We start from the raw sequence: 144,179 nt of genomic DNA on the forward strand, positions 1-144,179 counted from the left end.
CGTAATAAAGAAAATTATAAATGTAATATTTTACATTTAAGACTCTTGAAATGTAAAGAACCTAGAACCTTACATAATATTTCAATGAATGGATCATAATTAAACATACAAATGTATACAGCAATACCTTTCTCGAAAAGTATATTTTGGAATAAAACTTGCAAATATAGATTTTTTGCAATATTTACGTAGTATGTTCAATAAAACTCATGGTCAAGGCCTGTCTGTATTTTTCAAGTGTTTTTTGATGGAAATGCCTTTTTTGTGGTTATAATGTTAATTAGATAATTTTATTAATCAATACACTATTGTTTATTTGATATGACACATACATACACATAATAATATAATTAAATGACACATCATCATATATTCATAAATAATTTATAATATCATCCATTATAAAGGTTATGATTTTTAACGGATTAATATGTCGATAAATTGTTTTCAAGGTTTCTCCAAATGCCATTGTTTGAAGGCGGCCAATAAGAGGCGGAAGCTGCGAAAGTTTTAGAGGTCGCAGTTAAAATTTACATTCTCGTACACATTTATAGCATTTTGCTACAGATTTTTTTACAGCGAACGTCTGCAAATCTTTGGTCAATGTAGAATTGTATCTAAATTTTAAATAGCACCCTAATTTTATTATATAAAATAATTAACTAAATGCGAATAAAACCATTGAAAAATAAGAACAGTCCAAATACAAATAAATTACTATAGAAATACGATACGTTGTGACACAGACTATTGTATCAAGCAACCGCTACATCGGCCAAATAACACTGAGCAGAATGGGTGTTTGGTCTTAAAATGTGGAACTTGTCTCTTAATAAAACATTATATGATTTTTTAAATGAAAAAATGTATCAAAACAGTTTTAATTTTTTTATGTGTATTTAAACAACTTGAAAAAAATATGCTGGTGAAAAAATTATGGCGAATCCAACTCGAGATAGGAGTTTAAATGGTTAATAAAAATGCCAGTGTTTATTATTCATAAATATTTTGTATTTTTTTTATTCATAAATTGATTTTTTTCTTAAAAGCTTTTTCGGATTGAAGTCAAAGGAGTATAAATTTGCAGCCAAAATAGAGAGTTTATTCAGTTAATTTGTACAATTTATCAAAACGAAATATTGTCGAATTGTAAATATTCTGTAGACTGAGCGCTGATGGAGAAGTGATGTTCTCGACGACTTGAATAAGTCAAACATTCTGAAGGTCTTTAATGCAAAGGGGTATATCACAATGGTGGTTTTTACTCAGAAAGACGCATTGTATGTTGCATATTTTATGCACAAGAGGGTAGGCTTTATATCATACTATTTCTGAAAATTTTACTTTTTGAGATTTATATTAATTTTAGTATGATACTTAAATGATTATAAATCTTTAAAACTGTGCGATGGTAATGCTAACGTACGTGACGATCGGAGCTTCAGACGGATTAGGTAAATGCACCCTCAAACGGACTGTTGGTACCTAAACAAATTCTATCGTATTAAAAAGTGGCGATAAGTTATTGGAACACTATACTCGGGATTACATGTGTCCTATTATTAAAATCTAATTCCACCCTTACCTAGGCGTCGAGAGTAGGTGATGCAAAACAATGTCTCTTATCTCGACCAGCGTATATAAGCGCGTACAAAATGTTCATCAGAATACACCTTGTCAAGAATTTTTATGAATAACTTCAAGCACTATGTGGAGCTACGCCGAGCATCAAGATTCAGAAAAGCGAGGAAGCAGCCGCCAACTCATCTAAGTTATATTTTACATATTATTTTCACAAATAAAGGTTTGATATCATACTTAATCTCCATCTCTGTAATTTTAACGTTTACCCGAAACATACAAGTTTTTTAATAAATACAAATATTTAAATTATATTTATATTGTGTTAAAATAAGTTGCGCAAAATTGATTTAAAAACCATACATCTAATAATTGTGTCCCTCAACTTTATCAAGAATTAAAATAATCGTCAAAGAGCAATTTTGCAAAGCATATCCGCGCGGATGTTTATTAACGTTATTTCACTAAAACCGTTGGACCTTACTTAAACATAATACGTTGCTGGTTCTTGTGCCACGTAGTTTCGCCATTGTTACTAATATTAATAATAAATAAATATCGCAATGGCTTTTTATAATTATTAAATGTTAACACTCATTATGTGTTATGATGAGCGACTGTGTGTCAAGTACCTTTTGATGCGGTTAAACCGCCGTTAACTATAACGCAAACACACACACATACATGTGAATGTGGCGGTGAAGGTCGGTCACATATATGAAGAAGCTCGGTAGTGAGATTGCGCAACTACTAATGCTAAAATCTATAGCATTTTCCACAATTAGCTGGTCATTAGGAGGGTAACGGCAATAATCCCGGTGGGTAATAATCTCACAAGTTCTCGGTTGCCCTTATGCGATTTTAATGTCGCACATAATGACACATATTCGCAACGGGCAGGAATAGTGTGTGATGTTAAACCGTTACCATGCTATCGTCAGGGTAGCAATTTTCCTCATCGTTATTACTATATATTTATAGTCTGTTTGACTTGTTAGCGGGTATCGATCACCTTTTGACCTCGACTGTCAAAAACATAAGCGGGGGTCCTTCCGTGCGTTGTGTCCAATAGTTGGGTAACTTTATGTAACTGATTGGTTGCTTTGTGGGATATATCGTTAATAATGACTTAAAAAATATTACACTACAAATACCTTAAAATACACGTTACTATATATATATATATATTTGTAGAAAAAAATAATGGATATATTTAAGCTCTCCAATATGCATGTCTTATATTTTTACAAAACATACATTTAGCTATTTTTCATATAATAAATCAACTATTTTCCGTGCATACTAAAATGTGATTCAAATAACAAAGCACGAATTGGGTTGGTTTAAGCTCACTGTTATTTTTTTATTAATATTTGTCGACCGTTTACTACGACAAAAATGATTCGCTAATAAAAATATTTTTTAAAGATATTTTTATTCCAAAAAACTTCCTCTTATGCCTGCACTACACTCTCTGGAAATTGGCCAAGGTTGGCCAAGGACGGATAATATAGCGGGTTACTTCGGTCGAGTTCGGTTCTGCCCGCTCTAAGATCTCTCGGAAGTTGTCCGGGGTTACCGAGAACGGGAGGTAATGTGGGGGTAATTCAGGTATCAATTTTATCATGAGCTTCCACACGAGCTCTCCAACTTAGACACCTAAGTGTTCATATTAACTCAACACAAAAAGGAGTAACACTTTAACCATCGAGACTGACAAGACCGAAAAAACAGTAGATTCCCTCTTCACGTCAACAGCTTTAAAATCCAGAATCCAGAGCTTAACACGATCTTTGTTGACTACTAGATTCTTTAGACGCAGAAAAGGTTACTAGGATTTCACGTACAGATAACAATAAGTATACAAAAAAGTATATATGCCTTTAAAAGTGAAAATATTTGAATATGTAATCATTATTAATTTTATTAGTTTACCTTTTGGTTTTAACAATTTAATTGTTGTATATATAATAAATGAAAATATGTACTAAAATTTATTATTTAGCATTTCGTTACCTGCTCGTAATAATTAATTTGTAAATATTACCGATTTTAGATCGAAAAAATCATAAAAAAATTACGTTGCGATTTTACGTCGTAACCTCGAAACACTGCGTTGTATAGTTCTTAAATAAATAAATATATCCAGTAAAATTTCTCTTTGTGCGTTGAAGAATAGAATGTCGCAGTTAAGTAGTAAATTATACATACTTAACAACGCAATATTATAACAAACAGTAATTTTACTGCTTGTGTTATCGTGTTATCAAAAACAAGGACATCAATGACGATCTATCTATACTTGGCAAAATAATGCGCAAATTCAACAACACGGCCATTATTAAAACGTGATACTAAACAATAACAAAATAAACCTATTTCTATCATGTTTACATGGATTATATTTATAGCAGCTCATTCATACATTAGTATGTAAATATAAAATTTATTATTAGTATTCAATATTTGACATTGGTTAACATAAGTAGACGTGTACGTACGCGAGTACGACAAGAACAGTTAAAAATACTCATCATCGAATGAAATGAATTTTTTTATTCAATAATATGAGTAAAACTTTTTTGAATTGAACCCTTTTTAACTAACTAACTTTCGTAATGGCTTTGTCTGCAACAGTTTATTTTACCACGGTCGATTTTTGCTGAATTATTTTTATTTTGCACCGGTAGCGTGTAGAAATCGCAAACAATACAATAACAAAACATTACTTACATTATATGGAGAAATATATGTCGAATTAAAAAATTAAGTCGCTTAGCCAAAATATTTAAATCACTATAAATCATTGAAATTCTGGGACTATATATATATATTCTCGCATTTAAGGGAAGCTGTCATCATTTCATTTTAAGCTATGTAAGAAAAAAGCTACATCATATTCGTTGAATTAAGTTCTTAATTTTTACAACATCCCTATTATACTGCTGAAAAATTCAAATCGATCTAGGCAATAAATCTAGTCATTGATGAATCATGTGGTAGTGAAAATTTCGAAAAGGTTCTTAAGTTTTTGATGTAACTCGGGAACTATTCTATTTTCAGCTTTCGGGAGGATTATGTTCTTTTAATTAAGCTTTAAGGTTTAATGATAATCTTAATAATACGACATAAAAAATGCTATCGATACGAGTTGCGATATTATCAGTGTCCTGACGGGTCGCATGGAACGGTATTTTATATAATAATGTTGTGCCACAACAAAGGAGACTACCCTATTTATAACGGTATGTTAATTTGAATTATGAATAAATAAGGAGACTAAAAATAACAATGTAGCGAACATTGCCTAAATTAGCGAGTAAACTACGTATAAAATATGTCGCAATAACACTATAAATAACATAACACTATAATGAATAAACATAGTTGCATTGACATAAAAATTCCAGTATATAGGTTGTTTCTTAGTAATTCTCAAATACTTTGATTAGTATAAATCAGGGATGTGTAAAAAAATTTTATCGTGTTTCAATTTGATGCATAATGTATTAGTGAATATATAATATAATAACTCAATACTAACAAAAATCTAAAAAACAATAGAATCTTTATTTTAATTAATTTAAAAAAACATAGAATATTTTTTATTTTATTATTTTCTACTATAAATAAAAGACAATAATTCGCTTTAGAGAAAACATTCAGGATTGGACTTTTTAAATGCTCAAAGGATGGTCACTCAAATTTTAGAAGTATCAAGTCTAAATGTCTGCGAATGTTATTAGATGTCTTGATAAATTTCAGGTTATTTTAAAAGCGTAAGCAGAAAAATGCTCATACAGAAACCATTGCTATTTTAGACAAAATTTCTAATACATATGTATATGTTACAGTGAATATGTATTTTCTAAACTATATTTTCAATAGTGGAAATATAATTTTACTAACTAGGCTAGTTAAATGTATAAAACAATTCATTTATAATTTTTCTAGACAATATCAGTGAAACTGTATTGTTACACGTATGTGTTATATACTCTGATTTTGAATCTATGAATTCCTATAATTATATAAATCAATAAGATTGCGACGCAATTTCAACGATGCAACGTAATTAGTTCATCGACCTAAAAATCATGTTATATGAACGTTTGTTTATGTTAAAGCAATTAGAGCAAACAAGGGATCTATTCGGTATCATTCGTTTGAACGAAACCATAAATCGATGGGACACTTGAAACTGGAAACAGTACTACACTTGTTCTCTTTGTCACAAAGAGATGATGCGTCACATGTAGTCACAGGGTCGATCGAAGGGACAAATCGATAGTGTACATGTTACCTTATGGAATGTGTCATAAGAAAATGCGTCACGTGTGCAATGTATATAAATATGGGAATCAAATAAAGAAAAGACACTTGATCTTGATCTCGGAGAGAGAGAGAGTGACGGTTAGAGCCACTATACAAAAGCGTACTCATTTAAAACAAATCGTTCGTCCAGCCGATTCCTCCTCCCGGGTCCTTAACATATGTTCGGAAAATTTTAGCTTTAAAACGATTGATGTGTCGCCCCACTTTCGTTTTTAAATTCAATTTGACTATTGCGAAACGTCCATTTGCTATTCAAACCCAAACCTAACCTAAACGAATTAGCCCAATGAAAGCTTAAAAACCATAGTTAGCTATATAACTTTAAATAGAGCAAGTTGAGTTTGGATATTTATTTTAGGTTAGCTTTAGGTTTGAACATTTTGGCCGTAACAGGTGATTTTTTTATTTATGAAATTAATCAGGTTGGTGGTGATGGTTTATAGTTAGTTTTAGTATTTTAAAGCATATCAATAAAATTATACTGTACACGTATGGGTTCGGAAAATTAAAAAAAATATTTACAAAATAGGCACTATTTTGATAATTAGTTGATTTAGTAACTCGGACTGAATATATTTTAATATTTTAATGGATAAACAACTAAAAAAACACGCATAAAGCAGCATATAATTTCACTACACCTGTCAGTAAAATTATATTTTCATTAATAGAAATTTATATCAACCGGTAAAAATGTATTACGATATGATTTCACTGAAATGCTAATGAAAATATATTTTCACTGGTGATACACATTCACTGTAACATATATGTACATACATATATAATAAATTATGATTTATGTATGTGTATTAAATTAAACTAAGCTTGTTTTAAATTCTCATTTTATATAATTAAATTTAATCAATTAATACTTTCTATTTAAAGCATATTTTAAATAAAAAAAATAAAAGCATAGAATACGTCTCACTATGATAAAAATATGTTATATTACTTTTTTTTTAATTTACTACTTGCACTTTTTTCTGATGGGCATTAATTACAGAACTTTTCAATTTCCAATGCGAAACTTTCGGTGCAGTCTGTATCGATGAACTGACGCGCCGGTACACGTGCGGGGCGCGGCCCACTTGTGACGTCATCGCTCAAGGTCGCATGACGTGTTGCCGTGACGTCACAAGCAGCGCACCTGCACGCTTCGCCGCCAGGTGAGAACCGTGCTGATTTATGGCCGGACAATGGCTTCTTGCGGCCAATTCTGCGATGCGCTAATGGCCGTCGCGTCGGCCGCTTGCCCATTCATCGCACGTGGATTATGCGCTCTTGACAAATCTATCTTGCAGTCAAATAATATAAACGTGACACTTGACACATTGACAGCATTATTGTAATTAATGTTCTTTGAACTTTTTCTATGAATTGTATGTTGGTAAAACCAGTAAAACGAGGAAATTTAGTGGTAATAACAAAAAATGGGAAGAAACCCGGACTACGTCGTTATCCATTCGATATAAATAGTAACACTATAGAATTAAAAACGACGCTGCTAGAAAGTATGCTCGGTGAATTTTACCTGCGGGCTGTAGAGTGCGCTAGTGGGTTGCTATCGCGTCCTTTTTCCTAGAGTTGCGGCCAGGATTTCAACGCTCGAGAGCGCCCCCTAACATAAGCCATCTAGATTCTCGACAAGCTTGCAAAATATTTTAGCCGACAGCTATGAAGAGCTGGCACAATTCATGTAAAATGATATACATCCTTTTTGTGTGTGCATTACTACATTTTTAACATTTTTTATTTGATTTTACACGTTTTGTTAAACTGCTTTTTATAGTAAGAACATATATTAACAAAACGCTTAGCAAAAAAAATATCATAAAAAGAGATTTTTTCTTATTACAATTTACCAGTGACTGTATTTATCGCTAATTTTGTTGATATCTGGACAGATTCTTCTAGGGCCAGATAAAAAGCGGTCACGGGCTACATTGTGGCTCACGGGACGTAGTTTGAGGACCTCTACTCTAGAACAATAAGGGTTGGATAAACAAAACACGACTGAAATCATAATGTGAAATGCCCAAGAATAACCAAGCAGACTTTCGAAAGCCATTAATTACAACACCATATAAGCTTCAGGAGACATGTATAGAAACAATATTTATGACCTACAATTATTCATGGACTCTTAAGACTCACCAACTATGAGGAACCAGAGACCAGAGAGACTCAATTTTTAACAACGGTGTGACTACGACCGCCCGATACTGACACTTGCATTTTTATTTTATATCCGTATTACAGTTGTACAATAAGTTATATACAAAAAGCTCAATCGGCGTTTAGCTGGCTAAATAAGTCGTACCAGTTTCACAAACCCAAAAAAAACTATATAAAACAACAAATGGTGATACAGAATCTACGAGAGTTTTTAGACAAACATCAAACATTGTAGACAAAAAGGTGTTACTGGTTTATTTGCTATTATTATGCAATGAAATTATTTCCTATTCAAAATATATTCTTTAATCAGCATATCTTTAATTTTCACTATAAAAATTATTACGTAAGTTTGCTATCCTATTTAAACTGAAAATGCATATCTTAAAGTTAAATTTAAAATATTTTTTTTTAAAAGATTTTTTTAGTCTTTTTGCGTTAGTTGAGAATAAAAAGATAAAAGTCAACATAAATTAAGCATTAAATTTATTGCTATCTACAATATATAGGTCGCTATAGACCAGGCATGGTGAACCTTTTTGGGTTCGCGTGCCAAAAATCCTCAAATATTATTCCTAGATTGTGAGGCGTGCCCAAGGAGTAAAAAAATTACTAAGATAGAAAAAATAAATAATTAATTATTTTTTTAAAACGATTGTCGTTTATCTTAGAAAATATTGGATAATTATTAAAATTAAATAAATTAATAATTCTCAGGTTATTTAATCAAGATTTTAATTTTTTAAATTTCAAATTAAAAAATATTTTTGAACTTGGAAATCGTTTGCGTGCAATCCAAATTCTCAAACGTGCCACCTCGGGCACGCGTGCCCTAGGTTCGCCATGCCTGCTATAGACCATAGGTCACTGTCTCAGTAACGAAATATTGCGCAGCAACAGACGCTTCACAGTTATTTTAAGATTATTGAATTTAAATAATCTTATAAACAGGTGAGAAGACTTTGTTCATTAGCTATTATTCACCTAGTCGCATAAATTATTGTTTGGTGTGGCCATTAAGTTTTTTTAAAAACATGGAGCTAGAGTTTTATTAGAAGACCTAAAACCCTCATCGAAATATAAAACAATAATCGTAAATGAGTCGCTGAGTTTCATCAAAATCTTCAGACATTTTTTCAAGGTCCGCCTATTTATAACACCGTTTACCACAACATACATGTAGCTCTAACTATAGCAAAGATTGCGAAAAACACTGCAACCTATCTGATATAACACCATTACGAAACATATTGAAAGCCAAGGTTCAATATTAAATATTATTAGAAACATAACTATTTAATGTATTTTATTTGTGAATTATATTTTATTAATCTTTAATTTTATTGCGAAATCAACATTGTTAAGTAGCGCTAATCTTACAGAAGGTCAAAACTTGGGTATTAATGCAGTTGTTTGCGTTTTGAATAACTGCATTTAAATACATTTAAAATACTAGTTCCCAAACTGCATATTATTTATTTATAGTCTAGTTAAAAATAATCTGTTGACTATTCTCTAACATTCCATAAACTATTCATATTTTGATCTTTATCAGGTAAATCGCTATGAGTTTAACGTTTGTATTTGAATTAGACCATAGTATTAAATAGGAAACTGTAAATTAAAATAACCGTTCAAATTTAACACGATTTTAATCAATCAAAATCTCACGATTTACCGTCGAAGTTAATACCAGATTGACCTTCTTTGATTCGGACGACCGGACCAGTGCGAAATTCCGCATATGACTTAACACTGTATAGTTTAGCTTATGACTTTTACCGAGCCATGGTCACAGCCAAGGCTGTGGAAAATGTCAAATATTTTCAAAATAGAACCCACGAGATTCTTCCGCAATAGCAGAGCTTTGCATTTTGACAGTGAGTGACATGCAACAAGACACTCGATGAACATAAATACTGATAATATATACATGTTTTATGTCTTATTAATGTGACAGTAAACTGAAGAATCAAATAAAATATTCAGAGCATTTAAATTCTTGCTATGGGGGTTCAAGATCATTTTTATTAGTTCAAAAGTTGTTTCTAGACAAATATTACACTTATTATTTAATAAAAATAATTATTTTTCGATGAAACTGTGTTCTTGGGACTGGAAGTAAATGAGGATGATAATCAAGAGTGGGTGGAGGAACGTGTTCAGGAGCTAACTACAGAAGAACTATTTTATCTGCATCGCAAACAAAATCACAATACTACAGATGAGCTTTTGTGTTAAGAGCAGGAGAAAGAGACTGAGAAGCACCTGAGTTCAAATAAGATCTGTAAAATGTGGGAAACAGCGTAACATTTTGTGAACAATCACCACCCGAGCAATGCAAGGTCACATTTTTGCTTGCCAAATCATCAAAAGGATAGGTTCCAATTTAAAGTTTCACGGTAAGATTTCATTGAGCTATCAGTAATAGACAGCGGTGATTCCGATATGAACACCTAATAAATTTAATTGTTTTGTAATGAATTTAAATAATAAAAAATATACAGGTGTCTCCCACTGTGTGATTTAACCGCTGTAGAAAAAAATGGGTTTCTTTGTTTATAACGAAACGCAGTGGGAGACCACTTAACGGAGTAAATACGCGGCATAAATCATAAAGTATTAAATATTTATCGCTCTTGGCTGTTTTCAATCTACCTTATCAGCCAACAGAAATTTATTTCAAGGAAATTCGCCACCCTTTTATAATTCTTCGTCCAACCGACTTTCTTGTCTGACACAGACTTGAACATCCACATCGGAGTTTCATTATTTATTATGGGGAAATTTGCTTTGATATACGAGCATGTTTCCGGAACGAATTATGCTCGTAAACAGAGGTTACACTGACTAAGAATGATGTATATTTAAACATCTGATCTTAATTGCGACAAGTCTACGTCGTATTAAAAAGTTATAAATAGCGATTTTTCTGTGTTACTTATGCAGTATAAACAAGTAGTCTGCGCTAGATTACTTACAGAAAACATCTTGTATTTATTACCCGAGTAGCAGCTTTATTTCCAATAAATAAATAATATATATCGTCAATAAATAAAAGCTTAGGAAAGTAAGTCGAAAGCTGTAATTAGAAGACCTCAAACCTTCTACGACAACTTAATCTGGGAAGCTCGAAGCAGTGGCAAAGACTTTTAATCGAATATCTAAGACCCTACTCGAAACCTTCTACTCACGCGCGACAAAATTATCTGAGTAGAATTAAATGTAGTTCAAATGATAAATCTACAAATATATTTATATAATTAAGTTTTACATTTATTTTGTTGAATCTATTAAATATTATTTATAAAAATATTTATTGAAAGCGGAAAAATGTGTCTATACATATCGAATAAATTTTTCCCCATTTTTTACTTAAAAGATTTGGTCTTATAGTTTAGATTTTGTATGGTACATCTTATTATTAGGAAACACCCACATATAAATATAAATCTAGTTGTATTATATTATACATAATTTATTGATTTTTTCGCAATCCCAGAAACAGTTTATGTGTGGATATGTTGTTCCATTTCAATACAGCTAACCTTTCTTAATATCGGTCTGAATTGATCGTTACACCAGACACAACCTCTCAATGCCAAATCAGAAGATTCATGATTAAATTCAAACAAGATAAAAGGATATATGTATATACCATCGCAATCACGTTTGACCTTAATGTGTTAATTTTCCGATGCAACGTTTTGATTATTAGAACGTCTTAATTTAACACACTGTTAATAAATTATTTACTTAAATTAATTATGTACAAAATGTTTCCTGTTTGCAGTCATTGCATCATGGTTATAATTGCTAAAAATCGGTATTGTTATGCGAATTGAAAAAATCATAGCCCAGACTAGTCAAGGTTATCTTCATTCAACTAATTGTTTTTTTTTTAATTTTTTTGTTCTCGATAATTTGACATTTGTGTCCTTAGTAATGAAGTAATGATATTCGAAGGCCGCGATACTCTTAAAACGTCTTTCAAGTTTGAGGTCAACGTTGATGGCGACGAGTTGTTAAATTCCGGGATTAAAAAATAAAAGAAAAATTCGATGTTAACGGTCAAGGATATCTCCTTGCGAGGGAAAGGTAGTGTTGTTAGTGTTGGTTTCTTAAAAAAATGACAAAAGTGGTTAAGTGATATTAAGTGGTTAATCGGGTTAAGGGTGAAAATAGAGTGACATGTGCTTACGTGATAGGATTAAAGCTCCCGTAAATATTCAAAGATGGATCTTCGTCTTCTCAAAGATTGTTCTCCATCTTCTCCGGTCCTGCGATAGGTTCCTCTAATTATCTTGGCTCCAGCTGGTGTCGTTTTTGACCATTACCAGACTTCCTAGAAGTATAAAACAGTTGACACACTCGAACTCAATTATTTGGATTTTTGCAGGATGCTCAGCAGTCCCCGCTGAGCCATAAACGGCTTGTATTTTGTTTTCTGCTCGTTAAATCTCAAACTTATTTTTTGGCTGATAACTCATGAACGTTTAATGCTTCTAATAGTGTATATTTTTCTGCATAGGTGAATATTTGTACAGATTTATTATATATACTGATTGTTATGTTGACTTTGACATCTCTAGTTACTTTTTCCAGTGCATTGTTAAATTACATCATCCTGTCGCATGCTTTTTACCATGGAAATAAGCTTCTTCGGGACGCCAATTCATCCATGGCTGTCTATAATTTACCTATGAAGCTTTAAAATCAATAAATAGGTAACACGTCTCAATATGGAATTCTCTGGTATTTATTTTATAATATTTGTCGAATCGAGAAAATTTGGTCTATTATTGATTTTCCTGTTCTGAATCCATGTTAGTATTTCCTTTTTTTCTATTGAAATGCATGCGGCTCACTATGCCAATAAATCATATTTTATATGTTGTATTTATTTTTGTTAACCTCTGTAGTTTGAACATATCAATGGATCAATGGACATATAATTTATATATTCCATTTAGAGCAGTGGTTGGCAAAAGCCGGCCCGCGGGCTGAATTTATCCGACACGCAACGATGTTTTGATTTTGATTAATACAATTGAATAATTAAATTTAAATTAAAATTAAAATATAACAAAGTTAATTAAAATAAGTTAATAAAAATTAATCGCGCGTTTAATTTTCCATTATATTACATATGAAGTTATGGTGTGTTACGTTGAAAGTATTTTTTATTTGCAACTTTCAGAAGTGAAAACTTCTAATATATTACATACTAAAAATATTTTAGAGTTGTTCGAATTCAGAGCTGTTGCATTCGTGCATCATAATTGTGCCACATTTTGATTTCATTATAGCGATATGAATGAGTCTTTCAATGCGAATAGCAGTCGTCAATCAATACATAAAAATTATAATTTTGAGTGAATTTCTGCATTTAAGTAGATAATTATTTTCAGAAATGGACCCATTGAAGAAGAGAACCGTTGATTCAGAGTATCGTAAGTTTTAAAATGTGTGGATGGAATAATATTTATTTAATTCCTACGGCAATAATATTTTATTTTTTTATTGTAAAGGACTATGGCTGTTTTCAAAAATTTCAATTTAAGGAGATACACTGTTAATTGAAACATCGAAGAAATCATTGGATGCTGATTTAAGGCTAGTTACTTTATTTTACAAGGCCAACAAAAGTAAATTTAATAAAGATTGCATGATTAATACAGCAGAGCTATTATGTCACGACAAAAAACCTTTTAGAATGCATAAACTTATTTGAAAAAAGCAATTACAAGACATATCAATGATATTTGTACAAAAGTTTAATTTTTACGCATTAAATTTAGACGAAAGCACTGATACCAGAGATACTGCTCAACTTGCAATATTTATAAGAGGAGTAAACGATAAATTTTAAATAATGAGCAATGAAAGATAAAGATATTTCAATGGTTAGAAAATATTATTAATATAACAACAGATAGTTGCCCAAATTTAACTGAAAAAAAATAATCAGTGAACAAGTCAAAACTATTAATCAAAATAAAAAAAAATGAATTTTTACATCGCATAATTCACCAGAAGGTTTCATATAAAAAAGTTTTAAAATTTAATAATGTAGTAAAAGTTGTGACTATTGTTTTTGAATGATATTGATTTTGAACATACAGACATTCCATGTTACTCACATTACGTGTTTTTAATCAAGTATGGGAATTAATTAATAAAGGAAAATATCATCCTATTTTTAGAAATAAAAGAAAAAATAAACGATTTTCCTGAACAGAAACAGAACTCTTGGCTAAACGATTTTTATTTTTCAGGAGATATTCTAAATTATCTGAATGAATTAAATATTAAATATCAAGAAAAAAAAATATTGGTATATGAAATACTTGAGTATGTAAATATGTTATTCTTATTATTTTTTCAATAACTAAGAAAATAATTCGGTTGCACAATTCAACGAGCAAGCAAAAACTTGCTCTTAAGAATTTTCCAGAATTAATAAAGGTGACATAAAAAATTTTCCACGAAAAATCAGACCACGAACTCGTTGAATCGTTGATTAATTGATTAATATTGTAGCAGTGTTAAAGGCTAAATGATATTTTTTAATAAATTTCACTGTTTTATTGTTCATTTTTTTGTGAATTAGCTTTATTATTTTTTTATATGTATTATTCTAAAATTCATTTCAAGAGTTAAAAAATATAACATATCATTTATTTATATACGAAATATAATGATTTCAAATGTAATGTAATTTGATACTAAATTGCATTTTAAAAATTATATATTATTATTTATATAAAAATATTAAACATATCTGATACATTATAAATTATTTATTAGTCAATGATATTCAATTAGGGTTTGTTAAGTTAGATTTTATAGTACATATATTTTCTAATGATTGTCACTTCAATTAAATGAAGCATACTTTCTCTTACCTATTAAATCGATATGCTAATTACAATATACATAATTTTTTTATGGTTCATTAATAATTACTATCTACAGTAACAATCAAGTATAATAAATCCTTAATAATTGATTATTATTTATTAAACTTCCATAAAGAAATTATTTTATTATTTTATCAAGTGAAATTTTCTTACTAAAATTACTAAAGTGCCCATATAATTTCGTTTACAATTTGGTTGTGTGGTGGGTCAATTTATTTACTATGGCCTTAAACAAGGCAATTCTCTGTTAACATTGTCGTGATGGCAACGTAGGGCAGCACATTCTTAGGTGGACCTCGACGGGAAGACGACCACCGGCGGCGCGTCATCCACCGATTTCTTGTATTATATTTGTTTTAACAACATGTAACTAATTGTCAACGCTTTTAATAAATATCTAATGCAACGGTCCAATCTGTGTATGATTGCCACTTGTCACCACTAGTCCACCAAAGTTTATTATTAAACAAATTTGTTTAATGGTATAAATAAGTAATTACATACTAATATTTTGAAATACACTTATCACTTGATTCACGCAGTACTCGTTTTACACGGTTACTTTTTTTATAATCCAAATCAAACATATGTAGTTCTACACTTCAAGTTAATGGCTTACTCCCACTTCTTGCACTTGACCTACATCTGAAACCTCTCCCACTGTTCATGCAGTGTGTTTGAGTTGAGTTGCTTTTTGGAGTGAACATGTGTCACTGAATATTTTGTAAGTTTTATGCTTCGATTTACGTTATATTTCCTGGAACATATTTACCGCATAAATCGAGGGATGAGTGTATCATCAATAAAAGTCGCTCCCTACTTCGTACAACAACCATTTATAGATATTTTTATTATGAACTTTGTTTAAAAACGAATTACTAATGAATGGAAAAGAAATTCTTCAAGATACATATAAGTACTTTTTTGTTTCGATTTTTTAAATTGTTATATTTTATAGCTAATAGATAATGCTTATATAACATTTTTAGAGCTAAATTTAATCATAGAAACTCCACTTTCACGGTGCTAAAAATAAATACATAAAATACAATATTAGATTTGAACACGAACATTAATTCGCATGAACACGAGAGCTTTAAAGTTAATTTACCATCATATAAATACCGATATCTCTTCTAAATCGAACAAAGCTCTGAAATTTAACTCCACCCGTCTAAATTAATGTTGAAGACATATAATTTATTAGCGGATTTTGTAGGGTTTTCAAGTGAAATTGGGTCGTTTATATAGGCGATCGTAAAACGAGACTCGGACGAAGGTCTCAGATATGATGGATCGAGGGCATACGTCATCACCGGAGACGTTTCCAATGGAAAGCCTAAGACTAAGCCGTAAAGTCCCAGTGATTGCCTCCTTGATAATCGGCCATGGGCATAAGCATAATCGCGGTAACAATAAGCCCATAAACAAGTTATCGTTTTGTTGTTTTAAGAGAGCGGTCGTCAAGTAATGCTTTACGATGTGGCAATACTAAAAGCACACGGTTAGGTTTCAAGTGGTTCACGTTCTATTTTCTGTTTGCTCGACAATTTAATTGCAGTAGTAAAACTGGTCACAATAGACTTAATCTCGACAATACGTCATGCAGATCAGAATTGGTAGTAAATCGCCAGAATTGATGGTATCACTATCGGTTGGCATGGTTTGGAAAATGCGTAGAAAAGTGGCGATAAGAGAAAATTTTATGATGTGTATAAAAAGGCAATAGACTTTTTCATGTATCAAAAAAAATATATTATTTCCCATTATTTATAGTTTAATGCTTAAATTATATAATATTTAAAATATTGAATATATATTTATTTAATTGTCATAAAAACATAAAGCTTGTTTTAATTAGCCGGCAAATAATTCCCTCATAAAAACTTTTTAGAATAGACGTTCTTGTCAAGTTTTACATTTAATTTTTTTTTCTGAATGACAAATGTTTATGGAATTCAAAACGAAATGTTTGCTAATCGATATTATTCATAAAATCAAATCATAAAACTTATATATTTTAAGCAATATTTTTAAGTATTAATCGGAAACTTTGTCCCTTTTCTAGCTACCTGCTTTGAATGTAGCTGTGAATTTAGCGAATTAAAATCACTACTTGTCTTTAAAATTGCAATATATTAATTCCATTTAAACGTATATATTTAAATTTTCACATAAAAACATTTATGAGAATTGAAGGTACGAGAAACTTGAAAGTTTCTTCTGATAAAAACGTTACCAAGGAGCTAAGTTTCTTGTTGAAATCAAATTATTACAATAAAAAAACATAAGAAAAAAATATATTATGATCGTCTAGAAAAAATAAACAAAATTTAATTAACTTGAAAACGAGGTGTGTTTTATAAAAAAAACAGCTTTAGAGTCGATCATAAAACGTATTAATCAAAAATCTTGTCCCTTTTCTCACTACCTACTCTGAATACATCTTGTGAATTTAGCGGATTTAAAACTACTACTTGTTTTGGAAATTACAGCGTTTGTAAACCATTTTAAAATATTGGTATAAATTTAACTTCTACGAATAAAAAAAAATATTTTTAAGAATTTTCGAGAAATGAGAAACAATAATTTTGTATTTTGCTTGAGAAATAATCCCCGGAAATTAGTACTAAGCCTTTATTTATAAATATATCACGTAATTTATAAATATATCGTAACTTATGTCGAAAATCTATTTGCAAACTTAATTTTTACGAAATAAGACTTTTCATTGAGAAAATATTACTGTTTTATTAAACAACTATATATAATATATATTTATTTGTTGTCGACAACAATATTTACGTTCTTTTAAAACCAGGAGAAAAAAAGTATTTTCATAAATAATTGTTAGATAAAATCAACAAAATGAAATTCAATTTATATTTATATAATATAATTTAATATTTCAATTATATGAAATGTATGTAGAACAAATTATGTGGGCAAGTATTGTTTGATTTTATTATTTTCACCTTTTCTTGTTATGCTAGTATTGTTTTTGAGCGTAACCGCGACTCTTGGTTCAATGATAAGAAATACGAAGAAATATAATAACAATAAAATTACAAGTGTACTATAAGTGTATTGCATGGCATAAATAGCATAAATGTTGAACCTAAATATTACCAAGCAGGTTCGGAGTTAATCATAAAATGTTCCAAGAATTAAAATAATGCTTATTATCCATTACGATCTTATTGAATTAATAACAATGAGGTACAATAATTGTTTTATGTATTATAAAGGAGCTCGATTCGCAGAATCCTGTTTATGAACCGCATTGTTTTAAACCATGATTAAACATTAAGAGATCGTATGGGTACATTGTACATATATTTGGATATTTGTGAAGATATATCAATGACAGATTAATGCTGTAATATGAAAAGCTACGGCTGTATTGCTATAATGTATTTATTGTCATGGAAAAATAGTATAAAACGACATATTATATAGTATATATGTACATACATTGATAAAAAACTAGGAAACCATGTGATATAAAAACCAAGTGATTTTATTTTTATTAAATTATTTTAAACAAATTTTATAAACTAATGTATTTATTTTAAATAAGCGTATTAAAAAGCTGGATAGTGACAGACATAGGCGAGTCGGCTAGTGCGCACGTACTGGCTCTAAAGGGCATCAAAAGAGGACGCGATCATGACTTTCAAAGACGTTTCAAAACTTAAAAATTCATCGAGAATAGTTAAATTATTAACAGTATCCTACAGTAATTTGAAGAAGTCTCTATCGACATACAACTGTCAGAGAAAATTCAGGGAATCGTATCCCAACACTCTTTCGATTAACCCTTTGCGGAACACGAGCAGATGCAGCTAGAATTTTGGAGTTTTTTTAGCAGAATATATTTAAAAAATTGCCTTAGATATGTTTAAATTAAATTGAAAAAATATTTGAAAAAAAAATTATGTAAGCATTAGAGTAAATAAAAGTATAAAATATACAAAAATCTTTTCAAATTATTATATATTCCAAATCTATACATTTCATATAATGTATATTCAAAAACTAACTTACCTATGTTGATATGCTAAAAAGATATAAACGAAAAAAAATAACTCGAAATATGCACTTTAGAAATATGTCACAGCAAGAAAGTCAAAATAAGAAATGATGTGTCATACCCGAGCGAGAATGACCATCGATGATGTCGCACTAAAATTTGGTTAGAGGAGGTAATAGGCCAAGTCCACATTGGTGGTTTCATCCGTAGATATGAATGCAAGTCGCGGAAAAAAATCCCAAAGAGGTGGTCTCACCGTGCAACCACTATGCCGGAAAGGATTAAAAGGGAGTTTTTGGTTATTGGGAATTCTAAATTTTAGATCATGATTTAGGAATGCTGTAAATGTATGTGTTATAGAGGATACGAATAACTGACGGATCGTCAAAGTGAAAAGCGTCCGTCATAACAAAGCCGAACAAAACGTTGTTTACGTGTAAAGAGAATTTCCATATGCTCTCAAAAGTGATTCCGAGATCTTTAGTGGTAGTTTCTTGAGCCATAACGTTCGAGAAAATGACACAGAATGTCATTTTCTGACACCAAAGGGCAGACGGTTGATAGATAATCATAATCACTCTGTAGATAGAAAGAGTCTGCTACAGATCAAATGCATCTAAACAATTTTAAATCATCAGCATATAGAAGAAAAATGGAACTAATAACTACCGTGTAATTAATCAATAATTAGAAGAGCAAAGGACTGAGGTTGGACCTATGAGGAACTCCTGAAGTAGTGAAATATTTTTTCGACAGTCGGTCGCTATATGTTACGAATTGTCCGCGATCGCTTAAATAATTTAAGAATAATCAAGCAACCAATCTCTATCGTTTTTTACTAATAACCCATGACAAAAGCTTTTTTAAAATCGCCGTATACGACATTCCCTCGTGAATTGCAAAAATTGATTTTTGCTCTAAGATTTTTTTAGACGTCGTATACGTATTTATTTTTATTTATTATTTTATTAATTTATTTAGCTTAATAGCTAATCTTTACATCTAACAAATTTAGTAAACATATATAAAAATATATAAAAAATACATAACAGAAAGAAAAAATATACAATAATAAAGACTTAATATTATAATATTTTATTTCTATATGTACGAAGGTGTTTTTTTATTCCATTTATAAAACCCGTTATATTTTTGCTGTTTCGGATTTCTCTTGGAAGACTATTATATAAATTAAAACCTCCGTACATAATTCCCCTAGCCGTACTCGTTTTCTTATACTTAATTATCTTTAAATTTTCTCTATTTCTAGTATTATATTTATGTACATCTTTATTTCTTATTAAATACTTATTAAAATAGTGTGGTAACATATTATTTTCTAACTTATATATAAATACTAAAACATTCATACTCAATATTTCTTGAACATTCAACCATTCTAATCTATCAATCATACTTTTACAATTAGTTAATCTATTTTTATTTAATATTACTCTCATTGCCCTATTTTGTAATTTTTGCAACATTTGTTTATCTAATTTATTCAACATATTTAATAGTGTTGCACAATAATTAAAATGGGGCAATATTATACTATTGTAAATTAATTTTTTTGTATTTATACTTAATATATTTCTTAATCTAGATAATAAACCTATTTTTCTACTAATTTTTTTTAATATGTCACTAAGTTAATTTTATATATTTGTACGAATACGATACACTTGAATAATGTTTACCTGATAAATAACGTGTTATGCAACGTGAAAGGTAGAGTTCACCCTTGACATTGACAGTGGAACGTTCCATGCCCGGAAAATTGCAGTGGGGGTGGAAATCCCGGGAAAACGGGCGGTGCACTTTATGGGGGAACGGCATTAACAGAGACTACCTAAGATAGAGAGAGACAAGAGATTGACATTTAAATTTTCAAGGTATTTATAAACAATCAATAACGCTCGTGTTTATTTTACTAAAAAATACAGTTTTACATACGAAGGTAAAGGTTTAAATTATATCATTTGATAAGACAGACAAATTTTAATTAGATTATATTTTCAAGTGTGAGAAAAGCTACAATCTTAATTTTAATTTTTTAAGTATATAAGTTTTAATTTCAACATTAACAAATAGTAAATTGAAACCCTATCATAATTTTAGGATATTTAGACGATTGTTTTAGATTCCTAAAGAAAAAACCTTAAGCTATGTCAAAATATTATTTGAAAAAGTGAGACAAAGCCATACTGTAGTTTTTTAAATGTAGAAAAAAAATATACATTAACTTTGAAATATATTACTTATTATGTCAACGTAGTATTCTAAAGGTACAAAATGGTATTTACAATTTTTATATAAGAATTACTTAATAACATTAAAATATCCATGCAGTCTGTCAATATTTCAATAGAATTTATACCGAGATCAAGACTGATCGGTTACTAAAATTGATCTTATTTAACAAACAAACTTAGCTGAAAATTAAATACCTTTTCACTGACTACTGCAATTGGTTATATCGTTTTTATGGCATCAAACAATAAAAAACGTTAATTTTATGCTTGCCTAAAATATTAAAAATTAAGTTATCAGTATCATGGGATTTTATATAATTTCTTCAGGTGGCTCAATTTTCTCAATACATTCACGAAATCTTTTAATGAGCTAATACACGTCGTAAAAACTGATTTTGTAATAGCCTTCGACAAAGGTTATGGATTAATAGTAAAAAATTGACAGACATTCCTTCTTTATATGTATATAGTATCTTATCTGTTTATATACCAGAATTTATTTATTAAAATATTTTATGGATTCTGTATATAATATATAGCAAAAGGGGTTCGTATTTTCATCTTAATACAAATTTGAGATATTTAGCTTAAGACATAAATTCATAAAGTCTAAGTACTGTGGGGGGTTTCAACCACCTGCAAAATTAATTTAAATTTAGTAATATTAAAATTGAAATTTTATGTTTTTTTGATGATTTCGTGAATTGAATAAGTGGCTAATATCATCTATATGTTTTAAAAACCATACTAACAATTAAACACCTCTTTAAAAAAAAGGACATGACACAAAAATCAAATTTTATAGGAGTTTTAATTTATAAACATATTAAAAATGGCATATTATAATACATTTTCATTTATGTGTTTATTGTATTCTAAAAATATGTTATTGTATTCTAATGTATTCTAATATATAAGAATAATGCTTTGAAAAGTTTAATAAAAATAATATTTAATAGTTTTTGGGGTTATCATATTTCCATATATTTATTTTTAGCATGCCTATTCCACCATATATTTTTTAAATCTATAGAACAATTCTACAGAAAAAAATAAGGAGGGCAAAAGAATTGTATAATAGTAAAAATATATTTAAAAATTAAAATAGCATTATTGTAGCTTTAAATAAGTACATGTTACCATATTTTTTTATATTAATCAAAATATATTAACATTAAAAGCAAGTTGGTTTCAAACCATTTTCTAATTTAAATGAGGAAATTAAAATGGTTGATCAAGCGTTTTGCGGGAAAAATCAGACATGTCCTGGATATATTTTATGATATTATTTTTGGACAGGCACAGTTTTTTTATTTAAACATTTTTTGTAAGCTATTTTAAAAGGACAAGGTATTTATTTTCAAGTGTTAAAGATCGATTGAAACAATAAAAGTATTTATTTTTAAAGTGGACGTTACCAGTTTTTATAAAGAAGTCTTCAATTTGGAAAAATTGTATAGTCAAATTTAAAATATAAATAATATAATTTTTTTGTGTATAATATATTAAAATTTTGCTATTTTATTTTAAATTTTATCTCGCAGATTCGGACATTAAATAAAAAAAATGTATTGTTTCCAATTCAAACAAAAGTGTCCGTTATGTTTGCAGAAAAGAGCAGAAAAAATGTGGTTCACGTAAAAATTAGCATAAATAAATTTGTACGGTTATGTCACTGACTGGTAAAGAATCAGAGCATAACTTGTGTAATAAAATATATTTAAATATAACGATATTAAAAATATTATATTGTGATGTGCTATTTTTAATTACGGAAATGATTTTATTCATAAACGCTATACGAAGTTCAGCGTTCAAAATCCTATTGTTTGTTTTCTAAGTACTATGCCCGTAATCTGCCATTTACAATTATCCTCAGATTTATTTGCTTAGCTATCTGTACTGTGATTTATCATAAATGAACATAATAAGGCTTTGATCTGTTCATTTAGGAATATTTTGTTTTCCTTCGGATCCAGCGCTGTATCATCTATTTTACTTTCATAAACCCTTAAAGTTTCCAAAGTATTCCATTTTTATTCAGCGTTTTAGTTTATTTATATATTGTTTTTATACAATATTTAAAAGACTTTGAGGCCTCAGTATCACTTCTCAAAAGTTCTAAAGGCAAAACTAAATAATTCAATATATTATAGGTTTAGGGTCCTCGAAACTTTCCATAAAAATAGCCATATCATCTGCGTATCATATTCTATTTATAATTTCTCCACAAATGCGCATTATATATGTTCGATATGTTCGAGCATTATTTAATTTTTAGTGAAGTGTATCGGAAAACCCAATAAATAATATTATCTTAATACCATTTGTTTAACAAAGAAGACACTACTTTTAATTGACTTCTTAATGGCGCAAAAAAGTTATAATATTAGGCCAGTTTTGACTTTGTACACGCTTTTTATTTTTAGTCTAAAATTTATTACAGAAATAAATATTCATTACAATAAACAATTGTTAGCGCGTAGGGTGTGTTTATACACTGCATAAGATATATGATATAATATATAGTATAATATATATAAAGCGAAAAAGAGTGGGTGAAAATTGTACGTCACGGCGTGGAGCGTGGGTGAACGGCGTGGGTCGAGGGAGGTGACTTTGACCCCGAGCCGAGGGTTGAAACGGGCATAGGGGTGACATTGTATCAAATCAAATTACCTTCGGCGTGACGTCATTCCCGGGCAAGTTTAAGGTCAAACGTAAAATTGGTCCGTGGACCTTCACGAGACCCTGCTGGGATTAGGGCGCCGCCAGCCTTATCAAATAACTCGCGTACAAATTTTATTAGGCGTTTTAGCTTACATTTTTTAAGTAAGTGTATATGTATTATATTCAAAATAAAGACATATAGTATTTACATTAAATTATATACAACACTTTTACTATGTGACATTATAAGATAACTTGACCATCTTTTTTTGGTTGAGTTTATTTTTTATATCGGTCGATGGTCGGCGTAGCTCCGCTTGGCGTGGGTTCGGATGAACACCCGCGTGTCCGGAGTACCTAGTTGAATTTCTCGATTAAAGATTTTTAAAGAGACGTTATTTTGCTCTGCCTACAATCAACGATTTGTGGGATGGATTTAAATACAATACGCCCTCCTTTTAAGATTTTTTTGCGTGAAATTCAGCAAGGCTGTAATGAAGCACTTGTTATTATGATAGAATTTATATATAATGCATCGAACAGCTGTTGTTAATGGTCCATTTGTAAATTCATTTACCTAATCCTTTCATATATTCAATTTTCACAAACAAAAATGGATTTGTGCGGCAATTTTTTTGCATTCGTCTGTTTGTAATATATATTAGAAATTTATTTAGTATGACATAATTATAATTAATCAAAGTCAATTCATAATAAATGAAAATCAATATTGATAAGTATTTATTATGCGGTTGGAAAAAATATCGCCGATTCCGACTGCGCGCTCGTTGGCGTTAACCTCGTTTTTTCTTGACATCTTGTATTGTATTGCATCTTTTATAAACAAGGAGCGGTCTACACAATTATTGGACAAAAATTCGGCTTTAAAGCATTTCGCGAATCCGAAACTACGCAAAGATAAAATTGTAGTGACCAACTGATATTTTAATCAGGAACACGCAAAATAATTTTATTAAATTTTAATTTATTTTTCTAGCTAAATTAAGTGGATGATCACTTAATTAATCTGCTAAGTTTCACTTAATTTTCAAATTAATATGCTAGTGTTCTCCAAGGTATAATTTTAGGATCCTTTTTAATCAAATTACGCAGAAACTATATAGACACTTTTCGCCAACTACAGAATGATTTTATGCTTCTATAAAAATCAAAATCAAGCAGTAGATAAATTTATATTTAGCTATTTACCGAAAATCTCACTAAAACGTATATTTTCTTATATTAGGAAAAAACTTTTGCTGCTGACAATTGAGCTAAAATTAAAATGTTTATTAAATCCCTAAATCAAAAAATAAATTGGTTAATAAACTTCACTTAAAATCTCATAAACTATCCAAAATAATTGACCACACCACTAGATTTAAGAGCAGCTTATAATTGTACATATAAGTTAGAGTATTGCATATACATATGTATGTATGTAGCAAAATATTGCTATAAAATTTAATAACAGTTAAATGTATGTATTTTAATTGCTAGTCATATAAAAATATGTTACAAAAAGACTTAAATATTTTATTACATGAAACGAAATTGTCAGAGCCTTGAGTTCTAACCACAAAGAACATAGTTTTCCAATTTATACATTAAAAATAGATTTTAAAACGACTCAAGTGCCTCTTTATTAATCTTATAATAAATTAAATAATATCCCCGTACACGTCTAAAATGTCTTTCAGAACCTTATTTTATATTTAAAAAACTTGAAGTGAAATCTTTGGATTGTTTGAAATTCTATAGTATATATTTTTACTCAAACAAGAAAATTGACTGAAAGAATAATCTACTTACTACCTGTTATCTATATTTATTTTAATTAATACTATAATTGTACGACGCAATAAACAGTGATGTTCCCAGGGAGGTTTCGTAGCATCGATTTACACCCCTTCCGGGTATGCACCCCCGCCTGCGTTTTCCCCGGGAAATTTCCACCGGTTGCATCAGCTACTACCCCCGTGTGCAGACTCCGCGTTTCCATGGTGATGAACGGTAGCCATGTTTGATTTATAAGTGCATCACACTCACTCGCGTTTCACCCCTTTTGACCTAGAACCTGGACGATGCCATTCGGGAACGTAATGGAAGGTCATTTAGAATACGGCGCAATACGCAATAAACCTGAAAATGTTTTCAAAACAAAGTTCAAGTACAGGGATTTACTATAATGGTATATAAGCAGTAATATTTAATTACTTAGTTAAGGACATAACAATTATACTTATGTAAATCTACGACTGTAACGTGACATATGACACCCCAATGAGTTTCAGGATAACACTGTTTTATAAAGTAATTATGTATCGTATCTAATAAATAATTAATTATTACTAAGATTGTATTTATAGGTAATATACAAAACATTGCTTAAAACATTAAATAATCAAATTATATTTTTTAGATAATCAAATTAATAAAAAAAATATATAATTCGTTAATTAAAAATTGTGATATCTATACTTGATATAAGTTAAAATACAGTGACTATTACATAAAAAGACATAAATTGTAACCACATATGTAGTTTAATATTATTTTTTATTTCCACTATATAATATTAATTGCTTATGATTATCACAGGTAAGATTTTTCTAATCTCACAGATGAATATCGTGATAATTGATTAAAATAAAGCTGGATCATGTATCAAAGTATTTTACTTTAAATACGCATATTTTTAACGTCGTTATTTATTTTGCTGTTTTTTATTTATTAAATCCTTCGCATTTGAAATAATTTTCAAGGTTAAATTTAGATTTTTAGGAATAAAAAACTAGTTATAAGAATTTTGTGTTTTGTGTCCCAGAACTTTAAAATGACACAAAAATTTGATTTTCCACTGAAAAAGTTGTCTGAAATGACACATGTTTACAGAACTAAAACAATGAAATGTAAACACTACACTAGAAATGTTTATAGCACTAAAAAAAGATATATGCGGCTCATAGGTTTCATACATTTTTACAAAAGCCTGAATATGTTGCCAAAAAAAACATTTTCAAGCTTGCTCCCAAAAATATTTTTAAATAAAAAGAAAGATTTATCAGAATTACTGTATCTAATTAAGATAGTTTGGAATCGTAAATTACTGAAATAAGTAATAAAGAAAATATTGATAACGACTTTATTGATATGACGTTGACGAGAGAAAAATTAAACAAATATTTAATAAACTACTAGAATATTTCCCCAATAACAAAATAATATAATAGTCGGTTGAAAAAATAATAATGAATTTAGGATTTTGCAATTACTAGAGAATAGACTTAAAATCTAAATCTTCGTTCATAAGTGAACATCAATGGAAAGCTAGTAATATTCATTGTAAAATTATAAATAGATTGTTTAATTTGTCTCTAAAATTATTTTGCCCAGCATAAATAAAATAAGTACTCTTATTCTTATAATATAATATAATTTTATATACATAATTGAAATTTCGTTTTTTTTTGTTATTGTTATAAATAATAAATAAATACAAAAAGTATGTATATAAATTTATTTTTTAACAAATTAATATGTATGATTTTCACACTTATATGTACATAGCAATATTTTTTATTGACAAGAAAACAAAGGTCTCAATTCCTGGAACTTCAGAATCACTAATCAATCACTATCTGTTAAATCATGTTAGCAGTACTAAAAATTAGTTTAATTCGAGATGATTGAATTCATTTATATCTTTTAGATGTAATTGTCTTCGGGATTTTCAGGTTTTAAAATGGAAAGCATACTAAACATAAAACGTTTGTTTGCCTTTATTATTGGTACTGTTATAGTACTCGAGAGCTTTTCTTTTAATTGAGAAGACATATATTTGTCCTACACTATTTTATTTTTAATTTTATGGTGAACATTATGTCAATTATTACTAATGCAGTACGTTTTTTTAATACATTGGCACTTTTATTTATAGTCTTTCACACAAAATTCAACCTGACACATTTTTTTGGACAACAAATATAGCGCTAAAATAATTTGAAACTCTATTTTGTTTTTATATTTCTTAAATATTTGCAAAACATTCAGGAAATGAATATAAAAATGATGCCATTAAAAATTCAACTATAGCACTATTTAAACCTGTGATATAAATAATGGAAACCTGTGATCTAAAACATTATAATAACTCTCTCTTTAAAAATATTTGTATTATACTGCTCTGTACATAAATGATTATTCTCGTAAATTGTAAATGTAAATTTTCTATTTATCTAAAAACTTTTTTTAAAAAGTTTTTTATTAAAAAATAAATTAATACAAATGTGTTTATTATTTTACAAATGCTAGAATTTTAAAGACAAGTAGTGGTTTAAATAATTTAAAATTAATTAATCCGCTAAATTCACAGCTGCATCTATCGCAGGTAATGAGAAAAGGGACAGGGATTTCCGATTAATATTTTTAAAACATTGTTTGAAAAGTTATGTTGTAAGATCTCTAATAATAATGATTAGCAAACATTTTGTTCCAACTTCTTTTAACATTTGCTAGTCAACAAAAAATAAAGAATGCAAGGATCAATGACTTAAAAATAATTACATTTTTAGGTCTCTGCATGGATTCGTTCGCCGGATATATGCGTGAATATGCTACATAAACCATACGATAAAAAGTTGTATTTTTTTTCAAAATATGAGGAAATCTTCATTATTTTGTAATTAAAAAATGTACATTTCTAAAAAATTATAAATTATTTTTTTAATTCGGCTATAAAGTAAATATAATAATAAAAAAAAGATTGTATTCTATTGAAAATAATAATGAAAAGTAATTATTTAAAATGGATTCTCCCTCTGTTAGTAATGTTATAATGATAGCTTTGTTCTTTAAAAATGGTTAAAAACTCGGTTCGGTGATTATGTGGTAAACGCTCGCGAATTTTCCGACATAATGTATCACTTGTAGGAGTCAACGCTTCATAACGGTGGGTCGTTCAGTGACCCATGGGTCAGAAGTTGTTATATAATCGCATTGTGACTACGACCATGTTGTGCGTGAGCACAAGTTCATAATCGACATTACTAGAATCCATTGTGTATCATTTTGCATTTGACGTCGTCATAAAGTGCGTTGCCCTACTTATTTAATAAAGGCGATCGATATCTCGCTATAAACCCAACTGGAAACAAAGAACTATTTTTTGTTGGATGTATTATGCAAATTATGATTTATTCGATCATGTGACTAATGCTAATAATATTTAAGGATGATCAGATCAGGAAAACCACAACAATATTCGGAGATGGTATACAATTAAATCGTATTTTTAAGGTCAAATGTTTATGATATGCATCTATTAATTCAATTAGTGATAAAATAAATATTTAATGCAATGACTCAGTGTGTGTGTCCGAGCGTATACGAATATTAATATTTCGTATTTTTAATATTTATTAGTGATAACATAATATTAATAATTTATATTTTTGAAAATGCACCACGCATCGAAAAAACTCAAGTCCAAATTTCATATAAACCTTAGTTAGCATTTTTCAATTTCTATTGTGTCTCGGAGATCAGAATGAACACTTTATACTTGAGTTTGATAAGCTTACTTATAAAAAAATATTTGAAAAAATTAACAAATAAAGATTATTTGGACTTCGATACGCAAAAGCTTGCAGAAGAGACTGAAAAACAAGAATCCGATAAAAAATCTTTTAAATAAGAGCTTTTCTTTAAATTACCGTATGTAAGCAAAAATTGAATAATAATAATCCATATAGTGTAAACTGCTGAATTAAGGAGTTATCCTTTCTACATTAAATTCTACAGGGGAAAAGAGAACTCAAACAATGGATACTGTAAAAAAATGGGACTAATAAAAACATAAATAAATCAGGAAAAATATACAAAAAAGTGAAACAAATAATATATAAATATATTTTTGAGTTAAAGACTATTTACAACTATTTTACCAGCATATAGCACACAAAAGTGGCGCTGGCTTGAATTAGGTGGGTTCTTCAATGGGACAGCCAGCCAAAGACATAAGATTATCGAACGGCGCCCCCTAAGGTGTTTACTTGCTTTTTTTTTTCAATTAATAATTTTTAACAAATTAAAATATGTGCTTCTTTTCATCATTAATATATAGATGCATTTTTATCAAAGGTTTTTAATGGGGAGGGGGGGGCAAGCCAAATGTTAGAGAAGCCCCGGCGTCAATACAAGAAAAAATGATGTGCACTATTTTCTTTGTTTGATCGACGGCCCAAGTCCAACTGTCTGGCGTGGCACTAAACAGAAAGGGTTTTTGAAAGCTCTCATAAATGTGTTATAAGCCAAGGAATTACCTATATTAGAAATGCTTATATATATTATATTGATGTAAAAGCAGTTTTATAGTGATTTCAAAAAATGTTATAAGCCAGTCCATAATTTTGTTCCAATAAACATCGTTATCTTATTTGGGGAATAGTAACCAATAAAATTGCAACAAAGTGGTAAAAATATATCATATATTTTTTCAATAGTTCTAGCCGCATTTTCTGTTAGGAGTGTGTAATATGAATATGCAGATTTACACAATGTTTACAAGTTCAATCGGAAGACCTTTGATACATAACATCGCCGTTGCAGCTGTCTCTGTTGCACAAGTTCGTTCAGCAATCCCAGCAAGGAGATGCTGTCAGGTGGTATAGATACTGACGCACACAAAACACACCAGTGTGTGTTGAACTTGAACCGAGGTAACGGAGCCGTCGTGATGGAGCAATGAAGGTTCATGACTCTTCCGCATTGTGTAGCAGTAAATGTAGCGAACCCGTTTCCGCGCGAGCCGATTCAGCCTCGGGCAGACAGAGCACCAAGGTTCAGTGTCTTCTGTCTTTCAACTGACAATGATACGTGTGAACTATTGTTATTGACTGTAACATATGTATATTATGGAAATTTACTTTTTGTGTAAGATTTTTTGGATAATGCAAAAATATACTCTAAAAGAGAGGTCATCAACTCAGGTGGGTAAATAATAATCCAGAGCACCTTATTGATTAATATAGAAATAGAAAACTCTCTGGGAAGTATGGAAATGCGGGTAGATAGGAATGTTGCGCTTCGTGTTTGGTTGTAAAATATTTTCTTTGTGCGGTAGGTAAGTTCAGGTAGTCTATGCGTTTTTTAAGGTGCGGGTTAAGGGCCCATACGCACTGTCGGCTAGCCGCCGGCGACTAGCCGCTCGGCGACTGTACTTTATATGGTTTTAGGGCCCATACGCACTGTCAGCTAGCTGCCGGCAACTAGCCGCCCGGTGACTGTACTTTATATGGTCTTAAATGGGTGCATACGCACGCAGGCGCCGAGTCGCTGGAGCGTCAGGCGCGATCCTGTGCAGAGGTGATGCACAGGCGACTTGCCTGTCGCGGTAACCTATAAAAGCATGGGTTTAGATGAGTGCATTCGCACGAGGAGCGACTTTCGAGGCGACTTATACATCATTCACACAAAATGGCTTCGACACAGAAAAGCTCATCGTAGAAATTGAATCCCGAATTGTTTACAATAATTTCATATGAATATTGATAACGAAAAAAAAATATTGTGAAATAATATGTATAATTATATTATAATATTCTTGCTTCTCGATTTATTTAATAAATTTAGCATCTAAAAAATTGTGTGTGATATATATATTTATATTTCATACGGGGAAATTGAATATTATATTGAAATTAAAATAATATTTTTTTCTCTTTAAAATTAATATTGCAATTTCTTCGCGAATGTACTACCCAACCTCGAGTCGCTCGGCTTAGCCGCCTAGCCTAGTTACCTACGTTTTTGAGCCGGCGGCCGCTAGTCGCCGGCGGCTAGCCGACAGTGCGTATGGGCCCTAAATGAGTCAAAAAATAAAACGTGTATTACTTCAATTAAATTTTATATTTTCCATCTTTTTCTCAATTATTCTCTATATGTTCATAATTTTTTTTATATCTGATTCAAAAAAATAAAACATTTTTGGTATTCTATTATCGTTTTTTATATCCTTTTTTGTAAAATATTTTTTTGCAGGGATCTAAATAGACGACAATCGTTTGGAGCAATAACTGAAAAATACGGTGGGTGAGAAAGTAGTGCACAAAAAAATCCATTGAATTTTTCCATCGTAAAATGTATTTTTTAGAAACGAGTTCAAGATAAAAACGTTATACGATGGTGGGGCCCTATTTATATGTATTTATTTGGGTTTATTATGTCCAACACTGGCGTGACAGATTCTCTGGACTGGCAACCTCCGGCGCGTTCGCACGCGCGGAGGTTGCGGGCCCGTGTCCCGTAATAAACAACATGTAACTGTTTAATAAAATACTACTGCAGCGGCTCAATCTGTGTCTAATTGCTACCCATCGCCAAATACGTTCTAAACAAAATATATATTTGTGCATATTTAATCATAAAATATCACTTAAAATGTTTGATTTTTTTATCTAACGACTTGTGAGAGTTACCCGATATCATATGTAATTTCGGCTTAACCCGGTAATTTTAATATAGATACCTATCGCTACTGATAAATGTTTATCGTGGATTTTGCCCTTTACGCGATTTTTTATTATATTTTGAGCCATGGAAATAACTGTGAGAACAAACTTTCGGAATATTAAGAATATTAATCAGGGATATTAAGTCAAAAAGACAAGGACAAATATGCTTGGAATGGATATCTTTATGTTAAAGACAAGATTAATAAGGAAAGCTTGATTCAATTGGCGGTGTAAAAATAAATGCTGTAAAGGTAGAATTTGGACAAGTGTTAGTGATGGACTATTTATATTTGAAAGACAGGAACACACATGTAGCAGTTCTGGAAATGCGGTTAGAGTAATAACGTAAGGAGTACAGCAGCCAAAAAAATAGCAGATACGACAATGAGCAACCCATCACAAATAAGTCTAGAAAATGTTTCTTATGCAGTACAAGGAATGCATCCAAATCATAACAGTTTTGGCAGAAATATTCAAAGAAGAGAGTCCCCAATTAATCCTGATTCTAGGGAAACAATAATTATTCCTATAGAATGTTTAAATTATGAATTCAGCCCATTACAATTTGAATGTTTTCGTTTAGCTGATTCTGGTGCAGAACAAGTCGATCCAATGAGAATATTAATTTTTGGTCGTGAAAGTCATATAATGTGGAGCCAAAGCAGGAAAGAAGTATTTGTGGATGGCATATTTTGACTTTCTCCCCCTATAATTTTTCAAATTTTTGTGATTTTGGCAAGAGGCTGCAACATGACCTAATTAATTCACCATCGGTAAATAGTAAATAGTTGCCTTAGTTATAGGCTTATTTTCCTTTACTATTTTCGCAAAAAATTGAGTAGAAAAATATACGAATATTATCCTAACTCTTTTCTGATATCTGTGAAATTTCTTCCGTATCCTCTATTTACCATTGTTATTTTTTATATGTAATGTACATATTATTATTGTATATACAATACACACTAAATTAATATGAAGTAGCAATTGAAAAGTACTTAGTAAATAATTTGAAACATATTATTTTCAAGGTTATGAATTTGTAAATTTATACATTATAGTATTATATGATATCAAATATTGATTGACTGTGCGAGTGATGGCAAAAATTACAGTATTTAGGTAATTGTTGTATTCATTGATATGAACTATGAATAATAAAGCCGCACTTGAGATGACTAAGCGAATATTGTTATGATGAGCTTTCAATTGAGTTTGTGTATGACTCAATGGCTCATAGACTCCCATAAAAACAATCAAACCGTATGATCATCATGTTATGACTAACGACCAATTGTTAAACAAATTAACCAGTCGTTTTATTTTTATTCGATTACGTATTGCGTTTGTACTTTCGACACTTTGATATGGAAAATGACATATTCAGAGCACTAGTCCACTCTCATTAGCCCACTTTCGTGTAAATGAATAACTGTTATTTTCATTACCTTTATATCCATTGCATTAAACATTTCACTCTTCATTTTTTTCTTTAATAGACCCAACAGTGCAGAGCGATGTTTGTTTTTATTAAATTGTGAAAATTTAGTTGTGCAATTAAAAAATAATTAAGGCGTGAAAAACAGTTATATACAATAAATACATACAGCAATTCTTTTTAATGTTACCTTAATATGCACCCAGTGAAATTTGTATGGTTTTCCAGAAAAAATTGATTGCCGTATTACAATGTGACACGAGGAAGTGTGATTGTTGAAAAAAAATGAAAAGTTACCGTATGTGGGTCGCCTGTCGATCGGGGTACACATAATGCACTAACTAGACGACTTATTGTTCGATAATGGCCGTACCGTTATTTTTACCTTATCTGACCCAATTCATAGCGATTGTCCGATACCATTCACTATGATGTGCAACTATTACCTACTATGCATATGAGCGTATGTAGTGTATAAATATACTATCAACTAGTGTACTTCCGTTTTCGTTTACAGTTAACCGGTCGTCCATTGATTTTGACTAACTAGGAGCGATGGCCTCGATAAATTAACAATAAAAAATATATTTATTTATACATACAAAGCAGGAAACATACATTTCACCCATTGTTCGGGAAAGTGAACTGAACGCATGAAAAACGCTTATTATGCCGACTGTTTCGCAGCGACAGAGAAAGTTATGGATTTCGTTTTGTGAAAAACGATTTCAGAGTTCAAATGCAAAAACATTGTCTAAATGTTTGTGTCTTTAGCGGTGAAAAGGCAATATTTTATGTTAAATTTAGTATTCTGCCGTTTTACTCAAGGGGCGGTGATAAATATTTCTTTTCGGATACTTTCGATGAGAATAAATAACGGAATGTTTTATATCAGTGACCATTTCGTTTGATTTATGCTCGAGTGAACTGATCGTAACTTAAGGAGTTATATTTTGTTTATAGAACGTTATAATATTTTATATAAACCCTGTTATCATTTTATTCACAAAAAAAGTGTTAAGTGCTTAATAAAAATCATATGCTTTCTACTAAATAAAAAATAAATTTCACTTATGTCTGGGGGTTATAAATAACTAATTAAATTATTATTCTAATTAAAACATCAAGATGTTAATCCGTGAGATTAGGAAAATCTAGGAAAACCTAATCTGTGATGATCAATCAGAATAATATTTATATAATATTCACTAAATTTGATCTTTCAGACACGTTATAAATTATAAAACACGAGTGCTCATATGCGATTTAACCCCAGATCTTTTCAAATAATGTCAATGATTTAAGCCACATGTATATCGTGCTAGTGTTTAACTGCACTTACCCTACGCCTACTTCATTCGTGTAATGTACTGTTTGATATATGGGAACTACTTAGCCAAGTCAAAAGCACTGACTGAAAATACGTATTAACCGTGAGAAAACGACTTGTTGCATATAAGCGTTAAAAGCGCAATAATCAAAAATGCTATTTTATCGCAAAAGTTTGTGATGGTTGGTTTTGTTATGCGAAGCACGTGTCGCTTTAATAATTTATTGGGAATTCGCGTTCTCGTAGCGTCCTCGAATATGGCTCTAATATTTTTGAGATTGCTAAGGGGCGGTGTCGACTTTCAGCTGCGAACTTAAGAGTGCTTTAAAGAGTCGCGATTGCGTCCCTAATTCTTAACCGTCTCAGACAGGACGTCAGCGCTTGAGAATGCTCCTCTTGCACGAGCTTGCCAGACACACTAATGTTTTCGGGCTAAAAAAAATAGCATGATGTTTATCTATTTTAGATGTGCATCATAACTGTTTTACTAATATTATTTTTAAATGTTTATATATATCCATCATGTCGCATTAGAAAAAACCTATCAAGTCATGATGATCAGATTTGGAATAAAATAAAATAAAAAAAAATAGTTTATACGTCTCGGCGACATGTGCATTTATGCGTGACAATAAAAGATTCTGAGGTTTTAGCATTCCCAAATACATCAACAACGACCGTTTGGTGTCTTTACGAGACACGAACTAATAAAATTTTATTTTACAAGGCACGCAGCCTCTGGAATATGCTATTTGAAGCGACAAGTGCAAGATTGCTAAATATTCTCCTGTTAAAATCACATGCAACGATTATTATAACAAATTGAACGCATCGAGTGGAGCCAGAACAAAAAAATCATTCTTCATCTCGACTTAGCATATATTAGCGCATACTTTGCACTCAAATTTTATTTCCGGCAAGAAACTTAAAAAATAACTTCCACTAGTTGATTTCAACTTAATCCGAACTCGCATCAAGCGGTGCAATCGACTGAGAAAGCAGCCGCTTCCCTCTTCTCGTTAATCAAGGTCCAGCTACGACGGCTGAAATTTCAACCTGATCTTTGAAGAGAAATAATAATAATTAATAACTAAATACTTTTCCTTACATAAAAACAAATGTAAAGAAGACTTTAAGGTTGTAAGCAATTTTAGTATACTTCATTATATATACATATTGATAAAAAAATTGTATAATTTACTCATTATGCATTACTGATTGAAGTTTTAACAAATAAATTTTATGTCTCTATTTTAAACATAGCTGTATTACTAAAAAATAGGATAGAACCAAATTTTGTTTACTACATTGTATATCAGATATTTATATATTTTCTTAAAGTTCATAATAGTATAAATAGTTTTAAATTATGTTACGCAATATTATGTCGTTTCATGTATAACATAACTCTTGTTTTGTAAAATAGTATGTTACTTAGGTGTATATTTATACATATAAGTATCATACGTTTATTGATAACACTTGTGTGTTGAATCAATTTAAGCAATTATTTGGGACATCAATAAAACTTCTATAGTATACAAACACGTCGGACATAGAGACTATTTGATTATAATTGCCTTTGAGAAGATACAAATAATTCAATATTTGCTTAATGAAAATCTGCCTTCTACGAAACATACATACGAACATACATAAATTAATAATGTTATAAAGTTCGTAGGACATTCAGCCGGGTCAAGGTCTCAGTTCACAGTTTTCTAGTTTGGGATGCTGTAACGCGATATAGCCAGAGCCGGGGGTGCGATAAGGAGATAAAACTGTTTAGGGATGTCGTTCCGCAAAAGCACCAAAACATTGTGGACAAAACTTTCGACGTTTATTCAATTTTGCGGTTTAGAGCTCAAAATGTTTGCTTTAACTTTTTATTAGCGAGACCCGATTACGGTCCGAAATGGGTTTGCTTTTTAACAAGACGTTATGTATAAAGCATATGTATATTTTTTTATGTCCTATCTAGCAATTACATCCCTTAAAATTAAAATTAAATAATCACCTATGTTCTGATAATTATTTATTACAAAACAATTACGAAACATTTACCAGGTAGATATTATTAGCAAAGATTGTTTATAAATTTGTTATGATATTAAAAATATCTGTAAAGTATATTTTTCATATTTTCGTTATTAATCATTGAGGGTAGTAAAGTATTGATACTACGACGCCATTTGTAAAATACGCACACACGTGTGTGATACACGCATTGTTTTGTGTATATGTTACATTGTGTGTGTAACAAAGGTTGCGTAGGATTCAAGGTCAACTGTACATAAATATTATGTATATATGTATATATCAAGAGTAAATGTAAATATTTGTGCACACACATTTTCTAAAATATATCTTCCACATAATTCTCAAAGTTTGTTTTTCTGTTCGTATGTCTTATTACAATAAAAACTCACGAATGTATGGGGGTGTTATGATGTGAATTTATAACTCAACGATTTTTTTATTAAAATATTTAAATAATTATACCTAAAATATTAAGCTTATAAAACAATACTAATTGGCGAAATCAATGTAAAAGTTGTTAAGTAACATATTAATTTTGATACCAAGAACGAAAAAAAGCTACTGGTTAATCGTTTATGATCTTATTTGCTATGAAACTGTATAGATTAACACATTACAATCTAACCCTAATGGTTAGTAGCTCAACTATGGTGCTAAGGTATCTAGATCCAATTTAACTGAGAAATTGATTTTATTTGTTCTAAGGGCATTGTACACTAAAATACACATGTGATTAAGTAGCGATCCTAATTAATTGGTACATAGAGAAGCGTATACGTTTTTATTTTTAGAATCCTATTGATTCTTAAAGATTTGCCTTTAATTCCCAATTTTTTATAAGTCACAATACAGTTACTTAATGTGACAAGAATTGACTTATGACAGATGAACGCTTCTCCCATGCAACATCATAAACGGATTTTCTTAAATACATAACTGCTGCCTATTAAAAATAATTTAATAAAAGACAGTATGTAGTTTAAAGTGATTTTTTGTACCAAATATATACGACCCAGCTCGATTTGAATAATCATCACGATATTCATCCGTGAGATTGAATAAATCTAAGAAAACCTGATCTGTGATAATCGATTTAAATTTTAATTATATAATAATTACTATTTCTATTTTTTTAAACACTATAGAAATTGAACAACACAAAAGTTCATATGTTTTTCGGATATTATTGTATTTTTTAAAGAAAAAAAACGTAAAAATAAAACTGATTAAGCAGGTAAAAAAATATTTATGTCATTGTCTCACGTATTCTGAAGAACCTTTTTTGCATTTTTTTTTTAAATATGTTACATAAGAATTTTAACAAAATTATTTGGAATTAAAAAAAAAATTTGTAAGTAATTTATTGTATTGAAAGTTTAAATAAAAAATAATTTTTATAATTATTTTTTGAGTTTAGGTATTTTTTTTATTTTTGAGTTTAGGTAATTTTTTTATTAAAGGTACTTAATCTGCCACCAAATATTAATTTTCAAATAATATTTATATTTCTTCTGTTTAATATTTTTAAATGTTTTTTTTTCTGTGGCTTCCCTGGACTACTATTTACTCCTATTTACCATTTAAATACTACCCAGATCGACACCTGAAGGTGTCAGATGAGAGCTAGTGACAAAAATAAAAGTAATCAAACGGTATAGAAAACTAATTTTAGTCAGTTTGGGAAGCGCGAGTTTAATTTATTATAAGTTAATATAAATATTCGGAAACGATCCCAATCCACCACTAAAGGCACAAGGCCGCTTATTGTGCGCGCACTTCGACAATGTCCTCCCTGTGCCTCAGTCTCGAAGGGTGGGTTTTCCCCGTTTTCCCGGGGGTGGCGGAAGATTCAAGGTCGCATGAATGGTGCTCACCATTGACAAGGGTGAAGTCACCGCCCGCGGTCGATGCTCCCTCAGCGAGGCTTTCCGGGTATACCCCCGAAAAGAAGGCGGCCCGGGAAGGCCTCAAGGGCGGGCAGCGACAGGGGTGGTGCGCACGTGCCGCCCTTTCGTACGATTCCTACGCTTTTTTATTTTAATAAAACTCGCTTTTATCTTTTAAATCCGTCTATTGGCTCCAAATCCCCTTTCTCGTAATATTTTACACGTGCAAAAAAGCAAATAATTTTGTTGTTTCAGAATGGAGGGAGGAACAAAGCGAGCAAAAGTTGATCTATGATTCTCTTTACGTATTCTATATATATTCGAAAAGTAGAAATTTAAATTATTGTTGCTTTAAATTATTAGTTAAAAAATACTTATTAATTCTACCTTTGTGATAGTTGTACGAACTTCTACTTGTATTATCTTGATGATAAAAAAATATAAAACCATTAATTTAAAGAAATTTTCTTTGATGTAAAAAAAATAAGTAGCAAATGTTTTTAAAATGCCAGAAGCACGGAATAAACACGTTTACTTTCCTAAAATACCTATAATAGTAAATGCTTAGTTAGGATAAATTAGGGTATATGTTGAATTAATACTGAAAACTGAGATTTCTACTGTAAATTATAATTATAGATTTATAAAAAAGAAAAATGAATGCATCTAAGTTTTAGAATAAAAAAATTGAAAAAGTAGTTTAGATTATATGTTTCTTAAATTGTATAAATATCAGTTAATTTTTATAAATTATATTTGTTTTATAATTCAAATCCCAAATAATAATTATCATTTAAAAATTTAAATTCAACTTAGTTTATAACGATACAAAAGTTTTATTGAAAAGAAAGTTATTAAATGCACTTTTACTTGTCTCATAAACTAAAAAATAAAATAAATATTAATCTAACAACTGTTTTTACCTAAAAATTAGAGCACTAAAAAAATAATAATAAACTTTTACGCAGATACTACAAATTTTCCAGTATTCAAATAACTTTTAAATTGATTACCGGATTTAATTTTTGGTTTTGAGGCTTGCTATTCAAAAAAGCTATATGAATAATATTTAGAAAATATCAAATAAATTATTAATATGGTTTTTAAATTTATACATGTTATGCTGCATTCAATAGTATTTAGATTTATTTCACAATTTTGATTTACGGGGTTTTGAATTTACATGGACTTGGCTTGATGATCATTGCTCACCTAGCAATTTGTCACAGGAAGATTGCTCACACAAACATTGGTCAGAACACAATTTCTCACAACTAAAATTGCTCACAAATTGATCGCAAAATTAACAGGACACAAAGTGAAAACATAATAAATTGACTAAAACAATACATTTATAATGCACACACTACTTTTTAAATAATTATATTATTTCCTCAATAATATACTCTTTATAATTTACAATATTTAATATTTTGCTGACTACATGCTACTGCAATACGTGCCAATTAAACCGCTGAAGAAACTGAACAGCGACGTGCTAAATACCGATTACGTGCTACTGCAATACATCAATGCGAAACGTACAATGTAATAAATTTGGAATAACAGAATGAATAAAATTAATTTTAATTAATAAAGAATTGATTGAATCTGGGCTTCAGACCGGAACTGAACTGAAAACCAGAAAACCCGTTATTTTATGTCAGAACGAAAACCAGAGCTGAACCGAAAAAATATCGGTTTATTTCAGTTTGGTCCATTTTAAATCACAAAAAATGCAAACTGCGCAACATGTTCAAAATATTTGGAACAAATTATAATATTTAAAGAAATTAATTTCAATCACAATGAAACATCCGATGAAAAGGTAGACGATTTAGAGGATTTTTTAAGAAGTAAAGAATTAGCAATATAGACACATGCATATATTTCCTATTTCTACAGATATGGACATTGAATTAATATTGAATAACTTTAACCATGTACAAAGATTAGATAGAAAAAAAAACATATTTTAGAATTTTAGAAGAAAAATAAAAATACACATCCTCATTTATACAAAAATACAATGGTGGTTTTAGGAGCAACAGCAACACAAGTTGATAGGTTATTTTACGAGACAATAATTTAAATGAAAATACATTGCTTTAATATTTTTTAAAGAAAAAATTGCTTTAATATTTTTTTGCGAAAGCTTTAATATTTTTTAATTATAAATAAATATACCTATTATTCCTGTATGTTTCAACCGTGAATATTTGAATTTGCTCTGTTTATCATATATTATATACTTATAGTTTTAATTATTAAACCTTAAATTAATTATTATTATTTATATTATATTATTGTATCAATTAATATAGTTTGCGTATAAATAATAGAAGAAAGAAAATGTTTTAAAATATGCTTAAAACTTAATATTCAATACAAATAAAAACATTAAAAAATAATTACTCGGAGCTGAACCGAAAACCGAAAACTGTAAAAACCGATATTTATTCCAGAACGGAAACGAACCAATATGTTTTTTCTTAATTGAACCCGAACAAAAAAACATCGGCTCGATGCCCTGGATTGAACCTATCCTGGGCGAAGCCGAGTAATAAAGCTAGTAATTCCGATCGATTATCCCATATTAGGTTTTCCTAGATTTTCCAAGCCTCGCAGATGAATACTGGGATGAATAATTAATAATAAAATTGAGCTACGTCGTGCTTAGTGATACCATGTATGTCACTGATTTATGGTCTGGTGTCTCACTACTCACATTGTAGTTGTTGATTGTGTTTACCCAGTTGTAACGCATTAAGCTACCACCTATCATGTTGCAGAGAAAAATCTTATATTAAATATTTAAAAAAAAAAGAATAAATAAAAGCAAGACTATCAAACGTTACAATGTAAATTAATAAATGAAATGTTAATTTTGTTCAAAACATTCTGTAATAATCAATCAGTTATTATCAAAGTAAAATGTTCAAAAATAACAAAACTTTCAATAATAAAATCTAGAATATTTAAAAAATGATATTTTAATAGAGCTAAAAATAAATAAAATAAGATTAAAAGGAATTATATTAAATTAGTATTTAGACCATTTTTAATCGAAATTTTGGATACAGAAGTCGACAATAAACTCTGAAGTATGTGAAATGCATACGTTTAATCTATCGTTCACTGAAAGTTACATTTTACAAGCAGATTTTAATTTCCAATGAATATTCTTACGTTGTAAATACTTAATTAAAAATATACACACTCCTCATATTTCTTTTCGCGTGATTTGTCCTACGTACGTTATCTAATAATATAAATATCTTTTTGAGTAAAAGGAATGAGGGATGAAGAAGTAAGCATACAATATTTATAACAAAACCCAGAAAGAAAAGTTCACTTTTAAAAAAAGTTAATCGTCGAAAGGCTAAGTACCACTTCCGTCCGATGGAGATAAAATAAAGCGGCGAATCGCTAAAATAAAATTATTGTTGGGCTGAATGTACACATTGTACGTATAAAGTGCGTAATGGCACAATAAAAAGGAAACGCGAAAAGGTGGTCTTTGAAAAATTGGGCGTCGGCAAGTTTATTTTCCACGAAAGCTTTATGATAGATTAACAGCGGTGGGAAATTGCCGTGGGTGCGTTAAAAATATTTTTTTCGAGTATCATCGCCGCGAGAGAGGAATGTGTTTAGGAGTGCTTATACGCGCCACGAGGTAATTTCAGTGAGGGGGGGTATTTTCTGAATGGTCCCTGAACCCAGCCCAAAAGTTAGCCCGACCCCCCAGCAGGCTCACGCCTCTCGGGGGGTGGTGGTTGTACGACCTAACGTAGCGTGGGAGCCAGTTGCGTGGGTTAGGGATTCAGCCTTGAGGCCAATCACGATGCGGGGCGCAACCAGGAAATATATCTACATTTTTTGCACAAATATAAACATTATATAAATTTCATAATCAAAAATACATATATTTATATAAATACATACATATATAACTAAATAAAAAATGTGTTATGTGCTGGTTTGACCTGAACCGAGGTGATATTGAAAGCCTTAATTGGTATTGAAATAAAGCTGGCTCTGATGCACTTCATCATGATATATAGGCTTTGTGAAGTTCAGCAAGTCAGATCAGAGGGGCCCTAGTTATCGGGATTAATCAGTCGAATGGTAACGATTGTGAAATGATAAAAACCATGAATCATTTGCGGGGTTTTATGCACTTTTTACCAGTTAGAACCGCACTGTTTTCATACTAAGATAAATTTTATGCGTAATTGCTTTCTCTTCCGAATAAAATTATCGCTATTCAATATATATATTTAACGAAAATACTTTAAATTTTGGCAGTATTATTAATTTGCTAAATTATTCAGTGGGATTTTACACTCATTTATTATGAACCGTCAATGATAAACCAAAAGAAAATCATTACAATATCTATAAAAATCCCAACTGCATATGTATACCAGTATCTATTGTACGCACCTGTTAACGTATTGTATATATTTATTTTACATGTGTACATGTTTTATTATAACAGGGTTAACTGTTCATTGTTTTTAGAAATATACTACACTAGTTTTAAATTCCGTTAATATGAATACTATACATTAAAAACTACTATAATATATACAAAAAATACTATTATTGCTATAAATAACATTGCTCGCTTTTAATGATTTTAATTAAAAAAATTACAATTACAATAAAGTTATATAGTAAGAGTTTTGTTAATATTTATCGTACAGAGAGTACAGATAATTAGTAAAAAATATGCAGAAGTAGTTAATTATTTTTGTTAGACATGGAAAATATAATTTATTCATTATATGTGATTAAAAAAGTATTAAACTACTAAATATTTAATATTCAACGAAAAAAGGCTCAAAAAATCAGCAATTTTTTCGAGAACTAATAATTTTTCATTTTTTCGAGAAATTCTCAAGATATAGTTTTTTAAATAACGACAGATTTAAGAACAATATATGATAAATAATATAAACAAAGTTTCACTTATTAATAGTTCACGAGTTTTCAAAACGTGATATCATAAAGATAAGTAATTATATACAAAATTAAAATGCTTTAAAGACCACTGCTTAAACAAAATGAAAAAAATACAAGCAGTTGTGAATCACAATATTTTTTTATCAATAAGGCAAATTCTTGAACCGATTGTTATTAATATTATTACATTTTTTCTCGATCAAATTATGTTACTAATAAAAGCACAATTATTTATTTATTTCAATAGATTTTATTAGGGTATTAATTGCAGCATAATGGCGTAATACGATCGTGATAAGGGATGGGATTTGAAAACTCCGGAAGCATTACACACCCACTCTCCGTCCGCGTAATGAACTTCTTAAGCAAAACAAATATTTAATAGCCCATTCCGGAAAAGCGCCTACGAAGAAGAAGCGAGGATATACCGCTCGTAATTCACAATCGTTTTAATAACGAGGTTGACGAAACGTTGTTTCGTATTCCTCGGGGGTTAAATCGCTTCCCAGAAATTAATTCTCTTTGTCTTCCATCCCTGGTGAACAATTATTGCTGCTATCGAAATCGGTTAGAAAGGGTCGCTCGTTATTTACCCCCGGGTTTGATTGATCTCTTACAATACGACCGAGATATTTATTTACCATTGAAAACGATTTATCCGAATAAAAAAAATCTTAAGACGCTTATGAGCGTCCGGAAAAACCGTTCAAGGAAAAGGCGATTGTTAATAATCCTTGATCGTGATTTTTAAATAAAGGGTCAGTGACCACACAGTATTGATTTATTTTAATCAAGACCATCGTGACCCGATAGTTTAGCAAAATGCGTCATGATGGTCAAAAGATGATACATAGTATACAAAGAAAGAAAAATTATTAAATATCAAAATGAGAAATTGAATGGCGACAGTCATAGGCAAGTCGGCTCTAACGGGCACCAAAAGAGGACGCGATCATGACTTTTAAAGACATTCCAGAATCTAAAAGTTCTTCGTTAATAGTTTGATTATCAATAACACCATTCAGAAAAATTATTAGCGACATACAACATCTACGAGCAGTAAGAAAATCGCATTTCAACGCTTCTGAAAAAAATATACTGTAACACAAAATACCAAATATTTTCATTTAAATGTATTTCAAGAACTATTTTGCTTAAAAGAGGTATTTGGTTATTCAGAGATTCCAACCTATAAATCCCGATTTAAGAATTCTGCGTACTAAAGTGTCATAGAAGTCACGAATAATTGATGGATCGTAAAAGTGAAACGCGTTTCTCATATTTTTCGCAGACATTTTCATACCAGAAAATACTATAAAAATATTTCACGAAACTACACTTACTACCCACCCACTAATCTCATTTATCAATGACTACGATAAAAACATCCTTAAATTTAAATACAATCACAAAATTACAAAGCACATATTGCTTTAAAAGCTAAAGCAAATATATCAATGGTTTCAGATTTTCAGTAAAATGTACTGAAATTATCATTAAATTTTTCCCCTTAAATTATACCCGCCAACGTTTTATTTTAAAGTTGTAACGAATAACAAATTGTAAGCATTAAAATGGTTATAAATCAGTAACATGTATAGTATTATTAATTAGTATGTTTGTAAAATTATTATTAATATTGAAATTAACTTATTTAAAAAAGCCCTAGTTAGAAGCTTATAATCACGTAGCATATCTTTGTGCTTAGAAAAAAGCTCATATATTAGTTGAGAAATTGGTTAAATCACGTGAATTAGAAATTGCTGAAATTTTATTTATCTAAAATTCAGCAGATTCCGTTATCGAATGATGTGAATCGATCGCATATTCAAGATATCTGTGATGATATTGTGGCGACCACACATATAGGCACATTTAGAAGGGCGATTGTCTCATTGTTAATCGCGTTTGGCCAGCTAGCTTAACCTCCTAAAGGATATAAGCCCGGACTCTGACGAGGAGAGGGCAGACTGCCCAAGGCAGGCGATCCGAGATACGAGACGGCTGAGGCACGAGACAAGAGACGTCACCAGACAGCAGAGCCAGCGACGCAGACGACCAGAGAGCCAAGATTTACCAGCAGCCATCCGAAGAAACCAGCCACGCACCCTCATCGACAGACCTGAAGATCCCACTTGACACTCGCCGCACGCAGCCTAAGAACCCACCATCACCACCTGCGCCACGAACACCTTCATCGCGAGAAATGCCACGCCGCAATCGTCCATAGTCAAAATTGTAATTATAACTTAATAAACAATCTAATAGGATTCACCGAAGAGTTTCATTGGCCGCGAGGTCAACCACCCCTAGGGCTACGCCCCTTAAAATATTTTACTGCAAGTAGTAAAATATATCAAGCCTAAATGTAAATATTGAGCTTTTAACTTATGTTTATACTGTTGGTATTTGTGCGATACATTATGAAAAAAATAATTCAAGAAGAATTTTTATTTTATGAGCCACTAGAGTTGATCTCAAACGGAATTTTCAATTATATTACACTTTTTTTTAAACATCAAATACCAATAAATGTGATAGTAGGCACTACTATGTTGGGCAGAAATTCCGGATTTTTTTCATACATCAAGACAGAAGTAACGCAAGTTACAATATCTCATTGCATGTTGCACCATCATGCATCGAAAGCTTTAACCCTTTAAACGCTAGCGACTTTTTAGTGAGTCACCATTTATTCTCTTCGCGCGTCTTTCTTTAAATAAATATAAAATACTTGGCTTACTGAATAATAAAGCTAGCACAATAATCTTTAATAATTAATAAAAAATATTTTTTAAGTAATTCGCAAACTTGTTTTAAGATTTTTTTAAATAATCATCAAAGGACGCACCAGTGAGCCCCTGGCAAAGAGTTTAAAGTAATTTTTTGAATCGCGTGAGGAAATTATTAAGAATTAAAAAGACTTACAATTCTGGTGTATACAGTTAGATCCTCATCCAGAGCTGGCGAAAGCGGCATTGCAGACACTTTTACTATTTGCCACCACCTGTGTGAAATAGGATTTTCATCAATTTTGCACAGAAACATAAGTAGTGATTTAAGAAAAAAATATATAATTATGTATAAGCAACAATAAACTAACCATTAAAATTGAGATATTGTTCAGTATTTACACTTAAATACAGTAGGTTGGCAAAAACCCTTTCACTGCGGATGGCTTCTATAGAAGTCATCAAGAAAATCGCCAGTACTTATAAGACACCTAAAGGTACCATAACCCTCTGAGCCTAATAATATAGTTATTTAATCACTTGAGTTTATTGAATAGGTGAAATTGAATAATAAATTTCAAAATAGCGCGCAAAAAGGGTTAATAGGGACACATATGATTTTGCTTTTACTATATTCATAAAAAATATATCTATGATTTTAGGCACAGTAATTAATATTTATTAATAATAACATTAAAATTGGGAATATGTAGGCATTTAATAAATAAAATATCTTGCATTAAAATTTCCTAAATTAAAAAATCAACACCCATTTTTTAAGAAGGTGCGAGAACGTATTTTCAGATTCAAGAATGTGCGGATCACTAAAAAGGTTAATCACTGCTCTAGGGGTAAAGATTCCGGATCAGATCAAATGCATCTAAACAATTTTAAATAATCGGCTTAAAAAAATAAAAATGGTATTTGTAACTTTCGTATTTATATCATTAATGAATAATAAGGACAGATCAAGAATAGACATTTGAAGGACTCCTGAGGGAGTGAAATATTCTTTTGATAATCGAGAGAATAATCTTAGCAAAAATAACATATTTGAAGTCTTCCTAAATAAAAATATTTTAATTGTTAATTTTTGAGTCAGACCCTGAAGATTTTAAAGGATTTGATGACTAAAATGTTAATATGCATGTCAGTTTTTATGAATAAACTTTAAGGATCTGTATAGCAGAAGCTACAATATATAGTTATTTTATTACTCTTTATCTCGTATAAAATGCACAAATACAGATTCAATTAAAAATATTATACTTTCTTGAATATTATGGAACGTATAAATTTATTTTCATGAACTAGATTTCATAGCAAAAAATATAAATAAAATGTTAATAAAATTAATCTTTAAACGCAGTTTTAGCTAAGATAGTAAAGCAACTTATAAATATGTTCGATCTCAATAATTGGAAAAAAATAAAAAAAGTTTAAGGTAGGTAAAATACATATGTAATTTAATAATAATGGTTTGATTACACCTGCGATTATTTTTGTCAAATAAGCAAATACAATAGATGGAGACAAATCATTTTCAGTACAACTCAAGATTAGTATTTCTTTAGGTAACTCTCTAACTTAAAATATCCCAGATAATCAATTTAGGCAAATACAAGTTAATCAGATTTCGCATTTATAACATTCTAAAGGTTGCCCCATTATTACGGTCAAGGCTGACTAAGTTATTTTTGTGTATGCTTTTAATACAATGATGCATTTTTTTGTTACTGGTAAGCATATAGATTTTTAAGCGCGTAGCATAACTTTGAATCACCTCTTAAAGAAATAATATTTTATGACACTTGAACGAAAGGTCAATTGACTGCATCCGCGACACTTCAATATAAATTACAAGCAGATGTTTATGAGAACTAGTCACTAGTTTCGATATATTTGTGAATCAAGCGGCAAAAATTGGGAAGCATATTCAAAATCGTTTCATTTAATAATTTACGGTTCGGTGTGTAGTAATTTATATGAACCTTGTGCTAATTTGATTCGTACAATCGTCAGAAATAAACCTTGGTCATTTGCGATAAATTCTAAAGGAAAACGCATAAATCTCGGTAGCCGTTGCAATTGCATTTTCAAAGGACGTACTTGTGCGATTTGTTTTTATACATAAACCGATTGCCATTTATGTGATCTAATCGTTTGTGAATAATACGAACGTTATAAAACAAACAGTAGATGTTTTATTTCACAGTAATTAGTAAAAGGATAATAATACATTTGTATTATATAAAATAAAATAGGAAATACTACAAAATGTTTTCAAATGGTTGTTTGTCAAAGTATGTTGTATATTTTATCCTTACAAAATTACAATGACGTATAATGTTTTTAATTACAAAATTATATTTTTTTCACATCACGGAAAAAATTATATTTTTCTTATATAAATATTTTAGCACTGATGTTGAATCAAAATATGTACCTAAATTTTTCCATTATGCAGGATGATACATGATATTTTATGATTAATAATTCTACATATTTGGGGAATGCACATAGTTTAATTTAGTATACAATGATATGATATTTAGCTAGTATTTATATTATTTAGCTTGAAAAAATATTTTTTGTATACGATTTTGCTACTTAAAAATAACCTTTATTAAAAAAAACTAGCTAAAAATTTTACGTATGAAATAATACAAAAAAAACACTTAATACCAAGATAATAATATTGATGCATTAGTATTCTACAAGCAGGAAATTTTACATATGAATCATTCTGAAAAAAAACTGAGCAGTTTTTTGTCTTAATAAACATAAAAGAAAAATATTATTATATAAACACAAAAATTAATAAGGTATGTTTATTAGAAAGAAAAGGTTTTTTTAGTTTAAAAAACTAGAGCTAAAATTTATTTTTCAAGTTAATATTATTTAAATTTAAATAATTTTACTGGTGAAACATTTTATTTTTGAGTGGTATTTGTCAGTTCAACTCTAAGATACGTCAACGTTAATAATTCATTACATAAATATGTTGTTGTTGACCGTTATTTAAAATATTTACTTCTTTCAATGATTTCTTCAAGTTCAAGTCAATCTTATTTTAAACTTTAGCTCTATTTACATTTCAAAGGTTATTAGGTATAAATCTACATGTTCAATAATATAATCTGACTTTTGAATTATTTTTTATATATTAGCTAAGTCTTACCACATATTATTAATAGTTAAATTATTTTTTAATAAATCCAAAATAAATTTATTTATAAGGGATTGCTATTTTGTATTATTCAAAAATCAATACCGTTCATTGTTATCTGTGATAAATTTATTACTCATTCAAGGCTCAAAACATAACGCATTTGCACAGACCTCGGACTTTCGATCCTAACAATAAAAAAAATATATGAAAATGGAAAATTTTAAAAGTCAGTTTGCAAAAATTATTCACCTCTTAAACGATGTCGTATTACGTTGTACAAAGATCATCGCTTTGCTAGTACATTCATAGAGGGGACCTTGTGACAAGGCCCTGATATGACCTCTAATATTATATACTACGATTTCCGCATACGTCAATGAAAATTCACGTTGGACAACACGCTCGTGCCACGTTACGCAAACGTTTGTGACGTTACGTTAATTTTTTAATCAGATTTTTGTTTAAGTTAGGCAAATTGTTGCTGACCGGTAAGTGCCTTTGACGCGTCGGTTACTTAAATGACCTCCGTGACATTTCTGATAACATTCAATGCAGTCAGTCTGAAGTGAAATGACTCTTAATTCGATACACAAACAATGACTGATGCGTGTATCATGTATATAATTATTAAATATATTATAACGTAAGCCCGTATAACCGTTTTGTAGGACCTACTGAAACATTTTCTGCGTTGAAGCAATAAAAAAAAAAATTAGGAGTTAATACGATTGTCTAGACTCTAGATTCTAGAATCTACAAAAAAGTTAACATTTAAATAGTTCTTAGTAATTTATATATTTTGATCAAGCTTTCGAGCACTGGAATTTTTTTGCGGTACACGACAAAAAATGACGTTGTATCATCTGATTTATTAATAACATTCGTTTCAGGTCAAAATATAAAATTATTTGCCTGAACTTACACAATTTAAAGAAGAAATTGCCATTAATGCATTTAGTGAATATTTACTTTTTTCTAAGTGGATCAGTTCCTATATTATTAATTGTGTTTATACAAGATGCTCTTACATGTTGAAAATTAACAGAGAGTACATTAAAGTAGTTCACATTAATTGAATGTTGTTATATTTATGTACTACCCATAATTTATTCATCATCCTTAATAATTTATTTATTTATTACAAATCTGACTATCATGTGTCGTGATAACCTTTATTCAAAATAGTTGTATATAACATTTCATACACATACACACATAAAAATACTATACTATTATGTAATGGGAGAGGGGCGTACTCGAGCTCTGACGTTTTGGCCGCAATGGTCAAGAATCAGAGACGTAATCGCGATTCTCAACGGCGCTAAAAAACATGTAACTTATAAACGCCGATCATCAACAGATTGTCGACACCACCCCTCAGAAATTTAGAAAACTAATTATTTATTCATTATAATTACATTTTTATATATATTTATTTTAATACTTTTTTTGCAGAAAAACACTAGGATACAAATACGAATACGATCTGTACTCTTCCTTCTTAGGACATCTGGATTTTTTCTTTGACTTCGCAACAACAAAAATTACTTTTCTTTGTTGAAAATCCAAACAAAAGAATCGTATTTTTAGTTAAAACAATTCTGATTTAAATATAAAGGAATTCCGCCGATGAAGTAGATGTGAAAAAAATAAGAATGCTACACTAGCCAATTGTCCAACGACTACCTCCTCAATGACCTCATATTATTTTGTAAAGACAGTACTAAAATACTTCTGTGTCAGCAAAATATAATAAATAGAGTTCTCAACTGTCGCATGTAAAAAAATAGGGCAACGAAACCAAATTGAATCCCATGAATACCATAACTCACATAACAACGACGCCCATTTAGTAAATCAAATTGCTTAACTTCCGAAGAAGTTCATCCCAAAGTTTGTCAAAAGATTTTGGAACTAGTGCAGGAGGAACAAAAGAACTGGTGCAGGAGGAACTGAAATTGGTCTAAAGTTTTCTATGCATGATTTATCACCATTTTTGTGGGATCACGAAATTACAAAAAATAAAGTTTTAAGTGAAATATAAAAGATATCAAAGGTAAGCAATGTGATTAACCTGCCAGAACCTGCCAGTTATTTAATAAAAAGTTAGGAATGAAGTCACACTATTGTACACACTATATAGAGCTAAATGCATTGCAATACTTGGAAAGGTAAAATTTAAAAGTTAGTTTAGTGATCTGTGTCTTCTGCGTTAAAGTATAAATTGCAATTGAAATTCATTGCTAACTTGTTTCTGTTTATGGCAATGACGTTGTGAACAAGTAAATAGTGCCGTGAATTTAAAGAAGAAAGTAGTTTCATTCATGCAAAGATCGTTTCGTTAGGCATTTAAAGATCAATGATCTTTGTAAATAATATCAATAAATGTAATTTATCAACAATATACATCGAAAAAATAACACTTTGATTAGTTAGAAGGCTATTTATATAAAATATGAAAAATATCTATGAGTGATCTGAGTATTTGGCATTGATCGTAATGTATATATTTTAATAAAAAAAATCAATGGTCAAGAAAGTCAGGTGGAATTGTTATAGCATCGTGGATCACTGCATAATAGGTTGCCGACTACTGATACATTCTCGCAAATATGATAAATCGCCTAGTATTATTATGAATCAAATCGGCCTTGGCAATGATCGTCATCCAATTATTATTAAATTGCTGATACACAATACAAACAATAACGTGCTATATTTATTGTATTAATTCGCACAAGTGATATCATCATCAGCATCAACAATGCCCAAAAGCACCGTCAAATAAAATTCTCAAATTTCATTAACGTCTCCGCAGAAAATTCAGCTTGTTTACTGGCGAAAATTATTTTCATAAGATTGTGTCCACAGACTGACGCTAATGTGTCTCATTCGTTTTTGTATGTGTGTGTATGTTTAACTAAAATTAACTCGCATTATCCGAAACGCTTTCAAGGTACAGTTTGCTGAAAACATTTAACGAAACAATGCAAAATACTGGCTTACATTGTATCTTACAAGAATAATTATTCCGATTATTTTGTTTTGAGAAAAAATAATAATGTGATATTTGCGTCACTGAATATCCGTATTAAATATTATCCTTCATAATCAACATGAGGTTTGTTTGTCAATAATACTTGATAAGAGCTTATTGTTTCATATATAGAAAACAACTTTGGGATTAAGACCGTGACCTAAATGCATTTCCAGTCTAGATTATCTACGTGGAAATTAAAGATAAAAGTATCTAGCATAATACAATAAAATATTATAAGAAGAGTACCTCAAAATCATTACAATATTTATTTTAAATTAAGTATAATAATATATTATATAGTAAAGTTAAATTATATAATAATATCACCATGTAATAATAAAAATATAGAAAGTGCCAGTAATTTGTACTTGAGAGAAGGTACTGTGGTCGTCGTTGGTTGTCAGTAATTGGCGATGCGACCGAATCACATGTGCTCACAATGGTTGTATGGGAGAGCTTTGACAAATAAGATACGAGGGTAATTGAGAGCCCAATCACACCTCTAAAATCATCCCCTTTGTAGTAGCTTTATTTGAGTGACCATATGATAGTATTATAGTTGTTAAGCTTATATAGAAAATGTTTTAAGGAATTTTTATGATAATTGCTGGCTATTGATGGTGATGGTTTCGAAAGGGTTAGGCGATTCTGGTTATGCAGACGATTTATGTCAGTTAGACAAGCATTTGTTCTTTTTATGATATAAAGCCATTATTTAATCCTCAATATGATTTAAAGCCAAATCCGTTCTGCTTTTTTTATTTATAGATATATTAAAGTGTTCTTGCATGAAAACTGTACAAATAAATACGAATAAAGAAAACTTATCAGAGAGAAAGGGATTATTTCGCTCACTATAAAAAAAAGCATTTTTATGTAACCTTTTTAAAAATAGCCTGATTTCTATCTGGAAACTGAAAATAAAAACTGTTGCCTGTTGAGAATTAATAAATTTATGTATTAATTTTAACAATATTTATTCAAAACACTGGCGGCACTCCGCCACGACAGCTTACATAGTTTCTAACTTATCGTTCATGAATGTTCATGTATTCCATACGCTTATCTCCAATCTATTTCAAAGCCTAATTGAAAAATATATATATTTTTATATTTATTATTTACGTAATTCTACATGAGAAATAACACATTCTGCGGTTATAATTTGATCCATTAAAATTATAAATTTAATACGTATACACTTTGAAAAATATAATAAGTACATTTAAAATATTTATTATGTTTAAGGAAAACAAAAATATCATATGTAAAAATTATCAACTTAATTTTATTCTATTAAAGTTGCATAATTTCCTTGCAGTTGATTTTGGTAAATCATTAAAGGTTTTAAATGCAATATATTTTAAGGAATTTGTACCAAACTTCGCAAAAAAAGCTTGTAAATTATCAGCAGATCTAATTTCATAATTATGTAGTTGTTTTCTGAATTTAAATTTACTATTTACAATCGATTTCATCTCTAGTATTTTTTTTATTACAATTATTAGTTCATATTATGGTAGAATAGTTATAGGCAAAATTTTGTATTAATATACATGTCTTTTATGTGAGCATCGAAAGGCAAATTTACCAATTTTTCTATAGTACTATTTTGAATAACCTGAAGTGATTTTAATTTAAATTTACTTGTAACTCCCCAAACCTAAGACTATGAATATGTTCATAATAAATGATCATATATTTTAAAATCTGTATAGTTTTTTTACGTTTGTAATATTTTTTTTAATATATAATCAATATGAATATAAAAAATTAAATTAAAAAAAATATTTATATTTTTAATCAAGTTATTTAGAAGCTCATCACCATAGAAGTTGCCTATATTTTTATTATCTCAAGTTTTTGTCAAGGTTATATATCTACTACTTTTACTTGTAGCGGTTTTAATTTTATTTATAAAATTATTAAAGTCTTCATTGACATTTTCTAAAGATTTTATTATATTCTGTAGTTGTCTATAGTTATATAATTTGACTACCGAATTATCCCCTTGATTATTTACTGTAATTAATCGTCCATGTATCGATTGACTCTCAATCTCATACAAATAGACGTAACCCAAACCACTAGCAAATCAGTTAGTAAGAAATTGTCTTTATCTGTTAATTAAACATCTATCAAATAATTAAACATCGCATACAATCGTAGCCAAATAATTTAATTTGATCTTATAAAGTATTTGTACTCTAAAAAGCTCCATTGCAAAAAGTTTTTTAAAATAAAATTGAACACAATCAACTCTACATGATCGGCAAGGTCAAGTCCCCGATTATTTTTACATATTCAATAAAATAAGTTGAAACCGCCAGACAAAACAAACGTGACGAAGCTTTCAGCCGTATGCATAAAGCTCGAGAATGTGCTTATTGTTTTACCACTTGATCGGCCCGAGGTCGTCAATTCCGCTTAGAATTTTGATTATTTTTATCTTTTTTCTCGTTAAATTGTACTAAACAGTCGGACTTTTTACTTTAAAACACTGAACAATGACAGGAAAAGAGTTAATAATGAAAAACCATAAGACACTTTGCGAATTCGTAATTTTGACATATTCGAACACAACAAACGTCCGCCGTCTCTCATCTTGCTCGGTTTGATAATTTCATTTGTTGAGGATAGTAATTGAGTTTTGCCGACATGAACCCAACGAAACAACCAATCGGGTTGGCATACATACATTAAATTAAATTTAAAGCACCCTTAATCCTTTAGAATCGCACAATTTGTAGTCAGAGTCGTGGATGTAAAATAACTTACATCTTGGTTAAGCAATTTGACCCTAGGAAAATTTATCATCGTATAAATATTTAAAATTATTAATTAATTTTATACGTTTTCATATTTATCGGCTAAGTTTTTAACCTATTTAGGATTACATGTATTCCAACACTCGGCTGTTTTTAAACCGTGTTAAATAAATTCACTTTTGAGATAAGAATAATTGAAATATTGGGATATTAATCTATCCAACGCTCACTTCAGTGTATGTAAATTCAACAATACATTCTTCTGTAAACGCTAAGTCAATCTATTGTTTTTAATATTAATAATTAAATTTCAAAAATAAAGTGAGTCAAAAGTGTGTGAGACCATAAAAGTGCGATTACCATACAAAACATCGTTCTATAGTAAAATACAAATGACAACAGTGGTTTGAAGAATAGGTAATATGCGGCAAAACGAATCAGGAATACGACACAATGTCACTGCAGTAGCTTAAAAAAACCGCCGCATTTGCAAAATGCATTTTAGTAAAGCAGCGCTCTGTTATTCGTTTTTTGAGTAGGTAATGTAATATCTGATACTGATATCACTAAGTGATACTGCTAAAGATTAGTTATGGATAAGCACACGATATCATCCTGCAGTTCCAAAGTGTCTGCAAAGTGCTTTAAAACGCTGGCTGATATAAAAAATATATAAAAAAAACATATCCACGCATGAAATTCCCAAAATCTATTTTCAATACCACATCACAAACTAACGCTTAAGCCCTATACTACTGCTTCACTGTGCAAAGTAATGTGAATAATTTAAAGCCAATGAATACATAATGTGCGATATTGACTTGTACATTTGAAAGTGAGATTTGTTTACTTATACAATTCCATTAATTCGTAGCAAATTTATTTTTCAAATGGCTTTAATTTCCTATGACACTAAATAAGTAAAATGTGACATTAAAAGTATCTCAAAATTACGCAAACTCACAATTGATATATCAAAATAATTTAACAAAAAACATATTATGAACAAAAGCTAGAAAAAAATATGGCAAAATAACGATCATAAAGTTATATATAAAAAAATATTTTATTTCTAAAGTCAAGCAAAAAAAAAATGTTTTTTTTAATATTGGAAATACATTAGGCACACATATTTTGAGAATATTTCTTGATTTTTATTTGCTCTTACAAATGCCAAAAGTTCGTGATATAATATATCACATTATTATGAATAGAAAGCTAAAAATAAAATTAGAAGGTAAAAGTAGCACAATATATTATATTTTACCATACTATATGATAAATGTGTAGCTACCGTAATAATATAATATACTTGTAATAGCTTCATGTTTGAAAAAATACTATAGAAAGATTACATTTGTAAGCAAATTCTATATCAAAATAAGGCTTGATTAAAATGAAATAATATTTCCTTATGTCTAATTTTAGTTTTAATAATATATATCGTCGTACATTATTATAATTACATTTTATAATATTAATATATTAAACTAAGAATTTATTAATAAATACTTAGTTTAATAAATGAAATATATTTAATTAAAATATAAGCCAAAGTATAAATGTATTTTTACCTTCGTGAATAAATATGGATTTATAAATGGATCAACCTCAGGTCATATATTTTATACAATATTTAAACAAGTTTTCATAGTATTCCTATTCTATTGCTCAACTTTAGATTTTTGTTGCTTTTAACATATTTATTTTTGTGGCTTTTCACGTGTATTCATTACTTTAACATTTAAGAAATCAAATATATTCCCATTTCCCATTTTATTATTGTAGCATTTTATCTTTACTTAAGATGCATCTCATCTTTACAGTATTAATTAAATTAATAAAACACATTTAGTGCAACTACATACATTACATATACATATGTATGTATATATTTATACATTGACAACACAATCTATTAATAGTAGATATTGTCTGCTTTGTATTTTGTATTCAAGGATTGCTTAAAGAAAAGTACACGTGCCCTTATTGCAATATTTTCAAAACATGTATATTGATGGTATTGGCATTTATTTGATATCATATTCATTATATTACAACTCTTGTCAGTGAATAGCTTTAAATTCATCGATTTTTATCAGTTCGTTTGTTAAATAACAATCCGAATAAATCAATGAGCGTGTGTTATTTTTGTTCTCCATTTCACATTGACTGTTATATTGCTAACCCGTGTAAGTTACAATGGTATTTTTTATTTCAATGGTCGGAAAAAAATAATACGTAAAGGCGCGAGTTTAATAATCTAATAAAAAAAACGGCGAATGATTTACATTTCGCGTCGCTACCTTTCGAATTTTCACCGACCCCTTTTTTCAACCCTTCGACATAAAAACCACCCCCATTTTGTTCCCTCCACATCGAGTCGACACCGCCAACCGGTTCATGAATATTCGAGGACGGAAAAGGAAAAGTGGCATGGTAGTGTGGGGCAAGTTTATACAAATGTTCGTCCTTGAAGGCTTATGTTGAAGGCACTCACTGCCGCTATTGTGTTTGCGACGGGTTTAATGACATCTTCCTTTTTTACGGCAAAAATTTACGATAATAAATTCGAGTCGCTCATTCGGCGGCGCTGCTTGCTTTCGTTACCCACACATGTCTCAAATCATATATTATGTCAGGAAAGACAGAAAAAATATCTTTAATATAAAATTATATAAAGGTAACGTTCTTAATGATTCATATTTTTGCAGACTTTTAACTAAATTAACATCTTGCCAAAAACTTATTGTAATTTGGGAATGCTTTTTAGGATTTTCGCCGGTATAAGATAACCAATCAGGTCTAGGTGTGCAGAAAAATACCAATAAACATATATGTCCATATAATAATTATTAATTAAATACTGTGAGGGTTTCAAATACATGCACAATTAATTTATAAGTCATTCTAACGACCATTTCAACCAAATTAAAAGAGAAACTGAATCATAGCGAAAGTAATGCAATGGGAGACAGGTCTCGAGAACTATAAGTACCGGAAAAACTAATCTCTGTGTGGAAAGGATGCGCGATCCTTCGCAAAAGACTATTGTTATTCTACCAACTGATAACGATCACCGGAGTAGTCATCTAGCCGTTTTTGTCCAACCAAGAAGCAATGCAATTAGCCCGTCAACTTCATTATCTACGATTCGCCAGAGCTGTCTCGAACCATCGATATAAAATATGTGACACTTGGCTACAAAGAGGCAAACAATCAGACAAATAAAAATGCTCCAAAAACTCGACGTTTCGGAGTCATAGCACGAGAGAATAGCATCAGCATCAGCACAAGAACACATCAACACAAATAATAGCCCGCAATAATTCAACTCGACACTCCAGCGAAGACCCTCAAACTTTCAACATCTACTATTTCAACTTTATCATCTGATAGCGGCGTCATCACTTTAACATATTTATATACAGCCTTGGGCATAATAATGAGGCACCCCTTAAAATAGTGTGTAACTCTTTACAAGTGCATAATCTGACCGAAATATTTTAGCAGTTAGCTTTAACCGAAATTCTGTGAACTATACAGCGGATTTTGTCATTTTTAATTGCTCACTTAAGTTTTAAAAAAAATATCTATTTTTTCGCGGACGGTGAGAAGAAAGGTTAACAATGTGGAACTCAGAGGTTGTAAAACCGTGGCTTTCATAAATAAATAAAACTCGAGGGTTAGAGTGGACCTGAAAACACCGAGATTGAACATCTGTTAATATTAAAAAAATATTAAAAACTTAATTTATTCAAAAATTTTTAGGGCAATAACTTTTTTAAAATAATTATATTTTTTTAAACGTTTTTTTAAGCTTTTGTGACTCTTGTTATAGTACACGTGTGTTGAAGAGTCGGAAAAAAATATTTTACTAATTGCGTAGTACTCAAAGTCAAATATAGTGGCGGAAGCGTTATGTTCTGGGGTTTCATGGCAGCAGCAGGGAAACCTGTACACTTGCGAGGATAGTATGAATAGTGACATTTATATTTCAATGTTGAAATCCACTTTAATGGATTCCTACTGAAAAATATTTCCAATCACTGACCACTCTATCATCTGATTACAGCAAGAAAACGCCCCATGCTATACTTCGCTAAAAAGCACTGGTTAGTTTGCATCAAAGGGTTTGACGCCTTTAGGATGGCCTACAACAGACCTAAATTCTATAGAGCATGTATGGGGAAAATTAAAAAAAGGGTTGCTCAACACAATCCAAAATTAAGCTGCGAGAAAAATTGTAGCTGGAATGGAGAAAATTGTCTCAGTTACCCGCAGGTCATTAGTTGACAGTAAGTCAAAAAGGGTAGCATCTGTAATTATAGCTAAGGGTGGACCTACTAAATATTAAAAATAAACTTGTAATTTTGTTATATATTCGTAGTTACAAAAATATTAAAATGCATGTGAAGCATTGAAATGCGAGTACATTTTTTGTAGATATCCTATTAAAAAATACTCCTGTTGTGAAGTTATTGGATATACTACACAATTTATCACTGTATTTTAGATTTTTATTATTTTTTTACGCTTTTTTGAGTTTTTATATATATATATATATATATATATATATATATATATATATATATATATATATATATATATATATATATATATATATATATATATATATATATATATATATATATATATATATATATATATATATATATATATATATATATATATATATATATATATATATATATATATATATATATATATATATATATATATATATATATATATATATATATATATATATATATATATATATATATATATATATATATATATATATATATATATATATATATATATATATATATATATATATATATATATATATATATATATATATATATATATATATATGTGTGGTTGAATGCGTTTTCGCGGAGAAATATTTGGTTAATATTTCTAGGAGTCGGATTACTCCGCGTACTTTTTTGATTCCGTGTGGAATCATGGTCCCTACGTTTCGGCCAGATTCGCCCAGCCATCCTCAGGGGAAAATTGAGAATATGAACATCCGGTGTGGGCAAAGCCCAGCATGTGGTTGTTCAGATCTGAACAACCACATGCTGGGCTTTGCCCACACCGGATGTTCATATTCTCAATTTTCCCCTGAGGATGGCTGGGCGAATCTGGCCGAAACGTAGGGACCATGATTCCACACGGAATCAAAAAAGTACGCGGAGTAATCCGACTCCTAGAAATATTAACCATATATATATATATATATATATATATATATATATATATATATATATATATATATATATATATATATATATATATATATATATATATATAAATATATATATTATAAAATCCGCGTACTAAAGATTTTTCTTATACAGATTGTAATATAACTAAAAATATATTATTCAAAATATCATTATCGATAAAATTCCGAATGGAATATCAAATTCCAATCGAGACACAAATTTACTACGTAATGGTCAGAGTGACCTTAGGGATGTTCCCCTAAGGCTTACAATCGAGGTCAATATGGTCACGTATTTTTTCTCAAGGACAGGAAAACACAATTCAATAACTAGAGAATTTTTAATAATTAATATTAAAAGTCATAATGAAAATTATTATATCTATAATTATTTACTCTTCTATTTAGCATATATAATTTTATTTTATGTATTAATTTTCTATTACAATAATATTTTTTTTTAATATTTTCGTTTATCTGAATGTCTATTTTTTGCTTTAAACTAACTAATAATGATACTATGAATAAAATATCTATTCTATAAATATTTTATCATTGAGGGTGGCTACATACAAGTTTATTATTTGATATATTGTTTCAAATTACTGATAAGGAAGAAGTCGTTAATGTCAATCTGTTGACTCTTAATCGGAAGATTACTAACGTTAAGGTTAAACTGATCAAATCAAAGGTTATAAAGATTACCCGGAAAATAAGTCATCAAATTTATAATGCTATATATAATAACAAATTTAGTGTTTCTTAAAACTGCATAACTCAAAACTATTGTAAATATATAATTATTTAACCATTATTTTACCCTATTCAGATTGTCTATAATCGGATATCGAAATATTTATTTCCCTCTGAGTAATATGTTTTTCCGGAAACATTATTAGTGTAGCGTCGTTTCGTTTTCCCCGGAAGTTATTGAGCTGCGAATAATTCACGCTGAGAAAATTTGCCTTTTTTGCCCACCCACACACCAAAAGCTCGATTCAAGGTCTCTGTATCGTTTCTCGGCTCATGTTAACCCCTCCTTGGAGTCCAATAAACCTCACATCCTTTAACTCGTTAGCCGCTAATATGTACGAAAGCACATGCCGTCGAATTATTTCCTCGTTGTTAGCATACGAATTAACAGTCACTAATACGAGCATGTGGGACATAATTAATTTCTTCATGTATTATTATTATTATGAATGAAGAGAAATTGTGTGGAAAACATATTAGCTTTCAAAATGAAGCGATACAGAGAAAATAAAGAGAAGGACACGTAACTTTGTAAATATATATGTATATGAATTACATGTGAATATAATTTATGTTTATTTAAAGAAGCAAATAAGCTATTATGAAGTGTATCCCAGTAATACAAAACTCTCTTTTTATAATCTAAATTTGGTTCATGTTAATAAAGTATTTTGTTTCAAATCACCTCCCGAGTTTAACGCCTTTCGGAAATGGTCAAAACGTGCTTTTCTTCCAATTGAAAATTACTCTATATATCGATTTTATTGCTTCATTTTTGGAATTACAATCAGTGATCCATATATCTTAGCTGTTATAAAAAAAGTTTTTCAACACAATATTAGAAATAAATATAATTTAATATAAATATAACATGTATTTTCAATTATTTTTTTATAAAAAAAATATGTCAAAGTAAAATATGATCCCATGAAAAAGTAAAATTTAATCATAATAATTCTTAATAACGCATAATATGCGGCAGAAATTTCATATTAAAATGAGGTTTTTAGTAACAGCACTATACATATGCTTATTAAAAAAATAATACAGATATTTCATTTATGTCATATTTGCTTCTTTAACAAATTTCCAAAATATATCCCATGCGTCATAGTGCCTTTTATACAATATAATTTAAACATGTAATACACATAAATATGTTTAAATCACACACTATTTAACACGCATATACAAATTACAAATGCGCACAAAATGTTTTATAAAAATAAAACATATAAAAATTAATAATGACACATACCTGAAACGATTCGCACCATCCCACGTTACTATTTCCGAAACCAGCATTGTGTCTGTCAACCTCTGAATTGAAATGCTGGATGGCTCACATGGGGTAAAGGTACTCCGGGTTAGTTAGTTGCACGTTGGATTCTTAATTATTCGTAGTTTTTAACTATTCTAACATTGAATAACAAATGAAGTATTCGAATATATTCGTATTTTTTTCCTCTGTTCTTACCGATATTATTTTATTAATGCAGGATTTTTCCAAATTCAAAAATAAAAATATTTTTATACTAAAATTAGGCTGAAAATGACGGCTAAAATAATTAAAAAAATATTTAGGCTTATTTGTGGATTATATTTATAAAAAAATGCTTGTCGTAAATATATAACATCATGCAGAACGCGACCAAATATATTAAAATTAAAAACATACAAAAAATATTTACAAGTGGAAATTCTTAAAGCAATTTTTCTTCTCATTAAAACATAAGACCACACCACATTTTTCATACATTGTTTATGAAATTCCATTGCATTTCGGTATTTTGCATCTGTTCCTATTGGTAAATATGGGCCAGTGTCTACAACTGCATGTTTTGTTTATTTTATGCAACTATTACAAAAAATATAAATCAAAAATAAATAAACAATAGTAGTCTAACATTTTTGGAGTACATAAATTAATTTTGTTTCTTTTTATATCCACTAGCATCAATGAAAACAAATGTTGAAGTTCCCAAAAATGTGACGAATCTGCAGCCAACAATTTTTTTAAAAATGGCATTATCGCGCGTATAGAGACATCTATAAGAATAATTTGAAAACACATTGGTTCGGCGTTTGTTACACATATGTAACACTATGCAATAGAGTTCCTTTATTAAACGTAGACTGTGTTATAAGCGCTTAAATAAACTGTTGCAGATTTGCAACACCATGCATTTAAGGGTAAATCAAATATTTGCCTGTAAAATATTATCTAATTAAAAATGAATTATTTTAATTAATCATTAATTACTTTCCTAATTATTAAATTTTTTGAATTTCATAGATTAGTGAAGGCGTCCAAAATAAAATGTCTTATTTATTATTAAATACTTTTTGATCAGGGACGTTATTTCAGCTTAATCATATCACCATTATTAATATTTACTGCAATTGAATTAATTTATGGAACATTTTATCGAATTTATTGTATATATAAAAGCTTATAATGTTATAAAATCTTTGCGTCTTGAAACAACAAATTCAAAAACGTGACACGAATTTTACAAAAAATACGACGTACACCTGTTTCATTTTGTTTCGTTCAACGAACGAATTCTGCGAATTTCGGTCATAGTAGATATGGCCGATAATTCTATTCACAAATATTTTTCGAATACGTAAAAGCGTCTCATTGTCTAGCATTTCGAAACAAAATCAAGAACCATAAATTTTGGAGCGGCACTAGTCATTTTAATATATTGAGAGAAAAAATACCATCTGTGTTGCTCAAATATACAAATTCTTTCATTCTAAGATAGTATCCGAGATTGTATAAACGAATATTCGTATAGTTGAAAATCGGGCGAATAATTCGAATAATTGATTAAGTACCCTAGTTCTACGGCAACCAATTGCTCCACCTCCGTTTTCGACCTAAACCGTCACGATTAGAGTTGATGTAGAAGACAAAAAGACAAGAACCGGAGATTCCCAAATCCTAGACGGAATCATGTTTGGTTAATTCTCTCAATTAAAAGGAAATTACGTCAACAAAAAGATCAAGGTAGCAAATTGTCGATCGACCAGTTATTTTAGTAAAGACAGCGAATTATCTATCATTCATGAGAACACTAAAACACTTTCAGGTCATCAACATATAATAAACATTCCGAGTTATTATTAATTAAGATAAAAAAGAGCAGATGATCTAAATTTGATTCCTGCGGTACTCCAGAACAAGTGAAATACTCAGCCAATTAAGTATTTCGAAAAAATCTTGTAACCTGACAGGCGTAAGCCTAATGCGTTACAACGGGGTAACAAGTCAATCGGATATAATGAATACCCACAGGTAAGTATTAACCACTAGACTGAAAGTCTGAGAATCGGTGACATATATATTAATAATTTTAAATTATTAAGTGTAATATTACCAATATACGTCACAATAGCGCATTTTTATAAATGAAAATTCGAGTGCCGCTGCCGGGGCTCGAACCCGCAACCTCAGAATTACTAGTCTGAGACGTTACGGATTATGCTATTCTGTTCTTTATATATACACTAGTTTGATAAGATCGTTGATGTCTTAATTTTTCTACACACGATTTATCAAGAATACATAAATTGCAAATATATCAAAGGGGAGAAAAAGGAAATTAAGCCTGGTCCTGTGTTCATTATTATAGGTAACCATCAGTTTTCCTGGTGTTAACCTATGATAATGAATAATTGAGATAGCTTAATAAAAACCCTCAAACTCCATGAAGTAAAAAACGATAGGTTATTTTTATATACATATAATGTTTTGCTATCATTTTTTTGTGTTAGATTTTATTGTGATGTACAACTTTAAAATATTTATTGTTATAAAAAAAATTAAAAAACTTGTCTGATCTTTAATTATAAGTATTATAACTTATGTGAAGATTTAGTCTTTTAAATACATATATGCATACATATAATGTTTTTGTTGTAAAATTCAATGCAACTTAAAATATGATGGTTTAATTTTAAACTGTTGTTCTATATACAAATTTTATTTGTTGTAATGTAAATTAAAAATTCTTAAATATTTTTTACGTCATACTAACGCTGTAATAAATGGTTATTTTATGCTAGTCGTAAAAATAACCTTTATTTTCCTCTAAAGTATAATTAAGTGTAAAAATAAACTAACATTAATAGCTCACTTCACATGCTTACTTTTTTCCTCACAACATATTTTGCCAGAAACAGAACCCTAAATAACATCCTTCGTTAACGCTCGACGGCATAAAATTAAAACTATGAGCTATTTTAGCGAACTTTGCGCTCGTAATTCAGCAAAATTATAATGTACATTGCGAGAAGTGCGTCGAGTTGATTTCATGAACAAACCGAAAGACTCGCGTGACGTCAAAACGCTCGTTCCCTTTTTACGACCCTTTGTTCTTCAAGGGCAACATCTTTCGCGTAGTTTACTCAAATCTGTTTACCCGAACAATTCTCAGCGCGCGTCTTCGAGAGGACGTTCAAATTTGAACTACGTTCGACACCTTGCTCCAAAGGAAAATGTTTGCTAAAAAAAATTTTGCTTTACCTTCATTGACCTTAAATTTTTTTTAAATACATTCGATTTAACAAGATTCTTAAAAGCTGTTAATGATAGTAGATATTATAATTTGGGCTGTAACGTTTTATTTACTTGAGCTTTTCTCCGAAATTCTCAAGCTCTCGCGCTTTACAAATAAAGGTTTCAGTGATATTTAGGTAATTCAGAAGCGTTAAACGATAACTAAGATGGAATATTAATATATAGAAAGTTTGTATTATACAAAATTTCTCGTGCGGAAATATTTGAAATTAAGTCACAAAAAGTGTGAAAATTAGGTATGATATATGAAAATATATAAATAAGATAATATGTTGAAAAATTTTATTAGAAGAGCTTTTCGCGTATTCTAATGCAACATTTCTAGTGCTTTAACTATTTTTTTTAAGTCGTTTCTTTGCTAGTAAACTTAGGGTTGTCAGCGATTCTTGTTAATAGTCCTCGACAATTTATAAAATTTGTGGTAAAAAATATACAAAACACACGCTTGCTAGGTGTGGGTTAACAGCAGTCATTTATTTTTTCAAACAAAGCGAATAAATAGAATATATAATACACCTTTCTATATTAACTTTAAAAGCTTTCTATATTTTTTCACCCTTTCTATACTAACCTTAAAAAATATTTTTTAATACCGTAAATTAAAGAACATAAAATCTTACGTAAAAATATTACGTAAGAGCATACAAGTCTTTATAATCTCTGACTACGGCTAGACCAAACTTATATTTTTTTTAAAAATCAATTTCACAAAAAAATTGTACGTGAATAAACATCAACACTTGAGTTAAGCTCTTCAGGTTTATAATAAGTATTTGACTAATAGAATAAATTTATTTTGTGCACCCATCAAATTATGTACGAAAATAAACAAATATTTATTACTAATTACGACTTTTTATTAAAATACATTAAATTTTAAAAACATTTTGTAAAACTGCGTTAATCACAGGAATGGTGTACAAATATTCGTATTTATTAACTATAATAATATCGAATAATAAATACACTCATTTCTTGATTTACGCAGTAGATAAGTTTGTGTTTAAATTGTGTTTGTGGTTTTAAAACTCGCTATTCAAATTATCATAAGTTTTAATGCTTCTTTATAGATGACTTTATAAACCCAACACGATTTGTAATATTGGTTCTTAGCTTCTTAATATAATAGTTTCTTGCGAGAGAGGAAAAAGTTCCGCGAGGCACTATCGTCGTGACCGCATCAAGCGACAAAATGCTCGCGCGGCATTAAAAAGGTTAACCCATACCTTTGTACATTACCTCACTACATGTTAAATTTGAGATATTTATATATATCTTGAGCGCGTAAATTAAGGGATAAGTGAATAACAAGTTAATACACACATACATTTATATTATAGAAAATAATAAAAAGTTACAAATTTTTATTTTATTTAAAAAGATAATAGAGCATTAGGTGTTTCAAATTTTAAGTTTCAAAACAAAGCTTTATTTTAATTATTCCTACTGCTGAAGAATATGCTTATTTTTTATACTTATTTGTAGCATAAAAAAGGTTTAACTCGTACCTATTATTATTTATTCTAGAAACTATATTACGATGTTAAAAAATATATAAAGTGGCATTTTTTTCATGAATCATTGTTTTCCCAGGGCCCGGGTGCGCTCTTGGCGGCCCTGTGCTTAATAAATACTACAATAATAAATTTAAAAAAAATATTCATAAAATCATTATCAGCCATTGAGTAATTTCTGGAATTTCGGCAATAATAAATATTTTTTTCTTAATTATTATTTTATATGCTTATGCTTTTTATTTTTATTTATTGTTAGAAATTTGATCATTATGCCTCGATAGGTTTGCAATTTGTTATGATAGCAAATATAAGTTTCCAATGTGGTATGATAGCAAATATAATTAACAAAAGATAAAAAGATAAATTTTGCAATTGAGCTGTAGATAATGCAGCAGTACATCGAATAAAAGCATGAATACCTGCGTTGTTGTAATACAAAAAAACTTTAAAAGCAATACACAACTGTGTTTTTGGAATTGGTAGGATTTGATGATTTTAGAAATTAAAAATTGCAAAATAAACAAATAGACAAGTATTAAATTTAAAAATTTAAAAACAGGCAAATATATTTGGTATTCGAATATTCGCATATTTCGATTAATGTATTTTTCAACGACACAATCATTTATCAATATATTGATAACCTTAATACATTTGATTCTGTGCAAAAAATATTTTTTTGCACAGAACTAACCAATCACTAAATAAACCTCGCACAATAGAATTGCCACGGCCATTTTAAATACACAAGCAAACACAACGTTGCTGCAAATAATGTAAAAAATCACGAGCTTTATTTATTAATTTCCGAATATCTCTTATACATATCATTTATGTTAAATTTAAATCTTTCGTTGCAACATGACAAGCGTTACAACACAATCAACAACCACTAAATGAGAGGACTAGACCAAATCAAAGTATATTATAGCATGATGTCAATATGCACGACGCAAGTTGATTTTATTTTTAATTATTCATCACGATATTTATTCGTGATATCATTAATATATAGGAAAACCTAATCGTTCGGAAACATAATTATATAATAATCACTAATTCTATAATCTGCCAGACACGATTGAATTTAAAATACACTAGGGAGCACATGGGATTATTTGCACCCAGGTCTTTCAGGTATTAGTCCCTCACTTATACCATATATTTATGGTTCTGGTAATTTTGTATTTTTAAATATGTTTTACAAGATAAAATATATTCGCAAAATACACGTGTAAAACGTATCATTACAAATGTTCAACGGTCGTAAACGATTTTCTTTGGGTATCACAAAATAACGCAGTCATCTCTTCCTAACTTTCCAGCGTCAATTGATTTATACACCTGCCGGTCCATAAAGCAGGGGTTGCAAACTGGCGATGACAAGAATCGGAAGCGTGGGTGCGTGTGCGGATTTGCATCTTGTTTAGACCCGTGGAAACAGTAAAGCGCTTAACATCCATCAGGTGGACCTTTCAGCGAGCTCCTTAAAATGGTCGTAAATACGTCGCTCGGCTCTCTTCTCTCATCAACCGGGCCAGATCTTTAAATTTAACCTTCACAGAGGCAAATATCCTCTGAACGTCCTGGCCGCGGTTCAAGGAACGCTCCCAAGCCACACGCACACCTCCAACAACAGAGGCACGCACTCGGCGTACAGGAAGACCGAACAGAAGAGGGATATCATTTAAATGTATTTGATTTAAAACACTAATATATATATCTTTATTTCGATTGATTGACATCGGAAACAATTCGCAAACTTCTTGCTTTGATCGATCCATTAACGTATTATGTTTCATTCGATCTAGCGTTGCCTTCCTTTTTTATTTTAATTACAACTGAAGGATCCAATAATTAATTTGATTACGTGGCTAAAGTTCCTAGAATCTTAATTATTTAATTATTATGGGATATATAATACAGTTAAGATATATCATTACAGCTTCAGAAAATAAAGAGGCAATATTTTACAAAGAAATGGATCAGGTGACCAGATTGAAAGAAGTAGCAATAGTGATATTATCATTAAAAGGTTATTGAGCAGATCTATTTGTACCAAATCGATATTCGAAGAAGCAGATAGCGTGTATTAATATTTAAAAATAAGCAAGATATTCAGTGGTTCTCGAAATTAGTCTTTAAAAATATATATGTATTTAATAAATATTGATCTGATCATCAAGAGTATTTTAATAATTATTTTTTTTTATAAATAACAGCATTTTTTTATTTTTAACTACCATGCATAAATAGCTAAAGGGCGACAAAAAATTAGACGCATTCATTCAAAATAATGAAAACAAAATTTTGTAATTGCTGAAATTCCAGAATTTACTCATATTTCCAAAATAATGTTACGCAGCTGTGTCAATGGCTAGTGTTGAATTTACTATATCTTAAAAATCAATATATTCCTAATTTATAATGGTAATATTTTTTATTATATCGAGTTGTAGTTGTCGCAACATATTGTCGTAAATAAAGCCCACATCAACAGCAACTCAGTGAGGTTTTTCGGCAACAGAAATAATTAAAATAAAAATTCGCATTTATTTAAAGTTTGGAGCGTTAAATGCTCTATAATTTAAAAAATAAAAATAAATAATATCCATTTTTAAAAGTTGTATTTAAACCTGTATTTTTAATTCTACATAATTTTGCGAATTTTCAAATAGCTTATCGTTTACTATTGGATCTTGAAATAGTTGAAAATGACGACCATTTTAAAACTCTAACTGGGGTTAAACTTGATTATTATTTTTTTACCCTTAAAAGAGATATTTATTTAGATAAACAATACATTTTACCGAAATAATAATTAATTCTTAAGGACGAGATTCTTTAGTTGCGACGAGCCAAGTCGCAAAGGTCTGTTACAAGCTTATAAACTAATTGATTTATTTCTGTCCTTTGACCTTTATAAGAACAATTTATTTTCGTCGGCGCTATAAAATTCAAACAATTGCGTATCTGAGCATTCTCATTAAGCAGTATAAATACTGTTTTACGGATGGATATTGGAATATCAACTTGAACCGAAGAGTCGGTGCATAAAGCGATGGAATACGTTACATATCTCCGCCGATTTTAGATATTTATTAGAAAATAGTAAATATTATATTTTTACTCTAAAACATCCCCCGATTCTCAAGGGTATATAAGCCCAAATACGACCATACTGAATTAATTTTATCAGGAATGTTATTTTACTAGAAATATACTTGACACAGAACTACCACTTCGCTCCCGACTTGGAATAAAAGATCAGCCGAACTTGTACCAAGCTAAAATGATCACGCTGAAGCGACCAATATGACCGTTAGAAGCCTATTCCTTACCTAAGCTAAGCAGCCATCTAAATTCCAAGAGTGCAATTGGAGCTTTGAAGCGACTGAGTGAGTGAGAATAAACATGTAAATATAAAATCAATTCATTATTGCGCAAATTGTCCGGCAAATGTGAATATAAATATATATAATATTTATTAAAAGTATTGTAACAAACAGGAACAGTAAATATGTTATATTCATTAATAAAAACAGAAAATGTGTTTTCTATCACTCATTTCTAAATGTGTTGCGTGCGAATACACGTGCTTAATTTACTACTTAATAAGTTACGAGCTTTAAGTACCTAAAGCAATTAAATAATCGCGCAAACATTTAATCTTGCCAGCTTTAACTTTATTCAAAAAAGCACAACCATATTTTAGTCGCTAAATGCGCAAACACGACTGTATCCATAAATTCTAAAAACCCAGAGATACACTCCCAAGATCGCCTCGATTATCAAGAGGTCCTGGAACTTTACATTCATACCGAGCGCCTCCCGTCGTCCTTGACTCTTCTAAAATAATTCCAGCTTGTGTGCGTATATACATATGTATTTGCAATCTAGACAATGACTTATAAGTCGTAAAAACAAAGTCAAAGAAACCGTTTCACCGAAACCGCGGGTCAATTCACTTTATTATTCAAAACGCAGACGAATTCGAAGATGACATTCGCTATACTACTCGGGTAGGTGTCACCTTGATTGTTTTTATTTTTCGCCAGTGTCAATGATATGCACTCTATGTGCCAAAAAACTTTTTCCAATTGATTTCGCATAAAACACTCGAGATGATAAAGCGCTATCGCCCCTCAATAAACGCTCTTATCGCTCGACCTCTAAATCTAACCGTTTTTCTAATAATTTATTACCGTTAATTAAACTATAGCAATATGGTGTATTATGATAAATATAAAAATCTCGTTTAGCGAAACAAATTGGAAAATGTCGCATGAAAGCATTAAAATGAGTAAATAATTTGATTAATATTACAACCTTGGAGATTTGCTTTAACATTCTTGTCGTATTCGGTGTGTTTAATAATCTTAAAGATCACATGGGTGTGTAACGATTGAAGGTCATATGAAGATAAGGACGAACAGATAAAAACACATACTAATATATAAAATATTAAATTTTGTTTAAAAACAAATGCTATAATAGTTATTAATTCAATAAACTGACGTTTTATAAAAAAAGTCAAAAGCTATTAAATCAAATTAAATCAGAGATACGCAATTTGTATTATATCATTCCAATATAATTTTAAATAATACAATAAGTATATTACATTTCGTATACGTATGTATATTTACAGCATATACTAGTGCAATTTTCAACACAAAATCAATTTAGATTCACGACTATTATTTTATTGTTAAAAAGTGAAGATTAGTGTTAAAAAAATCACTTATTTTATTTATTTTTTAAATTGCGAATACTATTTTTATAAATAGTATTTATTATTTTATAAGTAGCAAATATTCAATTTAAATAGCAAATATTAATTATGAATAATATTTTTAATTTTATAAGTAGCACTGTATAAATTTTTTGGAAAAAATTTTGATATCCAAAAAATTAGTCTCTTTCTTTGATATATTAGTCAATAATATTAGTGAAAATTTTGAATAAGAGTGTGCATTTTTTATTTTATTTTATTATATAATTTTTTTATTTTAATTCGAAGTTCTTTTATTTTCTTGCTAATTTAAAATCTAAAATTGCACAAGCTACATGAATATTTTGAAGTTAAAAAAATATATTGCGAAAAATATATTAAATAGAAATGAAAAATTTTGTCGTTAAAAAGTGGGCGATAAAAAATGTTGTCGTTGACAAGTAAATTATTATTTTCTTTATTATACATACATACATACGTATATGTTTTATCACTAACTTAAAATACGCGACTATCAATGTATGTATGTACAACGACAACATAATGTACATTAACGACCAATATTTGCAAAGGTAAAAAACTAAAATTAATCAGAAGAAGAGAGTAAATTATATTTACGAAACATAAACAACCCTGTCACAGCATATCCAAAGTGAACAAGGTAGTAGTATAAAATGAAGTCGCGCGTTAAACGATAATGGGCGATAAACTTATTTTAGAAAGGGCTTACTAACATTAAGCTTTTAGTTTTTTTTTATATAAACAAAGCTTTAACAACAAAAATATTTTTTTATATTTTAGCTAAGTGCCTAGTTTTTTGAGGAGAAACAAGAATTTTATTAGTTTAAGTTTTGAAAAAAACGTTTATTTTCTGAACTTATTCCAATAATGAAAGGTAAATTCTAAAAGCAATATTGACATATGGAAAACTTAGCAGAACCAAAATAACACATTGAATCAGTGCTGCCACTAAATTTTTTTTTTATAAATTGTTGGGGGGGGGGAGAGAGACACGAATGCAATATTATGCAAAAGTGCTTAGGGTCTACGATGATCCTAAAACGGCCCTGCTAATAATATATTTGAACCGTTTAGCAAAATTAAAATGCATTACGTCTCATACTCTACTGACTACATGCTATTTTATTTTTATTTTTGTTGTAGCATTTAATGGATCAAAATATCTTAGAAAATCATTTTTAGCTACCCTGTATAATATAATTTTCAATGAAACCCTAAATTTGTCGTTGCAAAAATGGAAAAAATGAGCTATCAGCACATCTCTTCCGAAAAGCGCGCGCCACAAAAAAGTGTCGAAAAAAGGGGGCCGCCGCGTTCTCACGGCGCGTTTCGGGATGGCGGGGGCCAGGGCCCTTCGTGACCTTGATCTGGAAGGCTAGGTCCCCCCAGCGACCTCCACTCGCCCTACAAGACGCCCCGGGACGGCCCGAAGGGACAACGCCACTCTCACGCACCGCCGTTCGAGGAGACGAGGTCGTCTCACTCTACCATCTTTCGGCGTATTCGGTATATGGGAACTGTTGTTGTGTTGTGATCCTCCTTTGTCCGGCGATAATTATTCACGGCTACCGACGGGCGAATTATACGCCCGCTTTGGTTCCGTTCAAAAGCTCTCGTAAAAAGCTCACGGAGGCTGGTATATAAATCAAAAAAATAAATCATTTCTGATAATGCGTAGAACGCTTTTCATTTGAACGATAAGAGATAACTTTATGCTAAATTCGATAATGGTAATTATACAATAAGAGGGTGCAAGGGGGAGGCAGTTGATGGTTGAGATATATTTTTAGTTTGAGTGAAGACTATGACGACAATCATAAGCATCGCAGAAAGGTCGGGATCGCGATCGATTATTAAAATACAATAAATTGGTATGACTTATCTAACTGCAAGATATAAAATACCGTATAAATAGCAGTAGATTTTAAATATGAAGAATAATATATCCATATCATATTTAATAATACCTGATCGGTAAATTTATTTGAAATTATAATATACACATATATTCTTTCAGTTTAGGCAAAAATGATCGTCTGAGTTAATTCGATATAAGCTCTGCTTAGAGTATGCATTACTATTTTTGAATAAACTGGTAATACCGGTAAATATTACTCAATCCCATTATTAGTATTTCAGTAAATTTAAAATCACATTTTTAATTCTTAATGTAATAATATTACAATATTTTGTGATGATGTTTGCAGTTGACAAAATCAAACTGTGATTGATAATGCATATTTTTTGGAATGATTTGTCTGCTCAGTGGTAATATCATTGACTGACTAATTTATGAATTGGTAATTAAGGTAAATTCGAGAGACACAATTAGTTTTATAACTCTTTTAATGGATTTTGAACAACTAATATCAACGCGACGATTATGTGTGATCCCGACCAAATCTTAATCTCAAAGATATATTAAAAATGGAAAAAGAAAAAAATTATGATATTCATATCATTAATATTAAAAATATGATAGTTATAACCTTATTGAGATTTTAAATTTTAAACTGCCACCGAATTTTTTTATGATATTCATAACCCAAATTTTATTATTATTATTATTCATAAAACTAATTATATTACTGATGTAAGATAAATATTTATAAATATTATACAGTCACACTTTCATTTATGTTCTCAACCTGACCGGTTTTGTGCGTACTTGAAGGGTAAAGTCCTCTCCGGATGCCGGTAACCTCACTTACCAGACAAAAGGACGGCGACACGCAACGAGAGTTCATCCCTCCTTTTGGTTATGAATGAATGAATGAATTACACACATACACACTGTATCGGATGTGATCTTGTGTAATATTTCAAATAGGCGCTGAGAGAGAACCACTTTGACGTCATTAACCGTATTCAACGTACTACGTTCGTATCGATCACGTGACGTCAAGATGTACCTTTGTTTATTTTCAAAACAGTAAAAATGTCTGTTTTCTATGCACGTTTTCTTTTACATGGCGATTCATTAATAATATACATATACATTTTAAAAGAAATAATACAAAATAAAAATGTCGATTGTTCCTGTGTTGGACTATTTTTTTTAAAACGCACCGAACCTTATTTTTTTGATACGTATTTGTTTTAATATTTATATTAATACTACTCCTACAAGGTTTCAAAATATGTTTGAAAATATTTTACATTTCTCTGATTTCTTGCCAAAAAGGATTTGAGACTTGAATTGGCAAAATGATTTTAGATATACCGTTTAAAATAGGAAATTAATATTCCATTTTAAAATGTAAATTATTTTATTGGATTAGTTAGTATGTCTTACTTTTGTCAAGTAATTAAATTTATCGGCAAACTAATAGTAATATAGAGTATGTACATTTGTTTCAGAAAGGTATGTGTATTTATATTTTACAGCTTGATGACGCACAATGCTGAATATAACTAAATGAACTATTATTTTTTATTTTATTGTACAAGAACACAAAAAAGTGTATAAATATCTTTAAATAATTAACTTTACTTTGATAATTCATATTTGTTTGTTGGACTTAGAATCCAGGTTATCATTGAAATGTCATTGACTGATATTATTTGATATATTTAAGGTTAAATTTAAAAATAACTATTTAAATAAATATGTAAATAATACCAATAATTGTTTTTCTTTTTCATAAAATTTAAAAATATAAAAGGAAGTACGTAAATAGATATCAAAGTATCATCAAAGTTTTCTTTATAAGAGTAGTAAAATCATGTATCTAGTTTTTGGTATTAAAACTTATATAAAAATATTTTATAATATGTTTATTATAAATATTAGTTTGAAATATTAAAGCTACGGATTTATACATTATTATAGACAATTAATTTAAGAATTAACAGAGAATAGATAGAGGTTATAAATAAACCGATAGTTTTCTTCATTTTTTATTCTTGGAAAAATGAATTTAATTTAAATAAATCTAATTCTCTCTAACTGGATATTGTTGTATCTTAAAAATACAGATTTTATAACCCGTAAGGAAATATTGTAGCATTTTATAAAATAATAAACACATATATTTTAATTATTCAAATTTTTATTAAAAAATAAATTGTTTTATTAGCGATTAACTTTGCAAAACTGAACTTATTCTTCGATTTACGCGGTAGATACGTTCCTTTAATTTATAAAATAAATGAGAAAATCTTCAGCGACACGCGTGCACTCTAAAAAACTAATGACACACTGCACGGGCAGTGGGAGAGGTTCCAGATGTAGGTCAAGTGAAGTGCAAGAAGTGTTATTTAGCCATTAACCCATGCGTTTGTACGATTACAGCGTAAAGTCAAAGGATATGTGTATTTTTATGATAATATTAATATTAAATGGTGCATTAAATATTAGAACAATTACTAACATAATATCATATTTTCATAATTTAACGATAATCAAAACTATCCTCATTTTTATGACACATTACATTTTTTTTCAAGTAATATAGCAGTTTTTGGTGCAAATCATAGAATTTCTCGTTACCCATGCGTTTGTATATAAAAACCACTACACGTTCCACTGAGACAATCCGAATATATTAGCCATGATTTTATTTGTAAAGTATTCGTTCATATTTATAGTGGAATATTTCTTAATTTAAATTTATAAATACACTAAAAACACTTAAATATGTGAGAAAGAATTAAGAGGAAATTCTTTAAAGGGTACATACACCTATCAACGATGAAAGACTAACTGCCAGCTATGAATTTAATAACTAGAAACTTTAATTAAAATATTCAAATACCTTATATATTCGCCTGTTTTTTTTCACTATTCATTATTCGAAGAAAATAAAAATCGACCCACTCTAAAATAACAGTTGTGTTTGTTTGTCTATTTCAACTCTAGTTTAATTTAATTTCTTTGTCTATTGTAACAACGCAGGTAGTTATTTTTAATCCATGTACCGCCACATTATCTACAGCCCAATTGTTCCCTTTTTACGTTATAAAAAAATAATATTTTTATCTTTTGTTATTTATAACAGGTATATCCATAACAACGATATACAACAAAGGAAATATTGAATATATAAAACACTTTGTAATTGGCAAAATTCTCTAAATAATTCATATATCTGAGTTAATATTGCAGTTGTTGACTTTATCAATGACAGGTATTTATTTTATTTATTTATTCTAAATCATGTTTAATTTTAAGTCTCTCTAAAGTAATTTATTATGCTAATTTTTTTTATTATTGATTATTTATTATGATAATATATTATTTTAAATACTTTTTTCTCTATAATTTCAAAAATTAAAATAAATAGTCTTGATTTTTTAGTGCATTTTTAAAACATATGTATGCGTGTATAAACCTGTATACATTATAAAATTGTTTTTTTTTTTTTGATAGTCAATCAGTTAGAAATAACATGTAAAATTACCTTAATGTAACTGTACCCTTTTCCAAAATTTCTGTTTTTGTTTCAACAAAAACGTTTCGTAATGTGTAGAAACGTTTTTACTTTCATATACCTCTATGAGTGAGAGATAATATAAAAGGAGGATTATTTTTTAGGGCAATCATAACTCTCTTTATGAACTTGTATATAATGAGAGGTAATAAACCCGAGGGGTGCTCGTTGAAAATTCTGCGTTGTGGCAGATTTACATAGTGTTATCCTCGTGAAAATTAAGTCGTCCGACGCTATAGCGCTCCGCAATAAAACGCAAATCACGGAGATGAACGAGCGGTCCACGGATGTTGAGCGTCCTAATGAGGCGGCGAGGACACAGGGGAGCACTAAAGTGCAGTTATCCCATTGTCGTGTTTTTTTTTCATCTTATTCGCATATCCAGCGTTGTTTAACAGTTTGCGCCCACGCTCTATTCTTGAGCAACGGCCCTGCGCAAATAGAGTCCATTGAGTTCGAGTCAAGGACCGACGAGTAATAGCAACTTTCTATAATCTCTCTCCACTTTATTATTTACCATGATGGTGAGCTTAATCTATCCTGTCTTCTCCTCTACTTAAAATCTAATTGTTGGGGTATTTTATTGATCTTTCGAAAATCAATATGATTTTCTTAACAACATATCTCATGATCATCGATTTTGTTGTGTCCTCCCTCTTTTTTAATCCTCTTAGTTTCAGAACTATAAACTATTAAAATAGGTATTTTCCTAATGCACTTTTTGATACGCTGATCTTTAATGATTAATTATGTCCAATGTTTTCGATACATTTTCTATAACGGTGCTAATTAAATGGTAATCCAAAAACAGTAATACAAAAGACAACTCAAAACTTGATTTTATGTATGTCTAAAATAATTTATTATTTTAATAATTTTTTGAGCATACCAAGCTATAGACTTATCGGCATCAGGTATAATTAAAATTGAACTTCGTACTGATTTAAAGTTTAAACACTTAATGCTCTATCGTTTTTAAAATTAAAATAAATAGTCTTGATAATATTTATTGCTTTTTATGAACCTGTATTATTATTTAAATTGTATTTTTCGATTCTTGTTTACTATTTAATATTCGAATAGTTAGATATAATAAATATTTGGAAAATCTATTTGTGAGTGATTAGTGCTGCGATCAAATGTCAAGTCATTTATAATGGTCCTTCGATGAAGCTTGGAGGAATGGGAGAGAATGCCAATATTTGATCAATCATGTGGTTGTTTAATCCCGCTTTCGATACATCCCTTAGTGGAAGCGTATCTTTCAAGTCCAATATATACAAAGGATACATACAACAACACTAGGGATTCCAATCCCGGGCCAAAATTTTGATCCCGGGATTTCGGTATTGCAATTAGTCGATCCCGGGATCCCGGGACCAGTCCCGGGATATTTTTCATGTTATTTTATCGATAAAAATAATTTAAAATGAATAATACAATATATTTTTACATCTGTTTTTTATAACGTACAATGTATAAAGTACGTATAATTTTAGTCTTGGACTTAAAATAGAAAATATTATAATAAAAATAAAAAAGGGAAGGTCTTACATATTTATTTGAGAAGAAAAAAATGAGCTTTTGACAATGTATGTACATATTATGTACATTCATACCCAATTAATTGAAAACATTATTTTGAATAAAACTCACGAAGTAACATCAAAGCATCAAGTGTTTTATCATTTAGCCTTGATCTGATTTTGGTTCCTAAGCAGCCTGCTGCTGAAAAAGCACGTTCAGACTCACAGCCTCAAAGATTCACAGATGACACGTGCAACTCGCGCAAGTTTGTACACGAAATATAACGATGTTGTCAATAATAATTCGATTGTGCTTGATAAATCAACCAATCCGAAAAATTCGGGATTATGTTTTATAATCCCGGGACTCATCGGGTATTGAAAATCGTCCGGGATCCCGGGATCCCGGACGATTTTCAATTGGAATCCCTAAACAACACTAATTCGATGCTAGGCCATAAATATTTATGAAAACACGTGGTTCGAAGTTCATTAAGGGTTTAAAGAGTTTATATGTTGTGGTAATTGATGGCTTTCGAAAGTCTGTGACCATTAAAAATAATTCTAGAGTGTTCCGAAATTCCGATTTCATTCGTTATATTCGTTATTTTTGCTTATAATTGATATTTATGCAAAAAATAGTGACTTATGCAAATAAGTTGTATAAATATGTTAACATATACGCAAGGATTCAGTCGTCTACAAAACGGGTTAAAGTCTGGATTCTGGACGTCAAGGTTTACGTGAAGAGAGAAGCGGCTGATTTTTTATCTCGTCTATTAATGATCGGTAACATCTCTTTTTTCGATTTTGTACAAACTCTCATGCGAAATCGAACCAAGCTGGAAAGCTCAAGTGGAAGTTTGTGTAATCCGAAGCAAATCTCAAACAATAGTAGTTGATTTAATAGGTGTAGTGCTTACCCATGTTTTCTGCCACGATTAATTACAAATTAGGAGTGTAATTAAATTAGCTCGTTTACTTAGTGAACTTTGAAGTTTTAACATGTTGCAATTTAAACGTGCTTGAAACGGCCGTAAAATAATTTGAACAAGTGTAAGATATGGCATTTTTGTGACCCGTTTTTTGGATCCCAACGTACTGATATTTTTCATATTATAATAGCACTTTACTATTGTGAACGTTTTACTTTATTCCGTCTATTGTCACGCGCGGTCTGCACTGGACTGAATGAATTTATGGCGCTCGTAAGATGTTTTGATTTTTTTTGGACCGCACAATTTTACTAAAAAAAAGAGATCTAGAAACCTTATATTATTTTGCAGCTGAAAAAATAACTTTATTTATTTATTTATAAAAGTAAGTAACAAATGCAAAATTTTGCATGATAATGTTACAGCTGTTTTAATGTTATTTTTTTAAAACATTATTTATACATAAAAAAAATTTAGTGCAGAAAAATATGTAAGCAAATATGTATAATGTTCCTTACGAGCTATAATTTCTTAAGCTTCGATCTGTCTATGTATATTTACCATATCTTATAAAATATATCTTTGTCTTTGCACTATTCTCCGCCATGGTGCTAATCTCTAATTTTCTAATAAAAATGAAAACTATAATAAAACACATGAAAAGAGACAATATCGGCGAGAGGAGTGTATGCGAATGGCGTAAGAAGGCCTAGGAACTAGGTCTAGCCGCGAAAGCAGCCTCAATGGAACACTAACATTTTCACTTCTTCTCAGACCATGGGAACTTTCACTTGCCGATTGTTTATTTGTCAAAAAGTCTAATGTGATGTACAAATCAAAGACATAATTTGCCCTTTCACTTACACGCATTTTCACCGCGCGCGCGTGCGCTAAATCTGACCGGAAAATTTCATGATATTTATTTATTGTAAATATACGAAGTAGAGGATCATCATGAGCCCGATTAGCTGGCATTTAATCAAATTAACCCGAACAAAAGGAACGACCATCCAAAAAATCCAGACGGGGCGTATGCAAAAAAGGGAGCCAAGATAACCGACGAGACCAAACAAACATCTGCCGACCGTGGGCAAAAAATTGTCTGAGATGAAATAATGCCACCAAAAGAGTCCCCAGGAATTCCTGGAGGTCGCCCGCGGGAGGTACATCGGCCCGCTCTCGGGACAAAGGAAAGGGCTAAAGCCCTTCGAAGATCACACGCGATCGACTTACAAGCGGATCGTTCGCAAACCGGTGCCAATATAAGAACCGGACCCTTTTATATTATTTATCCCATCTATTGAAAGCATATTCATGTTATATGATACATACGTAAAAACAATAGAAACGTACATTAATAATATTATAAAGAAATAGTGCTCTAATATTAATTTTATATATTTACTAAGCAATAATAGAAAAATACTAATTTTATTGACATAGATGAATGTAAGTTGTGGCAAATACATCGTTAGTAATGAAAATGCTTCTACGGGTAGACATTGCTTTTAATTTTTTTTTTATTGGTTTAGCTTCTTATTTTTGCAAAATTCTAGCAAATAAGTAAGAGGGGTTAAACAATGTTAAAATCATAAATAAATTGTATATTAATTAAACTATGTTAATTTACATTCATAGTTACATTTAAACCTAAACTACCAAGTAAGAAATGTTAGAACGTCTGTGAGGCCTTTATTATATTTAAAATATTTTTTTGACTTATTGTATTAATAATAGATCTCGAGAATTGGCATTTTTTTTGGTGATCAATGAAAATGGTTTAAATTAAATATATTTTCATCATACACAGCTTATACGATATATTTTTGTGGTGCTCTTTTTCAAATAACTGTCATATTCTATTACAGTATCATAAAAATCTGTTTCAATTTTATTTTATTATGCCATTTTAATTGTTTCAGTTGAATTAATGCATCAATAAATATGAGCATTATTGGAACCACCCCTAATCGTTGCAATGAAAAAATGTTTCTTAAATCTTCTAAGAAACAATGTTTTTTCTAATCGATGAAAACGAACTTTCATTACCAGTTACAAAATCAGGACTCTAATGTACTAAAAAGTCAGTAGCAAATACGAAGGAATAGCATGCATATCTTCGCCGAAAATATGCATGCTATTCACTGTAATTACTTTGAACAACATTTATTATTTAATAATAGTGCAATTACACAAAGGCTCTCGTTACGACTAGAACTAAAGGTTCTCTCATAAATAACACGCAAGGATTCTCCTGTGCATTGAATAAATATTTTTTTTGTTACGAAACAGTCACAGGCAGTCACTTGGCAGACATTCGAATAGACTAGCAGACGCCCGACCGCCCGCGGACAACATACTGTCATGGAGGCTCACGTTCCTGAAAGGGACTCCACCATACAATCACCGTAGCAGAGAGTGATCAATCTCCACTATACTGTCGCTGCCACACCAACCAGAACTCTGAGGATCTACCACAGACATCATCTCTGCGGCAGCTTCTCCACCACCGCTCGGAGAATAACGATCTCGCCCATCATAGTCTGTCGCAGTATGTAATATAATCTAATAAAATTCTTACTAGTTTTCACCTACGTCTAACTGGCTGCGAAGTCACACCCTAAAGGGCTCAGAAACCCGAAAATATAATTTTTCACGAAACAATACTTGTATAAAATTTATTTTAAAAATATATATAGATAAACCCTAAATCATTAGTAGAAAATGCATCGATCGATATCTGTGCTTTGTTTTTTCGTTCATTAGATTAGTAGAGAATTCTTGTTTATATAGTTAAGTTGTTGCAACAGCAGTGGCTTTTTTTATCACTTCCTCATTTATAGATTTAAACACTTTTGCAGCTTTTGACATATAATCTGCTTTGTTCACAAATTCATTTTTGGAACTAGGCAATCCTTTAGTGTCCTGTGCCTTTAGTGGTCATCTTACTGTTCATTGATTTGTCACGTAAATGAAACGTGTACGTTATAGGCTTATAGGTATATATACATACATAGTATTACAGTTACAGTGTTTAATTTGACTTTTATATATTGATAGATTTACATATATAAAAATGTATAAAAATTGATCTCGGTTTGCCGCGTTCCCAGTCCTCGCCGGCCAACCATAGGTGGTTCAGGAGCCGTAGGGCCGATGAACTCTCAGGGTCAGTCAGACCTCAAAGGAGCGCATCCTGTGGCCCTCGGGACGTGCATGCGGACCTGCACGTGCATTCGGTTACACGTGTGCCCTTCCGATTACACGTGTCTACTATTCTTCCCTTCCAATGATCGTACGTTGTTCGATAAACATTCAGCAAGCACACTTTCGAATAGCCGAAGGAAGGATTCGTGTTAAAAGTTCACATTGCGCCACTACAAACGAAATCCGTGTGCGGTTTTATAATAACGAATGCTTCGAGTGCGATGACTTGTCGAGTTTGTTCGAGAGATTTCACGTGTGTGTGGCGCAATTATGAACGATTGGATAACTGTCTAAATGAGTCGGTACAATTTTTAACGATGGGTCATTTTGCGCCAGCCACATGTTTCAGGTGAAAAAAATAATAATGTTTTTTTCCTACTATTCAATGAATAAATAAAAATCCTCAAAACTTATTAAAATATTTACAGACCAAATCATTTGCATAGACAAATGATTTGGTCTGTAAATATTTGCTTTAAATTAATTCCAATGTTCTTTACATCAATTTATTTTTAATAAATAGATTTATTATTTGCTAGCAATCATTGATAGTTGTGGACAATGTCGCTTTCGATAACATAAATCAATAATATTTGGGTTGATTTTCAGAAATTCTATTCATATTTACATTTATATGATAAAAATATACTCCGAATTCTATTTATAAAAATATTTTCGGAATAGGAAAAACTATTATCACATAAAGTAGTTCGTGCGACTTGTATCATAAATAGCCACAAATAAAAATTTGTTAAATAATAAATGTACAATTAAAATATATTATGTATCATGACAAACCCAATATCACTTAATAATCAATAATAATTAGACTTTTAACGGGAAATATCCATTTATTTATTTTATTTTTCTTATCGATAATACTTAAACAAATGACACTTATCTTGTTCTTGTTCAACAATATTTATCCTTCAAAATAAGCTAAGATTTAAGTGATTTGATAAAAAACAAAAATGTCCGAGTTTTATTTTTTTAAATTAAATAAAAAAAAATTGAAACTATTTCATTAACTGCTACTCAGCGATTTTCCCTATTTTCCTTACTGCACTTCTGCTATGTATTTTGATGTCAGTACTTTGTAAGCTTAGCCTGACCGATAAGAGTATGTTACATAACTCACTCCGTTTCTGAACTTTCTAATCCACTCGTACACTTGCTGGAATGGCAGACATGCATCACCTTACTGAATTTTCATTTTTCGATGAATTTAAATGTCTTTTACCTCTTCGCTGTTCAAAAAGTAAATGACAGCGCTGCTCCACTTGCATGTTGTATATGCTTCAGCCATGCGTTCGTGCTGCACGCCTAAATCGTACTAATCACAAATTATATTATAACCAATTTACAGATAATTAAATCTGATTACGATACCACTGCATGAGGGATATACCCAAGCACAAATATGCAGCAGACTTGCTGCTAATATAGTAAAATCAAAATTGAAACATGCGGTGCTGAATAAATAACTATTCGTTATAGTTCGATGTTTGCCTCTTTTATAATTCATTCGAATAAATATTTGTTCGCATATAATTTGTTATTTATATTAACATTATTTCAAATTAAATTATTTCTATTTATGAAAGTCATCTAAAAAGTTCCTCTTAATTTTTTAGAGATTATACATAGTACATACATTCAAAAAAATCCTTAAATATGACCTTTAAACAGTAACTTGCAAAATGTAAAATATACCTATCTTCTCTATTATGATGTTTTCTTAAAAAAATATTTTTCATACTAAATTTAATACAATTTTGATAACAATTACACAGAATAAATTATTTGATTAGCTAAGACAAGAAATATTTATTATTCACATTTGCAAATATGAAAGAGCAAATTCTGTATGTGGAATTAGGTGATTCATAAATATAAAATTATAAAATTTTCATTCAAAATTTTATGATGCTTTCAAGTTTAAAATCTGTGACAGCTGACAATGGTCGGCACTTCATAAAGTTTCTGTTACTCCTTTGACTCGTAGTAAAAACACATTTTTGCTATCAACAATATATTGGGACGGGTGAGCCGTTTTACGTGTTTTTACGATAAGCAAGTTCATATATTAAAATTATCTCACGCTCACAGAAAAAAGGCGAAACAAGAGTGGTTGTGAAATATTTCTTTGCCAGTTTTTCTAGATTACTTTGCTTTCATTACAAAACTGAATCTTTTCTGTAGACTTTAAAATTTATATATTATGACTAAAGTTTCATATGTAATATAATATAAGTTATTAGATTATTTATTCGTTATTCTACGAATATTATAAAACTGATAAATTTAGAATATATTATAAAAAAATAGCCGCCGTTGTAATTAATTTTAAAGTACTAATGGTTGAAGTTTAAGCCCAATCCCCCTGGTCTTTTTACTCATAATATTTTTTTATTGAACCTTCGCTTTTTGTTACCCAAATGCGATTCTAAATATACCGTATTCTGTAAATAAAATTCATTTAAATCTATAATCCAGAAATAATATAATATAATTGTGCATATTTTTTATAATATATTTAAATTCGTTATCAACGTTCAAATAAAATTATTCTAAGTAATTCATTATTAATTCTATTATATAAAATTTCAAAGTTTTATTTAAAAAAATTTAAATTCTAAATCTATTATTTAAAGAAAAAATATTTAATAGTGTTAGCTTGTTAAAAAACCTCCAATAAGCGAAACGATACAGCACGGGTCGTCAACCTGGTCCGTACCGCCCATTAGTGGGCGTTAAAGGCTTCCGTGGTGGGCGGTGGGCGATTTTTGCTTTTACCCTAAAATTTTGCTTCACAATTTTTTTTTTCGGCATAGCAAAATAAGAACTTATTTTTTCAAATCTCCTAAATTCGTTCTAGGATTTTTTTACCTATATACTGGATTGAAATATAGCGATGTTAAGGAAATTTTAACTATAAAAAATAAGGAAAAGTGGGCGGTAGGCATAAAAAGGTTGACGACCCCTGCGTTACAGAAACCCCAGCGTCAGCTCAAATAAATTATGTGCACTGTCCTGAACCTAGATTAACGTGGCTTAAAACTGTAGATCTCTGAAACCTGTGAGTCTCTCAAAAGCGTTTAAAAACGTGTGATAAAACAACCATTTCACTATTCTTTAAAAAGGCTTAAATTATATAATCTTATCTTTCTCTAATAGTCGTTTGTAAGTGGTTCCTAGAAGTATCGTTATCATGTTTGGCGAACGGTCGCCACAAGAATATGTTTTTTCTAACCTGTATTTTTTATTTATTATCTCTTGTTTATCAATAGAGCTAATAATTAATAATAGCAAACTTAAAGTATAAAATGATTATTTTAACCCAATTTAATGAGAATTTACCATACATCTGTACTTAGTTCATCGACAAGTAAAATTTATCGTCAACTTCCTAAGCTCTTTATAAATTTAATACATGTATCTAAAATGTATTTTTTAGAGGAATGGTGCATTAAACCCTCATATAGCATATTAATATATTGTGGTATTTAAATATAATACAAAAAAAATTAAGATTTTATTAACCATATTTCAAAAGATAAACTCTCCACTTTGCGTCAATTTGGCAGGGATGCCCATTCACAGGGTCAAATAAAATAAACCACTCTGACTGCCGAAAAGAAGACTTTCATTAATCCACGATTTTACGGTTTGTTTGCCAACGGCCTCAAAGTTATTTAGCCATCAGCGTCAAGTTCCTTCTACGAAATTTGGCCAACGACTTGCAGTCAGTGGTTCGAAACGGAACGCCCGTCGTGCGTGCGTGAACGACCGTTCGGGTCACGAGGCGAGTGGCCGCCAGTGGCACCCGCTGATTCACACGTCGTTGGGTCATTGATCGGGCCGTAATCGGACTCACGCACTACAACTACTACTATCGCTACTACAAAATTATCCACCATTCACATTGTCCACCGCTTGTCGGTTATAACGGCGCAAACTGCATCAAGACGCCAATAAACTAGATATGCTTGTAGATGGTTTTTGTCAATTCCTTATCACTGAGAGATGTGGTGCATCTTATCAAATTATCTTATAACTATAATCAAGCCAATAGCGAACTCATTTTGACGTGGTCCATCACATCAAATTATCTAATAAATACAATCAAGCCTATATACAATAGTACTATAGATGCATAATACTCCATCCTTACTAATGTTCCATCTTTGACATGTTCATTTCTAGTCATAATAAACTATACATTCCATAGTAATTATATCTTCAGTTTCCACAACCGCTTCTTAAAACTTACACGCCCATTAAATTGCGCAATACTTGATTCCCAGATCTGAATCGAGTAATCGCACACTAGATCTGAAACTGTACATGGAATGACTCTCATCGACGCATACCTTTGGATTCTTAGAATCTATTTCACCTCACCGTCTCTATATGTTCTTCTGTAATTATTAAAAATTACAATCGCAGTGTTCCCACAATAAATGAGCTCATTGGAGATATGCCTTTATGGTCGTCCATTTCCTGAGTTTTCCCGCTGTGGTAGTCGATAACGGGAATTTCCAGTTCATTTTTCGTGTGGTGATCTTAATGATAAAATACTTTTTCGTTCAAAAATATAGTTCAAGACTTTAAGATTAAGCAACTTAAACCACTATGTATATATGAGTTTCTGTATTGAATTATTTTATACCTGTACGATAGAATAGTGGTATAAGTCGGTGACTAATACATGAAAATCCTCGGCTTAAATTATATAAGAATCAAAGTGTTTTTCAATTTCTATCGCGTCTTGAAGGTAGGAATTAGTGATTATTATTTGCACTGAAACCTCAGTATACGAGCATAATTCGATTCCGGAAACATTCTCGTATATCAAAGCAAATTTCACTATGATAATGGAAACTTGAGTTGATTCGCTTCAAAAACCAAAAATATTCAAATAAAAATCATACAAAATACGCGTATATTTTTATAAAATAGTTTAATTTATTTAAAATAGTTTAGTTTCATTTTTCTAAAATAGTTTAATTTATAACTTATCAAATGACAAATGTGACATTGCATTGACATTAAATAGATTCATGACTCGCACTTACTCGGATTGTGTTTTTCCACCACTTCCCACTTTTCATATATCATTAACCCTTTGAATAGCGAGTTAATTTATACACATTTGTTAATTTGTTAGTTTCGCTTAAAAATCAGTAAATTTTTTCATAATTGTTTTTGTATTTATTTATTGATTATTATTGTATATTCCATTTATAGTAAATTACATATATAATAAATATCAACGTTATCATTGCTTTGATTTATTTTACTACCTTTTTGTATTAGTATGTTTTAATAATTTATTAAAACACTTTTCTATTATTAAATTTCGTTAATTTCTTCGATTTTTTGTATGTCAATTCAGAGGCTCTAAATATTTTTTATATAATTAATAATAAAAAATTGTAATGTTTATTTATCTCGTTCTCTATTCGTATTTATTTGTAACACTTACATTAATTTAATTCTAAAAAAATATTATATAAATATAACTAGCTTGGGTACTTAAAAACATTAAAAGATCGACCATCGTACATGTACGGCGATACCGCTCAAAGCATTAGCAACATTTGACGTGAAGGGTTTTTTCTCCTCCTCAAACGAGCTGTTACTCATAAAGCAGATCTATAATTCTTCCGCTAATGGCCATGTTCTTCCACTAATTATTTAACATCGTCCTCATGTTCTTCCCTAACGACATATTTGACATGAGCAAACATGAGGGTTCACTTGGTAACACGACTTCATGCCTTATCGATGATCTTGAGGCAGCTATAATATAAAAATCGAAGCATCGCTTAAATAGTGATTTGTGGTTCAACATTAACTCGAATTCCTTTAGAAAGTCGTTCTAAAGGTCTGAAGAATGAACAGTATTAGAGCGGTGATACGTACTGCTCGTATTGCAAGACAACGCTCGTTTATCGAGCCAATTTTTTTTTAAATGCTTGTTTTGTGAAACACTCATAAATCAAGTTACTCGATTACAGTGAAACTGTGATTATCAATCGGAATTATATTTGTATAAGCAAAAAGAATAATTATTTCATAGATGAATAAAATAAAATCGTTTCGATTTTATTTTTGTTGTGGTGTCACACTAGTTGATTGTGCTTATGCCGTTACAAAGTTTTGGGCTGGCACGTGTCATGTTGCAACTAAATTTTATATAAATGACAACGGTTTTAACTGTGAGGTTTTGGTTGATATTTTAATGTATCTCAATAAACTTGATAATTGATTAATATTTATTTCACGTACTTTGAGTTTTTTTATAATTTTTATATTTTTAATTTAATGAATTACTAATCTTCGAATTTTCGCATTTATTAAATTATTTTTATTGGAACAGTTTTTTAACTAGTAAAATTAAAAAAAAATATATTTTTATCATTTAGAAAGTACTTCTTTATTAGTAAATAAATAGTTAATTGGATTATTTTCAATAATAATTTTATTAATGCGGCATTGAATATGTATATGTATTTTTATGTTGAAGTAATTAAATATCAGAATTTAATTATTTATGATGCAAATTTATATTTTTATGTAAGTACTGTGCTGTATTTTTTATCGATGCGAAAGTCACGTTATTGAACGATGTATGAAAGTGAGAGTGATAATGAACGAAAGAGTATTCATTATACAATCCCTCTGGTAAAACATATTTTATTATATATTTACTAAAATATTAAATAAAAATATTATAATGTAAAAATTTGCGATAGGTAGTACTCATTAAGAAATTAGTCTGATAAAAAAATAAAATACCATTTTTTAAATATATGTATATGTATGTATATGCATACGTAAATTGCCTTTATTATTATTATTATTAACTGTGATCAAATATATACAGTATGATATTTGATCATACGCGTCAAACGAAAGAGAAATTTTCGCTTCTATTAAAATGAAATAAAAATTCTATAATAACAATCATCATATAACGTTGTTTTTATCCATTTTCGCCTACTGTATAAGCAGCTCTCTCCTTTAGCATGCCAAGGTTTGTACAGTGAACCAAAAGTGGTTGACCATTAACTGGGTCAATAAATTGCATTAGTCTGCGGCGAGAAGCGTTTCGTAAACACTCCGGGCCAACGACCGACGTCCGATTATCCGGCCGATGGGTTTACCGCGCCGCGGATAAACGATCGCGAACTAGAAATTCGAATGTCGTTGACATTGTTAGAAAGTGAGATCGGCGGTGTGTTAGATGGCTGTTGCGCAAAAATATATATCTATGTATGTATATACGATTTTACTCTGCCAATAATTGAAGCGTGAGAGAAAACTAGTAAAAGTTGAAAGGTATAACAATTCCTTGGTACATTCATTTATGATCTTAGTTTGTTTAAAAATATTAGATAATATAATTAATTACATAAGAAAACTATTAATTTATTTATTGACAATCGTTAAAAATGCATCACACTTTAACAAGTATTTATTCTAATTAGATAACTCAGGAAATTAGTGATTTAAACTTTGGTATTTAACTGATGAAATGATTATTGGAGAAAAGCCAAGTTTTAATAGTTTGTCGTATTTCATATGTGTAATACTCTTATTATACGTTTCTTTATTAAATTTTAAAGAGAAGAGCATTTAGAATTACGATTGTTTTTTTTAACTTGGTAATTAGTTTTATTTATTTAATAATATTTATTATACTTTTTTATTATTTATTTATAATAATTTCTAGCGGTTCGTAATTAAGATTCGAAGCGCAAATAAAGTTGTTCTGTTTATTGGTATTTACATACATTAATTGAAAGGCAATTCTTCAGAAAGAGACAAATAAAAAGTTGCTTAACGTCAAAGGTATTTATTTTTTTAAGCTTTGGAACTGTTAATTTTGAAAGCGACTTCACATAGCCACGTCAATAAACAACAAATAAATACAAACAACTTTTTGTATATTATTTAAAAAATACGCTTAAATAATGTTTCTTCACTGATGTGCCAAAATTTGGTCCATACTGAGCAGAGCCAGTTAATACTAACTTTGTTTTGAATTGTCGGTTTATATATTAATATAATTACATATCTGGGGATAGAGTAGGGTGATATATTGTAATCAAGTTCCTAGAGTGAAACTTAGCTAAACTTAAAACAGGCAGAATTCCATATAATACACATTTCTACCTATGTTTTGCGCAGGATCATATAGATTAACCATGCAAATTTTGATTTGTACCCAAAGCTGGTAATATTTATTTTATTAAGCATAAATATATATATATAGATATATAAATTTGTAGCTGTCGTTATCCGGTGGTGGAATTGAATTATTAGGTTTTGAAAGTCGGAGAGTCTTCGCTGGAGTGTCGAATTGAATTATTGTCGGCTGTGATCTGTCGTTATGTGTAATTATTATTATATTAAAATCGCTTTTTAGTAAAATAATTTGTGAATGTAAATATTTACTGTTTGTTGTATGTGTTGTATGTGCCGAAACAATTAAGACACGCTGTGTGTTATGTGTAATAACTTGCGTACGTGAGTGAAAACTTTCTTAGCCCCACACCACGACACAGAGTGGCAAACCTCAAAAGTTCATCGGCCTTGAAGTATCAGCGAAGCAAAAATGAGCTCATGACGTGCCGAAAGAAATCGAGAGTCGAGTAAAAGTGAAGTCACTTTCGAAAACCGGCCCATCGGCGTCAGCTGGCGCGCACCAGTCTTTCTTCGTATAACCTTTGGGCAGCTTTCGCGAGCCGTTCCGAGTACTCGGACCTCAGCCCATTTCGGAGATCATTGACCAAATATGCAGATTCTGTGGAAGTTTCACAATGCGCACGGTCGAGATCCGGATCACTACAGATATTGAATGGAAGAGAGAATGAGAGAAAAAATAGAAACATATTGAAAAGCTAGTCGGTTATATAAAAGTACGTTGTCGTTTTCTACCAAGGTTCACTGACTCGTCGGTAAAAACAAACGTGCGAACGATCGCATGCTTTCCTTTTCGGAGACGATGCTGGTGGATTTTTTGCACAGAGCCGAAAGACACGAAACAGGATTCAATCGAAATTTAACGACAGGAAAAGAGAGAGATTCATGATCGATAAAAAATATGACATTTTTAATGAATATACAGAGTGGCAAAAAAACATTTTTTTAAATAAAATAATATGTTAAAGTATGACAATAATACAATTTAAACTCTCCTTGATCTTTCAAAATCTATGGATTTAAGACCAAAAATATTATATGCTAAATTAATTAAACTGATGTAGCCCGACTATTATAGAGAAGGTGAATAAAATGCGTTGATAGAGGTAACAATATACTTTTATTACATTAATAGAAAGTGAATAAAATGATCCAATTACAATGGTGAAATTATCAAATTTTGATGAAAACCTTATGACGTTTCTACAATAATTACGATTACGCAAAAAATATTAAGTTATTATAATGCCACATTTGATTATAATATGTTTTTCCTCATTTTACACAACATTTTCGAAATTTTTATTATTCTTCCTAAAAAATTACATTAGCTTAAATCTAAAAATCCTTTTAGTACATTTTTGGCTAATTGATTTACATCGAAATGGTTTTGCAAACAGAACACAACAGAGTTTTAAAAATACAAATTAGATTTTGTATATATCTCTACATACACAATTTTATTTTTTATTATTATTTATAATATAGGTAAATGCATTTCTATTAATTTTCCAACTAATATTTCCTATTTTTTTAGATGCAAATTTAAAATCTTGATTTAAATCGTATATTGCAGATTACCGTTTCTGCATTTTTTAAGGAGTGTATCAAAGCATTTTTTTTTAAATTTGATACATACATTAGTTCAGAATAAAAAAATAATGTCATCGTATTTGCTACCATACCAAACTGCAAATCTATAAAGTCATGATGGTTAGATTTGTAATAATAAATAAAAATTAAAAGCATAAGCATAAAAAATAATAGATGCCATAATAATTAAGAAAAAAATATTTGTTATTGCCGAAATTCCAGAGATTACTTTGTCTCAATGGCTGGTAATGATTTTTTTGATCAATTTTTTTGTAATTAAAAAAAATATTAAGCACAGGGCCGCCGAGAGCGAACCCGATCGAACCCGGGTCCTGGAAAAACAACAATTCTGGGCCTCATAACAAAAATGTAATTTTATATATTTTTTAACATCGTAATATAATTTCTTGAATAAATAATAATAGGTACGAGTTAACCCTTTCTATGTCACAAATAAATGTAAAAAATAGCCACTGTTGCGACATACTTTCTGAAATATTTTTTTATAATTAAAGGGCAATAAAGCTAAAAAAATGCAATAATATTCTATTGCTCCATTTTAATTATTGTGCTACAATATTAGATATGCTTAATAATTTAGATAATTTTTTTGCAAAAATTACAAAATAGGACATGAGAGTAGTTTAAAATAAAAATATATTTACTAGTTGTAGAAGTATGATTAATAGATTAAAATTGTTAAATGTTCAATAAATTTTGAAGATGAATGTTTTAGTATTTATATAAGCTAGAAAATAATATGTTAGCAGAGTATTTTAATAAGTATTTAATAATAAATAAGGATGTACATAGATTTAATAGTGGAAATAGAGACAATTTAATGATAGTTAGGTATAAGAAAATGAGTACTGCCAGGGGAATTATGTATGGAGGTGTGAATTTGTATAATAATATTCCTAAAACAATCCGCAAAAATAAAAATGTAGCGGGTTTCCCTTAATATTTGTATTATGTATTACATGTATGTTTAGTTTAAAAATCAGCTATATTAGCTAAATAAATTAATAATATAATAATAAAAGCCTAAACGGTTATATGTGATGGCGTTATTATTTAAACAAAACATATATAATTCTATACGAATTTTAATTTGTTAATTTAAACCTATATATTAATCTTAAACATATTTGTAATTAAATTAAAAGAACACTTTTTCGGACAAAGGATCAACTGCGGCATTTCAGCTTTTTCTAGGGGGGGGGGGGGCAAAAGTTGGCCATTTATCGGTCGTTTTTAATATTTCGATTTTATTAACATTCCATTAAATGCTCCCCCTCAAAAGATAAATGAAAATTCATAGAGGAAGAACCGATAAATTTTTGAGTGATTTTAATTTGCAACTCAATTAAAAATAACATTTTAAATTATCTACTTATAAATTATGTTCAAAGTATTAATCATAATCAGGCAAATAAATTAATGACACTGAAATTTAATTATCCCAACAAGTTAAAATCGGTCCATTGTTATTCATTAGATAATTGCTAATTCCTTATTGAACCATTCAACCATTGCAATATTTGTAATTAATCTATTCATAGAGATAAATTTGCTATACATATTTGGTAATTAAATGTCCTATTTAAAATGATTAATATAGAAAAATAATTATACGGTTTTAAAATTAATTTAATTAGTATAAGCAAAAAAGCTTTTGTCCACAATATTTCAACCGGCGAATAACTAAAAAATATGTTTGATTTTATTTGTGGATTTAATATGAAATAAGTTGGGATAACTCTAATAGATAGTGACGTAAGCAGTGTTTCCGCTCGCCGATGTTTCTCAAACTCAGAGTATGTAAATAGTCGGGTTCATCAATTCGGCGTGATAAACCGTTTTAAACGTCTAAGAAAAAAATGGTATTTTCGTTAAAATGGGACACCACCGTGGGAAACCCTTTAACGGCTTAAGTCACAAAGTATCTGCCATGAATCAAAAACTGTTAAAATATCCGTCCTCTAATCGGCCGTTCTAAATCTGCTCCAGCGGTCAAATAAAATTTGTTTAAAAAAACTCTCTTTTGCTATTAGTCGTTTAACTGAAAAAGGGGCGGACACCAAACTTGATGTATATAAACACGGGAATTATTTATTCTCAAAGTCATTCAAATTGAACTACAACCAAAGGGAGGCTGACTCAACTTCAGACCAGCGAAGGCCTCAGAAGCCCTCGCTTCTCTCTTCGCTCGACGTTCGGAATCCAGAGTTTAACTCGCATCGGTGACGCTTGCAGACTACACACGCACACACGGAAGACTTTTCTCAATTGTTACACAATGAATTAAATAACAAAAAACTTTGTCGGATAACAAGAACGGATAATTGTCAATCTGTATTAATGTTTAATGTACGATTTATTGTCAATTGTTTACCTTGCGCTTATTTTACAATTGGTATGATATTATAAAATAATACAATCTGATTTCCCCGGAAATATCCGTTCAAGTCCATCAAATTCATTTAAATTTTTACACCTTTACCGTCACGTTTGATGACTTACTATTTTATGTAATAAATCACAATCCAATATTAGATCGGAAAATTTGTAACATTCACCGAGATCGACCGAGTGTGTGTGTGTAACACTGCATACCAATGTGATGTACCAATGCCGGCACAGTAACCGTAAACAGATTGCTAGTCCAGGGGCCGTTCACCTTTGTGATACATACTGTTGGCAAGTCATAAACAAACGATGAGGAAATATGACACGAAACCCTTTTATAACATAATCCCATTATTTACCGAAATTGTTGCCAGATTAGATATCACGTTTCCTAATTTCGTCCGAGCCGAATATAACATCACGATTTCTGCATTCTACCAACATATTGTTGGTAGAATGCAGAATGATTGTTTTTCGCCGACCTTGCGCCGAAATGCAAGCGTTATAATTAATCTTGTCCGAAAAACAAACAAACAAATAAACCAAACCGCTTCTGTGTATAAATTTCGTTTTCGTTCGGCTCACTTTCTACCATTTTACCAGTCAGCCCCACGGCACAGTGTTCCGCTTCTCCTTGACTCACAAAACGATAATTTTACCCCAGCGATCGTTAACCTTTTCAGCGTTAAGCGCTTGAGAGCGTCTCCCTAACGATCTGCGGAATAATTGAATTTTTATCAAAAGCAAAACGCTTCGAAACTGGGATGAATAATTACTACTCGAGAGTTTCGAGCCTAATGAAGCTTTATTTTTTTGCGTATTGAATTAAGAAATTATTATTGTTCTGAATAACTTTAATTGCCCGACAAAATATAAAGATCTAATTTATGTAAAAAATTCCAAATAAAATAAAAAAAAGTTTATAATGCTAATACCATAATAATTTTAGTATAGTTGAAGCATATGATTAATTCAAACTTAATTCTTTGGAGATCAAGTTTGATTGTAAATGTATTTTATATGCTTTTTTAGCTGTATTGACCTAGCTTGATTTTAATTATTTATCACGAAAATTACCCATGAGATTAGGAAAATCTAGGAAAACCTAATTTATGATAATCAATCAGAAATATAATTATATAATAATTAGTAATTTTAACCTTTTCACCGCGGCTGATATTTTTGCGCGCTATTTCGAAATTTGGTAATATTTGGGGAGCACCTATTCATGCTATATTTTTTTAATATTATGGTTCAATAAATTCAACTGATTTACAGCCTTAAATTATACTGAATAACCATATCATTAGGCTCAAATGCTTATGGCACCTTTAGGTGACCAATGAGTACTGGAGATTTTCTTGATGACTTCTATAAAAACTATCTGCGGCGTAAGGGTTAATACGATCTTAAGCGATTCAAACCCAGGTTCTTATGGTATTATAGACTAACTTATATGACTTATCTATGTGTATAGTTAATATATTAAGCACTAAGTTCCGTTTATATATGCAAATAAAATGTTAAAAGGTATTTATAATTTATTTAATATTAATAAAAATATCAATTAAAATATATTTTTTTAACAATTCCTTATGCATGTACATAGTTGGATAGTAAGAAAATTAACAAATTAATATATTTTATATAGCAATTAAATATTAAGATTATCATTGTTTACAACCTATCCTAATTAAAATTAGTGATATTTTACATATGTCTTTATATTATTTTTATGATGTACGTTACTTTAAATTCTGATGTGTACCAAAAATATTTAAACCAAACTTAGACGAATAAAAATGCATTCAAAACCAAAACTTGCTCATGATCGGTTATTTTTTATGGTTGACTTCTCTTTTAGTTTTGGCAACATATTTAAGCCTATTCGAATAAATGTAGTTAGTTATTATATTTCTTAAATGTAATACAAAACTTAATATCAAATTATATGCATTTTACTTACAATTAAGTAAATATGTCTGATATTATTTCAAGAAGTCGTTATTTTTTATAAATATTATTATTAATAATATTGACATAATAACTAGTAAATAGCACACACAAAACGATCTCGATTTAAATAAAAAATATTTATTAGTATGTTCATTCATTACTACAGAATCTAATATGTATATTACTGAAATATTCTTATACCGAATATATTCACCCGATTTTTATATATTTTTTAAATGTACGTTTTTTAATATTAATCCATTTTTGTAATGAATAATTTTTAAATTTTCAATTTCTAAGAACAACAAAATTTGACAAACTCCTAAAACATACTTTTGTATTATTTCATAATTCTTTGCGTATTTATAACAACGCAGGTAGTCTTTTGCATGTATCTCTGCATTATCTACAGCCCAATTGTGCCTATTTTTGCAATTTGAAAAATCATTTAATCCTTTTTATGTAACAGCAGACAAACATGAAGAAAAAAATACTTATTATTCTAAGTTAATATTCATTAGCTGTGGACTTTCTCAATGGAATTATTTTTTTATCTGTTTTAAAGCAATAATAATTATGTTTAATTTTATATATTTACTATTTTAATAGCATACCGAGTTCTAATCTTCTCGGCAGCAGGAATAATTAAAATAAAATTTTGTACTGATTTTATGATTAATAATTTATTAATATATATACAGTCTGATTTTATAAAATACAACAATAAATTTATCAAGTGGATATTTTAATAAAATTGTTTTAATAAAATACAAAATTCGACCAGTTTATAAATATTTAAAATTAAATTATCACTTTTATCATTATCATATCAATAAATTATTATAAATAAACTATATTTTTAATATTTGTGAAATATAGATCAAATATAATTTTGTAAATATTCAAAATATACATTTAGATGATATTTTTTTAATAAATATAAAAGCCTTTTGATCATTAGAAACTTTTTTTTAAGCGATGACTTTCGCGTGTCAAACTTTGTCACTGACGACAGTAATTAATAATATGAAAAGCTACATTATTTCAAGAATATTAAATTATTTTATACAATCGCCTTTCATCGCGTTGTCGTCTAACGATTTACATAGTCTATTTTCTTGAATTGTATTTACTACTGTGTTGTAAATCTGTGTTATATAATTTATTGGTACTTTTTATTTGCAACAACTATATCAAATATTTTTTAAGAAAGCATCATGAAATTTTGAATAAAATTGCAATCAATTATTTATATCTGTAATGAAATTTTGGAACACTTCCATTAAAATATATGCTTTTTATGTGAGTCTTGCTTATAACTAATAATAAGGACAGTTTAAGTACCAGAAAAAATCAATTTGAAAAATCCTAAAATTATCTAACTAGGTCCAATCAACAAAAATGTGTGACGAAACTGTGTTGTCAAGTTAATATTATAATAACGAAGGAAAAAAGCGTTCAGGTGATGAAGTAGGTGAGCCAGGTGAGAGTTTCTATTCTGGCAAGGACAAACGATAAGTAGGACAGCGAACGCGGAACAGGTCTGAACCTAAGGTACTTGCACCGGACATGGATTCGGTACTAAAGTACATTCACGAACACATACACTTGACAATAAACCAGGTCAGGATTATAAATTCAGGTTTAAATGCAGTGAAATTTATCTTATTGCCTTTATGCAAAAGAATCAATCAAATAAACATCGGATTAAGGCTCCGGATTTCTTTCACCGCTCGAATCTTTTAGTTCATTTTTTTCGTGAAAAAATGAAAGTTTCAGAAGCTGAAAATTACTCTATTCTGCATTGTATTGTTTCTGTGAACTTGTTTTCGACACGCTTTCCTTCCATGAATAAAATTTCAATGCATTCGTATTATGTTCTTATCTTATTGTATGTATATGTTTTTATTTTATGGAACGTTGATTCAAATACAATATCAAGTTTTTTTATTAACTAAATAGAACTCAATAATGTAATATGTAAACCATTATACATTTTAAATTATATTATCATAAAAATAATAAATATATGATATTTATTATATGATTAATCAAATATAATATAAAATAATTTTCTAAATTATTATTTTATTGGTTATAAAGAAATATTATCGTAAAAATTATATCTTATGAAATATATATTAATGACTTCACGGAAAGTCGAAATACTGTGTGTGGGGTTAAATCACAAAATGAATTAAAATAATATTATATCTATCTGCCTCGATTTTTTCTGTTTTTTTTCACTGTTAATTTCATCAGTTCATTGAAATAAATAATTTTAGTAGCATTACTAAAAATTATCAAAGGATATTTTTAAGAGTAATGTATTTTTTGGGATAATTTTTCACCAAATATAATTTTAATGTCATCAAAATAATATTGCTTAATAAAAAAATATATTTGATATTTAGTAAAATAATAAAAATATATTTTAAATAAAAAACCTAATATTTGTATCATTCCATATATGTTTTAGCTAAGATATTTAATTATTTAATTATTATTTATCAAACAATTCAGCGATCTTTTTTTTATATGAATTTGTACAATTTTATTCGTCAAATAAATTTAACAAACATATAGACTTTGTTATGTAATTTAAAAATTATTAGATTAATTAGAAATTTATTAAACCGATCAGCGATTTTCAATTAATTACTTTATTAAAGTTAGTATCAATATTTTTACCGATACATTACTTTCCTGACATCATAATACACATTTTATATAAAAACAATTGTGAAAAAAGTGTAAATTAGGAATTATATAAAAAATATTTTTAATTTCTATTTTAGTTGTAGTTTTTTTAACAACTCACTGATTTTTATTTAAATATGCTACGAAACTTGGAGCTAATTTTTTGTTCCAAACATTAGATAATATAATTATTACTCTGAGGTATTAATAATTTTACAAATATAGTCGATTTAATATATTGTAAAAATATTGCATTGTGTAAATTAGAATTTTTTAAATACTTGTTTTAGGGCTATTACAGCTTAAATAGTCACTAGCTTTGAAATAACTAATTAGTATTATTTTTATGTACAAAAATACTTACATATACATTTATTACTTTCCTGACTTAATCACATTGTATTATAAACTTTTCAAATACATTTTGTTTAAAAAAATACTGATAAATTGTTTTGTTGTGTAATTTAGGAATTACCTAAATTACATAGCAAAAATTTATTTTAAAGTTAAGTATTATTTTTTTATTGAGCTATTAAATAAAAAAAATCATTACAAAATTTCATAAGCTATTATTTACTCTAAAAATACATTTTAATTACAAAACACACTGATAAATTATTTTGTTTTTAGAAATTATTTAAAAATATATTTGTTTAAGGAATTCTTTTAAATGTGCTACTTATATCTTAAGAGTTATTTATTTTACTAGGTATTTCTTTTCAATTAACTATTTAACTAAACATAAAATTAATTTTATTTATTATATAAATTATTATATAATGCATAGTATCCTAAGTATTATTAGTTTAACTCATAAATTCGTATAAAGACATTTCATTTAAAAATATTTTGCTAATTTAGGAATTATATAAAAATTAACTTGATGGTGAAATTTGTGGTAAATTTTCCGTTTAAAAATATTATCTATATAATATAGTAGTTTCTTAATTTAATAATGTAGTATTATTAATTTTATAAATATAATCGTGATAAAATATATCGTTGAATTATATAAAAATTTACCTGCGCTACTCATTTCAAAAGGTAGTTTATTGTAACAAATCGTTTTTATTTAACTATTTTATAAAAATTTTATTGCAAAATATTTAATGATACAATAGTATTCTAATTTCATAACATTTACAAATATATTTGAACAAATAACATTCCATATTCTAATATTTTATTATTTTGGGGCTACTTTTGAATATGCCACTTATTTTAATATATTATTTTAGTTTAAAATATTCACCTATATATTAGTTTCATGATTTAAACATGAGTAAATATAGAGTTTACAAATGTAATTGTACACTTTTATATTACATAAAAATACATGTGTAAATCATGATTTTTATAAAAATGTTTCTTATGTTTTTTCAATCATTCGTGATTTCATAAGACAATTTACCGTGAGATTAGGAAAATCTAGGAAAACCTAATCTGTATCTATGAATTATATAATAATGACACACTAGGATGCATATGGCATTCGAACTCAACTTGCACTATTGATCAATCGAGTTTATTTGGTGTCTATTTTTTAATCTGCCATTCATTTTTAAAATGTATTTTTTTAATTTGATAATTTTTATCAATTAACTATTTCATAAAAGGTATCATATATTTTTTTGTTTAAATATCTATATTGCAAAAACATTATTTTTCTGACTTCCATCAACAAATTTAACGATTTTAGGTTTAGTTAATTTTTATGTACTTTGAATAATTTATGTTGTTTGTCTTTGATTTAATTAAGTCATCCAAAGACAGCCTTTGTTTTTGAAGATTTGTAAAGAATTTTTTTAAACAAATAAATTATATATTTTAAGATATTAACATATAAAACTGTTAATAATTTCCAGTAATAAATGCTCATTAACTTTTATTAAAGTAATTTAAAAGTGTACACAGTCCATTGTGTGACAATCTAAGCCGTTAACTTTTCAAAAGTGAAATTTTTCAACGCATAGAAAGTCGCTTTTTTCACCAAATTGATACAAAACCATAATCGTGAAAAACAACACTTACATAAAACACAGAAAATAATAAGCATTTTCCGTGTCATTTGCTCGGTGACCGTGTCTCTCTCTTTGCTCGTAAAAGTAACAATTTGGGTCACGAAACTGAAATCTGACGATTTGACAGGATGGGCTTATCTGATCTGCCACAATATCGCAGTATTATTATTATAATGCATACTTAGCAGCGCCTTTCTAAACTTTTCCATAGATCCCTTCGTGATTCCGGTAAGATTTCACCGAAACTTTTGCGTGTCGCGACCTCTTGACCCGTCTGGGTATCTATACCGATCTGGTCTAGTCATGAAGAGACGATTCGCTAGGCGGAGAGTCGCTCCGGTACGAACACTTAGGCCGGTTCGATGCACACGTGGGAAACGTGCACAAGTAAAAGTGGTTTCATCGAACGACAATAAAAAGAAAGTGGGTTAACGCCAGTGGCCCTCTGCCCCGCGCTCAGTACTGTCCATATCCCCACCGCTGTCAATTCGACTGCCGACAATAACTTTCAGTTTCTTCGTCAACGACAATTATGGCGCTTTAGTGGGTCAACCAGGTCACAGGATTGAATACATATATACAACATATGTTGACAGAAATTCCAGAATGTCTATATTGGTTGATGTATAATTTTACCAAAAAAAAACAACATAACCTAACCTAACATACAACATAATTTTCAAACTTATAGTATATATTACACTAAGTAATAATTTTCATCGTTTACTGAAGATCGTGAGCCAAGCATGATAATTATTGGGAAATTCTCTAAGGAAAACCCTCTACCAAAATGTATCTTTTCGTTATATTTTTTTCAGTCTGGCTCGGTAGTGACAAACCATTTTCAATGCGCTAAAAAAGTTTTTTAGAAAAAATGACTGAATAATGTCACCTTGTCACCAATATTCTGACACATTTGCTTTAAAAAACTCACATGAAAAGTGTCCTAAGAAAATTTTATGAAACTCCATTGCCACTGTATAATTTCTAGAATAACTTGATTTTTTCAGCAGACCTATTAGATAATAAAATATACGTTGATGATTTATTGAGCTGAAAAAAAACAGGAGACATACAATAATAAAATAAATGTAGAATATCTAACTATAACTTGATTTTAATTAATTAAATGCAAATTTTGTGTTTTTACATGTCAGGCGTTTTTATTAATGTCTATTTTTCTCAAAAAGAATTTAATTGTTTCAATCGATAACTGTTGAAAAAAACCTTAATCTTTAAAGTGGACCTAAATTAGGTAAAAACGACATTTCCAAAAATATTACCGTACAAATAGATAAATCTGGTATTTTCCTTCTAAAGAAAATTCTTAAAATTTAAATTACTATATTTTTTTATTAAATTTGTACCAGTAATTTTATTAAGTTTAAAATTACGTTTATTTAGATGTAAGGTCTTTTAGAACAGTTCTAAACCAAATATTCCAAATAATACAACCTATAGTAGTATCAAATAAACGATGGGTTAAAAGTTCGTTTGGGTTGCTGATACAATTAAAGTTTATATTCTAACATGCATAGATTGACTCAAGGGATGCTCAAATAGATGAGAGAGAATTTGAAGGCAATCCTGTAGGCTTCGTATATTTACCTGTTGAATTGCTCCACCTCCGTTCTCGACCTAAACCGTCACGATCGATGACTACGGCCAGTTTTCCGATTACAATTAGAGTTGATGGTCTCCTGACATCACTATCTATGTTAGCCGGAAAATGGGAAGTAAACTGTCTGAGAAGCGTTTCGCTTACTCGGAATCTCTTTAGGGAAGAAAAATTTAACTGAGAAAGAAATATATACTATAAAAAAACTTACTAGAGACTTAAATCCTTATATTCGAATTTTAAACTATTTTAAATTCAAATATTATATAAATATTAAAAATTACCAAAAATTGTCCAATATTAAAAACACAGTTGTGCATAGTCTTTGCTTATTTAAAAAAACGCAGGTATATTTTTCTTTGATGTGTTACATTCAGGGCTGTGGAGTCGTTAAAAAAAAACACGACTCCGACTCCGACTCCGATTCCGATATTTACCAACAACACGACTCCACTCCGACTCCGACTCCGACTTCGACTCCGACTCAAAAAAGTTTAATTTTATCAAGTATTTTTGGTGTTTTTCTACACGTTTAATATTCATCCGCTATACACATTTATTATTACGCAATTAAAAATTCATAAATTTCATAATTTAAAAAAATGCTCGGAGTCGCTCATTTTTCACGACTCCGACTCCGACTCCAACTCCGGCCAAAACACCACGACTCCACGACTCCAACTCCGACTCCGACTCCGACTCCACAGCCCTGGTTACATTACTTACAGGCTATTTGTGCCCTTTTTTATTTCGCGTATGTTTATATTATTTATATCAGCTGTTGCTATAACAACTGATATTCGTCACAAAAATAAATAAAAAAGCATGCTGTAATTGCCGAAAATCCAGAAAGTACTCTGCAGCTGCGGACTTTTTCATTGACTGGTATTGATTTTTTTATTTCTTATATGCTTAATCTTTAGTCTGTCCAAAGTAATTTATTATTATATTATTATTTTGAGCATTTCGAGTTGCAACTGGCTTAAATAATTTTTTTCTGTCTAAAGTAATATATTGTAATAATATTTTTTTATAGCATAGAATTAAGTGTGTATGAACCTGTATCCATTATTTTTCGATTCTTCATAACTATACCAATATATTTTATCGTTTACTATTCGATATTCGAATAGTTGAAAACTCTATTTGTAACGACACTGTATTAGATAAGATTGTAATTTAAGAATTTTAAGCAAAACTTAGAACATATTATTTCTAGAAATAAAATTATAAAATGCAATATATACATCGATAATTTTTAGCAAAGCAGTGAACTTTTTTTTTAAATATAGAATATTACATATACAACATAGAAATAAATATTTTTAAATATTTTAGGTTCATCACTGCTTGTGTTTTATATTCAACTTTTCACTTTTCATGTGAGTTTTAAAGCAAATGTGTCAGAATATTCTAATCAGCAATTTTTACTCAAATTTTTATTTTATGTAGCATCTTATAACAAATTAGTTAAACATTTAAAGAAAATTGTAGAAGTAAATATCAAAGCAGAATTTTACTGACTCACCAATTTAAATTTAAATTTAGCTTTTACTAAATAATGAAATAAGTCCGTAAGGTCTAGACTGATAATACAAAGGTCGCGGGATCGAGCCACCGATGTTATCCATTGATAATATATTATAATACACACTATAATTTATATTTATGCCACTGATTTAATAAATAAATAAATGTAGATAATTTTTATATGTTGCTTAGGGATTGTATATCTGTCAAATAAATGTTATTTCCTAAAAAAAATATGGCTAACATGCAAAAAATGAGACACTCGAAAAGTTTAAATTATTATTATTTTATGATTTGTCTAAACAATCTAAGCTTTAAAGCTCATTCGAAAGCTTAATAAATATTAGATACTTAATGACTATAAAATATTAAATTAAGTTTCTCGTCTACTTCAAAAATAAATTATTAATTACTATTAATTCGACAATATAATATAAACATGTCAATTAAAGCAGTGCTCGTCTTAAACTGCATTTGTCACCTTTTAGCACATTTAAACTATATAAGGGAAAGTAGTCCTGTCCAATGAAACTTTCACACATTGTAATGTATCAATTCTTTAAAAAGTCGATTTCTTGAATAATTTTAAAGAAGTGATTGAACATGCAATCCATTTCCATAAATTTCAGACTGCCGACATTGACCTCCAGGATTTCCTCATGCAGCCGATCCGGCAATACGCTTTCAAGCAGAACGCCATAGATACAAATCTATTATATATATTTTTTCGTGGTAAAAGAAAATGTGTCGTTTCGTCGACAAGAGAGCAATTGGAAATCCTCGTAGTAAGATCAGTCAGAGCCTTGACCTACTGAGAGCGCCAGCATCTCTGATTATCGGGGTGCTTAATGTGAGCGTTGTCTGCTTTTGTTACCATCTAGAAAGTGGAGAACATTCGGTACATGGAGGCTTTATTGTTGTCTTTCGTCTTCGTTCTAGGTCACACACGACCGAAGCGGGCCTATTTAATCTTTCCATACGATAATATATGAAATCCTACTTTATTCTCTTTACATTTTATTATATGTTATACGCAGTACTTGTGTAAAAGAGTTCTTATTGTGAAAGTGCCACGTTGATCGCGCTGTGTCACGTTGATGAGATCAGTGCTACTCGTATGTTATAACAATACAAACTACGCGAAAATTTTCACGAATAGGAAGGAAGTTTATTATTCTGAAAGTTATAATAACCCATCTGATATGTTTATGTCATGGTCTTCATAGTCTAATTTTTACGTAGCTTCTGATTCTCTCTCACTACAATCTGAAGGATTTCTATCAATAATTAATTCCGTAATATTATACAATAGTTCTCTACAAAAAATATTTTAACTATATCTGGATTAAAAATATTGTATGATACTGTATATATACAAACATTTTTTTCGCACGGATAAATTAATCACCGATTCGTGCTCTTGGACAAAAGTGAGGTGGAGAAAAGTTCGGATCTCGATTATCTTTCACTCGTGGAAAGATTTGACAGTACGCTCCGGATTCCTTGTTTGCTCTGGTAGAGCGATCATCAATCATTTTTTGTGAGATTAATGCGTTTTCTTACTATATTCATCACCGTCGTGCTGTGTTTACTTTCTCTGCGTACACCCTGACCCTGATCACTTATGTGCTGTTTTGAATACTGAATAAATATGATCGGATTTTTTTACTGTTTTATATGTACATTGAACATCGGTGTATTTTTATATCAAGAATGTCTATAAATACTTCAATATTTTTACAGCTATATACAGACAATAGCGTGCAAAAACACCTTCATAATTATAAGTAAAGATATGTTATATTTTTTAATCTCATATTTACGCTTAGATTGTTGCAAGTTGCAGTACAAATTTGAGCCCACGTATTTTCATATCGAAAGAATGAATAAAATCAGTTTTATAATTCATCGCCTCCACTGTTCCGTGGATACCTTCCATTCTGGAATATAAGGAGCATTCCCACATCCCTTAATTTTCTGGATTTTACATAGTTGTCTGGATAATTTTTTGGTGTATCTTTAACGTAGTGCACCGCGTTTGACAATACCTCAAATCAAAACAGTCCAGCTTTTGTGTTAATTGGCTCATTTTATGCGTGTTAGATGTATTTCTTCAGTCAATAAAGATTTATTGTCAGATATATTTAAAAGTCATCTACGTTTATTTCTTTATCAAATGTTTCGCAAATTTATTGGTAACATCAGATAAACACATTTAAAGTATCACTCGATCTTCACTAAGGGTAGGTATTTTTACCCTTAAGCCGATGTATTACATATTATTAAAATTTCGTTTTTTTAAGTCTTGGCACTGATGATAATAACTTTTCGTTAATAAATATAATTGATGAACACATAATTGACTCAAACTAAATTGTGTAAGATTTGCCATTATATTTTTTTTATTAATGTGAAATCTGACGCTCAATTGGCTTCATAACTACTGAAAAAAATAAAGATATACCTATCCTTAAATGAGTGATAAAGAGTTGCGACAAATCCAATTAAGGATTACAGATATGTTTAAAATCAATTGATGATTTCTAGAAATGGTGCGATTTTTACTATATGTATAACTAAATGTTCAGATATTGCTAACTATCAAGTTAAAGATATATTAAAAACATTTTAACTAGATATAATAAATAATTAGAAATAATTTAATATAGGCCAATATATAGTGAATAATGTAAGATTTTGCAAATTAAGTTTTTCAAGAAAATATTGTATAATTCGTGAAATATCTATAATAATAGCCAGTAATGAATTCTAGTGCCCTTTCTCTCTGTTGTCGCTAGACAATTTAATCCCTTTTCATGGCATTTTCCATGACTACGTGCAAAGTTTTCTATAAATAAAACAATTGATTTTTTTATGCTGATATTATATTTTCTGTCATTTTTAATTCATTTTATAAAAAAATATTTATTTTCAATAGTCTCGTCGTGTAATTTTAAATACATATGTTATATAAGATTAAACATAACTATAATCTGTATTATGTATGTATATTACAAAATAAAAACAGTTTGTATTTATGATACTTTACATATCAAAAAATAATAAGGATAATTGTAAAAAAAAATATGTTTTGCGTTGTAAAATAATAAAATTGTATTGTATTATATAATGATTAATCTAATCAGAGGTTTTTTTTAAATAGTAAAATAATTTTATTACGGTTTCATCGGAGAGCCAAAGATACAATACATATAAAATCAATATTTAAGTATTGTTCAATAAAATAAACATGTCAATATTTTTATTTCACTTATTAACATATAGTTTTAGAAGCAGATATTTATTACATTTACTGTTTATGACTTTTATTTATAGACTAGAAATTTGTGAAATCCTCTTTGCATGTACTATTAAATTATCTCTTTTAATGTTAATATTAAACATATTTTACTTTAATTAGTTTCGATTAAAAATAAACATAGAGTGCAGTTTGATTTTCTATTGCTTTTTTAAAGTTATTAATAATATATTACACTGTTCACATTAACAAGATTACATCATGTTTTAAATCAATTTAATAAACTGAATGATTATATTAAATTTAAGTACTTGTCTAGTTTAATAAAAAAAATATAATAATTTGCAGTTTTGCGAAACATGTCAATTTATAAATATATAAATATTAAAAACATGAATTTCACTAATTTTTACTATATATAATTTTTTTTACCTAATAGGTGAAAAAAATCGAAATATAGAAAAATATCTGAAGAAAAGTTTTTTACTTTGTGCATTTGTAAGAGTTGACACCAATTTTTAATTATTTAATATTTTCGATCTAACGGTTATTAATATTTTTTATAACATTGCAGAAACCATAAAAAATATTTATAATTTAATAAAAAATGCAACCTTATTCGTATTTTGCATGCATACATAAGTATGTATATGTTGATATTAAAAATTTAAGCAATATTTGACGTAAACAAAAATAAAAAAATACGATTTCTGATTTGTGTAAAGAAATAAATGTTATTTTTTATAAATTGCTAAATAATAGAGCTTTTCATTAATTCTACTTTTATATATATAATTTAATAGGCTAATTACTAGAAATAATTAATTATAAAAAAATACTACCCACACCTTGTTACACATTAAAGATATTTTCTTTATTCTACGTATATTCAGGCCTGCCGATATGGGGGAGGGAGGAGGCAAATAGGCCCAACTATGGAAAAAATCATAGCTACGATATATTTATAAAAAAAGTAAAAACCGACCTCAAATAATGTATCTGAACTACAGTTGTTTGAGATGTACCTATAGACTGATGAATTTCAGGTAAAAGATCCTTTAGCCCTATTTTTGCATATTACACAAAAAATAAAAGGAGCGGAACATTGCCTTCAAAAGCACCCACTTTATAGGTAGTACTTTCACAAACGTTATATTCAAAGGGACAGATTGTAGTTTTTTGACGCGACTTCGTTTGTGTTAAAATTTGTTTGCAAATTATCGTTGACTTCATTGATTTTTGAACATTTAAAAAATATTAGACATGTAAGAAAATATTCAACGAATGTAAATTAGTAGCAGTAAATTTAGGTATTCGATCAGAAAATTCAGGTCAAATACCTAAGGAAGAAGCAAAGAAATAACGAAAAATCAACAACGACACCAGCTTTATTATATACATTTCATGTTTTTATAGATAGATAGCAAAATAAATAAATAGTACATTTAGTTGCATGTACTGATCCCTAAAAGAAAATCTATGGACTTCTAAGGGCTGATCAAAGTATTTTCAAACTGAATTTTGGTCAATAGGAGAGCGCAATTTTTTTGGTCAATATTTTCAAACCGAATTTTGGTCAATAGTCAAAAGAATTATCACTTATCAGAAGGCAAAAATTCACGTTAAAAGCAATAAATCGTGTCAAAATCGCGCTGGCACGATTTTATTGCTTTTGCTCTGGACTGGAAATTCACTATATGACAACAGCAAAGAAAACACGGCTAATTATCAGGTAAATATTATGAGTAGATGTGTTCAATAGTTTTTAATACCTAATTATAATATTTAGCACAAAATATGATTTCAGAAAATATATCGCAACAGTGGCTGTTTTATTTATTTGTTGCATAGAAAGGGTTAACTCGTACCTGTTATTATTTATTCGAGAAATTATATTACGAATATATAAAATGCCATTTTCGTTATGAGGCCCGGAATCATTGTTTTCCCAGGGCCCGGATTCGTTCTCGGCGGCCCTGCGTATATTGTCGTAGTCCACAATAACATATATCAGGCATAATATTTTGCTCGGCAACAAACGCTTCATATATATTTTTAGACAATAAATCAGGAATGACATCTTCCTTTGTGTAAATACATTTTAATTAAGATTCTTTATCCTAAAAGAATTTTCATAAAATTTTAGTATCAAATGGTCTGACAAATAATATAATACATGAGTCGCAGCTAATATATAAATGTCATAGTGCATAGAAGCTGGAGTTACCGCAAGTTACCGAAAAAGTCCTCAAACCCTCCTTAAAACCATTTGCAATAAGCTTTGTTAAGTTACGTTACAATGAAAACTTTACAATAACAGAACTCAATTTGATTTGTTTATTTTTTATTCATAAAAGCTAATTGTATATTTTACAATTTACCAGTTTTACAGTTTTCGGTTCATCCTAGTCTTTTATGAGCCGTTAGTATTTTCTACTGCTTGATATTTATGTACTTTGAACCCAAGTAAATATTTATTTCTTAAAAAAAAAAAAATTTTATTTATTCCTTAATATCATTTAAGATTTCTTTATATATAAATCGTGGTTTCTGTATTTTTTCAGTCAGTTTAAAGTCTCGTTTTATAGCATTTTTATCAATCTTTATTTTATTTTTTTATTGTGGCTGTCATCAGCATATGTAATAATCTGGGACATGTACTTTAAATGGCACATATATTCTTCTAATGATTGGTGAAAACCATCGTTAATATGGCATCAATTTGCTACAGAAATATCTTATTTTAACAGTCAGCATTAACCGCGTTTTTTTCGCATTTTCGCACAATATCCGTGAAAAGTGTCAATAGGCGTCAAGAGCGTGTAAATTTCGAAATTGTCTTTGTGTGCCGAATGTAAGTAAGCAAGCAAGTACGTAGGAGGTGTGTGTCTGCAGTGCACATCGGCTGTCTTTTCATACTCGGCTGACTGCTGTCCTCGTGACCTCGTTACAGCGAGAAAGTTCCCTCCGGTTCGATGAAAGTGAATTTAAAAGAGTTGGGCTCCTATTCTCTTTCCGGACGGGGAAACTACACATAAATTCAACCGGCGACCCAATTCGACCGTAAACCCTCGATCGAGACCAAAAGATCCTACACGACCGATGGAAAAGTATATTCAGTTCTATGGACTCCAAGTAAAAGTTAACCAGTTAACCGATCGACCCGAAGTTTAAACTTTGTGCAGCGTCATGAGTCATGTCTCTATGCGCTGACCCAGTGAAAGTTTGGTGTTAAAATAGTGGGTCATCGCAGCTCGGTCCGACAACAAAAGAAATTGTGTCTGAAACAGTTTCCAACGCCACGTGGGTGATGGATAATAATGTTTAATTTTTGATTAACAATCACAAGTGTCCGTGAGAGGGGCGCGGACTGTCTCAGGTTGAAACTGGTTAATAAAGAAATCGAATCGAATGCAGGTCAGGTCAAGATGACTTACTTCTCTCTTGTACGTATGGTTTATTTCTAGGCAGGCTAAGTTTGGTGGCGAGGATCTTTAGAAATCTCTTTGTTCGTGGATTGAAATAATTAATTTGGGACGGTACACTTTCGTGTGTGTACTAAGTGAGTAAATTATGTATGTGTTTCTTTAGAAAACGATTGCATTTTAGTTCAACGTTACGATCACGATCATGCCTTAAAATACTGCAATATAATCGTTCCAAAATAAATTAATAAATTAGACAAATTAAAGAAAAATATTTTAGGGTAAAAAATATTAGGCGATAGAGCTTTATTTTAAAGCAAAATAAAAAAAATAGTAAAAAATATTTTGTTCTAAACTGGCATTTTGTGCACACAAAGTACTTTAATATAAAATTCATGATCGCATAAATGTTGATAGAAATATTTATAATGGGGACAATTTAAATGAGCAATACGTCAAATAATTATTCCGTAAAACAAATTGTTTGTGCATCACTGTTGGATAGATTGTGAGGATGCATTGGTTACAGCAGTGAACACTTTATGTCCTCTCTGCAACGAATTCTTTTGTGAAGAAAAAATCCGAAAGCTTACCTAAGATAAATGCAGAAACAATTCGTTGAATATTTTAATGCACATATCTCTCAAAATAGCACGGTTTTTTAATTATAAAAAGAATTTCAGGATGTTCATATAATGGATGCACGAGTTTAGACTAAAGACACAGTAATCAAATGGTGAAATAATTTTACTTGATTGTGAAACATAATTTGATTTAATTTATAAATCAACATTTTAATGGCGAAGCACTCAAAGATTATAAAAATCTTAAAATTTTACATCAAAATAAAAATGTTTATCTATGGAATTTTGTGCTGATGATTTTGATTGTAAAATATACATACATACATGTGTATGTATATTTCTAGTTTTGAAATGAACTAAGGTGACCAGACCAGCCTTAAAAATATTGTCCTTCTTTGTCCTCCCCCGACAAAAATATCCAAGGTGACATTTTTTTAGCTCTCGCAGGATCCCTGAATAGAAATTAATAAAAACTTTCCAGATGACCTTTTTTTTAATATTTTTAAAATCTGGTCACATTAAAACACTGTTTTTTACATTCGTGTTTTGAAAACTTTTCTGTATTACACAATTTACTTTAATATGCTCATATTTGATGTAATTAATAAGTTTTGCTTAAATGTTGTTTTTAAAATTTTTAACACTATTACAACTAACGCGAAACTTGAAGCAATGACTAACCAAAATAAAAATTAAAAAGTAAAAAAATATTTTGAATCTATTTTTAGTAATTTTCAATTCAAATGTTTCTGAAAATTTAAAAAACATAAATATCTTTGATAAAATTAGTGTAATCATTCAACATTTTGAAGGATATGGGTTTTTTAGGTACTTAATTAAATGGTCAATAAATTTTAATAACCTTTGCTTGCTGAGTTTTTTGAGCATACTATAAAATTATATATTTAATAAGAAAAAAAATTGTTGAAACAGAATTGTCCAATTTTTTAACTTATAATCAAATATTTTACATCCCATTCAAATGTATCTTTGGCTTGTGCAATAGAAGCGTTCTCAAGCGCCGACGCCTGGTTGCGATGGGCAAGAATAAAGGAAGTGATCACAACTCTCTAGGACACTCAAGCTTGCAGCCGAAAATCGACACCACCACTTAGCAACTTCAAAAAGTGCTTCTTTAAGTAGATGCTAAACCGAGAATGCAATAAATTTTATTTCAACGCTCCTAGCAAAAAGGCACTAGGATATAAATACGGAAACGACCTGTACTCACTTTTGTAATATAGTTTTGGTTTATATTTAGGTAACATTTTTTTTAATACGTTTATTTTATTACTATAAATAATTTTAAAGACATACTAATTATATATATGTAATATACATGATACTGGTTTATAACATTTTCATGCTTATAATTTGTTTTTAGCCACAGTTTTATAAAAAAATATATAAGATAAACGTTTATGGTTATAATTTAAAGGAAAAAATTAAAAAACCTTTCACAATTTAAGCAAAAGAAAAATAAAAATTCAGGAAAAAGTGATAATTTGAGTATATTTCTTTGGATAACTGGAATTATTTTAGTCTCTAAAGCAATATATGTTTGTGCATTTTGTGCTCGAATTTTAATTTAAGGTTGTTTTTATCGTAATCACCGGTAGTGGATTAGTGTGGTTTCGCGAGATGTGTTTATAATATTTTCTGGTATAAAAATTACAATGTTTTTAATTGTTGGTATTTGAGGGTTAATATGTATTTTTTTGCGATAAGTATAAAAATCTGTATTATATCATATATTATTTGCATTAGCAATTTACGATCAAAGAATATTATTGCCATTAACATTTTTAAAAAAAAATATTATTTAAATCTATTGATTGCTTAGTTATATTACAAACAAAATTTCTTACCCAATTATTATTACAGCTTGTTTTTAAACAAATGAAGAGTTTAACGTGGTTTATAAATATATATTCAAAAACTGATACACATATTGGAAAAATAAGTTTCGGATTTAATATTTTTAATAGTCTGTATTATAATAAATCAAATACCGTTAAATGTCAATTACGATTATAGACATAATAGGTATTGCTATATACATATGTTTGGACTTATTTAAAGGTCAGTCGCTCGTAGTTAGGCAACGACTCAAACGCTGCATTGTTATTATACTATAAAAATAACGTCCACTTGTTAATTCACATTTTGAATTAATACAATGCTAAAAACAAAGCATTCTATACCGTACGGTCTGCCAGGACACGGATAATATCGATCTTCGCCCGAGTCGCGGCGATAAAAAATATTATATGTCGTATCAATAAGTCAACAAGCCTGGAAGCTGCAGTGACCAAGAGCTTAATTAAAAAATTTCAGCCCGTTCTTGAAACGTTTCGAATAAACTTTGAATCTGGAAGCTGGAAGAGTCGCCGAGTTACATCGGAGACTTCACAACAAAAAAGTCATCAACGACACGCAAAATAATAACGGTAAGCTTCATAGTGAACCGCCAATGTATAACAGTAGATTTAAAAATCCTTTAAACGCTATTTTTATAATTTTAAGAATGAGCTCCTCAAGTGTGTTTAAGTGTGCCGTTCTTTGATATTCATGCAACGTCCTCAATTCAAAAAAATAATTCAGATCAGGTAAAAATTTGATTTATGAGATATTTTACATAGATCGTGTATATTATTGTTTTTAAATACTAAACGCGAATATTCACATTAAGTCATTAACTATCCGTTATGCACCATTGTCTAATGAAGTACATCAAATATATTTGCTATTTAATAAATCCAAAAGGAAGTACTAGCAATTTTTACGCGATTTTTTATTATAATTATTATTTATGCAAGCAATGTTTATGATATTACTAATAATTAGTGATTATTAGATTTATTTAAAAACAATAATTATTGTTATAGTCGAAAAAAGTTCAAGTGAAACTTGTCGATATACTGGCGCCGTGCGCGTTCCATATTTATATGGCGCCAAACGATTAGCAATCTAGTCTCTGGCTCAATCTAATTTTATAGATCTTTCCACCGAGACTATCTTTTGAAGGTCTCGCCGTTTGATTTACGAGTCGTTTTCTATTTTTTTTATTTTGCTATTTTAATATCATTATTTGCCGGCGAAATCCACGCGGAGAAATTCGAATCGGTGCGTTCTGATCGGCTCTAAGATAATATTCATTTACGTACGTACATCGTATACTATTCTCGCTGTTGCACTGCTAAAATGCTAAAAACGAAAGCAAATCTAATCTGATATCTTTGAATTTTCGCCATTGTACGTAGAAAGTGAAATATCGGTGTGGATTAGGTACACTAACGAGCGAATACAACAAACCACATTGTAAACTACTCTCACAAAGTATTTGTGCAATAATTTTTTGTTTAGAAGATTTTTTAATAAATTAATAAACACTGTAAATATATGATTGTAAGTGATGAAATAACAATGCCAGAATATTTATTATATTATAAGCCTGAAGAAACATATTTTAGCATTAACTGTGCTTTCCTAGTTAATACATGTATTCATTTATATTCACAATTTTTTTTATAAATTATTAAAATCACACCAGTTATATGCACATATGTGTCATATTTTTATCAAGTGGATGTTATGTTGTTTACGTCTTGTAACTCTTAAAACGCACATTCGAAGTTAGAGTGGCTGCTCTACTCCGAGATAAAAATGTGTCGTCTGTGTCGATTCGGTGTAAGTTTCACTGGATACAAGTTCGGGTCAAAAACTTTGAACTCATATATTTCAAACATCCTTTATGGCAACACTATTGATGCCGTTAATGAAGCTCGGCGCGTAAATTTGAGACATATCAATCCATAACTTTTTAAAATGTCATGCATAATTAATTTCGATGCAACGATTATGGACCTGAATTTTTCGTTTTTTTATTAAATGAATTAAAGGGGCATGAAAAATATATGTTTATTTATTTATTTTTTCGTAAAAAAATTCTTGTTTAATTTTTTTACGAAAATGAAAAATAGTTTTTTGTATTTTAAAATAATATTGTGTATTTTAAAATAATTTAGTGTATTTTAAAATAATATGGTGTACACAGTTATAATAACTCGAAAATGGCTTCAAAAATAAGCAATAAAGTTATGGTACATTGTAATGTGCACTGGGCTTAAAGAGGTTAAGCTATGTTTACCCTTTATAGGACACCTTGAACAAAATGGTACACATATATACCACTAGAATTTTTGTTTTTTGTGTTTTTGTTTTTTTTTTAATAATGAACCTAATGTTACAAGAGCACTCGTGATAACGTACATTGGTATGTCAGTTTACCATTCAATATAAAGTTGACTTAATTTAGAATATAGCCGCCAAAAACAACAAAGAAGATATTAATTTATTTTTAATAGATGTAACTAAAACAAAAAAAAAGTGTCCTATAAAGGGTTGCATATGAATTTAAGCATATGATCAACCAAAAAACTTTTTATTCTTAAAATTTCACGTGGAATAGTGGTAGTAGTAAAAATTATTTTTGGGGATAATAAAAAGGTATGCAAAAGTAGTATTTTTTAATAGTATAAAAACTTTAGTAGTAGTTGCCTTTTTTAATAGTATATTTTGAATGTAACAGTGTATTGAATCAATAAAAAAATATTTAAACAAATATAGCAGTTATTGATCCTATTCCAGTAAACGTAAATTCTAAAAAACTCATATAGGAATGTTTTGCCATTAAGATAATTATGCAAAAATTAAAATAAATAGTATTTGCTAGGTGCGAAGTCCAGGGAAAAGAACGATGTATGGACGTTTCATTCAGATTGCTAGTATATCATGAATATTTTTTCCTTCGATCAGGTTTTAAATAGTTTTATTTTTAATATTTATTTATTAACTATCAAATATAAAAAAATAAAATTACGGTATTAATATCAATAAAAGACTAATCTGTAATTAATTGATTTTGATCACAAATGTCTATCAAATTGTGAAAATTATATTCTAATTTTATTTTATTAAGATCTCTTCTGAACGCTCATGTGTTCGTCCCATAAGAAGTTGAAGGCTGTGCAGGTGGCATGTCACGTGTATGGCACGAGGTATTTCAAATAATTATCCTCACGTGCCTTAATCGATTAGGCGGATTTTTTTTAGCTAGTCTTAAATATTAAGTATTATATATTATAAACAACTTACATTTTTATAAGAGTAATTCATATTATTTAGTATTTTTATGATAATATTTTCCATTGATAGTTATAAATAGGACTCATTTTGCAGACCGGTTTATAACATCTAGAACTTTTTGTGTGGTATTTATTTATAAACCAGTGAAAATTCAGTTATCAAATTGGACTCAAAAGAAAATTCGGTACGATGAACGAACGTGTATAAAAATTATGTCACTGCATTAAGAAGCTTTTTATGATGCAAAATTGTAATTAAAATTTGTATTCAAGGGATGTTTTGCTCTATTACTACCAATTAAACATCTTTATGATTTTAATTTTAAAGTTACATATATGTGAGTACATGTAAATTAATAAGCAAGCAAATATAATTAAATACAAGTATTTTTTATTATTTGTATGGTTATGTAATGAACATGGATACCATTTATTTTTAGTATTTCGAATATATATTTTAAATCCATTCGCTTGCAATAGTTCATTCAACTGAAATTCAGTCACTCAAATCGTACTACATCATGAAATAAAGAAAATTTTTAAAAGCCACAATGCTAATCAGCTGCATTTTACTCGCCTGTCCGACAGAATTTACCATTTTCCAGGAAGTAATTTTGAATGCTCTCGCCGTTGTGTTGGCAAGTAGTATGTAAGAACGTGAAAGAGTTTTCAAATTCGGCATGAAGTGGCCGCATATAATTCGAGAACGTAACGAGCGCATTTGCAAACGGGGGCCAACACAAAGAAAATAATGTCGGTTAGTAAAAGTAAAAACGAAAGTCGAAAGAAAGTAAAAGCGAGTCCGTCGATGCGCATGTGTGATGGAAGCTTATCCAATAGCCAGTCGATGAAGACACAATATGTGAACGATACTATTTTTTACCGGCGCGTTTCAATCTGATACACATCTGTGAACACTTACGTAAAAATTGGCGTTTCATGGACCATTTGCTATTGAATAACACAATGCTTTAATAATATGCATTTTAGAATTTTTTTTTATATATACAAACTTCAAGATTAGTCTGTGTTAAATTAGACTGATATTTGTATTCGGTTTTTATATGAAATCGAAATATAAAAAAATATAGTTAAAGATTGAACACACTTGACTGAGCTCACTATAGCCTCACTGCGTGGACAATATGATATTGCATATGTTGAAATTTAATATTTTTGTAAAGCTGTCACTATATTAATTTTAACATAAAATATATGTTAATTCAAATTGCTTATACATGTTTTAAAAAGACGCGACAATGCGTTCTGAAGTTTAAATTATGTAATGGTGATACATTTGAGAGTTAATTCTAATTTTCTGTGTAGAAATACAACAGTTCAGGCTTATTCATTTCAGATCAACCGCAAACCTTAGTTGTAAATTGGTTAACTTGACAATTGTTAGCTTTACAGGAAGAAAAACTCTTATTTTTAAATATATCTGAATCTCTTGTTCTTTTTACGGAGAAAAAAGCATCACATTTTTCAGTGACATAAAATTTTAATTAATAATTTTTATGTTTTGAATATATGAGATATTTTTTGAGGACTTTATGAGACAACTGTGTCATTCATACATGTTTTAATATATGTTTTAAATTATGCTTTTTTTTTCTTAAATAAAAGATCTACTGTTTTAAACAATTACCCGAAATTCAGTATAGATTTTAAAGCTTTCTACTTATATTAGAAAAAACTATATAAAAAATCTAATTTTCATGCTCTTTCACAACTGAAAGCTCCTGTCATTTTTTCTGAATGAATACAAATACTCTATTAAGTATATTTACTAGGCGTTATAAAATTGTCACGTCGGTTCATGTAACGGTAGCCTGTTGAGTTCCCCTGCGCCAGGGGTCGATAACCGTTCGCGATCGCGAAGAAAACTTGCGACACAGACCTTGCTCCGACCACCGCATTATTGCCAACTGTCTCCGTCTAACTGTCATGCTCCAAATGTCGGCAGGTCGTTTGCAACAGTCGTGCCAAACCATTTAGCTATCGTCGGAGAGATTAAATAAAAAAAAAACCAACATCAAACCTATTAATCAAGTTAAACTAAAGGAAGGAAGCATCTGACCGCGTGGTGTATAGTACTACAAACTACACTGTACCGTAGAAAGTGGGTCGGCAAAAATGTAAATTAATTTTAGTTTAATCTTGTTCTTCTTGGTTTCATTGTTGTTAGTGCATTTGAGAACGTTGGGCAAATTTTTATTTCTTTGGAATTGAATGCGTAATTAAAAACAATTTTTACGGCCATTTCGCCGATTATCTCTCTTGCAGCATCGCCAGCGGTAGTGCGAAATTCGCCCGAATGGAAATCGGTCAGTGATCCTCGAACGGTGTCGAAAGGTGAAATTTCTAATTCACACGAATGGAAAATGAAAGTCGTTCATTAGTATTGTCAACTATTTTGAGCGATCGCGTGTTTTCTTCACAAATACATGTTCGCACAAAAAATATTCTACCTGTTTTTTTCTTAATCTCTCTGGTATAATTTAATGATAAATATATAAATGATCGTTTAAATTTAGGTTAGAATTGCATATATGTAATATTTTCAGCGTTCCCTCAAATACAAGTATAGTGATTTGAATGAAAATATCATAATATCAATCACCAATATTACCTTTTTTCGGTCTGAATAGCATCCGAAGATGTGGCAGTCTTGACGATGCATCATAAAAATAATATTAGCTGTTATCGTATATTGAGACAAATTTTACAGTTTGTCCAGTCGATAATAACCAATTATCAGTTCAAAGACTTTTTTAAAAATATAATAAAGAGTAAAAAACTATCCTTAGATATGTTTTGTATCTTTAATACTTAAATATTCATTTAAAGAGTTTGAAAAAATATTAAAAATATTACATATATAAATAATAATATATGAAATATGATGATTTTTAAGGTGTTGCGTTTTTTGCTCGCTACTGTGTATATTTATATAAAACACAAAAATAAAACATTGTGGATACGGGAGCAGACCTTTAGCGATCTACGACTCAAGATCTACTATCTGGCGTAGCTCACAATTGTTGCTATCCCTGGCGCCTGACAAAAGAGAGGGTTTTTCAAGAACAACGTTAAATATGTCCCTTGAAAAGATCTCATTATAATTTCTCTATTTAAAATGGTCTGAAAAACATCGTTATCATCTTTGTATGAAAGACGGTCGAAAAATTTCATGGATGGAATATCCTTTAAAGTCTTCAAGAATACTCTTTATTATAATTACATTGAATGAAATAGTTTAAAATTATGTGGCACTTTTTACCACTATCATATTAATATATAGGCTTATTGCCCTTCTCTTTATTTAATTACAATTCCATTTAACACTCATTTAATATTCATTATTTTTGGAAAATATTTTAAATATTAAATAAATTCAAATATGATAAGCTGAATAGGAGTTTTAAAATCTAATGATAATGAGAAATGTATTCTCGCGTGCATTAGCCATTAGCAATGGCACCCTGTGATTCAATAATTAATTTAGAACGATATGTAAAAACTGTTTTCTTTTCATCAGGACGTACAGGTACGTCCTTTATATATTAATTGATACACGCGAATTGGTAGATTAATATTTTTAATATTTATTTAATTTTAATTACTCAGTATCCTATTATTGTACAGTAATAAACTGTGGCTTATCTCTTGTCTAAAGACAGGAGAACCAATTAAAATAGTGTATTATTTTATGGTACAGAATTTAATCCATAGTATTGCTACCATAATACACGAGTGGTATAGGTAGCTGACTATTGACTTGAAATACCTATGGTTGAATTCCATATTGTTTTTCAACTTATATTGTGTCTGGGTAATCGAATTAGTGATCATTATATATTTATAAATCCGATCAATCATCACAGATTAGGTTTATCTAGATTTTTCTAATCTCACGAATGAATATCGTTAATTGAGAATCGAGCTATGTCGTATAAATTAAGTAGATATTGAAAATTCTCTAATAATGAGCTAATTTAGCTCATATAAAATATCATATAAGAAGAGTTATTTGACATAAATACGGCAGTTACAATTATGACATAATTTATGCGGATGATTTAAAATTGTTTGAATGTATTTAATCTGTCGGAAAGTGCCATACTGTATAATTTTTTCGAACCCATTCGCCATCAGATTATTCCAATGACCTTGGTGGGATTATTTTGGCCAGAGAAACTTTTGAGAGCAAGTAGAGGTTCTCCTCTAAACGTAAACAACGTCTGTGATATATCTTTCAAGATACTTTAGTTTATACACTAGTTCACACATTCATAATTCAGAAGAATCAAATATTCCCTCTTAATCGAAAAAAGTTCAGAAATGGTTCTTGATATATCTTTATAAAATGATATTTGGTTATTATCCATTATTGTATCACTGCGTCTTTTTTTTATAAGCGTTTGGATACGATTCGCTGAGTTCTCGCAGAAAGTTGTATTTAAAATAAATAAGCATTTCTTCAAACTACTGAAAAGTAATGTTGACAATCAAACTATTCTTGAGGAATCCCAATTTTGTGTTCCATAACATCTCGAGAATCACGATCAGGTCCTCTTTTGATGACCGTTAGAGCCAAGACGTCTGCACTAATCGACTCGCCTATGACTGTTTTCAGCCGGCTCCTTAATACGCTGACATTGCACATTGATCTGTTATTGTCAGCTACAAAGAGCTGGTCCAGTTCGTATCATTTAATTTTATTGTGTTATCTTACCTGTATTGTAACAATGCTATGTACTGTTTTTTATCATCGTGATGCATTGGGGTCACATGTTAGGTCACGATGGTCTTAATTATTACAACAAAAAACATATTTTTTACGAAAAATATTTTTATGAAATTCACATTTAAGTATCTAAGATATTTTTCTCGTATTTCGTACAACATCGGTAATAAAATCATCATTCATTGTCAACGCTTTTCTCTTTATATATTTCCAACAAAGGATAAGAATAATAAATGTTCTTACAACGAAAAAAATATCATTGTGACTCTTAATAATTTAAATTATATTTTAAATTCATTAAACATCAATAAGCAAATAAATCTATGTGAAAATATTTTAGAATGAAATATATTCCTTATAAATAATTGCTTAAAATAAGGAGTGGTGCATACGTATTAATAAATAAATTTTATACTAATTTATTGATATTAGAGCTACAAATTAAATTAAATCATGTAACAAAAAAAAAATATGCGCCGGATGTAATGTTATATTTATAATGTAGTACAAATTTTTATCGTATCAGTTTAAAATCCTATAAAAAAAATCACCGTTACGGTGTCATTGGAGAACGTGAGAATCGAGGTGCATACTCACTACTCCTGACGTCACGATGCCATAAACCGACACACGATTTTCATTCAATGCCATATAAAAATAAATAAAAATAATTACTAATATATAATTTACATTTCCTACTTTCAAATTCAAGTACAAGTGTATGAATATTTTATTCGACTACTTTATTATATTTTTATTGTCTATACGTTTTTTTTTAAAATAGTTGCACTTCGACTTCAGTTCACATTTGTGAGTCATCGTCCAACACAGAGTATCGGAACGGGTTAGATTGAAACTTGACTACGGTCAGCCGGAGTGAGCGATGGATTTTTACAGTTTCCCTTTCGCTTTCGTCGTCGTGACGTAGGCTCAACATTTCTCTTTTAGATGAGTTTCATTCGCTTAGCATAATTTAGTGCACAATCGAAAGTATTTTCTCCGTTCCAATTCCGAGACAGGCTAATAAAACCACGGAGAAATGGAACGCGAAAAAAAAGATATAGATCGACAATCGTTGTTCTCGTTTTTTTCTTTCTTTTCATTATTTTTCACTTTAACAACATTTCGTATTCTTTCTGGCCGCTCTCCGACGTTAATTAAACGCCATTTAGCAATTAAAAACAAATCTATCGGCACGTGTGCCAACAGGTGATCTATCATTGTTTGAAATGAGTGCTTCTACGTAAATTAGCCACTTAAAAAGGCAGATCTTGGTTTAATTTTTATTTTTGAAATCTGTGGTAAAAAAACTTTAATACGTATAGACTAATACACACAATACTAATATTTAATATCTATAAAAAATATTTTATTACAATCTTTAAACTTACGTTATTGTCGTTTCTTACGTTTTAAGTTATATTATTATAAGAACAAGTCTCAAGTTACATTTTTTTTAATAGTACTGCTAGAAAATTAAAACTAACCTAGCTCAACTTTTAAAATTAATTATAGCACTCGGCTTATATTTCAATCATTGCGTATCATATTATTTATATTTTTTTTCTATATGCATCTATGAGATATCATTCTGCAAAATAAACTTAAAAACTTAACGAATATTAGTTTTAAATATATTACAACTTATATTCAAAAGTATAAATGCATTCATAATAATTAATATGCAGTCAATGACCAAGGCTCGACTCGACATCATGTAATTTTCTACTTTGCAATATGCATAGTCGCTAAATAATCATTATCAAGGGTCGCTTTCCTTTTGATCTACTTTACGCAACATTAATCACTTAATCATTGATGATAATATTAATGATGAAAATCACATATGGTGTAGAATTACATCAAATGAGGTTAAAAATAATATGCACGTCACCATTTTTTCTATTAAAATTTAATAATAAAGAACCATAAGAGTATACCAGACACGTGTAATGAGTAATGTGGTAATAATTGGCATTTTTTGACATGGGTGATCTCACAGCACAGCATAAATATAATTATTGACTAAGTAATCGCTTATTAATAGTCGCCGCCTTTGAAATCAATACTAAACTCGTGTAATAGCGCAGAAATGATTATAGTAGCATTTTATTTTAATGTGAAATTCCTAGGGTCTAGACTCTAGGACTCATAAAAATGTCTAGACTCTAGACATTTGATATGGTATGATACTAGTGAATGCCTTTATTTGGTTATTTTTCCATGAATATCCAATTTTTAACTTTTACGACAAAAATATACGTAGGAGAATGTATTTCAGAATCTGGATTCAAAATTATCATTTTTTTAACCCTTTGAGTAGCGATTTAATATATTCACATTTATTAATTTGTATTTTAATACACGAAGGAGTAAGGTTATTTTATGTATTTTTTTATAATTATTTCTGTTGTTATTTATTTATTATTATTTTATATTGCATTTATGGTAAATTATAGAAGAATTCTCAACATTTTATTGCTTTTATTTATTTTACTACTTATATGTATTAGTGATTTTTATTAATTTATTTCATCACTTTTCTATTACAATTTGATCATTTGTTTAACATATTTATTCGGCCTTTCTAGATTTTTTTAATTTAGAGGCTCTCAATATTTTTTTATAATTTTTTTTGTTATGTTCATTTATTTTGTAATCATATTATTTTCTATAAAAATCATTTATATATATATATAAATATAATATTATCTGGGGTACTACAAAACAGTGAAAGATCCACCGGCGTACATGTACGGCGATACTCCTCAAAGGGTTAATATGATTTAAATAATTCCGTAACATACCTTTTCCTTTAATAAATTCGGTAAATGTACTTATATTACCAATTAAAACGATATAACTTTATAAGCTCTCGATACTCTATTGTATATCTTTCGTTCTTTAAATTAATTTTAATATATTGTGTAAGTCATTAACTATAAAATATGCTTCCTGAGATATTGGTTAAAAGTATGGCTTAATTAAAATTGTACGCAACATAGCATAAAATAAAGTAAACGTTTTGTTTTGCATTATTTATTAGCATAATACGTTTATATTAATTATATATTACAAGAAGAACAACCATTTTATTAGTCCTTCTTACAGAAAACCAACCATAAAATATAAATTTAATTAATTTTTATTTTCATACCCATATCTCTATCGTTAAATAAAAAATCCTTTTGCGTATGCAAATTGCAAATATTGTAGTTTACGGTTAAACTAAACAATATCAATTCAGGTCACATCACAAAGCTACTTCCTAACGAAAGTTAAATGCGAGGGAAATTAGTCATTTTCCAGATAGAAAATTGTGCAACGTGAATTGGTCACGTTTGTACGACGAAGAGCCATTGAACTTTGTGATGATTCTCTCCTCATGAGACGAGACTCAATTGTCTCCGTGTCCAATGTAACGTATCGCCGTTAGATTATTTAGATTCTGGAACAGTATAGATCGATCGTTTTGATCTATTAGTCTAATGGCAGAGTTAATGTTTTAAAAATTGTTATTGTTATGTAAGATAGCACGTGATGAACGCTAGAGTTCAATGAATTCTTGATGGATGGGGAAAAGCTAGTGAAAGTATTTTTTTAGATGAACTCTAGATTAGCAAGTTAACCTCTAGAAGCCATAAAAATACTTATAATTGTGCTATTTTAAATTCCTCTTGAAAAAATATTGTATATTTTAATTTGCTTTTAAAATACATATTTCTAACTTTAACGGAGTTTTAGCGACCTCAAAAGGAATGTTTAGAACAACAGAATTCTTGTCAAAAACAATTAACGCCAAAACATGATTTACACAATACATATATGTATTGTGTAAATATCGTTATTGAGCGATATTAGGATGCTACTACTTCATTATTGTCGGGATTACGCAACTCAAAACAAATCCACCTGTTAAAAACAACTGGAAGTCTAATTATATATATATATATATATGTATATCAGATGAAAGCAAGGATTCTAATTCCACCTAGGAGTTGAGCTTGAGTAGAACCGTTGATCCCTTGCTATAAAAAAATCATCTTTCCGTTTCGCTTTTGATTTGGTGTACACGAGAGTTTGACCCTAAACTCAAGATCAGCGAAGCTCACGTCGAATTGACACAGATGACACATTCCAAGCCCAGGGAAATTCAATCGTTCAATCTAGTCGAGTCAAACAGTCACATTGAATTTCAAGAGAGGAATATTTCCCGTTGTAAATTAAAAATAATTTACATATCTTTGTAATTTGCTATAAAAATATACCATTAATAAAAAAAAATCATTACAAAATATGTCTCTAAATAATAGTAAAAAACTACTATTATAATATCCCCTCTTCGCTTATTTAAAGCAATAAATAATAAATCCAATAAAATAGAGACTTAAATACATAAGAAAAGATCTATACTTTAATACAAAGTATTGCTGTAAGTAATAAAATTGCATAATAATATTAACATATCTTTAGTTTGTTATACTTTTCTCACAATTTCCATACAATTATTTTCCCCTATATTACGCAACCGCTATATATCTCCTACTGCACTTACCCGTCACTTATTTTATAGTTTTGTTTACTTATTCATTAAATTCATTTATGTACGTATTACTTTGTATCCTTATGCTTTAATTACTATGTTTCATTTTAATAAAATATATATACATACATATATATATTATAATAATTATGTGATGATTTTATATCATCATTAATTGCATCACTGGCTGCAGCTTCTTAACGCATCATTTTAATTACATGTTTATAGTCTTAGAAAAGCAATCATTCCAAATTCTGAGTTTATTTAAATTATACATAATTCATGTATACAATCAACTTACTCTCACTCATTCGAAAACGTGTCAAATTAAATGGATACCTTTCACACGTGGCTTAAATGGATCCCGATTATAAAGCGAAAACAACCATTTACACTACATACGTATGTATAAAAAAATAGTTTGCTTAGTGTATGTTTGTTTGCTTTTTAATACATTATCGTGATAATCGTTTCCAATAGCCGACCTTCACTTATTTACACGTGTCGTCTGATAATTAAATGAATGCTTCGTCAGTAACGTTATGGGGTAAAAGCGACATTTTAAACGCGTAAATTGCAATTGTGAGTAATCTGTCTCGTGCCTTTGATAAACAATAAACAGCCGAACGTGCAAAGGTGACTTTAGGTCCGATTAATAACGGTGCAATAATGCACCGCCTACACGTGTAACCTCGATAAAAAATGACCCAAGTTGCAATAATTGTTTCTAACACAAATTAATGTCGTTCAACCGGCAATTTCGCAATAAAAATACTCCAATTGTTAAAAGCGCCCCAAATATATTTTTTGCCTGATTTCATTATTTATTTCTAAGTATTAATGTGCTACGATGATAGTTAAATTCGTGGCCTATATTTACACATACGCAATACCAATTGAAATATATTTTTTTATTATTGAATTATTAAACAATAATTGGCTAACTTCTATTTTGTGCGATATTTTAATTATGCCTAATTAATAATATATGCTATGTAAATTTTGCATCTTAAAGATAACAATTAATCAGGAAAATGATTTTTTTTAAATTAACTATTAAAAATACTTGAATTATTATTGCTTCTTTATTTCAATGAATAGTAAATAAACTACGCAATTTTTTCGCAAATTAAAGTTAAAATATTCGATATGTAAATTGTGTAAATAACGATTTCTCTGCTATAAATGGATTCAAATGTAACTCGCGTAATATAACTATTTCGTTTATTTTATGCTAAAAATGTTGTGGAATTTTGTATTACAATCAAGTTAATCGAAGTTATACAAATTATAGTAGATGTATTTTTCATTCAATGCTTAGATAAGCTTTTATAAAATATCCTTTATGAATATACTTTTTGCGTAAAAACTGCGTATATTTTCTTGCAATAAAAATAATGTGTAATTATTCATTAAATTTAAAATAAATGTTAAGCTGAAAAATAAACAATGTATAAATTTTATCATCGATAAAAAAATGAAAGCTATTGATACCATTTATTTTAACTTTAAGTTAATTCAGACTTTATTTATTGCAGCGAAAACAATTAAATATTATATTGAATTCTTTATAAACAACGCTCTACTTAAAAAGAATTAAAACATTTAATGATACTATGTTTTCAGTGTCATAAATTATAAAATGTAAAAAATACTAAAGCATGGTAAAACGCCTAATTAAAATATATAAAAAAACAGTTATTATTCAAAAGGTCACGAATAAAATTAAAAGAACGTGATTTTCTCAGAACGATAATAAATAAATAATTTTGACTTACTACAATGTCTCGTAAAATAGTAAGAATTAATTATTTATCACTTTACTTATTATTTAATTACAGCATCACACACTTTTGAAGGGAAAAGTATGCTTTAAATTTAAAGTGTCTTTATATGTTTTAATAAAGTCAAAAAACGAAGAAGAGTAAATTAGTTAAATTTAAGATATGTATTATTCTAATATTTCTGATTTATTTAAGCACTGTATGCGTGTAAAGGTAAACAGAAAGAGAAGATGAAAATATAATTTTTATTAAATATTTTTTCCTGAACTATTTACGATTTTATTTTTATGAATACTTTATAATGTCAACAAATATATTTTATTTGTTATCGTTCCATATTTTTTTATTTTATGCTTGTAAATAACATATTTACCTAATAACATATTGTTCTTTTTTTTAACTCGTGACTACAAATTTTAAAAAGGTTAAAAATTAAAAATTAACTATAAGTACTAGACTTACGCGATTTGAGCAAAAAAAAAATTTTTTGCTGTGTTTTACTTCGTTGCTCATGTATTTACATATGATAAAATAGTATTTAGAATCTCTAACACGATAACATAGTCAAAGAGAAAAATGCCGGATCAGGCATTCATATCTCAACTAGAATTTTTTGCCAAGTTTTGAGAGATCTAAGATCTAAAGATTGACTAACTTTTTGGTTGAAATGCTGCTGGAGATTGCAAAATCAAACCACTTCCAATTTACTACAGAAAAAACTCAAGGACCTTAAATAATATTTCCAAAACTTTTATATTGTATCTGCTATACGAAATTCTAACCGAAGATATTGGATGACTAACGAAAATTTTAAATATAGTTTAGTCATTATTTTATGCATTAAAGTATGCTATTTTATATTTTATTGTTAATTGATAATGAAAACATAAATATAATTCTCCTTTCTTTTAATACAATCTCAATTATTTAATCAATGGATCATACATTTAAAAAGTATTGCCTGAAGATGAGGGACAAAACGTCAAATAGAGTCATTTATAAGACTGTTATATTGTATTGAAAATGTCTGGATGTCTAAATTTTAATATTTTCGGTAATAAACGTATAGAACTGAATCTTGTTCTTGATCATATTAAAATATTAAGCAATTTTCCTAATTACAAATTGCTTTGATTTTTCTTGATGTTCTTCTGAAAAAGAAGCATATTTTCTCTAATATTCCATCAGAACTTGAAGACAGTGCTCATTTCTGTTGAAAATGAAATCAATCCATGCTCATTTTTTATTACAATAATAATAACAGGATGATTATTTATTACAGTCCCCTGAAATGATCTAGGTTTTTCGCTTTTACAATCACCAAAAGCTTAATTTTATGAGTTCCATATACATTTCAGCAATACGCTCTTCAGATAATTTCAGAATTTTGAAATTGATTTTTTAAAATTAAAATTAATTAAAAAAAAATTGAATTTATTTAAACTACATTGTATATACATACATACGTATATTATTCATAAATCTGATATTTTTTGCAATAATAAGGACTTAATATTCAATAACTTAAATTTATAGTTTAAATATTTTTGTATAATATATTATACAAAATAATACAAAAATAATTGAATAGCTGAACCAGATGTAGGACTGCAAAAATTAATTAACTAGGTCGCTGATGCAAGCATACTTGAAACTAATATTTAACACTTTGCTTCACAATTTTAAACTGTAGTTAAATTTTTTTAACTCAGTTGCTTTAACGAATATGCAGCACATGTTCAGAAAATAACAAAACTAATTACGGAACACTTCCACGTGCATAAACACGGCGAGGCTATTGCGATTTTTGAGCAACGTATACATACATTTTATAACAAAGCAGGTAAAATATGTACTTATTTATAAATATGTCGTACAAGCTCTAATAACATTCATTGTACAAAAGGCGACGGTTCATGTCAAAAAGTCAGGGTCGACGCAGAATCGGTCACGCGGTAAGGTACCAAAATAACAGAATCTGATAAGAATGTTTGTCGACCGCTTCCTTGTTTAATTTACGTTATTTTACGTAACGTTACGGCATCGAAATTTCAAGGGCGACTATGATACGATGACGCCCGAAGACGCCGTTATCGTTTTCGCGAAATTTTACAAACGCACGTACTGATATAATATATTATTTATTGTCAGTGTTTGTTGTCGATTATGATTGTGAATTAAAAACAGCGGAAAAGGCTGTTATCTCGACATTGAAACTGCAGCGGAATCTCGACAAGGTTACTCGTGGTCATGACTGTTATGTCATTGTCAGCTATTATCGATCTTCGACCAGATGAAGGTCGCCCGTGCCAATATAAGAATATACTTTTTCCTATTTTTAGTTTTACAAAACTTTTCCGGCAGTAATTTTTAATTATAAAAGGTCAACCTAAAATAAGCTATATGTAAATTAAGCAAAAAAAAATTATCCAAAGAAAATGTTAAATTAAGCAAGTTAGCCGTAAACATAAAAAAAAATTAAAGGTCAACCAAAGAAAATTTTGTTAATACGCCGGCTTGTCTAATCTAACAAAAAAAACTTCTAGGTAAAAAAAAATATTTTTTTGCTGTTTTTAAAACTATTTTATTTAATTATCTTAATAATGTAAAATATGTAGTTTTGCATTAGAAATAATATTAAAATTCATCTCTTTAAATGTGTGTATATAAACTAAGGATCATGCGTCCCGGGAATTCTCGGCTTTTGTGCTATCTCGTGTCGCGTGACAAAAGAATTAACACGAGACTTTCTGATTTTCTACTAAAAAAGTTCCCTGAAATTAATACAACTTTATCACTAGAAATATTTGCTGCAATAAAATTGTAAATTGGAAAAATTAGAAATAAGCAGCTTATTGATTTAATATATTTCTTCAACTTTTTTTTCTTTTTATAAAAACAATCTAGAACTACTAAAAAAGTAAACCCTAGCATTATTTTTAATAGCAATATCTGTTGTAACTAAAATTGTAATGAACGTTTATTAAAATTTTTGAAAAATTGCAATTGGAGTCTCTAATATGATGACAATTCAGTACAGTACGATTTAATTGTTAACCAATTAACGTCACCCATGATATAAACTAATGCATGATATAAACTAATTAATCGCAATTAATAATAGCACTGGCTTATTCTTTTGACTACGCGACGGAAAAACGTCTTCCGCCATTCGGCGTCTAACCGATCGGCGCATAATTAAATAATAAATAAACGTAACATTACATAATACTTAGTATGTTCTGTTTATTTTTATTTTCTGTTAATGTTATATATTATATAAATGTTTAGTTTAAATTTGTTTGATGTAGAAATCGGCTATAAAGCTAAAAAAATAAAAAAATACTATTTTTTAACCATTTCTATTTACATATGTATTACATTAATCCAAATTATATACATATAATATTTCACGCGTGAAAATAACAGTATCTTATTAACTATTAATTATACTTTAATAAGATAATTTCAATTAATATTAATAATAATAACTATTATTTTGCTTTATCAAGTGTAATCCGAATTAAAAGAAAGTATTTTATGTACAAAAATAAAATCAAGGCGCGCTTGTCTATTTAAAGTTAGAAAGAATAGATAAAAATCCTGAAAATGTAGATATATTTTTGATAAACGGTACAAGTCAATGTAAAAAGTTTGAAATATGCTTTTATTTTTAATTAATCTTATTTATAACTTAATCAATATTTTTTTGAAATATAAATTGCAAATATAATTTAATTATAGGGCTAATTTAATCTAATCGGTATCGGTAAAGAGAAATTGTTTTTATCATCAAATCATTTTAAATTGAACTTTTTTGCAATCTGTATATAATATTTAAATATTAATTCATTAATAACTCTACATATAAATTTATTTACACAAAATAAAACAATATGTCATTTTTATCGCGGTAATGTTTGTGTTTAAAATTTAGTTTAATTAAATCCATATGATAATTTATAATTTAATTAAGATTCGCTATTGCTTATAATTACACAATTTAATTTATATTTATAACTTAATTAAGTTTTATATTTATTTTGTAATTAGTTTATTTTAATGATTTTTTCTTTCACAATTTAAAATACTATGAGTATAGCCTATAACCAGTATAACCAATACAGCAAATAAACTAAATTTTTTCACAAAATAATTACATCCATGTCTATGTATATTATCTATATTCGTATCAAATTAATATATTAATACTTTTCATTGTCAGAGATCGATGACCTCGAACGCATCTTATCAACATCTCTTATCGCTGGCAAACAATACAGCGATTAGGAGAAATCCATATAGAATACATAAAAAAACACATTGGTCAGCGGCTAGTTAACCGCAATAGATAACCTTGGAATTTTCTCAATGACCCTGTACTTGAAAATTGACAAATCCAATAATAGTTAATAGCGCATGGTTCCTGGTTCTGACCTTCCACTATTAAAACACACATCATACGATTGAAGCGAAAACTTTAAAGGTCAACGCGAATTTTATTGGACTTCCTACATTCTGTATGTGAATAGTTACTTAATTATATAAATTAGATATGAACGAGCGGCAAGACAGCAACCTTTCGCTATGATTGCATAATCAATAAATCATCGATGAATTTGTCATGCTTTAACTGAAGGTATGTTATTGTTTGATTAACTGTGATTCATGTTGTTGTAATTGCGCATTCAGTACGTCATTTTTTTGCAAAAACGCATAAGCTTTTAGCTTTGACACGTGGATGAATTTATTTTTATTTATTTTTTTTTTGTGAATTTGAGAAGCAACCGCCAAACCTGCCTGGTGATTGGTTATGTAATCGAAATTTGCGAGTTCGTTCTGTGCTGACCTTGAGACATGCGGCCGTGAAACTTTGCACGGATTATTTTTGGAACAATTCAATGTGTCTTCTTGGTGCAGGGTTATCGCTTGGTGTATTTTTCTTATTAAAAATTCAATTTTACAATCATGGTCTAAAATATATCATTCTGATTTTGCTTATATACACGTGGCCATAGAAAAGAACGATATTTTAAATACCGTTTGCTCATGAACTGTTTTGAAAAATTATGGTCATAACACCGTTTCAATAAGCGCGATAACCGTTTCAATAGCATAACCTTCAAAGTTGGAATACTGCTTTCTTACGCGATAGATAAAATCATTATTAATAATTTCGATAATATTATCCTCGATTTATAACCATAATATGATTTTAGTCAGAAATAAATAAGGTTTATGCAGCTTGAAATAAAATTTGTATCTCTAATTTAACAAGCAACCATTTTCTACCATATGATATGCTTCTGATTCCTTTAAAAGCTTAAACTATAAAATATCTTCGGCTTAACTTTTGCTATAATAGAAAGTAGATCGGCATTATAATCAGGTGCGAAAAAAATAGAAATACCACATATTTTAACTTTAATTCATAAAAGTAGATAGACTGAAAAATAAAGGTGTGTTCCGTGGACTAAAAATACCATTATAAATACAACATATGTCTTATCTTCCTAGTTTTGATTTTAAATGCTAAACTTTAGGGCAGCTATTATATAGTTAACGCTTCTTAATTTCATTTTGGCGAGTGTAAAAAACATTTTCATATAATTATATGTGAATATTATTAATAACAAATATATTTTTTATTACTAGTTTTTTGTTAATAAAACTGGGTAAACGAAGAATCAAAACACAAACGTACACCTATAGAGGCAAATAAAGTTTTCAATATTTGTTATTTTGAAGTATTCGAATACCAAATAGCGTCTTAAAAACTGATAAAGGTTCAAACAAGGCTTATTTACTATAACTATTTTAAACTTTGAATCAGTACGAAGTGTTATTTTAATTACACCTGCTGTCGAAAAGAATAAAATAATTTACTTTAGACAGACTTAAAATTAAACATTATTCATATATATTTAAAATTTAAATAAAAACGAATACCAAACATTGAAAAAATCCACAGCTGCAAAATATTTACTGGGAAATATCAGTAAATTCGGCAATTACAAAGTCTTTTCATCACATCTATTATGTCCATGGCTGTTATAAATATCATAAGGATAATAAAATACACCTCGCAAAACAAAAAAATCACAATTAGGCTATGGATAATGTAGCGGTACATCTAACAAAAATTGACTACCGTTGTAATATAAAAAGATATAAACGAATACTTCAACAAATATTTTAATAGCGAATAGTTAAGAAACAAAAATTTGGATTAAACGAAGCTTAAAATAATTCTATATAAATATAAATTAATTTGCAATATAAAAGGCAGACTTTTTAATGAAATAGTTATAGCTGACACATTAAAAAATAATATCTTTTTTTTAAATTCCTCATTCCTCAATTCATTTTGACTGAGGAATGAGGAATACCACATCACATTTTACTGATAAATACGTGTGCAATTTTTTTTTCACTACGTTAAATTAAATTTCAATTGCCATCGAATTTTGCTACCCCCTGGCAGATACCCAAATAAATCAGTCCGTTCGACGACTATAATAATTCGCTTCTACTTTTACTCTCGCCGTATGAAAATTTATACGCCCGTTCATGTGTGCTCTTGCTCGTAAGTTAATAAAATACGTAGCACGAAATAAAAAGCGAATCGTCATGCTCTGTTTCTTTGACATCCCCCCGATGACGGTCATCATCATGCGTCCGTATCGTTAATGATGAACTCAGAATAATACTTTCGTATTAAATAATGTAAACTTTAACGATGTCTCGTCACGATATTGCGACTTAAATAAAGTTTCCTGCTTATACTCGTTTTTAAAAATATAAAACAGCAATTATAGGTCGTTAGTAAATATTTAATATCAGTAAAAATATTTTGTAAGGCATAATGTAATTAATTTATATGTTCTAAAACATATATAAAATCAGGGGCTTAAATATTTTAACCGTTAACGACCAATTACACCAAGTAGACTTCAAACTGTTTTATTTTATAATAGTACATACTATGACAATCTATTTTTTCTAATAGAGATGAGTAAGAAAGACATTATGTTACATAAGTAAGAGAGTTTAGTGATTTTTTTTATATTTAAGGAAAATAAAGAAAATGTTTTTCAAATGATATTATTATACTTATTAAACCTTGGTTATATGTAAAAACTTTATTTATCAAAGCTTGAATTCACACTTGCATATGCATATTATACCTAATATTATCTTTTTTTTATGACATAATTAAAATTAATTTCTTAATAAATTTAAATGGTCATAAATATAATATACTGAATATTTTTATTTATCAAGGATATATTTGATTAAGAAAAATCTCATAGTGTCACTGTATTTTTCTTGTTCAGTTCTTAATATATACATATGTTTTCATTAGTTTATACTATTTTGTTGGTTTATGTTTAAGTATGATATTATACAATTTTAATCAGGAAGCAAAAATTTTGCAAGATTATTTTTCATCTTTAAATACGCCTTTCGAAAATTATCTTCCGTGTTTTTAAAAGCACAACACAGTGGCAGAATATTGTTATTCTTCTGTGTATGGCTCTTTGTGACTTAACATCGTCAAACTTCATCACGTACAATGTGTACCGTGAAAATTTTTACACGGTGATGCCAATTTTGAGGCGTCTTTTATAATAATACGTAACGATTTTCCTTTTACCAAAAATTTTTCATGAATATCTATTGATCTCTTGGACGTGATCATGAAATTATGTTATATGTTCAGAAAAAAAATGGCGTAAATATTGCGATTATAATAATACTTATTATTTATTAACATAGCAATAATATTTAAAATAAATATTATTTGCTTAATGACAATTTATTGAAACGTCCGATAAGGCCAATTGTTTAAATATTTGTTGTTGATTTAAAAATTTCGTCATAGCATTTTTTATTGTACGAATGACATTGAATACGTATGATAATGAATGACAATGAAAATTTTGGAATATTATTGGAAAAAAATGACCTTGATATCATCACAAATTGCATGATACAACAATTAAATGACAGGTGAAATGTTTGATATATAAGTGATAATATTATTTTTAATTAAATTCCAAGGAATTCAATACTTATTTTTGGTAAGAAAACAATTTTTATAATTTATGTATATATACATAATTTATAAGTGATATTTTTTCTAATATTTTAACGCTTTGTCATGTAAATAATACATCATGAAAATGGTAAAACCTCTAAATTTCCATTATAATATATTTTTGTATTCAGGGTCGAGGTCAAGCTCTTCACAGTCGACCCTTATTAATACATAATAACACGCATACGACTGTATATTTTTGAATCGGAACTCTATTTGACATGAAATGTGTTTAATAATTAATTATAAAATATACCAAGTGCTTTTTCTACAAGATATCGCTAATTATAAATTATTTATTTGTTTTTAAATCGATGAATTAGATATTTTTTTTTTAATTTAATAAAAAATATTTTAATAACATTTTATTATCGATTGTGATAGTTTTAGGATATATTGAAATGTCGGATTTTATATTATTTTATTATTATTTTCTATATTATGATGAATTTTTATATAATGATCCAGTGTGTGCAGTATATACGAAATGTTCAGACTTTTTTAGTTAGGTAATGTCTTTTTTTTTCATTAAAATACAGTGTATGTAAAGTTAAGATTCTAATCTAAATAAAAGTAGCCTGATTTTTGGCTACTTTAAAATGCGGTAAATTGAGATCAAAGTTCTACCTTGAAATAATAATGCTGCAGTTTACTGACCATCTAGTTATTCAAGCAAAATAAAAAATATATTAAAATTAGCTACATTATGATTCTTTAACCTAAAACATTAAATGATCGCATATAGTATCGGAGCCTTGATATATGTCCATATACCAAGGCTTACAGGTTTATATAAACGACCTAAAAAATTGTTACCTCTACGAGCTACATACCTGTAATTCGAGTGAAAATCGATATTATCAGTGTTCTGACTGACCGTTTGTTACCCAAGCTATATGAATATGCTATCGGAAGAAAGGATTTTACCTTATTTATAATATTATGATAATAAAGATGTGTTGAAATCAAATAGATGTCATATCGCCTTAAAATTACAATGCAGTTTTAGTTGCTACCAAAAGTTCGTTTCTGATCGAGTGATCTCTGAATAAGCCATTTATTTAGTGCAAGTGTTTACTCTCTTTTTTAAATAATATATTATATTTAGGAGTTATTTTCTTTGATGCTCCATTTTCACATATCATAACTAGTCCAATTCTCGAATCATACTGTACATCACGTCTCAAATTAACTCTCGATAAATTTCCCAGCAAAAAATTGTCCTCGTCCAAAAATTTATTAGCGGGCGTATAATGGTATCATATTTAAGCATGTCAACCGTATTTTTAAAGCAAATTCCTGCATGTCGCATCCAAAGTGCAAATCCTCCGTCTGGCGTTGACATTTCACTCATTCGACCTTAACGATAAAAAGGTCCAGGACTCTTATGCTACGTGATTGTCATTCCTGGTTTTGGACGAGTGACCTTCTCGAGCCAACGAGGGGACAAAAGAACAAATCCTGTTGGCTGTATTGAAATAAAAAAACAAACTTTTTCATGCGACAATTGACATTTGCGGCTATAATATGTACATCGATGCGCTTGACGACGCGAGGGGAACACAAGGGCAAACGTTTGAATGCTATTAGGTGACTAGAGGTCACACACTGTTCGTTAGGGTAGTGGTTTTTTTGACCTCAGACACACAACTTAGCCACACGATATTTCTCAAAAACACAAACCACGTGCAACGGTTTAATTTGGAATAATTTATATTTTATAACGTCTAATTACCACACGTGTTTATTTTTTTACAATGCCACGTGTTTTGGGCGTATGCAAAATTAGTATATTTTTGTAACGAAGCAATTTTTTTTAACCGCCCGGTATCATATTCTGAAAATATCCTGATTTTGTATATACGCTGAAATCCATAGACACGTGTCAAGGTTTTTCAATGGCGTCAGTACTGTAAATATTTAGATTAAGAGATTAGCGGAAGTAACATCTAAATTTGATCTGTATTAAATTTCACTTAAAGTATTATATTATAATTAAAATTAATATTATGTTATTACTTTACTTTAAATTTTGTTTATTTTATAACGAATTTTAAATTTCAAATTTTTCGTTTTTATTTTCACTTTTTTAACATTGTATATAAAAAAAATAAGAGATATTCGGAAAATAGAAATACAAAATACAGAAAATATTTCATAATTTTCTTTTTTAATTGATTTTTTATTTCTAATTTGCCATATTTATTAAAATACCTTAATCCATTTAAGACAGCTTGTCTATTGATTTCAGGCTGCGCATTTTTTTCTTTTGCGGCACCCAACGCGCGTAGTCAACTAATCTGATATTATTTAACCCTTCGGAAGCGTTATCCAAAAATAAATATTAAATTGTTTAAAAATGCAAATTTTACTTTTTTAAATGTTCTGATTTTTTAATTTTTATTTATTTGAAATTATATTTTATGTTTATTCACCAAAAAAAGCTGCAAAATTATTTGTTACTGATTGCGTAGAGATAAAATTTGCACGTTCAAAGGGTTAAAAATTTCATATTTTTTGCAAAAATTCATTCTAATTGACATTCTACCCAATTTTTATGTTTATTGTGTCATTACCATACACAAATTAATGGTGAGTTTCATCTTTAGTTTCTCCTTTGCACAAAAAACCCTTCAATCACTAAATTGAGATTAGGAATTGTCAATTTAAATTTTTATTTTAAACACACACACACGCAAGCACAAGGTTGCTGCAACCTAAGCCTGATAACCTCTGCATCGTCACGCGGGTTCCTAGTGAAAACAGCAGTGTTTTAAACTGAAAAAAGTGCCGCTTAAAATTAAATGTTATTTGTTTAATCCTTTTAATCTCAACCTACTTTGCATAGTATTTGCGAAAAATTCACAGCATTTTTTCCAAAATTATTATTTATCTCAGCTAATATTAAATTGAAAACATTACATTTTTGTGCTGTCATCTTTATGATGTATCTATATAATAAGTGTGTATACATGTCATAAAATAAAAAAATAATTATTACAAATATTTATTTATAAAAAATATTATTTTCGTAAATAATATTTTATTTACGAAAATAATATTTTAATAATAACATAAATAAAAATATGATTTTGGAGAAAGCTAAAATGCAAAAAAAGCTAGCCTTCGTCAATAAAACTTTTTCCAGAAATGTTCAAATTTAGAAAAATATAAATAACAATTTTATATTTACATAGAGAAAAAAATTAAGACATAGAATTGAAATTTTGTATTAATTTAAAAAAAAATAACATTTCAGACTGTGTACCTGTTTTTATTCTAGCTCATTTCACCGGGCTGCTCCAAAATTGAGCCAGCCAATACAAATTTACAGTAATAGCATTCTTTTAAATTTTAACAAATTTTACCTACGTAATATAATATCTAAAAGTGCTATATGTATATGGACTTCGGTGATGCAAAATTACGATACATATTTTTAACATATGAAAAGAATAAAATAAAGTGTTTATTTTTTAAGCGTTGATATTTATTTTATAACAATTTGAGTCGATGGAGTGTATGATGATTGCATTTGATTCAATGAGATTCATGTTGTTACTCGCGACAGCCCAGGTAGGAGGTCATGCCTATACTCACTCAGTGTACTGAAGTGAAAGTCAGACTATCTAAGAATCGTAGTTGTTAATAGGCCAAAACTCTTAAAATTGATGCATCTACTGGTCCCCCAAGGCCTTAAACACGGACAAATCTCCAAAAAAAAGAAACAAGGAGTTTCTTGAATATGTATTAAATAGAGTAATCGCCAACTATAAGAATCTAGATTACAAATCTTCGAGTATATAATTAAATTAGATGATAATAGTTTTTTAGTGTTTATATAAACTATATCTTATTTCATAGCGGGTATTAAAATAAAATCTTAAAATACTTTGGAGTCATTATAACCGAGTTCAAGATCTAAACGCGGATACAAATATTGGATCGCTTACAATATGACATTGAGACTTGGCGGCTAAGGCCATGGTGAATGAAATAACATGTAGAAATATGCGATTCGGTAACACATATCGAAACAGCAGCCGTTTTTCGCGCAATTGAATATTTATCGGCGTGCTTTATGAGATCGCAGACGACAACCTTCACGGTCGCGTAAAAAAATTGCCATAAATCATTCCTTACCTTCTGCTAAATTTCGACAGAATGTATTTGTTCATACATATACATATAATATGTATGTATGTAATACCACGTAAATCGGGATGACACAAATTTTCCGCAAAGAAAAATTTGTATGACAATAAATTGAAACGCCGACAACAGGAAAAATCAAGATGATAATCACCATTGACCTTGATCAGTATTATTATTACATTTCGAAATTCACATATACAATGCTAATCTCAACCTTTGATAAATTATATCCCATAGTATCAGGAAGACTATTTGAAATGCGCTTTGTTGTGACCTCTGCTCTACAGTATCATTACAGTTTGTATATTTATTGTATGCGTTTTGAATCCTGGCGTGTTTTTTCATATATTTATGTTTACCTTCAAATGTAGAAAGTATCTAAATGGATTGAATTAAACAAAATAATACAAAAAACGCAACCACATTCTTCCTGTATCTATAATACATGAATTATTCAAGATTTTGGAAAAGGGTTAGATAGATATTTCTTAATAAAAAATATAGATGTGTGATCGTATCGATCTTTTCCCAATTTTATGTTGCTCTTTTCGCGTCGTTGAAGAATTTGATGATGAAGACTTCGCGTAAGTAAGTGTAAAAAATAGCTAGTAAGCTTATGAATTTACAAGTTTATTTACAAATAGCATTTCACAGTTAACACTTAAACTAAAACCTACATCTAGTTTGTGCATACACAAATGTTCATGAATGAACTTGGACTGTAACATATGCACACGTAAAATACATAAATTTATCCAACTCATACTAATAAACGTCTCTGATAATAATCATAAAGGGCCTTGATGAATTTCGTTATTTTCGCTTCTTATCACAGTATTGCGGATTTGCCGATAAATCTCGCCCCTATCATATATAATATGTTTCTGAACAAAATATAGCAAAAAAAATAATATATGTAATTTTGAAAGCCCTGTTGTTTCTGTGAGTTTATAATTCATAACAGTAACCTTAACATGCCACCGGCAACGGTCATGAACAAACAAGGTGTCATTTGAAATTTGTTCACGCCGTGCCGTTATAAATATTTAGAGTTTTTTTTGTTTTTTCCCCCAATTTTTTTTACATAAAATTTTTTACAGCATTAGCTGCAACTATACATTACTTTTATCATAGGATATAAAATAAACCATTATAAAATTATACCTTAAACCGCACAAATATTATTATTTTTCTTATAATGCTACACATTTGCTCTAAAACTAATATCTTATTGCAAGGAATACTTTGCTATTTTAAAAGTGTGCATTGTGTTTTTGTGTTTGGTGTAAAGACTCTCATTTTTTTACATCTATACTATAAAAAAAATACACGCGTATAACTTCATTCTATATAACTTCAACTAACAGCTTTTAAGTTGAACGTTGAATATTGAGCTGAACAGCGACGTGCTGACGATCTATTAAGTGCTATACTTCAATACGTGCTGTAGCGACCACACACAGATGATCACGTTTGAAAGGGTCTTTGTCTCAAACCCTAAACTCACGTTAATGACTGACCAAAAATGATCATTCATCAACAATTGAGAAAAACAAGACATAATAGCGTAAAGGATTTTGGACAACACAGACCTCGTTACAATCCCATAAATAACACGAGTTTTTACAGTAAATATTCTCCGTCATTGAAAGAAATCCTTTGTGGCGAAACGGTCAAGGATATAAATAAATAAATTAAAAAAAAACTAAACACCAAAAAGAATTTTCGATTAAAATAATTTCTAGTAAAACTCCTAAAATAAAATCTGATAAAAAAAACTTGATGTTATTATCACCACACCCCTTTATTTTCCGCGCACGTATCGCCGCAAATCCCGTTACAATTAAACGTCACGATGCGGAAGGGCAAATCTCGCGTCGCGTGTCAGTGTGCGTGCAAATTACGCGTGACGTGTGCACGTCGCAAATAAAAATTATCATATCACTATTATAGATACTGCTATTGATGTGCGACAAAAGCGTAGGCGGGGGGGCCTCGCCATTTTGCTATCAAATATTTGAGTTTTAGATTAGATGAACACATGCTTGCAAACTTGACCTTCCGATGTCACTACACTATGACCACCAACAAAATTATTGTAGTTTTATAGCGAACTATATATTGTATTCAGAAGTTATAATATTTAAAAAGGGTTGTAGTATGTTTTACGTGTCATTGTTGTGAAGGTTTTGAGTAAGGATTGAAAAGCCTTCGATGAAACTCTCAGCTTTCAGATTCAAAGAGGACATGAGGTCTTTAAATTGATATCTCGGTAGCTCCAGCTTCCACTTTTATTGATGAACTCGGGTGAGGTCAATATTATCAGTGACCTGACTGACCGTTTGGTGCGAAAGTTATATGTTATTATAATGTGGTGAAACAAAGAGACGCTATTTTATCTTAAAATAAGCATACAGTGCTTTGGTCACTACCCAAAAGTTCGTAACGATTTATTATACTAATTTTGAATAATAAAACATTTATTAGAATATATATATGCTAATCATTATAGTTTCATTTGTGATTGCACATTTACGTTTTTGTATGATTCAAATATATTTTGTTCAAGCTCGTTGAT

The sequence above is a fragment of the Plectrocnemia conspersa genome, unplaced genomic scaffold (genome assembly GCF_051122295.1).
Source record: "Plectrocnemia conspersa isolate PC_06_02 unplaced genomic scaffold, ASM5112229v1 ptg000003l, whole genome shotgun sequence".
Lineage (NCBI taxonomy): Eukaryota > Metazoa > Arthropoda > Insecta > Trichoptera > Polycentropodidae > Plectrocnemia > Plectrocnemia conspersa.